The following is a 142171-nucleotide window of genomic DNA, read 5'->3' on the forward strand; positions in this document are numbered from 1 at the left end:
CAAAAACAATAACAAGAGCAGCAGATAGTTGAAGGCCGATATAAGATCATAAACCAAGCCTGGCTAGATCAGACTGAAGATGTAATAGTTTCCAAGAGAACAGCACATCCTTCTTTGGGGCTGCTTCCTTAAACCAGGATTAAGACAACGGCTGCTTCTGCTGCTGAAGACCGTAGCCATCCGGATGCATTTGTTCTCCATTCATTTACCCTGTCTCCTTTTAAGACCATTTGCTTAATAAATTCTTTTCTGTCTTGGATCCTCCACTTTTCCACTTCAACGGATAATCCAAGATCTGGGCATCAGACAAGAAAAACAAGACTTCTGGCTGTGTCTTCTCTTCATATTCATGTAATTTCAGACATCCTTCTACCCCCTTCTTCCATCCTCCCCTCCTCCCCACCATTTCCAGCACTATAAGCTTTCTTCGTAAGTGGAAAAATATACAAGAATGTGATTAGCTCCTTTCCGCGGCTTCCCGATTTACAGTAGACTTTGAAGTGCAACGTTCAGGACCGTATGGTATCCGAGATTTCAAGGCCAGTTGAATTCCTGCTGCTTCTGCAGGACAGATTTGAACTTTATTTCTGTGACCCTTTCCTGCTGACTAGCGAGCAGGCAGCCGTGACATTTAAAACCGGATGCAAGGAAATAGCTTACATCCAAAGGGCTTTTTAACAAAAAAAACAAAACAAAAAACCAAGGACAGCACAGGAATGGGAGCAGGAAGGAGAAGAAGGAAAGAGCAGAAATTTTTAAAAAAAAAAATTGTAAAGGCGCTTTAAGAAAAGAGCTTGAGCGCCAATAACATAGCAAAACTTAAGATTCTCCAAAATAAAAAAGGCTGCCCAGAAAACATTCTCTTCTTTAGAAGGAGCCTGTCTGAACAGCCATTGCAAAATTAGCTCCTGTGCTACGGGAGACGGACAGTTTTGGGGCCAGCTCTCCAGATTAGACCCCTCTTTTTCGGATTTGATTGTCCAAGCAAGTTACGGCTTCGTCTTGATCATGGTGGCCCGAAGAGGAAGGGTTCCTTCAGCCCAGGATCCTGGATACTTGCGCATTTTTTGCCAAAGGTTGATCTCCTCGCCTGTGGAATCCATCCAGTCCACTGCCTGGCCATTACTCATTCCTGCAGAAAGCAAAAGGAAGGGTAAAGAGGAGACATCAGTACTGGTGGTAGAAGAAAGAATGGAATAGGAATAGGAGTAGGAGTAGGAGTAGGAGTGGGAGTAGGAGTAGGAGTAGGAATGGGAGTAGGAGTAGGAATAGGAATGGGAGTAGGAGTAGGAGTAGGAGTAGGAATAGGAGTAGGAATAATTGGAATTGGAATAGCAGTAGGAGTAGGAATAGGAATAAACATAGTTGAAGGGACCTTGGAGGTCTTCTAGTCCAGCCCCATGCTCATAGTAACATGGTTAAGTGAATGGTTAAGAGCCTTGGTGGAGCAGTGGGCTAATGCCTCCTTAAGTAACACCAGCTGCCTGCAATTAGTGCAGGTTCGTGTCCCACCAGGCTCAAGGTTGACTCAGCCTTCCATCCTTCCGAGGTCGGTAAAATGAGGACCCAGATTGTTGGGGGCAATTAAGCTGACTTTGTAATAATGCCGCTTGGGGTGTGTGTGAAAGCCCTAATAAGCAGGCATATACATAGAATGAAGGCTACTGCTAAGCTTGTAAGCCGCCCTGAGTCTTCGGAGAAGGGCGGGATATAAATGGAATTAAAATAATAATAAAAAAAAATAATAATAATCTGGTTTCCTCATGGACCTTGCTTGTGAGGTGATCACAAAAGGGGATCCCACAGCCCTGGGACACTGCAACTGTCATAAATACATGCCAGTTGCCAAGTGTCTGAATTTTACGACGTGATCATGGGGACGCTGCAACTGTCGGGTGAAAAATGTCACACTAAATCAAATGGTTGTAAATCACGGACTATCTACGCATGCATACACAAACACCCCTTCAGCCTGAAACTCTGGGGGGACACCTGATCCACTGCAGAGCATCAAGGAGGTCCAAGATAGTGTAAGGATGAAGGTACTGATCTGGCGCCAGGGAGGCCTGAGTTCCAGTCCAGTCTAGAGGAGCTTCTCATCTCTCAGCCCAACTCACAACATTGTTGTTTAGAGAAGGGGGGGGGAAAGGGGGATAAGAGAATCTATCTACAAAGGGCAGGATACAAATCTAACCAAAAAATAAATACACCTAAAGCCCATTCTGGGTCTGCCAGAGCTCTCAGCCCCATTCAAGACATCCGTAAGACTAGTAGAACCTCAACAGATCCTGTTGCTTTCTCACCATTGCCAACTCCAAGCCGGACACCACCCAAGAAATCATTGCTGGACAAAGGCTCCCGGTCCCACACTGTGAGTTCCAGACAGATGTGGGACAATTGTTCCGCAAAGATATTATTGTAGACCAGCGTGTGATTGTAGTGAGGATTCAGAGTCTTCTTCACCACCGGGGTCTTCTTCTTTGTGGTCCTGTTCTTCAGAGGGAGCAAATACCTGCAGACAGGAAGGAGACAGTGCTGATTTGTGAAAGAGACTCTTACGATTGACACTCACCAAAATTAGTTGACCCAGAACCAAGGGGCAGAGCAGAATGTATCTCCTTGGGAAGTTCTGCTTCAGCTACAATGCATTGCTAGTCCTTAAGATCCCACCGAGAAACGTCTCAGTGCTCAGAACAGGATATTTTTCATGACTTGTTCGTCCACCCTTTTACTAGCAAACTAAAAGCTGGCAAAGAAGCTATCTGCATAATTGGTGTAAGGTCACAGTGCCAGTGTGTGTGTTTTTTTTTCTTAAAACAGGAAACAGAGTTCGATTTCCATTCAATATTCCACAGTTTACACAGCCTGGAGTCAAGGACATTCATTCAACATTTGAGAATGTGACAGTTATATAACTTACATCCGGGCACCCACTATACACAGGCCAATGTTCAAGACAGCCTCTCCAATCCCTCTCTCTATTTAGCACTCATTTAAAAGCCTCTTCCATTGCTCACCCCTTCACAAAACTGTCCGATGTCCCACCAGATTTGGCTGCAGTCAAGTTCTTGGCTTCTTTGATCCAGACTTGAAGTTCACCGCCTTCTTCCTTTTTGCCTAACAAAAGACCTTGAGTCACAACTTCAAAATAAAACCATCCAAAACAAGTTTCCTTGAACCCAGATGACTATTTACACTCCTAACTAACCACACTATGAAATCTGAGACCCAAGGATTCTGCCTTCTGCAACCAAATAGGTCAAAGCTTCTCCATCTCACGGGAAAAGATGTGTTTGAACATCGGGAGCTAATGAGAAACAAAGCCTCCAGGTACCTAGAGTAGATGGCTTTCGTTTTTCTTTGTTTCCTCCAAGGAAAAGCTGTTTAAACATTCCGAGTCCTCACCTTTTTTCCCATTTCCTGCACCAAGATGTTTAGCGGGTGGAATGAACTTCAAGGACACCACTATCTCGCCTCTATACTGAGAAGAGGCAACAGGCTCCCCCAGGTTCTAGAAGAGAAAAGGGCGATGCCACGGATTAATCATACCCAGAGCAATTCCTGAATGTGAGGTTATGGCACCCAATCTGGCACTGGCAGGATTTATTCCTGGAAAGAAAGCTACATGTGAAATGGGGCAGGGGGGCAACCAGTGCTTTTTTGGTAAAAGAAAAAGGTGCCGGAACTCACACATGTCATACAACCTGCCTTGCCTACCCTACAAGGTTCCATCCAAAAAAGGTGCCGGAACTTTTTTTCTGTGAGAAAAAAAGCCCTGGGGGCAACTATTCAGAAGCAGAGTTAAATGGGAGATAACGTGGAGGAGACATTAAAAGGAATTGCATAGGAGTTTAAAATGCCGAGTTTAAAAAAAAATGCAAGGAAGGAATTATTCAGAGTATAAATATTGAATTTAGAAAGTGAAGGAAGGGATTATCCTGAATATATAACCCGGTACGTAATGAATTCTGGTTCTTCGGGGCCAACATCACCATTGACAGGAACAAAACATATGGAAAATGTCTAAGACAGAACAAGCCTCAATTCATAAAGCCTCAAGAGTGGCTTTAAAAAGCTGAAATATGGAGAAGATCCACGCTTAAAGAAACTAAAGGTCTGTGGAAACAGAGCAGCCTAGCTTGGCACCTAGGCTGAGATGCCAGAAAAATATCATAGCAGAGCTTCAACCGACGTGGTGTCTATTTTCAGACCACTAGTCCCATAATGTATAGGCCACATGGGGCTAATCTTTCAGTGGGGTTGAATACACTCACTCCATGCTCATGTACCTCTAAAACATAGCTGCAATCATGGCATATTAGCTAAGCCACATTCTACTAGGTGCAAGCTACCATTTACAAGCAAGAACAGCCAAGTTAGTAGAGCAAAACACAGAACACGCCAATACAAATTGCAATAATTTAAATGCATGAATCCAAGCTGCTTGTTGGACAGATGCCCATAGAAATAAACAAAGGTTATACTCAATGCTTCTTGGTAGCCCCAGATGTTATTTCCTGTTATTTCCTACTTCCTGTTATTTGCTACTTTTCAAACAAATATAATCAGTTTTCCCGTGTTTTTGCATCATGTAGCTTAGGTTATACTGTATCGCCCTGGAGATTTTCATATAGCACAGGCAGAGAGGCAAAAAAGGGAAGGAAGAAAATAACTGTCTTTAAAACACACTAGAACAATTAGAAGGGACGCGGTGGCTCAGTGGGTTAGGACGCTGAGCTTGTCGATCAGAAGGTCGGCAGTTTGGCGGGTCGAATCCCGAGTGCCGTGTAGCAGAGTGAGCACCTGTTAGTCGTCCCAGCTTCTGCCCACCTAGCAGTTCGAAAGCACGTAAAAATGCAAGTAAAAAAATAGGGACCACTACGGTGGGAAGGTAACAGCGTTCCGTGCGCCTTTGACGTCTAGTCATGCCGGCCACATGACCACGGAGACGTCCTCGGACAAGCGCTGGCTCTCCGGCTTTGAAATGGAGATGAGCACCGGCCCCTAGAGTCAGAAACGACTAGCACGCATGTGCGGGGGAACCTTTACCTTTACCTTAGAACAATTAGACAGATTTTTAAGGAACCAAAATTTGTTTGAACTTTGATTCGCAGTTCAAAACTCTTAAGCCCGTCACCCTGTTTCTGCAGTGACAAAACTAGTTTGGCTGCAAAATGCTCATACCTAAATGATCAGAAAAACAAGTCTAAGCATTATTCAAACCGGTCTTTCGCGTATAATTCTTCAAACAACTGGCCAGAAGCGGGCACTTTCGGATCAACAGTAAGTAAAAGTAAGTACAGTAAGTAAGTAAGTACAATAACTACAGTCAAAAGACCTTCCTCACTTGACCAAAGCAGTTGTACCCACCATCCTGGATATGTCACCATCATGAGGACTTTAGCATTGTCCATTTAAGCAGGAATAGAAGAAAATCTAAGTTCTATGTGCTTTCCTTGGCGTTGACCACATTCCCTGCCTCACCTAACTTATTTTTTAAATGATGCTGACAATTACTAAAAAATTCAAGCGGGAGGCTAATAGGCAGAATTGGTTTTATTGTTTGTTTTTTAACTTTTTATTATGTTTTAGCAGCTTACGTGTGACTGTAAGCCGCCCAGGGTTACCCTATGGTAAGACAGGCAGCCAATAAATTTTATAAATGAATAAATTTTATAAATGAATAAATTTTATAAATGAATAAATTTTATAAATGAATAAATTTTATAAATGAATAAATTTTATAAATGAATAAATTTTATAAACACCAGCCTTCACCCATCACCATTAGCTCTGAGAACTAGATGATGGCTACTTGTGAGAAAGAAAGAAAGAAAGAAAGAAAGAAAGAAAGAAAGAAAGAAAGAAAGAAAGAAAGAAAGAAAGAAAGAAAGAAAGAAAGAAAGAAAGAAAGAAAGAAAGAAAGAAAGAAAGAGGGAGGGAGGGAGGGAGGGAGGGAGGGAGGAAGGAAGGAAGAATGAAAGAAAGAAAGAAAGAAAGAAAGAAAGAAAGAAAGAAAGAAAGAAAGAAGAAAAGAAAGAAAGAGAAAGAAAGAAAGAAAGAAAGAAAGAAAGAAAGAAAGAAAGAAAGAAAGAAAGAAAAAGAAAGAAAGAAAGAAAGAAAGAGGGAGGAGGAGGAAGAATGAAAGAAAGAAAGAGAGAAAGAAAGAAAGAAGAAAGAAAGAAAGAAAGAAAGAAAGAAAGAAAGAAAGAAAGAAAGAAAGAAAGAAAGAGAGGGAGGAGGAAGGAGGAAGGGGAAGGAAGAAGAAAGAAAGAAAGAAAGAAGAAAGAAAGAAAGAAAGAAAGAAAGAAAGAAAGAAAGAAAGAAAGAGAAGGAGGAAGGAAGGAAGGAAGGAAGGAAGGAAGGAAGAAAGAAGGAAAGAAAGGAAAGAAAAGAAGAAAGAAAGAAAGAAAGAAGAAAGAAAGAAAGAAAGAAAAGAAAGAAGAAAGAAAGAAAGAAAGAAAGAAAGAAAGAGGAAGGAGAGGAAGGAAGGAAGGAAGGAAGAATGAAAGAATGAAAGAATGAAAGAATGAATGAATGAAGAAAGAAAGAAAGAAAGAAAGAAAGAAGAAAGAAAGAAAGAAAGAAAGAAAGAAAGAGGGGCCATCTTAGAGAGACCAGAATGTGCTAGAGAAACTCACACTTTTGTCTAGTGGGAAATGTTGGGATTGGCCATGCCTCTCATGGCTGCCATTTTGTGAGAGCACAGGCATACCTTCTCAAAATCCCACATGTGACCCAAAGGCTGCTAGGGCTACTAAGGTTGTTGTCGGTCAGTTTATTTACATCTAAAGAGAGCGAGCGACTTTGAAAGTCCGTTGCCAAAATACCTTCCATGAACACCCAAGACCTACATTACTTTGACGGCAACGGACAGGAACTCTGACAGGTTTGACTAACCTTTTCATGCAGGAGAAGGCACTCTTCCAACTGGCTGTCAAAGTTCCAGGTGTCCATCGGGACATCCACCTCTCCCAAGAAGTGATTCCGTCCAAAGCGATCATGATGCCAAACAGAGAACTGCAAGATTCTGGTCAACAGAAGAGACTTCTGGATCTCATACTATGAGAAGATGAGTCAAAAGGATAGTCTTCACCAACAGCATTTCCAAAATGCGAGCCTTTTTTGAAAAGCTGGACAAAATACTGACTTGTCTTCCTCACAAGGCAAGTGACATTTTTGTCCTCTAGATATTGTTCAATTACCAATCTTGGCATCCCAAGCCATTGACTAGCCCGGGGGTGGGGAACCTTGACTCTCTTATGACTTGTGGACTGAATTCTGGGTGTTGAAGTCCACAAGTCATAAAAGAGCCAAGGTTCCCCAGCCCCTGGACTAGCCAAAGGCAATGGGCTTTGCTGTCCATGGGTTCCGCACTCAATTCACACATTATATGAAGCCAGAGTTTAAGAATGATTTGTTTGGCAAAATGTTATCAGCTGAGATTGTGCATCCTGCTACGCAAATAAACAAGGCACAGTGGTGATTTGTTAACCATCGATTCATGCAGTTCGTTAAGTCAAAACCATACAAACCACATTAGGACTAACATTTTGTATGATTCCAGTCCCAGATTTTCACCAATGAACCTAAATAGTGCTACGGTCCCTATATCAGCATATACAGTACCTAAAAAGAAGAGGGGGGGGAATCTTCCCCTTCCTCTACAACCAAAAAGCAACAGGTTTGGCCCAATTCTATGCAGTCCACCTAGCTGGAGCAACCTAAAGGACTTGTTAGATTGTCCCCTAATACCGTAATACATTTTGCCCTGGTTCCACCACAACTAACCCTAACCTTATATTTCCCCACAAAGTGACAATCCTTCCGTCTCCTAAGGCCCAAGACTTAGGAGTCCACCTGGATCTTCGTTAACTAGATGCCAAACTATAAGAGAGAAAAGTCTCTGGAAAGGAAAGGAAAGGAGTCTAACGCTCACATACAAACACACAAACGCACACACACAGGTACACACGAACCTTTAGCAATTCATTGTAAAGGGGATTGACGGTGTTACGTTTGATAGTGGTTTTTCGCTTGCCCTGACGAGACTTGTCTGGCAAGAGGTATGTCTTCACGTATCTGCAAGAGACCAGGAGAACCAATTCATGCCCAGAAGTTTCTTATTTCTTATTTAATTTATATGCTTTATTTATTTAATGTATAATTTTTGTTATTTAGATAATAATAAAATAAAATAATAAAATAAATAAAACAGTGTGACAAAAGACTGAAACAGTAAAACAATAACTATAACATTTGATATAAAATTAACAAACACAGCAGGGGGATACAAATGGAGTGGAGGTAGGATCGTGTCTTTTAATCCAGGATGACACATCGTCATTTGGGCCCCAGGCCAATTAGCAGAGCCACGTTTTAAGGCTCATTCTGCACCAACCCTGTGGAACACGCTGCCCTGGTTCACAGGAGCCACGCTTTGATAAACAAACCACAATCAGCTCCATTCACCTATCCTAGGTAGATAGCATGGATCCCAAACTCAGCTGATTCTCACAATACAAAAAGCACCTACAATCCGAAGCAGCACATTGTCCAAACTTGGCTGGAGACTGGGCTTAAAAGGCAATTCTGAAGACACCGATTATAGATAGTCCTCAACTTACAACAGTTCATTTAGTGACCATTCAGAGTTACAACAACGGCACTGAAAAAGGTGACTCGGGGCCGTTTTTCACCCTTACGACCGTTGCCCTGTCTCCATGGTCACCTGATCAAAATTCAGACGCTCAGCAACTGGCTCGTTCTTATGACAGTGGCAGCGTCCTCTGTGTGTGTGTGTGTGTGTGTGTGTGTGTGTGTGTGTGTGCGTGTGAGACGCAATGCGATCCCCTTTTGCAACCTCCTAACACGCAGACTCAACGGGGGAAGCCGGGTTCACTTTAACAACCATGCGACTCACAACAACCGCAGTGATTTGCTTAGTGACTGTGCCAAGAGAAGCCATCAAGTGGGGCAAAATTCACTTAACAAATGCTTCGCTTAGCAACAGAAATGGTGGGGTCGATTCCGGTTGTAAGTCGGGGACTACCTGCACGCCTGCCCTCGTAGCTTCTTCGAAAGGTAAAGGGGGCCCCATCCCAGCCACCCTGCCCCATCCATTGCAGCCCTTCACCCGCTGGGCACCTACGGGTTGGACCGCTTCTTGGCTGGGTCAGCATATGCCAGGTGGCGGCACTCCTTCACGTGGATGAAAAGGGCCTGGGTTTTCTCCTCATAGCTCAAGGAGAAGGCGATCTCCCCTGTGACGCTGATGTTCCCAAAGTCGCCTGCCCCACTGTAAATGCTGACCATGCTTCCCAGGGTGCTCTAAGAAAAGAGAGAGAGAGAGAGAGAGAGAGAGAGAGAGAGAGAGAGAGAGAGAGAGAGAGAGAGAGAGAGAGAGAGAGAGAGAGAGAGAGAGAGAGAGAGAGAGAGAGAGAGAGAGAGAGAGAGAGAGAAAAAGAAGAAATAAAGGTTTATAACAGGGGTCTTCAAACTTGGCCCTTTTATGACTTGTGGACTTCAACTCCCAGAATTCCTCAGCCAGGCAGCCTGGCTGAGGAATTCTGGGAGTTGAAGTCCACAAGTCATAAAAGGGCCAAGTTTGAAGACCCTTGATCTACACACACACACACACACACACACACACACACACACACACACACACGACAAACCTACTTCATTCCCCTCAGATCTTCATTCCTCTCAGTGCACGCTGGCTGAGGAATTCTGGGAGTTGAAGTCCCCAAGTCATAAAAAGACCCAAGTTTGAAGACCCCTGGTTTTTATAAGTTATCTGCTGGAAAAAACACTCACTGCATAATTTTCATCTGCAGCCTCATGGATCAGCTGTCGGCCTCACCTTTGTTTCCATCTCTGGCCATTTTCAATCCACCATTTCTTGGAGCCAAAAAGCCATCTTCCAAAGCAGAAGCCAAACAGGCAATCTGGGCTCGCCCCCCCAAAAAATGGCAGGATTGCGCTTCACATCAACCACACCCAACCAGTGGTCAGAGATTCAGATGGAACTGGAATCGAACATCTCTAGACCATGGTTTCCCAACCTTGGTAACGTTAAGATGCATGGATGTCCGCTCCCCAAATTCCTCAGCCAACCATGCTGGTGGGTGGGGAATTCTGGGAGTTGAAGGCGATGCATCTTAAAGGTGCCAAGGTTGGGAAACTTTGGTCTAGAGACTCATTAGTAGCCCACTCCTGTTGTACTTCAGCAATGTGTGTTTCTTCCACTGAACTAGGCGGGCAATCAGGATCTCCTCTCCAGAGTCCATGATGCAAGTTATTAGTAGAGAAACTCACCAAGGATGTTCCACTTTGCATGCTGCTTCGGCCTGCCCTTCTCCGATGAATTTCAACTAAACTGTCTATGTCTTCCTCCTCCTCCTCCTAGGAAAAGACATATATTGAAAAGACATATATTGCTACATAGGTAGCAATAGCACTTAGACTTCAACTTGTTTCCTTTCAGAGGTGTGGAGTTTAACTCCCAGAATTCCCCGACAAGAATTCCTTGATCAATGCGGTCCTTGTTAAGAATTCCAAAACTCAAAATCCACACCACTGGAGTAAACAAGCCCAACCATCATTTCCACACATTCTGATTTCCCAGCAAAAATGGCTAGATGCTCGAAGCCTGAAAAACCACACGGAGGCTTCCTAATGATGTGTGAACGTAGCCCAGGACGAAGGCCGCCCTTTCTCAGGAATGTCCTCACAACTTTGAAACCATCCTTCTCTTTCAACGCTTATTACCGCTTCCACATTGAGGCCTGGGACTGACTTGCTTCGGTCTCCCAGAATTCCACTTTCATTGACCCGGTCCTCTGGACGGAGATCAATCACAGACTTCGTGTATTCTGCAGAAAATAAGCGAAGAGGTCAGAGAAACCACTCGTTTTAATTTCATGGAGGCAGGAAGGAAGGAGATGAGCTAGGCCTCCAGAAGCGGTGAATGCTCCAACACTGGACGTTTTTAAGAAGAGACTGGACAGCCATTTGTCTGAAATGGTATAGGGTTTCCTGCCTCAGCAGGGGATTGGACTAGATGACCTCCAAGGGTGTGGAAAAACAAGTGATCCGAATCCCGACAGTGAAAAGTGATGGCTGGGTCAGGAGCTAAACAGACGTTGGCGATCTAAAAGCCCAACTCTTCAACCTACCCAACAGAATGTACAGCAGCCCTTCCTGTCTTACCTGACGGCCTCTGAATTCTCCTTGGATTTTTGCTGAAACCGCACTCTGAGTCCCGCAAAAGGCTTCCTAGGAGGGGTGGGGGGGGAAGGCAATTTGTGTCAGGTTCAAATAACCAGGAAGATTTGCCGAGTTCAAAGGACTGAAGAGCCTATCGTTGTCACCTACATACGAGAATCTGATCGGCTGACAGTCAAAGCTAAAGTGGGGCTAGTTAGGGGTCAAAGGAATTCATGGGGGGGAGGGGGCTGGACTGAGGTCTCTTGTGAGAACCCAATGACTCCAGTCTGGTGACATGTTTAACCCTGCCTTTCAACTCAAGCTGGTCTTCTACAAGCTGAAGTGCAAACCAAATCTACTGCCTAGAGACACATTCAACTTTTAACAAGTGCAGTTGCAGTCTATTGAGTCCTAACTAGTGCCTAATTGATCTTATTCTACTCAAAAACATGTGTCAAGCAGCATATTCCAATATTCAAGACAAAATCTTGGAAGAAGAGGCTTTTGACTTCCCCAAAACACATTCTCTCTCTCTCTCTCTTTCTTCCTTTCTCTCTCCCTCCCTCTCCCTCCCTTTCTCTTTCTCTTTCTCTTTCTTTCTCTTTTTCTTTCTTTCTCTTTCTTTCTTTCTTTCTTTCTTTCTTTCTTTCTTTCTTTCTTTCTTTCTTTCTTTCTTTCTTTCTCTCTTTCTCTCTCCCCCCCCCCAAGACCACCAGAATTGCTCTTCATGCATCAGTAAACATAAGGTCAGTCCTAGAGGAGATCAACCCTGACTGCTCTTTAGAAGGCCAGATCCTGAAGTGGAAACTCAAATACTTTGGCCACCTAATGAGAAGGAAGGACTCACTGGAGAAGAGCCTAATGCTGGGAAAGGTTGAGGGCAAGAGAAGAAGGGGACGACAGAGAATGAGGTGGCTGGATGGAATCACTGAAGCAGTAGGCGGGAGCTTAAATGGACTCCAGAAGATGGTAGAGGACAGGAAGGCCTGGAGGAACGTTGTCCATGGGGTCGCAATGGGTCGAACACGACTTCGCAGCTAACAACAATAAACATACGCTATCTGAATCAGAGTGGGGGGTCGCCTTAAAGCCAACGGGAGGGGTTAGGCTGGAAACCTTGAAGCCCGGTGGGCTGAGAGTGCTCTTCTTCTCTTGGCGAGGGCTGCAAAAACAAGTAAAAAAAAGAACACAGGATGAAATCTCTTAGATCCAACCAAGAAGTCCATCTGACTCAGCTTCCTAGTGCCCAAGGGTGACCAGATGTTTCCAGAAGAACATCAGGTTATTGCCTTCATTCTTTATTGGACATGAAGGATCTATTTTTGGTTTCTTGCCATGATTTGTCTCCTGCTTCTCCCAACATAATATGACTCCAAGACATTCATCAGAAATGAAACCAGACATGAAGATGGAGGATCAAAAAGGTAATAACACAACAGGGAAGCAACAGAACTTTAAAAAATAACTCTTTGAGGACAGCACAGAGAAGGAAATCACTAGCTCTTCCTTTTCAGCTAATAAAGCTGACAGAGAGGTCTAGATTCGCGTAATTAAAAAAGCATCATGTAGTTGAGCGTGTTGACTATTAATTGCAGAACGCACTAATCAATGTTTTATGTGTGGTTGACTAAATTATGCACAGACAAGTAAATTCACCCATTGTATTCAATATTAAATCATGGCTTCCAAATTCATTGGATGGGATCAAATAATATTTTAAGTCTTCAGACATGATTTACAAGTTCCAAGATGCTAAGCCACAAGCACATCATACAATGGTTTAATGCACTGTGTGAATTCAGCGATAGTACAATTACGTTCACAGAAAGCTGTATTCATTTAGTCAATAAAGAACAAAGTCATGGGTTTACACCAGGGGTCTTCAAACCTGGCCTGGCTGAGGAATTCTGGGAGTTGAAGTCCACAAGTCACAAAAGGGCCATGTTTGAAGACCCCTGGTTTACACAATATCTTAAACAACAAACCAAGATTGCAAACCACATTGGCTGGAACCAGATTGCTAAGCCACCAGCAATCACATTACAGTACTTTATCTTAGCGGGTTGGTATGAACAGAGTCTACTTGCATCAGGCACAATTATGGGTCTAATGACTTTCTGTCTGCCCCACGCCCTTGCTAATCAAATCTTTCTCGTACCCCTCGCTCTTCCTCAAAAGATTTAACTGACAAGATCCCTGATCTAGACCTAGATCTGACCTAGATCGAGTAGAAGTGGGACCAGAGGCTGGGCGCGAGCCATCCAAGCTCATATTCTCAGTAGATTCTGTGTCGCTTTTTGGATCCCGTGGCTCAGGAGAATCGGAGATCAAGCTGGAAGAAAACAACCTAATTAGATCAGGAGCAAAAAGAATCCAGGTCAGCCAGGTTCATAAGCTCTCTGCAACTTTCTCAGGGAGCAGAGAACCCATGCTATCAAGCTATCATTCCCAGTTGTTTCCCTATTAGAGTGTTTGGAAGCTGTCCTTTAACCACATGTGGACAGAACTAGGTTGGAAATAGTTGTGAAGTCCTTGATTTTGCTCCAACATCACCAGTTTGATTAAGCACAAGAGTGGCCATCTCTTTGTGATCTTTACCATTAGCCCTAGGGAGTTGGACTAGAAGATCTCCAAGGTCCCTCCCAACCCTATTATCCTGCAGAATTATTTCTACAGCCTGGTATTCCAGTTACCACCCAGTACATGATCCATTCCTTTTTTACTCATTAAGCAGAGTGAGTCGGTAGACTAGGCTGAATTTCCACACTTTTGTTATGACTCCCCAATTCCATCCATTATATCAGGGCTCTTCAGACTTGGCCCTTTTATGACTTGTGGACTTCAACTTCCAGAATTCCTCAGCCAGCGCGCTGGCTGAGGAATTCTGGGAGTTGAAGTCCACAAGTCATAAAAGGGCCAAGTTTGAAGAGCCCTGTATTATGTTCATTAAATCTTCCTTGACAATGAGAGATGTGGGTTTTTTGGGAAACTGTGAATCAGAAAAGCATGATTCGAATTCTGGTCCTGGAGATACTTCCTGGGGCCACCGCCCAGCTCTCCATGAATAACCAGCAGATTGGCTGGCAGCGGCACAGACTATTTATTTCACGCATGTTGAGCAAAGGTGCAAGAAACAATGGATCTCACTGCAGCCCTGATACACAGAGGACGAATTACCTGGGCTCCTTGCGTTGCTGCTGAGGACTTTTCGGCGGCGCTTCGGAGTCACTTTTGGGGTCCTTGCGTTGAGCTTTCTGAAGAAGCACTTGGCTTGTCGTCTCTCTTTTGCTAGCTAAATGACCAGAGAGGAAAGGGTCATTGTCAACATACAGCACAGACACCACTCAGCGTAAGTCCTTATTTAAATATGGAGTAATGTCAGGTCTGCCATCGCTCCAGCCTGCTTCGCTTCACTGGCATCCTGCCATAAATAAGGGGGCGGGGAAGGGAGAGAATGGGGATGTAGGGAGGAGGGTTGACAGCAGGGTAGGAATGACAGGTATCAATCTGGAACAGACTGGGCGGAACCAAGGACACAATCTTAGAATGGAATGTGAAGCTGGAAGGGACCTTGGAGGTCTTCTAGTCCAGCCCCCTGCTTAAGCAGAAGAACCTACACCATCTCGGACAGGTTATTGTCTAGTCTCTTCTTAAAGGTCCCCAGTGATGGGGCGCCCACGATTTCTGGGGGTTCCACTGGTTGATTGTCCTCACTGTCAGGAAGTTTCTCCTTAATCCCAGGTTGCTTCTCTCCTTGATCAGTTTCCAACCATTGTTTTTCGTCCTGCCCTCTGGTGCTCTGGTGAACAACCTGGCTCCTTCTAACTTTGAACACTATTGGACACTCACAAACTGGTCAAGGGAGGAAGGTCTGGGAGAAGGGGAAAAAGCAGCATTTACGGCGGAACAATCAGATCCAGCTTTGCTTACGCTGTAACTACTTGTCTTTAATATACCTTTCGCTTCAAAGGGAGTCGGGGGTCTTTCTTTCCTAAGTGTCCAAGCTGGGACTAGCCTGACAGGTGCTGAATAAGCCAAACATGGCTGGGTTCCTGCACAGGACCTTAAATAAGGCCTTCTTTAAATGTGGGGGGCTGAATAAGCCAACCTTGGCTGGGTTCCCTCATTGCACTAAGCCTCTAATACCAGTTTCCAGCCCGTAATTGACGGTGTCCTTGCAAATTGCTTTCGGACAAAGAAACCTCACCCTGTGGTTTGCGCCGAAGAGACATTTGGATGATGTCACTGCCCAGCCGAGGAGCAAAGCGGTGCATTCTCTGGTCGTAGAACCAGTCTCCTGTGGCTTTCTTCAGATCCCTGCAGAGGACAAAGCGGAGAAGGGAACAGCCGTCACTTCTAAGGACATGAATCTCCACCCCATCCCAAAGTCCATTTGGTTAACTCAAGTATGAATGTGCATTAGGTGAAACAAAAGAATAGAATAGAATAGAATAGAATAGAATAGAATAGAATAGAATAGAATAGAATAGAATAGAATAGAATAGAATAGAATAGAATAGAATAGAAGCTGGAAGGGACCTTGGAGGTCTTCTAGTCCAGCCCCCTGCTCAAGCAGGAGAACCTATACCATCTCAGACAGGTGATTGAGCAGGCTGGCTGGGGAATTCTGGGAGCTGAAGTCCACAAGTCTTAACATTGCCACGGGGGGATGGTCCCAGTCGTGTACAGAACCCCAGAATGTATACAACCCCCATCGCAACGTGCAAAGCAGGGGAGCAGACTTACGCCTCCTTGGTGCAGACTTTGCAGCGCCAGCGGCTGTCAGCGCTGTAGGCGCGGCAGTCGCGACAAACCAGGTGATTGCAACCCCGGCAGGTGTTGGCTTTGGGGCTGACCCGGCCCAAGCTCTGCTGGCAACGCGCGCAGGTTCGCTCGCTGTACCGTTGGCTGCCCCTCTTGGCCCCTTTCCTCCGGATCTCCAGCAGGTCGTTCTTCAGACGCCTGTTTGGGGGCGGGGGGGGAGGGCAGAAAGGGTTGACTTCATATGGAGATCAGGTGTGGTTCTTTATACACCTCATCTGATTTTTTCCCCCGAGACCCAGATGTTGTTCGATTCAGCTCGGATAGAAGGAACAGCCTCAAAGCATTGCACGTTGGCTTGGAAAAAGATGACAAGAAGGGCTTGGACTAGACCGCTTGGCTTATCAAAGACTCAAGGCTCTTCTGAAGAACAAAAGCAGGAAGGGTTTCTGCCCTCAAGGACCATCTGCTTCCCACTCAGTGTCCTAAACTGAGAATGGCAACACACTCAGGGGTCCCTCTCCCTCCCTAATCAGCCTCAGAGCTTCGGGCAATGACCCCACGTTGGCCAACCGCTCACCTAATTCTTCTCTCTTCCACTTTCCGCAGTTCCTCATCTCGCTGGAGAACTCGGATGATGAATTCGCTCTCCGCCTCCGAGAGAAAAGACAGGTCTATCGCCTCCATCGCCCCTGGAAACGCCACCCCTTTCTTTTGGCCGTGGGCTTGACCTCCCAAAGCTAGATAATATATAAATTTGAAAACGTATGAATGAAAGCAACAGCTAAAAATATAACAGTCCTTGTTATGAATTGCTGCATTGCAAAACACTCCTGGTCTATCAGCCTTTCCGGGTAGAGCAAATAGGAAACATGACCAGATGAGCTAATTCTACTTTATTATAGGGCTAAATTAACAGAATCTTGCAAGTCTGAAAATGCAAGTCTCCTATCATCTCCTTCACACCCTGGGAGCCTTCCAAGCCTCTTTCTCTGCCCATTATGCAGCTTATCTAACCATTTCCGCCTCCCCTAAGGTCATCCCCACATACCATTACAGGTAGTCCTCAATGTACGACAGGGTCAAGAATGAAACTTTGGCAGCTACGTGACTCTTTGTTTCAACTTGCCATTAGAGTGGGGGGTGGGGGGGTGTTGCTTTAGAATGGGTTAGATGGAGAAACGAAACCTCTACGATTCCACTGAAGACCGTGAAAGCCTGAAACCTTTCCAAGGACACCGCAGCAGGTATGGAGAGGAAGCAAACGGTTCCCATAACAAAGTGAAATTGTCTGCATGGCTGGCTCAGGAATTCTGGGAGTTGAAGTCCACGAGTCATAAAAGAGCCAAGGTTGCCTACCCCTGACCTAATTCAAATAAACCTCATCTTCCTTTTTACCACACCTGTCTTTTCTTCCTCCAAAGCCCCTTTTCGGTTACATCACCACCGTAACCGGGTTTACTATGAGCCAATAGGATCAAAGTGTGGGAACAAGCAAGAGAATCTTCCTTCCAAAGAAGATTCAAATATAGCCCACGTTATATTATTTACTGGAGGGAAAAAAAACAGGAGTCCAAGGGACATGGATGATGAAGTTTTAAAACTAGAGAATCTTGTTCTGCCTGATAACAGCTGGAGTATAAATAGCTATTTTGAAGGGGGGAAAATATCTGGGAGCCTGCAAATTCGAAACTAGTAAAATATCCATGCCCTTGATTGTCATTTACAATACATGACATTCGATAAAAGGGCACAGGAGAGATTGGAACCTTAGCAAATTAAGTATAAGAACTATTCGTGCAGTAATGTAGAAGAGAAGTTCAGAGGAGTGACCAAGTCAAAAGGAGGTTCTTTCCAGCCCTATGAAAGTTGACTCTTATAATTCCCAGAGCCAAAAACAAACAAACCACTTTAGCAAAGACTTGAAGCTCAGCCACTGCATTCAGTCAAACCCAGTGTGTGTGGCTCCCCATGCAATGTGTGAGCCAGCTATGGCTGACTAGAAATGGGTCTATTCCAGGCCTCTCGTTCCAAGCAGAGTTTGAGATCCTGAATCAAGGAGAAGATTTGAAATGAGGGGTCTTTGGTGCTCTCAGAGCTTGGCTGTTTTCTTGCAGATGTTTTACCTGACTCAGCTAGGTAACATCATCTGTGCTAGAAGGAAGCAGAGTTTGTTGAGTGAATGGGGGGGGGGAGGAGAAGGGGGAAGGAGGACGACAACTGTGGGCTCCTTGTCGCCCTCTGAGCTTGCAGACGTTTCATTACCCAACTAGGTAACATCATCAGTGCTAGACGGAAGCAGGGTTTGTTGAGTGAATGAGGGGAGGAGGAGAAGGGGGAAGGAGGAGGACAACTGTGGGCTCCTTGTCGCTCTCTGAGCTTGCAGACGTTTCATTACCCAACTAGGTAACATCATCAGTGCTAGAAGAGTGTGTGGTTTGGGGGGGGAGGAGGAGGAGGAGGAGGAGGAGGAGGAGGAGGAGGAGGAGGAGGAGGAGGAGGAGGAGGAGGAGGAGGAGGACTGTCGGATCCTTGGTACTCTCTGAGCTTGGTTGTTTTCTTGCAGTTGTTTCATTACCCAAACTAGGTAAACATAATCAGTGCTAGTCTAGCGTTAGCACCAATGTTACCTAGTTTTGGGTAATGAAATGTCTGCAAGAGGAAAAACCAAGCTCGGGAAGCACCAAGGCCCCCTCAGACTTTGTGATCCCATCGATGTCTTTCAAGCATTCCTTGCTCAACTCAACCAACCAACCTCGTGTTTTCTGGCAATCAAATGCCCAAGATGATGCCCGAAGTAAAGAAAAAAGGGAAAAAAACCATCCAGTTTATCCGCATCCTTCTGTCTTCACCCCAGCATTTCATTTCAACTGCCAAGCCATCTGACTTTTACAAGCCAGCTTCGGGCAGAACGCCTAAGAGACTGACAGTCAGAAGGAGCATTATGGGCTGTACCGTAATGGCTGGCAGAGAAGCCAAATGCCCAGACCTGTTGGAGCACTTTCCAAAGAGATAACAAGCAGTCCAAAGAGGAACCAGGGACCCTGCTCAGCTTAACCCCAAGTCACTAAGAGGTGGAAAAATGAGGTTTAACCAGCTAAGATATTTTTATTTTTTTTGCTTTCTAGCCGAGTCAAAGTTTATCAGCCTTCTCCAGTTGCACATTCACAAAATTGTGTATAAGACCACTGCTGGGGTAGGGGTGGGGGTGGGGTGGGAAGGGGTGGGAAGGTTTTGCATTTGGATGCCTTGCAAAGAATTGAAGCTCATGAACCAGAATCAGGCTTCAAATGAACTTTGCAAACAAGGGGCGTGCAAGCCAGCTAACCCTGCTCCCCTATGAAGCATTTGCTTTTAGGCATGCAAAACTACATCAGAGTGTCTATTCTGAGCACTGCTGACATTTTACTTTCCAAAAAGAAAAAAAGAGAAAATGAAGATTGATGGAAGACAGTCTTCTCATTTCCCCTATTGTGGTTTGTTCTGTACGGATATGAGTAAAACCACTATGACAAGTAGCCACTGATAGCCTTTTTGACCTTAACAAACTACCAGTCACCCACCCCCACCCCCATTTCCATCAGTAGCACATGACCCTTTCTCTTCAGAAAGGCGAGCCACATCAACAATATCAAGCCCTGTCGACAATGAACAACACCAGTTTGACTGGGATGAGGCCAAAGTCATTGGCCACGCCAAAACTCGTCACACACACAAATACATTGAGGCCTGGCACTCTAACAAATGGATCCGCTAATAAACACATCAACTTAAAACCAGAGTATTAACCCAGGGGTCTTCAAACTTTGGCCCTTTTATGACTTGTGGACTTCAACCCAGAATTCCTCAGCCAGCCCTGAGGGCTCTGCCAGCTTACTGTCTAGACCAGGGGTCTTCAAACCTGGCAACTTCAAGACTTGTGGACCTCAACTCCCAGAATTCCTCAGCCAGCCCAGCCCTGAGGGCTCTGCCAGCTTACTGTCTAGACCAGGGGTCTTCAAACCTGGCAACTTCAAGACTTGTGGACTTCAACAACCAGAATTCCTCAGTCAGCCCTGAGGGCTCTGCCAGCTTACTGTCTAGACCAGGGGTCTTCAAACCTGGCAACTTCAAGACTTGTGGACTTCAACTCTCAGAATTCCTCAGCCAGGCAATTCTGGCAGTTGAAGTCCACAAGTCATAAAAGGGCCAAGTTTGAAGACCCCTGTACTAACCTATAAGAAACTGGACCATCCAAACAAGCCAACAACGACAGAACTGACCACCTCACCAGTTGAATTTCACAACTTGTGAACCATCAGTCACGTGACCAACTGACTGGCTGAGGAATTCTGGGAGTTGAAGTCCACAAGTCATAAAAGGGCCAAGTTTGAAGACCCCTGATATAAACAGAAGGAAAAAGGAACAAGACACTTAACCTTAAACCCCACTGAGATATTACCTAGTTTGGTAACGAAACGTCCAGGAGCTAAACAGCAAGCTCGGAGAACAAATCACTGCCAGAAACTTTCCTGCTAACTCAGTGCTAAAAGGCCAGCTTAACAACTTCTCATGGGTAGCAATGTACGCTGACATCAACAAGTTTCCAAATGGGATTCAGATCACAACAACAGCAGGATTAAGACAGGAAGGCAACATGACAGCCCTCAACCACAAGTAACACCTCTTCACATTGTTCCCTGTAACAGGAACACTCTTAGATACACAGACACAAGAGTTGCAGCACTGTACGTTGGACAATTAAACCACGCATAAGAGACCAGGAAATGAAAATAACCACACTAAAATTGGTAATTAAAGCACCATCTCAGTTTTTTGCAATAAACCGTCAGCCACTGTGCCGTTTTTCCTACCCGCAAAACATTTTTTGCAGAATGCGAGCCTTTGTACCCATCTTCACCCATAAAAGACATCCTCACCCCCAAGCCGTAATTCAGCCTCAAATTTGAACCGAACGGGGGAAAAAGAGACAACAAAACATATCCAACCGTTCAAGAAGCTATTCTGAATTTGGTTTCAACTTCCTCTCAATCTCCAGACCAGGGTTTATCTTTCACACACACACACACACAAACTTCCCAGTTCAGCTGTCACACGCTTTCTGAGGAAAGGAGGAAGAGCAGTAACAAAATGCTGCTCCACACTAGCTTCTCGAAAGACAAACAGTGCCTGAGGAAAAGGTCCCCACCTTTTTTCCACCCTCTAAAAGGGCCAGCGCACAAAGGCAACAAATTCACACACTCCGCTCCAAAGAACAAGACAGCATTGAAAGCTGGAACTAGCTACTTTGGGCTACTGAACTGAGCCCCCAAAAGCATAAACAGGGCACCTCCGTGGAGTTCTGTGACATCCAACAAGGACAGTGTTAATCAAGCAAATTTGCTAGCATCGCCCTAGCAGAGTGAGCGCCTGTTACTCGTCCCAGCTTCTGCCAACCTAGCAGTTCGAAAGCACGTAAAAAAATGCAAGTAGAAAAATAGGGACCACCACGGTGGGAAGGTAACAGCGTTCTGTGCGCCTTTGGCGTCTAGTCATGTCGGCCACATGACCGCGGAGACGTCCTCGGACAAGCGCTGGCTCTTCGGCTTTGAAGAGTTGGAAACGACTAAGCACTCATGTGCGAGGGAATCGTTACCTTTACCTTACTAATGCAGGCCACTCCCCACCAGTTCTTGAGAAGTTAACACAAGGGAGAAAAGGCACCAAATATTTTATTTATTTATTTATTTTATTTTAATTCCATTTATATCCCGCCCTTCTCCGAAGACTCAGGGCGGCTTACAAGCTTAGCAGTAGCCTTCATTCTATGTATATGCCTGCTTATTAGGGCTTTCATACACCCCCCAAGCGGCATTATTACAAAGTCAGCTTAATTGCCCCCAACAATCTGGGTCCTCAACAGAATAATCACCCCAAATGCTAAGTTGTGGGGTTTTTTTAAAAACTTTGGTTAAGTGAACAAAGCAGAATTGCTTGGCTTCATCCATCATAACACACATTATCCTCAAGCCACTGTTTGCATACAATAGCTGGGAGCTGACACACTGGATTAAGCTGCATACAAGCAAACCAATACATAGGTAACAAAATTGTTCTGGCGCTCAAGCTTACTGGATTTAAGGCGCCATCCTAGAAACCAGGAGATTGTAAGTTCTAGTCCTGCCTTAGCATGAAAACCAGCTGGGCGACTTTGGGCCAGTGCCTCTCACCCAACCCTAACCCAGGTTTGTTGTTGTGGGGAAGATAGGAAGGGAAGAGTATTGTGTGTATTCGCAGCCTTGAGTTATTTATCAAACTAAATAAGGCGGGATAAAAATCGATACAGGAGCCTCCGTTTAGTCTTGCAAAAGGTTAAGCTGCAGCTCCTGAGTGTGCACAAAGTCCCCCTCAATTCAGAAAGAGCCTAAATACCTGCTTGAAGTCATCCGGTACAATTTTTTTCCCTCCCCCCACCTCCCAAACCACACATTTCCAAAGGTACAGCTGACCTGACATTGTTTTTCCCAGACATGCTCCATGCACCAAATAAATCATACCCTTCAACAAATTGCACTAAGCCCTTACACATTCCAGTTGGCATGGCAAGTTCTGCAGATGTGGCCATTTACGCTTCACTAATCATGATCTGTGGCTCAAGGGATCTCACAAACCCCAAAGTGGTGTCACAGAGACGAGGTCTGAATTTCCACCTACTTGTAAAGACACGCCTATAGTTAATGGTACAATTTGTTACTAGACCATCCAGCATTATAGTCAGGTTTCAGCACCAATCCTTGTCTAAACGGAGGCCCCGTATTCCAATCCAGGAACCAGGATACAACTAAGGATACTTAGAAGGGGGGGATGAGGGGGAGAAGAATTTTATTAAAAAAAAACACAACAAACCACATAAACGCTGAAACCTGTTTCCTGCAATGACTTTCATTGAAGGAGATACTCCACTTCTTGGGAAGTTGGCGAATAACCACCACCCCCCTTTGCGCAACCTGTACCTCTGAGCTTACACAGAGTGCCACCCACCCTCCCAACATCTTGCTAAGCCTGAGTTCGCTAAATCGATCACCCCAGCCAGCAAACTAGCCAGCAATCCGCCTTGCTTGCTGCAAAGCCGGATCGGAGCTCCTTCCAGCCCATTTCGGAGCCGGTCCAAAAGCGAAGGGGGAAAAAGGCTCCCAACCTCACCCGGTGGCTGCGGGGGCTTCTTTTCCAAAGACAACACACACACACACACACACACACACACACACACACACACACACACACTTCTGCACAGGCTCCGGACCAACCGAGATCCGGGACTCGGAACAAGCATGGATGGCCACGAGTTCAAGAGAAGGAAGTGGGAGAAGCCGCGCCCGAAGAGGCGCCCACCTCGGAAGGTCCGGAGCTCCGAGTCCCAGAAGGCTCCCTGCAACCCGCCGGCTCCCCGCGAGGCTCTCCTCCCCGCGAGTCCGGGACAGCTGGAGCAGCCCCGAAACACGCCTTCACCCGAGGCGGAGCCCCCGGCTTAAAGGCGCCGCGCTCCTCCCGAGCAAGGCGGCGGCGGCTGCCTCGGGCGCGCCACGGTCCCCGTTACGCGGGCAACCTTCTTTTACATGCCTGCGTTCTTCTTCTCCCCTCTTTTTCTTCTTCTTTCCTCCTCTTCTTGCTCTTTCCCTTCCCCTCGTTTCTTCTCCTCCTCCTCCATCTCCTCTTCCCTTCCTTCTTTTCCTCCTCCTTAATAATAATCAGTTGGAAGGGACCTTGGAGGTCATCTAGTCCAACCCCCTGCTCAGGCAGGAAACCTTATACCATTTCAGACAAATAGATGGCCAGAGGTCATCTAGTCCAGCCCCCTGCTCAGGCAGGAAACCTTATACCATTTCAGGCAAATGGCTGTCCAGTCTCTTCTTAAAAACTTCCAGTGTTGGAGCATTCACCCTTCCGGAGGCAAGTTATTCCACTGGTTAGTTTTTCTAACTGTCAGGAAGTTTCTCCTTAGTTCTAGGTTGCTTCTCTCTTTGGTTGGTTTCCATTTATTGCTTCTTGTCCTGCCTTCGGGCACTTTGGAGAGTAGCTTGACTCCCTCTTCTTTGTGGTAGCCCCTGAGATATTGGAACACTGCTATCATGTCACCCCTCGTCCTTCTCTTCGTTAAACTACACATCCTCAATTCAAGCAACCGTTCCCTATATGTTTTAGCCTCCAGTCCCCCAATCATCTTTCTTGCTCTTCTCTGTACTCTTTCTAGAGTCTCGACATCTTTTTTACATCGTGGTGACCAAAACTGGATTCCAAAGACTCATCTCATTCCCGACACTTTTTTTGGGGGGGAACTGTTTCCATCTGGCAGACGGCACAGGGTAATAAAAAAACAAAGACGAATAGGCTGAAAAATAGTTTTTTATCCCAGAGCTGTAACTGTATTAAATACCGAGATGGTGTAAGTTCTTCTCCTGCTTCAGGGGTGGGGCTGGACTAGAAGACCTCCAAGGTCCCTTCCAGCTCTATTCTGTTCTACTACTACAGGGGTTCCCAACCAGGGGTGCAGGACCTCCTGATGCCTGCATTCTTCTTCTTCCCTTTTCTTCTTCCTTCTTCCTCTTCTTGTTCTTTCCCTTCCCCACCTCGCTTCTTCTTCTCCTCCTCCTCCTCCATCTCCTCTTCCTTCTTTTCCTCCTCTTCTTCCTCCTCCTTCTAAAGACTCATCTCATTCCCGACATTCTTTTTTTTTTTTTGAACTGTTACCATCTGGCAAACGGGACAGGGTAATAAAAACAAAGACAAATAGGCTGAAAAATTGTTTTTAATCCCAGAGCTGTAATTATATTTTAAATACATGCTGGCTGAAGAATTCTGGGAGTTGAAGTCCACAAGTCACAAAAGGGCCAAGTTTGAAGACCCCCCTGGGCTATACGGTCAAGTAACAGCCCTGCCGCCGTTGTCAAATGCAGTGCTTGCTCCAGAGTAGGACAGGAAGCAGGGCTGACCTGCTCCAAAATGCAAAGATAAGCTCTTCTCCAAAAGCAGGGTAAACAAACACGTTTAGAGTTTCTCTAGCAATCCACACCACACTCATTAGGACAGGGCTTTTCAACCTTTTCACCCATTGGGCCACTTTTAGGATATGACAACATCCGAGTACCACCAGTCGCCTAGCAAGGTGTCAAAAACTGGATAACCAACAAAAAAAGAAAAAGAAAAAAAAAGTGATGAAGTACAGGTAGTCCTCGAATTACAACAGTTCGCTTAGTGACTGTTCAAAGTCACAATGGCACTGAAAAAAATGAATCAGTTGCCAAGCATCTGAATGTAAATCACAAGACCCTGGAGATGCTGCAACATTCCAGCTGATCAGCGCTTCTTCCGGGCTCAGCAGACACGCCAGGATCAGCGTTGAGCTCCACCTGGAGCCTGGCGCTGATCCTGGCGCTTCCGCTGAGCCCCGACAGCCCTGCAGCTCCAGCCGTCTCTCGCTCAGGCTTGTGCGGTGCTGCCACCGGTTCAGCTCATTCGCCTCCCCCGCTACCACTTCTCTAGGATGGTCACGTACCACCTGCCCGGTGCCAATGTACCACAGGTGGCACCCCTACCACTGGTTGAAAAGCCCTGCATTAGGAGATAAAACAGGTGGAATAATTAGTTTGCCGATGGCTTGAAAGCAAACAAACAGTAGCTTTATTCTCCTCGTGCATATCTTTGGTCCTGTATATATTTTATATTTTACCTTCTGTAAAAATTGAATAATAACCAGAGGGAGGAGGAGTGTGTGTGTGTGTGAAGGAAATGGGAGAAAAAGGGGAAGAAGTGCAAGGAATAACAAAAAAAAGAGTAACTTCTGACTTCAACAGAGTTACTACTATGAATGACATTGATATTTTGCTCAAAAATTCAATAACACACAGTGTTTCTGTCCTACTATTGTCCTCTTGCATATCAGCAACTGAAGGCTTGTAATCTAATTGCGCTCTAGTTCAAACCTGGTATGAAAAGGTGATAGAGGTGGTAACCTACAGAGCAAACAAAAAGCCAGCTAATATGACTCACTTTTCGTTTTCCCTGGGCATTAGCGCTGAGCTCTGATAAAAAAAAAAGAACCACAACCCTTTAAACTAAACATAGACATCGCCCTAACTAGGTGTTCACTGCTTCTATTGTTATCTCAGAGGGAGATAAAGTCAGATTAAGGCTGCCCCAAAGATCAGTTTTACCATGCAATTGTCTTCCTTGTTCACAACATGACAAAAGGAATTAGAATCAAACCTTGTTAGTTATTGCACTGACTATTCTTCTTTTTGTTCACTGGAAAACCGCACTGGCTGGCTTCTCATTTATGCATCAAATTTATATGCCACTCATCTCGTGGCGCGAGGCCAATTAAACCAGCATGGACTTGTTTTTACCTAGCTGTTGCGTGAATCCAGCCAGGACACAACGGTTTGCAGCTTAATTTAATGCACGAACACAGTTATTCTGGGTTATTCAACCAACAATGGCGATGACAAATGTTTTTGTGCGAACGGCTGGGTTTAGCTTACGTGGTTTGTAATCTTTCCCATGATTTGGCAGACATGGTAGGAAAGAACCGTGTGAATTTACAGTAGCAAAAAGTTACTCGGTATGATGCAGAACCTCCAGCAAATGGTATAGCTCAGGAAGAAGTCTGGAAGGATTGGCTTATTTTGCAGAAGCCAGCAGGCATCAACTAGCTGTCCAAATCACTTCTATCGCCTACCTATGTTCTCCGTCCCTGCCAGGGTTCAAGGATTCATCACAGTTCTGATTGCATTCACAAAATCCTGAAATTATGTGACCTTTCCGGCCACCAACCTTCCAGTTTCAAAAAGTGGGAAGCAGCTCATGAAGAAGATCCAGAATGCGGTACCATTCCCCACTTCTTCCAAGATCCCCTGAGCCACAGAGAAGACATTCCCCATACACTACTCAAGCGGCCGGCAATCTAGATCCAAGACTAGATGGTCTACATGTGGGGCGTACGATTTCACATGTTCAATATGCAAGATTTGGGTTTTCCAGAGTTTCCTGTCCAGGTCCTGAAGCAAATCCTGGATCCGTGTGGCCGTGACCTCTGCCCAGCGCTGCCATTCTTGTTTGGCTGAAGTTGTGAAGGATTGTCCGACGTTCTGGAGGACATGGTGGTCCTCCAGAGCGACTTGATTTTCTCGGCCACGGGATGTTGCTTGGCGGGGACCCTGCTCTGCTTGCTGGGACCACTCAAGTGCCTTTCCTGGAAAAGTCTCCACGTTTTGGTGTAGGTGAAGGACCCCTCCCACATCTTTTCTCAAGACCTGGCAAGCGACTGGCCAGCCTGCCTCCGACGTCGGGATCAGTCCCAGGTTTACTCTGTCAGCCACACCCCGTAGTTCCACCTCCAGCCAAGGAGAGAGAGAAGAGGAAACACTTTCTCAAATCAAAAGCATTGGTTTGTCTTCCTAGCTTGGTTTCTACTCAAACCAGGTTTCAGGGTCAATTTTGAGGCTTTTTCTACTCACCTTTCTATTATCCCCCTGGTGAATGTGGCACCGATCCTGAACGCCGTTCAGATGCAGGTTCCTCCGTAGAGCTTCCACGGCATGAGGGTTCCACTCACAAGCGTGGACCAAGGCAGCGCCAGCATGAATTAAATACGGGAGAGTGAAATAGCCAATCCCTGAAAAGAAGACAAATGCACTCAGTCGTTACATTATCTTTGACTGACAGCCCTCTAAGCTTTGTTTACACAGACTGCTGCTTACAAGCATTCCTCCACCTTTTATCTGTACCACTCAAGCACTAGCAGCTCTTAATAGCAGATCCCGCAGAAACAGAATTGATCGGAGCAACTGCGCAATACTTGTTGCCTGTCACAGCTTAGCAAGATGCGTTTAAACCCAACCCGCACACTTGTTCTTTCACTGATCCAAACAGCCCCACAGGTTCGGCATTCCAAAGAATCCTCGAGATTCAGAAACACTTTGTACCCAAATTAGAATTTCAACAGTTTCTGCTATTATCGAAGCATATTTACCAGCATAAAGATCCACCACGACTTCTCCTGTGCATAACATAGAGGCTATCCGTAGCTTTTCAGTAATGTTTCCCGGAGACAGCATGCACTGGGTCACATCAAAGCTGTATCTGTGGAGAAAACACAGATGCAGGAGACTCGGTACCCATCCTAAATTGCCAAGACATATACTAAGCCTAAGTCTAAGCTTTGCTAACCAGTAGGGCTCATGGCTCTGATGGAAGAAAAAATTGGCAGCCTAGATTAACCAAGCAGATGTTCATCTTTGCTCGTTTTGGAAACATATCAACTTATTAGAGATCTTTCTGTCCCGTCCGGCAACAGAATTCCCAAAGGGACTAACAGAAATCAGATAACTTCATATCCAGAGTAAAAGACACATAAAGTATGGGAAATGAAAACTACAGGAATAGGAAAAACAACATGGCACTTTGAACAGGCGTTATCTGCTTTAAGATCTCCACTACAGGAAATCTAGCTAATTTCCAGTCAAAATACTCTACTGTGAAGACTTTTTCCATCTTAACTTTCAAGCAGAATCTGCTTTCCTACAATTTAAGACTATTGTTCATTGCACTAGTGAACACCACCAACTTTCTTAATTAAACTTAGGGCAACCTTGGAGGGGTTTTTTTTCTGACTCATGGACTTCAACTCCCAGACTTCCTGAGCCAGCCATTCTGGGAGTTGAAGTCCACGAGTCATCAAAGAGCCAAGGTTGCCTACCACTGGTCTAGGATCTTTCGTGTGATTCCAGTGTAAGTGAAAGAGGAGTAAAGGAGAACCTTTCCTCTCTTACCTGATTCCATTGTCCACCTGTTCAACCCAACCATCCTCACCCAGCAGCAGGGTCACAGCAGGAGAGCGAAACACATCTGGCTGCACTCGCCCCCGTTTGGCTAAACGCCGGGCCCCCAAAACACTAGCAACCACCTGCCAAAGTTCTTGGCCTAGAACAGAGAGTGAATGAATGAACGAATGAACGAGCCTTTATTGTCAAAGTACAACCATGTATACATTGAGATTGGCTGAGCCTCCGTTCGTGCCCCCAACCCCAACTCACAGTGACAACAAACCCTCCATCTTATTACATCATGTGAGCTAACTGCACAACACATCGGCTTTGCAAGTCAATCATGCATAAAGTTTATAAAATTATTTCCCGTTCAAGAGCCTAACAGCCCATGGATAAAAGCTGTTCTTCAGCCTGTTGGTACGGCTGGCTATACTCCTATATCTCCTACCCGATGGTAGGAGAGTAAAGAGATACCGACCAGGGTGTGAGTCGTCCCTGAGAATTTTCCTCTCTCTTCCAAGGCAGCGAGCACATAATTTCTCACTACAATGTTGTTCAGTTACACCAAAAGCAACCAGGAGTCTCTTGTAATATGTTTAAGCTTCAACATGTAATATTTATTACAACAGTTAAGTTTCTAAAAGAAACCGTATCACCAGATGAATAAAGAGTAACCTTATCTTCAGATGGCAGTTCTTATATTTCACTGTGGTCTCACGTCCAAGTACTAACTCTGTTTACCTTTGGGAATATCAGTCCAGATTGACTTCTATCACCTATTTGCATATTATCTGCTTTGTTCGTATGTACTGTCTGTATTGAATATAGTTTGTTCCGCATTAGTTTAATGTGTGGTAAGAATTTAGCCCAATTTAGCCCACTGTGGTTTATTCAGCAAACTATGGTTAAATAAACCATGGCTTGGGGCAATTGTGAAGCCCAATCATTGTAATTCAGCCCACATATGTGCAATTGTAGTTATCACATCGGCTTCTCCTGTTGCCCCAGGCCTCCATCTCTTCCTCCTATTTCTTTTATTATGTAAATTCCATGCAGTAAAGATCCAGCATGCCATAGCTTCGGGAAAACCCTGAGCACCAAGTCACTACTATGTAAATAACAAATACTAACCTTAACAAGGAAAGGAAATTAATATTTATAATGGGAGAGGGGGAAAAAACTGTTCAGTCCCAAATTAATAGAACTGCATTCTAGCTGTTTTAATCTTGCATTTCCCCACAGTTTCTTTCTGCAAAAATACTTATTTGGCATAAGGAATAAAAGTCTGGTTTTGCTGAAGAGGGATCCCCCATTGTAAAATTATATTTGTGATTTGTTTGTTTGTTTGTTTGACTGACTTCTATAGCTGCCCATCACAGTAAATGACTCTTTACCCAATTCTCTCCACTGCTTTGCTCTAAAGCAATCCTCGCTTAGAAGAACAAGGTCCCCATGCCTCTGCCAGGACCGTGGCAGATCTTTCTCTAACTCTTCTGACCACACAGCACCATGGATTGACATGAGGTGTTGTAGCTCACTGTGTAGTTTCTGAACAGGTGAACGTACCATAACTGCTTTCGAAGGAATAGGATTCTAAGGAAGAAAAATAAATGGTTAGTTTCCTCCGTGACACACACACACAGCTTGCTTCACTTCTGAATCCTCTCTAAACATCTAAGCTGTGTGGGGTCCTTGGTGCTCTCCGAACTTGATTATCTTAGCTATACATCCTAGCTGTATGGGTGCTTATGATAAAAGGTTTTTTAAAAAGCAGAATACTTTGAATGTGTTAATCAAAACCCCGATGGTTCCCAAAGCATTACATTACACAAGCTCAGCTCTTTGGTGATATTGGAACAGTTAAGCCAATGGCAGCACCAGTACCAGCCCAGACCCATGGCTACATCAAAGAAGCTCAACCAATGTTACCAAGTAAAGCAAGCAGAAAAGCTGGAAGAAAACAAGGAAGAATGGGGAAGAATGATCAGAAGCAAACGGGACAGTATTTATTTCCAGCTCCAGAGATAAGTCTAGTGTTAGGCAAAAAAATATGACTTCTCAATCTCAAGAAGAGCTTGACTTACATGGATCCATGTCAGAGTGCAGGTCTTTCCATGTGGGATGCTCTCTTTCAGCTGCTGTAGGTGCTGCGGTGTGAAGCTTTGACTGAGTATAGGCAACGCCGTAGTCCCATCAGGAAGTTTCTGCACTCGATAAAAGGAGTTGAAAATCCCTTCTTTCTTCAAGAGTTTTCTGTAATGGCAATAAATTCATGAGGATGGCCACAGAAGTCATTGCCTTTGCTACAGAAAAGGTCCCAAATGGAATAGCAGATTGAAATCAGCACCAAAGAGAAAATGAATCTGGCTTCACCAACAAGTGGCCTGGCCTTGAGAATTCATCAAGACTTAACAAGAAATCTATTGATGGCATAGCAACAAAGCAGGAAAGCTGGGCGTGATGGAGGGAGAGATTAGATATAGGTGGGTAGATGAGAGAGAAAGAGAGATATGATTGAAATAGGAAAAGAGAGGGAGAAGATAATTAAATACAGAAAGGATAGAAATAGAAGACAGGCAATTATAGATAACAAATGATAGAGACAGAAGATAATATAGATAGAAGTATATAGAAGTAGAAGATAGACAGTGATAGAAACAGAAGATAGATAGATAGATAGATAGATAGATAGATAGATAGATAGATAGATAGATAGATAGATAGATAGATAGATAGATAGATAGATGATAGATAGATATAGACAGATAAGATAGATATAGAGATACAGAGATAGAGATATAGAGATACATAGATGTCAGACGATGATAGATAGATATAGATGATATATAGGTGAGAGATGAGATGATAGATAGATAGATAGATAGATAGATAGATAGATAGATAGATAGATAGATAGATAGATGATAGATAGATAGATGATATAGATAGATGAGAGATGAGATGAGAGATGATATAGATAAGAGAGAGAGGGAGGGAGAGATATGACAAACAGACGATGACAGATATAGATAGATGATAGATAAGAGAGAGAGATGACAGACACATGACAGATAGATAGTGAGAGATGAGAGACAGAGATATAGACAGATTCAGGGGCCAGGTTGAAACGAACTGGGTATCAGGCGAAGAAGACCTGCCCACATCTAAACCCCAACGCGCTGCCTTCCTACAAATCTGCCCTCACACCTCAAAAGCTGAGCAAACTGAGCCTCGGCAACGAGAGCCGCGGTGCCGGCAGAGGACGAAGCGTCGGGCTCCATCTTCGGCAATCGCCACACAATCAGCGCGGAAACGGAACCCACGTTTGAGCGCCAAGGCTTCCGGGGGGAAGGAGAAAAAGGTGGGACCCAATGAAAACGAAGCTGGCGGCGGCGCCTTTCGGCGACGGACCGGAAGCCGAGGTCGTGAGTTGTTTGGTGGGGGGGGGGGGAAAGCCGCGGTGGGCGGAGAGGAGGAAGATGGCGGGCTTGTCGGTGCGGGACCCCGCGGTGGACCGGTCTCTGCGCTCCGTCTTCGGTGAGGTGCTCTTCCCGCCAGCCTCCCTCTCTCCCCGGGGCGGCAAAGCCTCCTCTCCACGCCGCCTTGGCGCGCCCGTGCCTCGCCGAGGGGGACTACAATCCCCATCACCGCCAGCCGGGCTATCTTATTTAATTTAATTTAATTTTAATTTTATTAAACTTATATACCGCTCTTCTCCCGTAGGACTCAGGGCGGTTCACAAGGTTTTTTTTTAAAACAATGCAACAAGTTACAAAACTTAAAAACAATTAAAATAATTACACTAACCTTGAAATATAATATTGAGGGGCATGGGAGATGTAGTCCCCTCCGTGGGGCCCTGGACTCTCTGGCTAGTTTTGTGGGGGATGCCTGGCTGCCTGGAAGTGCATAAACTCCAGTTCCCATCATTCCCAGGCATTAGCACTTGAAATGTTTTGCACGCTCTTTTTTTGGGGGGGGGGGGGAGAAATGCATGCAACTTTAACATCTCTTCTTAAAATTGCGCTCATCGGTGTATATTTTTAAATCAGCTTTCACATATATTATCTGTCTATGAAATGTATATGTTATGGTCTTCTGTAATTATTGAAGCGAATTGGTCTTAAAACACTTTAAATCTGGGTTGTTGTTTTTTCATTTCTTCTGCATACTGTATAGGCCTGGGCAATGTTGTAATGTTGGCATTTCACTCTTTCTAATGTAAATTGAATCCTCAAAGTCTCTGTAGAGAAATTCCTGTCTTCGACAATATTTTTCCACTTCTACGTAGGTTTTTATAATGCAACGGCATAATTTAGCCACAGTAACAAATGCCACTTTAACTGGACTTGGTATCATGCCTGGGGGTGATGTATTATTGTTTGCCTAGGGGCCCCTGTATTTTATTTTTTTAAAAAAATGTCTGCTGTAAGATTATTTCAGTCTGGGCTGTACCTGAAAAGGTGGCTGCCTAATTGCAAATATGCCCACAGATATTGATGACCTGCTCCTGTCTTTCTCCTGTAGTGGGGAATATCCCTTATGAAGCCACAGAGGAACAGCTAAAAGATATCTTCTCAGAGGTTGGACCTGTTGTCAGTTTCCGGTGAGGCGCTTCCCTTTTAGAATTCCCTGAGAACTGGTTCATTCTTAGGCCTGGAGGATTTAGAAATTGTGCAGAGAAGGGGCAGAAGATGAGGTCTTTATGAAGAATAACCAGAGTGCATGTATTGGACCACAGTTTCCATTCTTGAAATCTTAATTAAAATCATTTAACCAATGAGAAAGGCCTCTGTCTGAGAGCCTAGATCACTCATCCCCAACTTGGCATCCTTCAGATATCTCAGATGGATCATGCTGGAGCCTCCATTACTCTGGAAAACCACTGCAATTGAAAATATACAATATGTTAAAGAGATGGGAGTGCTGGGCTCTCCAAATACAGGTAGCAGTAGTGAATTGCTATTTCCAGTGTCCTTCACCATTAGCTACGCCTCTACAGCAACATCTGGAGAGATCCTGCTCTGGCTTAGAAATAGTTTCCTTTGTGGGATGGGGTCATCAATTAGTTTTAATTCTAATGTTCTCATTAGCAGCACCCCGTCTCCATCTCTCCCTCTCCCTCTCTCTCTCCCACTGCCCCTCTTCCCTCACCCCACCCCCCGGTGTCTCACTTCTCTTCTTGGGCATAACTCTCTTGGTTTTCTCTGGTCTGCCAACCAGATTGGTATATGACAGAGAGACGGGCAAACCAAAAGGCTATGGCTTTTGTGAGTATCAAGATCAAGAAACCGCCCTCAGTGCCATGCGGAATCTCAATGGCCGAGAATTTAGCGGAAGAGCGCTTCGGGTGGACAATGCAGCCAGTGAGAAGAACAAGGAGGAACTGAAGAGTGAGTCTGAAGGCCCATCAGAAGGGTTAGAGAGGGAGGAGTGTGACATTTTACAGCACGGGTGACCTATGACCTCTGGCCCTAAGGTTTCCCTTTATTTCTCTGCTAGGCCTGGGCACTGGTGCTCCCATCATAGAGTCACCCTATGGAGACCCTGTAAACCCTGAAGATGCTCCTGAGTCCATTAGCAGAGCAGTGGCCAGCCTGCCTCCTGAGCAGATGTTTGAACTGATGAAGCAAATGAAGGTTGGAGGGCCAGCCAGCCAGAGATCATGGAGGAGGGGAGGGTTGCTTGATTGTCTTGTTAGTTGCAGGAGAGGGAGGATCCTTTCCTAGAAGCCAGGTTGACCTTGGGTTGCAAGTCAGAAATCTCATGTCTTCTGCCCGTCTATTTAATAGAAGTATTTCCATCTCTTTTTGCAAAGGGGAGGAAATGTAACCTTAAATTAGCAGGTGTTGGAAGTTGGAGAATTCTCTCTCTACAGAAGTAGAGTAGTTAGCTGGAAGTGCAGGGCAACACGTTGGATGCAGGAGAAAAGCATGTGGGAATTGGAAGAAGGAATGAGTCCCATCAGGGGCAGAAAAAGAGCTCATAACTTGAACGGGTTCCTTGCGGAACCAAAGACTGTTTTATACCAGATCAGGTTATTCTCAACCCATTAATACCGATAGGCTTTTGGGTTTCTAGATAAAAAGTATGCTCACCTTGTACCTAATTGGTCTTTTTGGGGGGGGGGGGTTAGGGTTAGGAATCACTTCAGACTTTCTGAAGCAACTTTCCCCAACCTGGGGGCCCGAGGTGGAGGGGTAGGAGGGAGCAGAGATCGCATTGGGGGAAGTTGTTTTTAAAATGGGCATTCTTAACACCTTGTGGTTGCTGAGCATATATCCTACCTGTCCCACGGTGAACGGTTCCTTCTCCCATAGGGAATGCAGTGTGTAAGAAATGGAAGTACTGGAGATATCAGTAGAAATGGCTTTTTTCATATTGAGCTGTGGAGAAAAGCTTCAAAGGTTATTGAAAGATGACAGGTCAGTTGTTCCTCGTGTTCTAGAGTCTCCTCTTTTCCATTTTTTTCCCCAGTTGTGTGTCCAGAACAGTCCTCAGGAAGCACGGAGTATGCTCTTGCAGAATCCTCAGCTCGCCTACGCCTTGCTGCAGGCCCAAGTGGTGATGCGTATTGTTGACCCAGAGATTGCGCTGGTACGTTGGTCACCTTTGCGGTCTTGGGATAAGAGGCAGAGCCACGTGCCTTGAACATATGCCTGTTATCTTGAGAGAGGCGTATTTTATTTTTCTCTCTTCTGTCATCCAGAAAATTCTTCATCGCCAAACCAGCGTCCCATCTCTGATTCCTGGAAATGCACAGCCAGGGCCAGGGCAGGGCCCTGGTCCCGGGCCAGGAGCCGGTCCCGGGCCAGGACCTGGGCCAAATGCTCAGATGAACCAGCCGAACGTCCCTTCTTCTCAGCCACAACCAATTGTAAGCAGCTCTTGTTTTGAGTTGAATCTTTTCCTTCGGTTTGTGTTGCATATCTCTTCGGGTTGAAAGAGCATGTATTAATTTGGGGGTATATTGTGATCTATAGGAACGCGGTGGCTCAGTGGGTTAGGGCGCTGAGCTTGTCGATCAGATGGTCGGCAGTTTGGCGGGTCGAATCCCAAGTGCCGCGTAACAGAGTGAGCGCCTGTTAACTCGTCCCAGCTTCTGCCAACCTAGCAATTCGAAAGCACGTAAAAATGCAAGTAGAAAAATAGGGACCACTACGGTGGGAAGGTAACACCGCTCCGTGCGCCGTTGGCGTCTAGTCATGCCGGCCACATGACCACGGAGACGTCCTCGGACAAGCGCTGGCTCTTCGGCTTTGAAACAGAGATGAGCAGCACCGGCCCCTAGAATCGGAAACGACTAGCACGCATGTGCGGGGGAACCTTTACCTTTATATATTGTGATCTGCAGATATTCGTTGGCCATATCTCTTCTTTCTGTTTTTAGGTATTGCTAAAATTATTTCTAAAGTAGTAAAATGATACAGTAATAACCACCTTATAAAATCAGTAATTATAAAACTACTAGCCCACTAATGGTAAGCAAATTAAAATAGACGGGAAAGCGATGAAATCAATCAGCACATCAGCAACATAATCAGCAAACTAGCTGGATTGCAGTTCCTAAATTCATTCATTTTTAAGGGCCTGCAAGATTTTTTCTCTGGTTTTGCTACAAAAAGCTAAAACGTCCAGAGTTAACTAAGGAATGGATAAAGTCACAGCTGGGCATAGGGTGCCTGGAATTGGGCCCTGCTAGGGAAGGCTGATTATTATTTTAATTTGTTGGATCTTTTCTTTGTGGAAATATTAATGTGAGTTGGTGCCCCAAACTTGTCATTTCTCAAGTGTGTCATTCGGTGAAACTTTGACCAAACTGTACCAAGACAATTATTCTTATATGGTTGGTATCCTGTTAGATAGCAAGGATTTGTAGGATACTGCACAAAAAATATCTCATTAATTACTGACAACTGGCACGTCACAAAGCTGGCGTTATTTCCCTAACCAGGGATTTTGTTAGTTTTTGACGGGTGCAAGGGTCAGTCTCCCATCTGGCGTGTCCAGTTTCAAGTTAGCCAACTCTGCAGAAATCTGTGAAACCTCATTGTGCTTTTTCTTTCTCTGAGTAGGGCGGGATGCATGTCAATGGAGCTGCTCCTCTGATGCAGCCCCCCATGCAAGGAGGAGTACCTGCTCCAGGGCAGATGCCAGCTTCAGTGCCCGGACCTGGCCCTGGGCCCATGGCTCCAGGAGGTGAGTGGGTCAATACGTTGTTCTTTCCTAGCCTATTTCACAGCTCTCGGGGCAGAATCAAGCATGATTGGAGTCAGAACACATTGGCGACATAAAATAAGCAGGAGAAACTTAGCCAAACTCAGTTTAATCCTGCCTACTTGGGAGTTAGCTCTTGAATTCATATTTAGTCATGCTTAAATTTGTATTGAATTGCCCCATTAAACATTTAAAGCTGCAGTCCTATATGCAGTTAATTGGGAGCAAGTCCACCAAATTTCCCTGGGTGTTCATCTAGGTCAGAGGTAGGGAAGCCTGGCTCTTTGATGACTCGTGGATTTCGATATCCAGAATTCCTGAACCAGCCATGCTGACTCAGGAATTCTGGGAGTTGAAGTCCACAAGTCATAAAAGAGGCAAACTTCCCCTACCCCTGACCTAGGTAAACTTTTGTCATTTAAACTAGATAATTTAGACAAGAAGATGGATAATGTATACATGAAGCAATGGATTTATGTTGGATGGCAATTTATTTTTTATATCATTCTGTAAATAATATTTCGGTGAAAACTGCTGGTTAATTTTTTTTCACTCCCAAGTGGCCAATAAGTAAAATTTCCCAAGCAACGGCAGTGTGCCATACCAGTCGTTGATTTGAGCCCCTTGTCTTGAGCGGAAGCAAAGCGAAGTGAGCATCAACAGTTAAACATTAAGTTTTGCTCATCCTTGGTTTCTGAGGCCCCCTAAGTTGAACACATTTCCTCTTCAATCACAATGATACGAAAATCAGGCCTGTATTGTGTTCTCCCTGTTTGGGCTGCTTTGAACAGTTCCTTTTCAAAAAACATCTAGTTGACATGATGTTATCGCTTCCTTCGATTTGAAAAACGCTTTGGAAATTCTGATCTGGACGATTTAAGCTGGCCAGCTTAGCTCCCAAGCTTTTCCCATTTTCACTAATTCATCTCCCTGAACGTTTCCGCAAATGTTCTCCTGCAGGTAGCATGCCAGGGAGCAGCCCGATGATCTTGGAACGCGGACAAGGTAAACCCACCATTCCCCCTTGGTTGGTTGGAGCACAGATCTCTAGGAGACTGAAATCTTACCAGCTCGGGACAGTGACAGATTTGAATTGAGAGGGGACTCTGTACCGGGAGTTTCCTACAAGCAGGGTGCAATACATTTGCAGCTCTGTAATCCTTTTTATGCAGCCCTGAAGCTCCCTCCGGTTCCGTGTGAGCAGATCAGGATTTCATCCTATTGTGAAGTTGGAAGTGCATGAAAACAGGCAGCATAAGCCCTCTAAATAGAACATGCAGCTTTTTTAAAAAAGAAATCCATATCGGGGAATCCAGCATCCCCCCAGCCCCACCCGTTTGCATGATGCAGCTCCGTCCGCTTTGCATCAGCACACACACACACACACACACACACACACACTTAACCCTCCTAGAAGTGTACTGTGCGTCTCCCGGCTGTCAAAACAATTGCCCGCCACAACGTTTTCCGACTAGCTCGCGGCAATCATGTAGCTCTGCCAGGATTTCTGTAACTCTGTCCCTCCGTTTCTCTTTGCGCTTAGTGGACAGTGAGAGCGATGCTTTCCCCAGTAATGCTCCATCAGGTACTTGCATGCAGAAAACGGGAACGCCACCCTTGGTTGAACTCTCCCAGGCGCCCGCCCCCCCCCCATGGGTTAGTGCTCGAACCGAGTTGCGCCTGCTTTCTTTTGTTTAGCCAGCAGAGGGTGCTGCCGCCCACTTTTTTGAGATGCTTTTCTTGTTTTGTTTTTTGGACTTACATTTTCTTTGCACAAAGAAACGGGGCTTGCTTTGTTCTGGTGATGGAGGCCAAAGAGGTGTATGACTGGAAACATCCCTGCGTGTTATTCTACCTTTTGCATTCAAATGTTACATTACTTCTGCCCACCCCACTCCCCACCATGCTCTCTACATGGGGGCTGCCCTTGAAGTACACCCGGAGGTTTCAGCTGGTGCAAAATGCGGCCGCGCGGGTGCTTATGGGAGTATCTCGATACTCCCATGTTACACCTCTCCTGCGCGAGCTGCATTGGCTTCCGGTTGCCCTCCGGGTGCGATTGAAGGTGCTGGTAATTACCTTTAAAGTCCTACATGGCTTAGGCCCGGGGTACTTGCAAGACCATCTGCTGCCAATGTCAACGTCCCATCGCCCAGTTTGCTCCCACAGAGTTGGCCTCCTCAGGGTTCCGTTGGCCAGGCAATGCCGGCTGGCGACCCCCAGGGGGAGAGCCTTCTCTGTGGGCGCGCCGACCCTCTGGAATGAACTGCCTCCGGAGCTGCGGACGGCCCCTGACCTTCGATCCTTCCGCCGTGACCTGAAGACATGGTTGTTCCAACAAGCGGGCCTGGACTGACCATGGTTTTTAATTTGGTTTTTATTGTGTAAATTGTCCCGTATTTCTTATATTCATTGTTTAATTCTTTTTTAATTTTTCTATTTTATGTCTCTTAATTTTTATTGTTGTGAGCCGCCCTGAGTCCTTAGGGAGAAGGGCGGCATATAAATTTAATAAATTCTAATTCTAATTCTTTTCCCAAAGCCCTTAAAAAACTGCCTTGTTGGGTTAGGCAAAATCCCTTTTTTTTTTAGCCCCAAGCTCTGATCGCTTCCAGGCTGCCAAATGTCCCAGCAGCTTACTAGCTGTGATGTAAATAACTATCAGAAGGTGGTGTGTTTCAGTATATTTATTTTCTTAATTTTCTTTCCAGTCCTATCCCTGGGACAAATTGCAGTATTCTCTTGAATTCATCTGGTTTACCTTAATGACTGGGTGGAAAAGAGAAGCCTTCTTCCCCTCTGTTGTTTTTTTTTTGCTCCTTCTCCTCCAATGTTGCGCTATGCTTTGAGATGCATGTCTGCAGTGTCTCTAAAATTAAAATGGCCAAGTACTTAAAATTGAAAGTACTTTGTTCTTCCAGAAATGGAGACAGATGAGTTCACATTCCCCCTTAGCCTGGCCGTGAATCTTGCAGACATGATTTTGGCTTTCCATACCAGTTTACCATCATGCTACTTGGGCAGCCATAAAAATCAAATCAATCAATAAAAATAAATTTTGCCTAAATTTAGGTCTTTTTTCCCCCCAGTCATTGCTTGGGTTTACGCATTGCATGATGTAGTAACCTGGTTTGTCTAGCTTTGGGTTAGCGGGCTCTAAATTGAATTAGCCTTTGTGGTTAATCATTCATTGTTCATGGCTCAGTGCTTTTAAATAGCAAAAACCTGGACAAAACGAGGGCTTACTGTGATGTGTGAAAGTTGTTGTCAGCCATGCCAGGCGACACTGAATTTCCCCCCTATATCGCTCTTACAAATCAGCTTACAAAGCATTAAAAACCTGGATAATAAGTGCCTTGAAATGTTCTTCCATTGAAACCAGAAATAAAATATTCCCCGGAGATTAAAAGCCATCATGGAACACAGGCAACCTGTTGCTGGGTGGAAGAACTTAATGTCTTAGCTCTAAAAACTGGGAGGCACCTGGACAAAAGTAGACCTGAGTCTCTGGCAGGTTTGCATGTGAGTAGGCCATTGTTGAGATCCCGGTTACTAGATTCTTAAGGGCTTTCTGGGTCAAACCATAATTTTTAATTGTGCCAGAGGACTGATCGTTTCTGTTGGTCTTAAAAGTACCAACAAGCCCTGAATTTCTCCTTTCCTAAAAGAAGAGGATCCGTTAGAAACCCACCCAGCACTTTTCAACAGCAGCTTTTCCCATCCCTCCATCCCTGCTTCCTTAGACTCTACCTGGCAGTCACCTAATACCTCCTATTAGGCCAGGGGTCTCCAGACTTGGCCCCTTTAAGACTTGTGGACTTCAGCTCCCAGAATTCCCCAGCCGACATGGAGAGAGGCGAGCCTTTGAAGGCAGCCCCCTTATACAGCGGTCTAATGCAGGGGTCTCCAAGCATAGCTGGCTGAGGAATTCTGGGAGCTGAAGTCCACAAGTCTTCAAAGTGGCCAAGTTTGGAGACCCCTGTATTAGACCCTGGTGTTAAGGGGTTGCCTTCAAAGGCTCGTGTCTCTCCAGAGAGGTACCACAGGACATGTTCTAGCCGGGCGTGTGCATGCGTGTGGCGGGCGCCTCTCCTGTTGATGTGACGGCTCTTTCTCCCTCTCTTCCTGCTACCCGGCCAGGAAACCTGCAGCTCTCTCCCGTGGGACCTGCCAGGTCTGCCTCTATTGAGCGCGTTCAAGGTACCAGTAGCTGCCATTGGCCTCCTCTTGCTTGTGGCACCCTGCAAAGGAGGGGCAAGGCTCGTGCGCACACCCAAACGTGTATTCCCCCCGCTTAGGTAGAGCTGCAAATGAAGCAGCAGGTGTGGCTTTACGTCTGGGATGAAACAGATGGGAGAATGGCATCTGTAACTCTAACTGTAACTCTAACAATATCTGTATTTGTACATTCTATTATTTATGTCTCTGTTCACCGCCCTGAGTCCTTAGGGAGAAGGGTGGTATACAAATCAAATAAATAAATAAATAAATAAATAAATAAATAAATAAATAAATAAATAAATAAACTATGGAGCAGGGGGAAGTCTCCACCTAGTGCTAGCAGAAAGAGGGGTGGCGTCCGATGAATATTTTGTGCTGACCTATCATTAGGGTACCAAACTCTTTTGAAACCATCCTAAGTATTCTTCACATAGTTTGTGCATCTTTCTTTCTTCTTCAACCGTGCTCTCTCCTTCTCTCCCCTTTGCTCTTGATCTCCCCATCCCCGTTAGCAATAAGCTGGTTGGTCTCCCCATCCTTGTTACCCGCTGAGATGTTTCTCAATCTTGGCAACTTTTAAGACGCGTGGACTTCCATCTCCCAGAATTCCCTACACAGCATGAGTTAAAGTCTGCACATCTTTAAAATTGCCGAGTTTTAAGAAGCACGGATTTAGATTAGAAGCTCCTCCGGGAGGGGGGTTTCCACGTGTGTTTTCTTTTATTAATTGGATTACACTTCGCCAGCGTCTCAGCACTTCGGTAGAAATAATGCGAGGCTGGAGTACACGATCCTTGAATTTACTTGGAATGATTTTTTTATTGACTGAACAGGAGTTATCTTAAGGGTCAAGCGAAGAAGCGTACACAGGTGTACGTGCCATTTAAAACGCATGGGAGCAGGAGCTTGATCCCTTTTAATTGGGCACGTGAATACATTATAATAAGTGCCGGGAGGAACTAATTAAAATCTTTTGCCCTTGTGTTCAGAACAGATAGGATTGTATCAAAACAAGCTGGACCTTTTACGAGCGTGTGAAGCGTGCTTGTCCCGAGTCTGCTCCTCCTCGACAAGGCAGAATATGTGTGATTAGGGAAGAGAGCGCGGGCACAAGGTAGTCTGTATGGAGGCAATTCATAACCTCCGCAGGCCTTCAGCCTACGGCAGGCTTCCTCCTAGCTAAAGAGTACATGAAGGAGAAGCGCCTCAGTTCAAAAACTGCCGAACCATACGATTTATACACGGTTTCTCTTCCTGACCCTCAAAGCCCTCTTTCTGCTTCCTCGACAGTGCCTATGCCAGACCCACGAGCCCCTATGCACCGGGGGCCAATGCCAGCTAGTGGGCCACCCCCCCGAGGCCTTCTGGGAGATGCCCCCAATGACCCGCGGGGAGGCACGTTGCTGTCGGTCACTGGAGACGTGGAGCCCAGGTAGGCAGGTGGGAACGGAGGCTGTATGTAGGGGGTCCTCTTCCAAGGGACGCGGTGGCTCAGTGGGTTAGGACGCTAAGCTTGTCGATCAGATGGTCGGCAGTTTGGTGGGTCGAATCCCGAGTGCCGCGTAACAGTGAGTGCCTGTTACTCGTCCCAGCTTCTGCCAACCTAGCAGTTCGAAAGCACGTAAAAATGCAAGTAGAAAAATAGGGAACACTACGGTGGGAAGGTAAGAGCGCTCCGTGCGCCTTTGGCGTCTAGTCATGCCGGCCACATGACCACGGAGACGTCCTTGGACAAGCGCTGGCTCTTCGGCTTTGAAACTGAGATGAGCACCGGCCCCTAGAGTCGGAAACGACTAGCACGCATGTGCGGGGGAACCTTTACCTTCCAAGGGACCGGAAAGCAGGCTGGTTTCAGCAACGGGAGAATTAGGGGTTGCAAGCAAAGCAGTCTTTGTTTCCATTAAACAACAAACAACACCCACCCCCCCCCCCCCCGTTTGACTGTAGAGAGCAAACCGGAGCTTGGTTCCAATTCTTTGCATCCCTCCTGCAACCTTGTACTTACTCAGGAGTTCCTGCAGGCAGCAGTCTCTTCTGTAGACTCATACTGACTGTTCTTGCACCATAAAACGGAGCCCCGTTTGCGTCCTAACTTGGTTCATCGAACAAGCCAGAATCAGGCTTGGGTTACCGATCAAACAGAGCCCCTTTATTTACTGAGGTGAGAGCTTCTCCAGAGCTTTAACCCGGTGCCTGATGTCTCCTTTCTTCCCTCCTCGCCTTTTCCGCAGAGGTTACCTCGGGCCACCGCACCAGGGGCCACCAATGCACCACATGCCCGCACACGACAGTCGTGGGCTGCCCCCCCATGAAATGAGAGGCGGACCAATGGGAGAGCCACGCCCCCTGATGGGAGAACCGCGCGGGCCCTTGATGGATGGCCGAGGTAAAAGGGAGGTGGGCAGCACGAAGGTGTTGATGCAGGCGGAACCTGTCCCAACCCATTCAGTAGGACAGGAGAAGAATGATGAGGTCAAGATTCTGGATGATGTAGGAAGACTTTTCGGAGCCTGTGGCCTTACAGACGTTGCCGAGTGGTCATTCCAAGCTGCACAGTCAGTAGTGGCAACGTTTGGCCCACAGATTTCCACCGCGTTGTTCTAGCACAGAGGTTTCCAGCCTTGGCCACTTTAAGCTTGGCTGGCTGAGGAATTCTGGGAGTTGAAGTCCACAAGTCTTTAAAGTGGCCAAGGTGGGAGACCTCTCTTCTAGCAGATGCAAAAATATATAAGCAGTTCATCCAACTCAACTGTACCATCGTAAGCTGAAACAAAAGGCAGGGTTGGATGGTCAGAACAAAAACCTGGTTTTACAGCTGCAGGCCTTATTCCCAATGCGATGGGGCTGCAAGCCTTTTGAAACTCCTGCCTGGCTCTGCTGGAGCGGGGAGCTCCTAGTTGTTGCCTCTTGACGTGTACAGTCGAACTTGTGTAAGAAACACCTCCCTTCTTTTATGTAGGTGGAAGAGACCCGAGGGGCATGGAGCCCAGGGTGATGGATGGCCGGGGCATGGAGCCGAGAGGCATGGAACCCAGAGTGATGGATGCGAGGGGCATGGAACCTAGAGGCATGGAGCCCAGAGGCATGGAGCCCAGAGTGATGGATGGCCGGGGCATGGAGCCCAGAGGCATGGAGCCCAGAGTGATGGATGCGAGGGGCATGGAGCCCAGAGGCATGGAAGCCAGAGTCCTGGATGGAAGAGGCATAGAACCTCGTGGGATGGAACCCCCCAGGGGCATGGAACCCCCCAGGGGGATGGAGCCCCCCAGGGGGATGGAGCCCCCCAGAGGCATGGAGCCCCCCAGGGGCATGGAGCCCCCTCGGGGCATGGAGCCCCCTAGAGGCATGGAACCCCCTAGAGGCATGGAACCCCCTCGGGGCATGGAGCCCAGGGGCCCTGGAATGGAGCCTAGGGGCCCCGGTCCGAACCCCAGGGGTCCAATGACTGGCGCGATTCAAGGTCCAGGGCCTCTTAATATGGGAGCAGCCGGCCCACAAGGCCCTCGGCAGGTAGGTGGAGGCCACACCTGAGACAAACACTCGATGCTTGGAGAGTTTCTCTCCCCACCCCCGCTCCATTGTGCCAACCTTTTCAGGGCGCCTTCTTCTTAAAGCAGACAGGACGATTGCATGCCAGCTGCATTAGGACTGGGGGGGGAGAATGGCCTTCCAAAGGTGTATGAATCGGGCAGGGCAACCCGTAGACCAAGCCTTTAAATAAAGAGCCGTTTGCAGAAATAATGCGGCTGGCTCCATGAACGTTTCTCCTGATAAATCGACAAAGCTTTTTGTTGTCGTTAAAAAAAAAAATCATCCCCCCACCCCGAGTCATGGACTAGAAAAATCCATCTCTTGGCCAAAAGGACGATGGCAAAAGCTTTCTTTTGAAATCTGTGGTCCGAAATTAAAATTTGCTGGGTCAGGAGGTCGGGTCTTCACGTTATTCTCTTGTCAATAGATTTGCGCACACCTCCATTATCCCCCCTTCTCCCTCCCTCCCTCCCCTTGTTTCTTGTTCAGAGATAATTACTCTTTTCTCAGATTGTCAGTTCCACTTTGGCTTGGCAGGGCAGTAAATCTGAATATATTCTGTCCTCAGGTTTCTAACATGCCAGGGACAGCAATGCAGGCTGGAGCCATGGCAGGCACAGCCGTGCAGCCTGCAGCCCAGCCCGGAGGTTTCAGCCCTGGGCAAAACCAAGTCACACCCCAGGATCATGAAAAGGTAAAGAATATATATATATATATATATATATAGGCCTTGATTTAATAAAAAGACAGTGGGTTTTTCCCCCCCTCCCCTTTGATTTCCCCATGGCAGCTTTCGATCCTTTAATGTGAGCCAATGGAGGAAAGCGCAGCTGAATTCCTACTTCTAACCTTTTAAAGACTCCACCTGAACATTTTTTTAAATGGGTTTTAGACCAGAACTACTCTGTTTGGCTCCCCTGAGATTGGATGAAGCTTTCTGCACGTTGCTTTTATTCCTTCGTTTGGGTGGTGTTCACTGTTCGTTTCTGGGCTCTTAGCCACCTCCAGGACAGGAGCAAAGGAAGGGTTTGAATTTGTACCCAAAAGAGGCTGTAAAGAATCCTTTCTCCTCTCCTCTGACTCTCGCTCAGAGTTCAGGGGCTCCCGAGAGATTTGATGCCCATTTCAAACCTGGTCCTTAATGTGTTTTAGAAATGCCAGTTAACCCGAGCTATGATTCTTTTTTTTTTCTTTTTTTTTTTTACGCTGCCTATTAACAATCCATCGAGTATAAATAGGGCATGTTGTCTTATTTTCTTCTGTAAGAGCTTGGTCCAGAGTAGAGGGAGACCATCAGCTAGATTTATGGAAGAATTCTCCCCAATCCCGAATGGAGAGAGATCTTAAACCTACGCCGGACAAGCACAGTCTTATCAAGGCTTCCTTTGCCCTCCCCTCCTGCATCATTTTTCCTCTCTTTTTTTTTCCACTTCTCCACAGGCAGCCCTCATTATGCAAGTCCTCCAGCTGACGGCGGACCAGATCGCCATGCTGCCTCCCGAACAAAGGCAGAGCATCCTCATTCTGAAGGAGCAGATACAGAAATCCACTGGCGCCCCGTGAACCACATTCCTTGGGTAAAAATGGGTCTTTCAGCAAGGCAGGAGCAGCGGGGGAAGCCGCGCCGGTTTCTGCAAGACAGCACAAAATCTTCAGCGATCGTGCAAATGCCCTTCACGAGCAGTCTTCAGCCTTGAGGGAAACCCTTTCTGTTCTAGCTCTGGCTTGGTTTTTAACTTCTGAGCCCGCCTTTTAGCCCTTGCAGGAGCAGGTTTTTTTTATATATATAATAAAGGGTGAAAGGCCGAAGAATTTTTCTGTAGCCTGCCCTGTGTTGAAATTTTACCCTCCATAAGCTTTGCGTCCGGTTTCTTTTTACGCTCCTCATTATTTCAGTGAAGTATCAATGCCACCTGTCCGTCCTCCCGTACATTTCAGATTTCTATAAATCTGGGTCACACGGCGTTCTATTAATTATAAATGATTACAAAACGACGCCGTTCCTCAATAAAACACTTGAAAAGCTAAGGACATCCCATGTTAATTAATAAAAGGGAAAACTACTGTACAGGCCTGGTGTGTTTTAAGCACTGGAAATTCTGGCAGGAAAATAAAATCTCTCTAGAGTGCTAGGTTTTGTTACGTTTTCTTACACGTGTTCCATTTTTGTAGATTAATTATAATATTAGTACACCCACATGCTTAATATTCTACCTCATTCTACCATGCAGATTTAATTTTCACTGCTTGTTGTCTTTTTTTTTTCCTATTAGGTTGAAATGTCCTCTTTATTTTCTGCTGAGGAGAAGACTGGGGTATTGCCGCTTTTCTTAACGCTGTCCTTTTTATTCTTAACAGGCTTAGAAATCCTTTGAACGAAATTCAGCCCTGGCTGGAAATGACACTGAAGGCAGCTCACAGACCCTTCCCTCGTCTGATCCAAATCAGAAAGGAGAAGGGGGGGGGGGTTCTTGTTCCCGCCCCCTCGTTGTTTCCATTCTTCTCTCTCAAAATAAAACTACGTTCTACAGTTGGAACACATTTGCCTGCGTATTGTGCGAGGCCTTCTTTGCTTCCATAGTATTTTTTACAACCACACCCAGTTCTCCTTAAGCAGCATATAAGAAGTTGGATTCAGATTGCTGGGTTGCTTGGGAAAAAGAACGTAATTGGAGGGGGGGGGGAACCATGATGGAAGGGGGCTGCTAAAATCTAACATCGTCAAAGGGATGGTTTCAATTACCCTGATTCCAAAGGAATCAGAATTGGCTGCTCGTGCAAACCAGCAGCAGTTGAAACCGCCAGTAAGCAAATCAAGATTATAGCTCCGCTGATGTAGCATTCTAATACAGGAAAGAGGAACATTTTAACGGAAACCTTATCCTGACTCTGCACCGTTCAAAGCCTGCTCAGACTACATTACAACCCATTAACATTAGCCTTGGAATAATCCCTTATCGGATGGCTGTTTATGTGCCTGTCGTGTTGCACCCTTGTAATTTCCCACCCACAAGAGTAATCAATTCACAGCACTCCGAGCAAGCTGATTGCTTGAATATTGTCTGCAGCACTTGCAAAAAAAATAAGGGCAACATCTGGGAAATGTTGGCTCTCTGGCTGAATAGAAGATTTGAGTTGATTATAGCTCTGGAGATGTGACATCAGCACAGATTTATGAACATAGTGGTCAAAATAATGGTGGGCGTTTGCCAGATGAAGCAAAAATCAAATGTTTGAGCGTACCATTCTTTCACTGCAGCTTTGGGAAGGACCGTGTTTCGTAGGCTCGGTTATTTGAGCATTTTTGTCCCCAAATTGCCTGCCATCGGTACAAAAAAGTCACCAGCTTGCACTTTTTGCCAGAGAGCAGTTTAAAAAAATAATAATTGTAAGTTGATGTTGATCCTGATACCACAATTCCACGAAAGAGAGAACCTGGTTTTATCGATGTAATCGGAAGGTGCCGATTTATTAGTCTCAATTAGCTCCAGCATTATTATTTTTTTTAAGTTCACATTTTGGCTAGTTAAGTTTTAAAAAAATAAAACAGAAAAAAGTTACACCAGCAATACGCAAACCTGAAAGCAGTGCACGCACCACCTGTTAAAAGTTGCAAACTCTGGTCTGGCAGTCATTTAGTCCAGTGAAGCGTTTTAATAGTTTCCCCCTTCTGACTCAGGCCCAGCGGATTCAAAAGTTCTCTTGGTTGAAGTAAAACTGGACATTTCTGGGATCCAGACTAGAGTGCTGACTGCAGTACTTTCTCAGAGTTTTTGCCAGCTGCGCTGGTCCACACAAGAACACACCCACAACAGACCTAGAATAAAAAATAAGCATAAATCAGTTGGCATGAACGTTCCTAGGAACTGCCTCTAGACTAGCCTTTGGAAGCAATATTAACTGGTTTGACCATTATTTTATTAAGGGCTAGGAACAAAATGGCACCCTGTGGTTAGGGGAGAGATTTAAACATTGGCTGGTGAACCAAGCAATGTAGGTGGGTTTGCTTTTAGGTAATGGGCAAATTGGGTGAGTGAATAATCCATGGTTTCTATAGGTCAATGAAGGGATATTTTTTTCTGTTTGTTTACAGATTGCAGCTACGGCTTAGTGTAATGTGCAGGCACCGACAATGAGTTGGTTTATGACTTCATGGCTTGTTGATAGCCTACTTTTGCGTCCACCTAACTTACAAAACACAGAACTACAACGTAAAGACAAAGGAGAGACTAGGAATTGAACAGACAAGCCACCATTTTTCAAGACTGGCTCTGGCTTGTTCAAGAAAGCATTGATAACACAAGTATTTATAAAAAACATAAGATGGCAAGAATTATATACATTCCTTCTTTATCACAAAAGAGAGAACATGTCTTAAAATGTTAGCTTATGCGGCAAATGTATCTGGAACTGAATAAGGCATGCATTCTTTAAACTTGGTAGACATGCAAATATAATAAAAGATTAACCGGATAAATGTTTGATCCATCACACAAAAAATTTAATATGGAGCTGTCCAGGGTACTGATTCCCTGTCCACAATGTCCTGGAGAGGAGACCATAGCTCAGCGATAGAGCATCTGGTCATTCAATTCCAGGCATCAGAACTGCATTTCCAGTTTTCCAAATTCAGGTAGCCAATGATGGGGAAGTTTTCTTTCTTCCAGAAATTCTGAAAAATCGTTGCTGTTTAGAGGAACTGCTACTGGAAAAGAGCTTTACCTGGTTTCAAAGCTATTTCTTACCTGGGGTGTGTGGCTGCCACTGTTGAAAATTCATTATTCCACATGGGTCTCCCAAAAGAGGTTTTTTGCTTCAGGCCTGTCACCATGTCAGTGGACTTCTGAAAATGGAGCGCTGCATGGCCAACCTAGTTTCCCAACGAAGAAAAGGTGGCCAAAGTCAAAATTGCACAGCAGTCCCAACAACCTCCTCAACTGTTTGTTAAAACACATCTTCCAGGTCTTGGAATGAGTCAAGGTGTTCTCTACCATTCATGGGAATATAACCTAATTAATGAACCTCTACATATAAACACGTAGCCAAGCAAACCGGCTAAGCGGCAAGTTTTACACAAACGTAAACTCTTTTCATTTGTTTCATTGTGGTTTGCTAAATAAGCAACTCGCTGTCTTTGTTCAATAAGCTATACATCCTGGTTAATAAAAGAAAATTGGCTGACTTAGCCAGCAAAGATAATGGAGGGAGCTGGACTCACTTAATAACCATGCTGAAAAAGGTTGTAAAATTGAACACGGCTCACTTATCAACTTCCATGCTTAGCAATGGATATTCTGGTCCCATTTGTGGTTTTAAGTGGAGGACTATCGGTACTTTATTTGTATGCCGGCCCTTCCTGAAGGTTATTTCTAAGAACATCTCGGAGGCTCCTTCAGAGAGACCTAGAACCTAGAGAACATCGTAGGATAGGCCTTCTCAGTGGTAAAGCCTCATATATGAATTCCCTTTCTCAGAAGTCTTGGCTGGATTCCTTTTAGAAGTCAAATATGTGCCTTTTCACCTCCAGTTTTATCTTTATCTTATCTTTAAGACGGTTCTATAACTCTTTGAGCTGTAAAAACAACATCTGACTTGCCTGGTAAAACAACTGAACAAACTAACATTGAACAATGTCTTTTGTTCTGGATTTCCGGCTCAGACAGAAGACTATGAAATGCAGATGACTTCCATCAAAGTGCCAAGTGATAAGTCAAGAAGCTCAATCTTCAAAGAACATGAAGGTTCATTAAGATTCGCCCTCCAGCTCACCATGCTTCTGTTCCAGCCAGTGAGGTAGAGATGGTAGCTTAGGAAATCTGCTCTACCAGATCCCTCCATCTCTTGCTCCAAGGAGGAAAGGAGCTGTTTGAACCAGGCAAATGCTCCTGTTTCTCGGCAAATCCAGTAGAAGTAAATCTTGAAGCCCACAAGAGAAAGAAAAGAAAAGAAAAAAGATGGAAATGACAACATGCTTTAAAATGCCAGTTTTCACCCTCTAAGTCAGAATGCCCTGCTGACATATGGTCTTTCCTTTCGTTTTTTCAAGACAAAGTTGAAAGATGTTGAGATCAGAGAGAAGTACAACTTTGGGGGGGCACACAGCATGTTTGCCCTTCTTGCTGCATGGGTTTCCCTTTTTATGTTGACCATCAAACCCCAAAGAAACTCAGTTTTCACAGCGCTCTAAGCCTCAAAGAAACTCAATGAAAGCTCCTCAACTTTGGCATGTAGAAAGTGCATAACCCAATAAGTGTTCAACTGAAATCCATAAGCCGGGTTGTGTGAACCCAGTGCTAGTAAATTCTAAAATTTGGATGGAAGGCAATCTTGGTGGAGTAATAGAGAAGATGTTTGCATCGGGTCTTTTAGTCTTTATTTCATTAAGGTTAACTGCTTTTCTAGTTTATCTTTTATTATTATTATTTTGTAAGCCTTTCAGAGTCACACTAGTAGCGCGATGGGTAGCATATACATTTAATAAATAAATCAACAAATGCTGCAAATTCCACTTTCAGTCTCCGGCAAGTTAAGACTGGGAAAATTCCTGATCATGGAGAATTTTTGACAGTCTAGATAGAAGAGCCCAATGTCTAACTCTGTCTTCATCGTTCTGTAGAAATAAGATGTGCTGATTCTAGCCCAAGGGTAGGCAACATTGGCTCTTTTATGACTCGTGGACTTCAACTCCCAGAATCCTTGAGCCAGCCACGCTGAGGGGAAAGGAAGAGGTTTCCAAGCTGAGCCATGCTGGCTCAGGAATTCTGGGAGTTGAAGTCCACGAGTCATAAAAGAGCCAAGGTTGCCTACCCCTGGCCTAGACCTAGGCCGCTTTGTGACTCGTGGATTTCAACTCCCAGAATCTTTAAGCCAGCCACGCTGAGGGGGAAGGAAGAGGTTTCCAAGCTGAGCCATGCTGGCTCAGGAATTCTGGGAGTTGAAGTCCATGAGTCATAAAAGAGCCAAGGTTGCCTACCCCTGTATATAGCCTAAGCCTGCAAGAAATTCAAGAACTGTTTTATGACTGTACCTTACAGACTTCTTGTAAACAGGTTGAAGAGAAGCGAACTGAGTTTACCTTTCTGGTTTGAAGATCCTGGTCACCATGTTGGAACTTGTACCAGATGGATTTCAGTACTGAAGCAAAGGGAGTCACCCCAATCCCAGCTCCCACCAACATGGACACCTCATACTGGAAGACATCCTCACTGGCTGTGCCAAAAGGGCCATCCACCATAATCCTGAAAAGATGAGAAAACAGTATTTATTTAGGGTTTTTCCCTGCTCTCATAGATTACAAAAAGCCAAGCTGATGCCAGCCATGCTATAAAACATCCAGAAGAGCTTACTTCCACAAATTGGACCAGCTGGGACTTTTCAAATATATTTTAATGTTTTTGACCAAACAATATTATTAATTCTTTAATAATGAGATATTTCTTGAAATGAAATATTAACTGTGATACATCATACATTTGCAAGCTGATCCCATAGGGACATTCATGAAATTAAGGTGAGGCCAGCCACAGCTACTCCTGCTGCCATCTCTGCTCACCTGGGCATTGGTGAGCTTGGCTGCTGCAAGGTGTCAGTCAAGGCCTCCGTCCAGTCACCTGCTACCCGAATGTGGACAGAGAAGAAGTTTTCCTCTGGGGCAGAGGTGAGAGTGAATGGATGCCACTCTAGATAGGAGATGGCGGGGCAGTTGAGGAACACGTACTGTCCGATTTCCATGCTGAAACCTGTCTTGCACATCTGAATTTCCAGTACTCTGGAGGGATGCAAGATGACCTGGAGACAAGATTTCCAAAGTGAGCAAACCCTAACCCTTCCCCCAGTGGGGATGCGGTGAATTCCACTCTCCATATACGGTGTCCTCTCCCCATCCTGTGTAGACCTGCAAAGAAGAGAGATTGATCCCTTCTCGACTCTTCTCTGATGCTGCAACACAGGCCTGCCTCCTCCTGGAGACTGGACAGAGTAATTCTCCCATTAGTCCCTCAGTGACATCCCATGGCTGGGTTTAAAAAAACCTGGCTCTCCCCAACATCCTTTCAACACCTTAATCAACGCCATGACATTGGATGTAAAGAGTCAAGGAAGGTGACCTTGCCAGAAGTAGGCAGGATCCACTGCTTAGGCAGAAAGAGGCTAAAGCAGTTCTTAAGCCCAGGTCACCCCCAGTTAATGTTTGAAAGCAACTCAGACAGACACCTCCTATTTCACGGAATGAGAAGGAGGGGAAATAAAGTGCAATCAGGGTGCCGGATTTTGTTTTTCTATCCAGTCTTAGTCAAAAACATTTTAGCCATTGCCTGCAATTAGTGCAGGCTCAAGGTTGACTCAGCCTTCCATCCTTCCGAGGTAGGTAAAATGAGGACCCAGATTGTTGGGGGCAATAAGCTGACTTTGTAATAATGCCGCTTTGGGGGGGGGAGCGAAAGCCCTAATAAGCAGGCATATACATAGAATGAAGGCTACTGCTAAGCACATTTGATTTGTGCTTCTTAGATTGTAAGCCGCCCTGAGTCTTCGGAGAAGGGCAGGATATAAATGGGATTAAAATTAAAAAAATAAAAAATAAAAATAAATTTTAGATCTCAGTGTGTCTGTCTGTCTGTCTGTCTGTCTGTCTGTCTGTCTGTCTCTCTCTCTCTCTCTCTCTCTCTCTCTCTCTCTCTCTCCCTTAATTGTATTTAGGACAAAGCTGGTGAGAAGATTTGGAGACAGACCTACCTTTGTAATAACCACTTTCTGGCAAGAACGCCAAATCCTTAGCGCTCGCTCAAACGCATAGAGAATAATAGGTGCCAGCACCCACTTCCAGGACTGAAAAGAAAGAACCAAGTAAAGAACAATAAGAAAGACCATCCTGCAGGAAAGCGAGACTTTTCCTGACCTTTCTCTCTCCAGAATTCCACATACTGTAATTCCTTATGCTGAATTCATGCATTATGTTAAACCACAGCTTGCTTTTGACCATAATTGCCTGGGTTTGCCCAACCTACTGAGTCACAAACCACGATTTTACAACTCATCAAGCCCCAATCAAGCTATAGCTACGTTTAGTGTAATAGGAAGTCCAGCTTTGGGGATGGGGATGGGTGGATGAAATTTCAGTTAACCTCCAGCCCAAATGAGGTTGATGCCCGGCTTTGGCCTCTGACTCAACCAACCCAAAGCAAAAATTCTCACGGGGTCTTCTTTCATGGGATAGGGATAGGATTACAAAAATTTCCAGAAACTGAAGCACGCCCATTTTAGGACTCATTTCTCTTTCACTACATTAGAGTAGAGAGCTTTTTCCATTTCTCTCGAATCATGGCTATCCCGTGACCAAGAGAGGGGCAGGTTTTTTCCCAGGATAAGGTGGTTGCATACAAAACTATCTCCTGAATCCTTCTCAGGTGCTGCACTCAGGCCCGAAATCAAAAATGACATCGGGTGATTCTTCCAAGCTGAGGTTGTTATTGTTTCATACCCATAGACAGAATCCCGCCAGACTAAAGACTTCTATCTGCATTTACGATATACTCTGGGAACTATTAAGGGAGGGCTGCCTTCACCCTCTTTCTCTCACACACTCCTCTAGAATGCACACCTCCCTCCTGGCAATCCACCTCCTCACTAACTTTCATCGCAGCACAGACTAACACCAAGGATGTGCTCACCTCAGCCGGAATACTCCCAAACTCCGGCACTTCACAATAGGGATGGCTGCTGTTGGGGCCCCACTGGGTAGGGTGAGGTGCACACTGTTGGGGGTTATTCTTCATCAGGCTTTCGGCTGTTTGCCCACGAACAAGACCTCTGTGGACACAAAAGGGCACCCTCTAAATTGTCGCCTTTCCCAGGAGAAATCCCAAAAGGGATTCAGTGGCTAAAGAGTGGGAGAAAGTGGCTTGCTGTGACAATACCTCATGCTCACCCTTACCCTGTAAAAGAGAAGGCGGAGGGCAGAGTTAAACAAGTCCTCAGCCTAGAATCGTTACATTCCCACAAACAGTCTAAGTCAGGGGTGTCAAACTCGCAACGTCACATGATGTGTCACGATGTATCGCAACTTTTTTTTTATTCCCAGCAATGGGGGGGTGCGGTTTCGCCAAGACACATCTGGCCCACGGGCCGGCAGTTTGACACCCCTGGACTAAGTCCAACCCTTCTTGAATGCCATGGGCCCTTATCTGGCATCAGTTTAGTGTTGAATTTTCCTTGACTACATTCTTTATGCTTGAGCACTAAATCTTCTGAAGTGCTACTTAACATATGATCTGATCCTTTGTCCTTGACACACCTCTCCCTCTTGTTCTGTATTTTTTTCCCCCTAAGAGATACTGGAGCTGAGACTTCCAGAAGTTTCTAAAAGCCCACAATCCTTCATTCATTGCTCTTTGGGGTGGGAGGAATTCCACATACAATTACTGGCTATGTCACATATTTACATTGGCTGCTTATATTGCGGTGAAACTGTTGCATGCGTTGTTCTGAATGATGTGTCACAGGCAAGTATCAGCTTAACCAAACACAGCTTTCAAAACGCCGATATCTGTAATCATTCAAGAACCGAATGTATTTTGCAGCTGTTTATTAATGCCACATTTAGCTTCAGATATAACATTTAAACACCAACATTAACATTTTAGAAACCATGGCTCCTATTAATGTAAACGTCTTTGTTTTTAAGGATTTAGCTAAAGATCAGATATTTAATAATCCTCAGTCAACACTGTATAAATACCACGGGATTCAAACAAGACCATGCTTTTGTAATAATTTTAAAATTATTATATAATAAAAATATTGCGTAACTATAAAATAAAACGAAGGTGAAAAAAGAAGAAGCCTAACAAAAGGAAAAGGGGGCCAGGTTGTTCACCAGAGCGCCAGAGGGAAGGACGAGAAACAATGGTTGGAAACTGACCAAAGACAGAAGCAACCTGGAATTAAGGAGAAACTTCCTGACAGCGAGGACAATCAACTAGTGGAACAACCTGCCTCCAGAAATCGTGGGTGCTCCATCACCGGAGATTTTCAAGAAGAGACTGGACAATCACTTGTCTGAGATGATATAGGTTCTCTTGCTTGAGCAGGGGGCTGGACTAGAAGACCTCCAAGGTCCCTTCCAACTCTATTCCATTCCATTCCATTCCATTCTCTCTTCTCACCCAGTTAAAAAAGAGCCAGGTGCATCAGAATTAACCCATCTTACTAATTCATCTTTATATCTCTTTTCTGTTTTTCTTCTACACTCTTAGCTTTTGCTTTTTTTCTCTCTCCCTTTCCCTTTCTTCTTTTTTTCTTCCCCTTTAATTTTTCTTAGCTCTTTTATTAAAGTTGCTAAAATTTTCAATCAAAATTGTGTGTGTGTGTGTGTGTGTGTGTGTGTGTATACATACATACAGGGCTTTTTTTCTCACAGAACGCTCAGAACGGAGTTCCGGCACCTTTTTTGGATGGAACCTTGTAGGGTAGGCAAGGCTGGTTGTATGACATATGTGAGTTCCGGCACCTTTTTCTTTTACAAAAAAAGCACTGCATACATATATGTATTTGTTTGTATAAATAATTAACTCATCTTGTGTGTGTTTCTCTCGCTCTGTGTGTGTGTGTGTGTGTGTGGAATTAGCCCATCCTGCTATCTGTTAAAAGCATTGGTGTCTTACGCGATGCCATGGATGACGAGGCCAGCAAAATAGATGACAAAAAGATGATGGGTATACCAGAAGACTTCAAAATAGCTTCTTCGGATTTGTTCCATGGAAGAAGTGATCATGAGAATGAGTGCCAAAGTGATGATCACACCCGTCAGGCCAGGAATGGTGGTGAAGGCTACGAATAAAGGAATCTGCAAGAGCCAGCAAGGTGACGTTACACAAAGGCATAATAGATCATTGTCCCCAGGGTGTATTCCACAACCTAGGATCCTTCCAACATAGGGAATTTCAATCCTATAATATTTAGGAAACCTGGCCCATATAACAAAATTGTAACAGAATAAAATCGAACATCCTTAAAAATCATCGCTGAAACACAGCAGGTCCATTTTTAACCATATCCAAGGCAGCTCACCAAAAAATTTAAAACAAGACTTTAAAACGGCATCTTCTTTTTAAAAAAAATTACTGTTCAGGGCACATATTTAAGACATAAATCTTCGTAAGGTAAAAGAAAATTAGAATATCAACCCAATGTAACCCAGCAAAAGACATGGGAAAAAAACAGACTGCCAAGGAAGTTGGGTGTCAAACAAGTCTCATGTTTTTTAATCCAGGTTAAAAAAGCACAGATAATCCTACTAAATTCCACGGCCAACATTACAGATAAAATCAAGAGGTTCCAGTTACCATCATACTTAGTTAGCCAAGAGCTCTCCATCGGTTGTAAGCCCAAGCAATTTTATTTTTAGAAGTAAATTGCTGATTCAGTGACACACTTACGGTAGAGTTGGAACGGATAGGATTTAACCACATACTCTCCGTCTTATGCAGGTGGGATAAGATGGAAGGCAAGCTGTGATCGTTTTTTTGCTGAGCGTCAATGTACCACTCAATGTTGCACAAGTGAGCAATGATGTGAATCGCTTGAAGAGAGCACAAGGTAAACCATGTATTGAATCAGAAACAAACAAAAAAAAAACCCACCACCACAGACTGTGGATTGACTGCAAAACCTCTTAAGAACCCACATATTTAAATCATAATGTAGAATTATTTGAACTAAGACTTGAAAGTGCACAAGTGAAAATGTTCAAGTCCTGTTAGTTCTGAAAAGGAAATGACAGTGAGTAATACTGGGTTTTGAGTACAAAGGGGCACTCAGAAGTGGAACAAAACTCTGACTGAATCTGAAGCAGAACATCCAGATTCAGTCACGGTTTCGTTCCGTACAGCATTAACTTTGTGAACTCTAAAGCTTCCTCCTTCCGTTATGTATTCAAGATGGACAGTGATTGATATTTATATGTTACTCATATGTAAGGGTGTAGGTCTATACATATGTTGTATATGGTATGTTTAAATGTGTGTGATGTATGTGTAGACTTTGAGAGCATGCAACTAAATTTCATTTTTAATGTGTGCCATTGTCCCCACAGTAAAAAAATGACAATAAAGGTTATCTATCTATCTATCTATCTATCTATCTATCTATCTATCTATCTATCTATCTATCTATCTATCTATGTGAAAATGTTCAAATCCTGTTAGTTCTGAAAAGGAAATGACAATGAGTAACACCGAGTTTTGAGTACAAAGGGGCACTCAGAAGTGTAAAAAAAAAAACCCCAAGTTTTCAAATTTGATTTTTAGGAAGTCTCTTTTTTAACGAAGGAAGGCGAATATACGTGTCCCTGGATAATGTTGCAGGATCCAATCTGGGTCGGTCCCCGGGACCCAAGTTTTATTCTTCCAAGCTTTTGGATTTGTGCTGGAGCCCATCTTCAAGAGAACTTCTCTCTGGAACTTCTCTTCTCTCTTTTTAAAGCACCGAGGTGGGACTCAGCCAGCACATTAAGTTGTAACGTGGTTTCCTTTCTGTGGCTTAGTAAGTCGTGTGAACTCTGAACCCAGACATTGTGCAGTAGTTTGCAAATCAGGGTTGATAGGTCAGTGTCTTGGCTGAGCCCAATCAATGGTGATGTTTTCAGTGGACCCACGATTAAGCAAACCGGTGTTCAGCATGTGATGTGAATGCAGAACATACCATAGCCTGCAAATATGTAGTTATGGAGAAAGTGATATTGACACAGGCCTCCGTGCTCATCCCCACGACACCAAAACAATGGAAGATGCACCGTGACATCACAAAGGCCAGCTCCAGTTTTACGCACTTCTGCTCTAAATTTAAGGGCAGAATTTGCACGGCAGCATCATCATATCGCAATTCATTTCTTTTCCACAGAATTCTTTAGAACTTCCCAGGTGTTTCTGTTTACCTGTATGAAGAGCAATCATATAAGCCACCAGTTTATGGAAGGCCAGGTTATGATCCAGCTGCCGCCTCATGGTGCGCCTGCAATACTGAATTGATAAAGCAAAAAGTCAGGAACAGCCAAGCTGTTCAGCTGTAGGAGAATAAAACATGAGGATAGGCCTGCTGGATCAGGGCCAGCCCCATCTAGCCAGCATTCCTGGTCACAGGTTAGACTTCAAGACATATTTCTCTCTCCCATGCCTGTGTTCTGAGACATATTGTGTTGGAAAACTTTTCTAGCTTCCGATAGGAAAGAGAGGGGAAAAGGAACTGAAGGACTACATATAGTCTCTGGGTCCCAGATTGTCTCCTGTAAACAACCACTTCTAAGTGAGTTTCATCCCAGGACTAGGCTCTCTGTGGCCTTTCAGATTTTGCTAAACTGTAGTTCCCAAGATCCCACAAAACAAGTCCCACTGCTTATGGAATGGCGACCAAGAAACCATCTGCGGAGCTGTCCACGGTCAACATTCTAGCCATTTTTCATTCTCTCGTTTATTTCCTTGTCATTTAATTTCGAAATTGAGACGCCCCGCCTTTTTGAAACAGGACCCAGACACAAATGATGCCCTTTGTAATCTTCCACAAAACGTATTTTAGCAACCGGCTGGATTCCCGGTGCCCACCCAACATCCAGGACTTAAGCACGCCACACGGTGAGCCGAAGACCCCCCCTTGGGCTCGGCCCCTTGCTCACCCGACAGGTGCCTCTCACGAAGGAGAGGAGATTCCGGCAAATGGGCAGAAGGATCAACATACTATTGAAGTTCAGGCACTTGGCCGAAGCCCGAGCCCAAGCCAAGGCAGACTGCAAAGGCAAAGAGAAGAGAAGAACATTTTGGCCTCGTTTTATATGCTATAGTAAAGCAGGAATATTGTCAGGCCTAGTCCAAGAATGCCACACAGTAAAACAATGCAGCCAATGTTCAGTTTTTCATTTGTGTACACTACAGAGACAGAATCTTGCCAGACAAAACCTTTACTATTCTGACCCTAACGGATGTACCCTGGGAAATTCTAGGGAATGGCTGTCTTTACTCTCTCTGAGTCGGATCCAGTTCTGGGCTATGTTGTTGTCTTGCCTTCCTCCTTAGAATGTGCTCCTTTCTTCGTCCTCCCTCCTTCCCTCCCTCCCTCCTTCCCTCCTTCCTTCCTTCCTTCCTTCCTTCCTTCCTTCCTTCCTTCCTTCCTTCCTTCCTTCCTTCCTTCCTTCCTTCTTGGGAACTGGCTATGTTACTGTAATCCAGTGCTTCAACCTTTCATCAACATGGGCCCCCTTTAAATACCTTTTGGAGCCATGGACCATGGCCACGGACACACACCCCCCCGACGACGTAACTCAAGATTTAAATCATAACATTTCTTGAAGCCTTTCCAGGCCCCCTGTGACGGCAGGTTGAGAACCATCACATCAACTCCCCCTTCATAGACATTTTGAGGGACAAGCCAAAACTAAAGAATTTAACCCATTTAATACAACTGCAACTGCTATGTTTTACTACTGGGTCGTAAAATGCGGCAAAACTCACTCCACAACTCTCTTGCTTAGCAATGGGAAGTTTGGGCTCAATTGTGGTTGTAAATTGAGGACTACCTGCATACGTCGACATAAATATAAATACAATTTAATCCTGTTAAGAACTATGAGGTGGTTTTTTTTCCAGTTTGGTTAAAGATTCTTTATTTCTACATTACGGAGATCAAAAGCTTATCAAAATGATACTCACCCCAAGAATCTGTCTTGTGTAGTAGTACTGCTCACTTCTTTCAAATATCAGGAAATATGTCACAAAAAGGTATATATTCAATGCTAACCAAGCAGCCTAAGGAAGAACGGGGGGCGGGGGGGAAATGTTTCATGTGTTGAGTTTTACAGTATCAGCCATTTAGTGACAAGGAAGATAATTACATTTAGGAATATTTTGAAATCAGATCATCTATATTAAGCATTATTTGAAAAGACAACATAGTGTGCATGATAACACACCAACTATGAATTGTTTTCTTGCCTGGATTCAGATAGTCACAACTGAGCTAAACAATTTTTAGCATTACCTAGGAAGAGATCTACATATATTAAGCATCCTTTTGGGGTAACGTATGGCCAACGTTTTGCCAATTGTTGTATGGCAACATAATAGCAGGTTTTTGTACATTTTTAAAATGTATTTATTTAGTTTAGAACTTTTGAATACAATAAAAATATAAAAATTAGAGGAAAAGTAAGTACATGAGAAGGGAAGGAAGGAAGGAAGGAAGGAAGGAAGGAAGGAAGGAAGGAAGGAAGGAAAGAAGGAAGGAAAGAAGGAAGGAAGGAAGGAAGGAAGGAAGGAAGGAAGGAAGGAAGGAAGGAAGGAAGGAAGGAAAGAAGGAAGGAACGAAGGAAAGAAGGAAGGAAGGATGGATGGATGGATGGATTATGATTTCCACCTTTCTTTTTATTAAATAGTTGACATCTTACTCTTTCCCCTTTAATGTTTTTTAGTCCCCAATCCATAAATTATCAATTCAGTCTTTTCTTCTTTCAACAAAAAGTCCATATAATGTTTTCCAGTCTTTTTTAAAAAAGGTTTTTATTGGGGTGTTTTTTTCTCTAACTGTTGTGTGCATTTATTGGTTTTCATTTTTTTTATGCTGTAAACTCCTGGAAGTCATTTTTTAATCTCTCAGAAATAAAATAAAGTCCTCTGCTCCTGGACAAAATACAGATAATTCTTAATCAAAATGGAGAGACCGGAAGGACAAACATTTGCAACATTTTTTTCTTTCTATATCTTCTTTCCCTAGTTAGATCATCTGAGGAGGAAGCCGTTTTGTTTTTCTGCAAAAACCGCTTTACATTATCTAAGGTGCTTACCTACTTACCAGAACGAATGCAAATTTCATTAAAATCATTAACAAAATGGTCCTGAATCTTTCTAGGCGAACTTTAAAATCCTTCCATGAACCATTAACTTATTTCCCCATCCAGCCCATGTAGCCTAACATGAACAGAAGTTCATAACTTTAAAAGAAGAGGAAATACTTTTTTTTAATTGGTTTGACAAACCTTTGCCAGAATATATTCCTGCATTGTAAAGTATGAGGAAGTGAGCAGAGGGAAAAAAATACATTGCTACAAAAAAAGAAGAAAAAAAATCATACCTAAATATATGGCACTCTACTGTTCTAATAACACACCACAAGGTCGGCAGTTTGGCGGGTCGAATCCCGAGTGCCGCGTAACAGAGTGAGCGCCTGTTACTCGTCCCAGCTTCTGCCAACTTAGCAGTTCAAAAGCACGTAAAAATGCAAGTAGAAAAATAGGGACCGCTACGGTGGGAAGGTAACAGCGTTCTGTGCGCCTTTGGCGTCTAGTCATGCCGGCCACATGACCACGGAGACGTCCTCGGACAAGCGCTGGCTCTTCGGCTTTGAAATGGAGATGAGCACCGGCCCCTAGAGTCGGAAACGACTAGCACGTAAATAGAGGCGCCAACTTTGAAATTCAATAGGTCAAATAAAGACATCCTGGGAGACGGAGCTAGGAACACTAATTGTTATGCTCATATCTTTTAAGTGTTCTGCCTTCAGGATCTGACACCAGCAGAATATAGGAAAACTCATAGAAGTAGTTCTAGATCAGGAGATGTGGAGAGACCTGGCCCCTAAGATCGCCAAGAGTCTGAATGGATAACATCATCATTGTTACTTTCAGGGTAAACTTCTCCCATCATTTGGAAGAAACATCTGCAATGCTTCAGGGTGGTTCAAACTCCCAGCATTCCTCAGTTTTGCCCAGGCCCTTTCCGGGCTGCTAAGAGTTGTACTTCAGCAACATGTAGAAGAGCAGATTCTCAATGTTTTTCTAATACAGCTAGTCCTCGACTCACAAAACTTCGTTTGGTGACGGTTCAAAGTTAACAACAGCACTGAAATAATTGACTGATGACCTTTTTTTTTCACACTTACAACCGTTGCAGCATCCCCATGGTCACAGGATCAAAATTCAGATGCTCGGCAACTGGTTCATATTTATGACCGTTGCAGTGTCCCGGATCATGTGATCCTCTTTTGCAACCTTCTGATGAACAAAGTCAGCGGGGAAGCCAAAGTCACCTAACAACCGTTACTAACTGAACAACTGCAGTGATTCGCCTAACAACTGTGACAAGAATGGTCATAAAATGGGGCAAAGATGATCAGGGGACTGGAGGCGAAAACATATAAGGAACGGTTGCAGGAATTGGGTATCTCTTGTTTAATGAAGAGAAGGACGAGGGGGGACATGATAGCGGTGTTCCAGTATCTCAGGGGCTGCCCCAAAGAAGAGGGAGTCAAGCTATTCTCCAAAGCGCCTGAAGGCAGGACAAGAAGCAACGGATGGAAACGATCAAGGAGAGAAGCAACCTAGAACTAAGGAGGAACTTCCTGACAGTTAGAACAATTAACCAGTGGAACAACCTGCCTGCAGAAGTTGTGAATGCTCCAACACTGGAAGTTTTTAAGAAGAGACTGGACAACCATTTGTCTGAAGTGGTATAGGTTTCCTGCCCAAGCAGGGGGCTGGACTAGATGATCGTAAGCTGAGAACTACTTGTAACCAGCAGGCTTCCCAGAAAGTGGGGAGACAGTGCTGGATAGATCAATATTTGCTGTGATCTCGCAACAAGATCTCAGAGATTTTTAAAAAATATCTATTTAATAGGAGGGACACCTTTAAATAGCTATTCAAAATCCCCATACAGTATCTCTCTCTCTCTCTCTCTCTCTCTCTCTCTCTCTCTCCCTCTCCCTCTCCCTCTCCCTCTCCCTCTCCCTCTCTCTCTCTCTCCCTCTCTCTCTCTCTCTCTTTCTCTTTCCCTCCATCCCCCCTTCTCTCTCCTTAACCCTGTTGTCCTTTTTCTATTTGCCTGTATCGTCTGGATAGACATCTGCCTCTCACTACATTTCATGACTCAAAACTTTGGCTCCAAGTAGTATCATATCCTTCATGGTTGACTAATTCTCTCATTCTCTTCATGAAAATAACTAGGTCACTGATACGATTATTGGTTTTATTTACACCATGCTTCGAAGATACGCGGAGCTTTGTTATTTTATCACTCCCAAATTTCAACAAAGAGTTAGCAGAAGCAGAAGCTCAGCTCGCTGACACCAAGAGGCTTCAACGCGAGAGACCGGACAGAAAAGGACAGAAAAATGAATGTGGTAGAAGAAGGGGGCCTATCAGAGGATGACTGTACCACAAGCAATGTCTTAAATCTCAGTTTTAAAAATATCCCTGCCAATTCCTAAGTCACCTTCTCTTCTAGGCACATGCAGCCTTCCCTTGTTGATCCTTCTAATCCTCAAAGTCTTACAGGGATGAACCGCACGAGTTTGTAACCGCAGTATGTTTATCTCTGTGGCAACCGAACTCAAAGCAGTGTACATAACTAATGCTCCTACCTCCTATTTTCTCTACAACAGCGACCCTGTGAGGTAGGGTGGGATGAGAGGGACAGAACAGGCCAAAGACCAGCGAGGTTTCCTGGTTAAAAAGATTGTAACCAAAAGCCCTTCAACTCCTACACCAAAATGGCTCTCACGGTTTAGTCTTGTCCTGTATCCTCTTTGAGATACAAGATGGGGACAGTCTCCTTAGTAATATATTTCATTTATATATAGCTCTTTCAAAAACGGAGAGTTTTCGGAACTCCACTGCCTCGGGTGGGGATGATGGTTCAGACCTGAGTTGAGTTTGATTAGAGCAAATCACAAAAGGAAAGGCTAGCAGGGGTTATTGTCAGCCTTGAGGTGCCAATCACCAACAGTATGATTTCCTGGCACTTTCCAAACAGAAGTGATAGATGGATGGATGGATGGATGGATGGATGGATGGATGGATGGATGGATAGAGATAGATAGATAGATAGATAGATAGATAGATAGATAGATAGATAGATAGATAGATAGATAGATAGATATGGATAGATAGATAGATAGATAGATAGATAGATAGATAGATAGATAGATAGACAGACAGACAGACAGACAGACAGACAGATACACAGACATGACATAGTCTTAGTACTCTTTAAATGCACTAAGAGTTTCCAAACCTAAAAAAACCCTAAAATAGAATAGATAGAATATCTTTATTGTCACTGTGTAACTCACAACGAAAATAAATTCACGACGAAATTAAGTAATTAAGAAATTAAGTAAACTGCTTAAGCCAAATTTGCCAGCACATGATGACATCATAGATATTGATCTATCTATGTATCTCTATCTATAGATCCATCGATACGGAGAATAACTAAAAAATTAAAGTAAATAAAAACCTCTTAAACATCAAAGTTTGTTCACCCTGGTGTAGCTTTGAGTAGAACTTTAGAACTTCAGGCAGCAGCAGCCTTTGCTACTCCATCCCAAGTTTATTAAACTGTTGAAACTGGTCCCGTTCTTCTTAACTAAGGTTAAACCAGGAGCCTCTTTCAGATAATATATTTGTTGTACATTAAAGGGGGGCTCCTGAAGTAGGTATTGGCCCGACTTTTTTGTTCTTTATCTAACTTCCCAGCCAGACCCAGATATAATGAAGCAGAACTTACGATCACCAGGGCTGAAAACCAGTGGTTGATGACCCAGTTCCCCATCCTGGACTCTCACAGACCAGTTGCTTTTGCCCAGTCCTTGTCTGGGTCTGAACTGGGAGCAGCTTCTCTTGATCCTGCTGGTCCTTCCTGCTTCTTAGCAAAGCCTTAACTAGTTTTCTCTCTTTGTTGATTTAGTCTTGGGAGGAAATGTAGCATCGTAAGTCCAGCCCAACCTAGGAGGCTGACCTGGGTTTTTCCCTGCAGGGTTAAGAAAAGGAAATAATGTCTTTTGTCTCTTGGAAACTTGTAATTAAAAAAGAAAAATCACCTTATTTTGGGAAAAAAATATTGATTGGAATACCACAAGCATGGTCTAAAGTTATCAGTGATCAAACTTCATCTCCCCTTATTATGTATGTGTCTGTGTATAAGTATTTTCTGTAACCTGTTTATATATATATGTGTGTGTGTGTGTGTGTGTGTGTATGTATACCTAACCCAAGGCCATCCACAGGCTGTAGTCACAGCAGTGACAGCTCATATTTGTGTAAATTTTTTGGATTGCAATCCAAAAAATTTACACACACACACACACACACACACACACACACACACACACACACACACACACATACTGTATATAAATATGTGTTAAATATTTGTCAAGTCATTTGAATATGCCTTGCTAATTAACTCTTTCTTTCCTGTTTGGCCTAACTCAAGGCTATCCACAGGATATAGTCACAACTTATAACAGCTCATTATTTGTGTAAATTCTTCAAATTGCTAATAAAGAATTTTGGGGAGGCTGAAATGATCATTTCGAACTTCTTATGTTCTCATCAGTCAGTCATGCCCATATATATATATGAACCCAGTTAATATCTTAAGTATCAAGATAATCAGAATTGCTTCCTACTTCAGCTATTTACAACTGGATGTTTTCCAGGGGCCTGGATCAAGTTTCCAGAATACTCAGCCATAGCTGTGTTGACTGGCCAAGTCTGGGAACTGATCAATATACCTGCAGGATATCCAATTAAGGAACATTGTGTTATTTCCTTCCCCTCTGCCGCTTCCCTCTTCCTTCTGTCAATTGTATTTATTTGCCTCTGTCCTTAGTCCTGTTTTAGGAGTGCTAATTCACGTTAGAAATTTGATAGATTATCTTTCTTCCTTCGGAACGTGTATGGCGTAAATATCGCTTAAACAGCTTCTGAAGGCAAGCTGTTCCGCTGGTTAATTATTCTCACTGTTCGGAAGTTTCTCCTTAATTGCAGGTTGCTTCTCTCCTCGATTAGTTTCCAGCCGTTGCTTCTTGTGCTGCCTTGAGGCGCTTTGGAGAATAGCTTGACACCCCCCCCTCTTCTTTGGGGCAGCCCCTCAAATACTGGAATACCGCTATCATGTTGCCCCTCGTCCTTCTTTTCTATAGACTAGCCATACCTAAATCCTCTCAATATTGGTGGAGCAGTGGGCTAATGCCTCCTTAAGTAACACCAGCTGCCTGCAATTAGTGCAGGTTTGCATCCCACCAGGCTCAAGGTTGACTCAGCCTTCCATCCTTCCCAGGTAGGTAAAATGAGGACCCAGATTGTTGGGGGCAATAAGCTGACTTTGTAATAATGCCGCTTGGGGTGTGTGTGAAAGCCCTAATAAGCAGGCATATACATAGAATGAAGGCTACTGCTAAGCTTGTAAGCCGCCCTGAGTCTTCGGAGAAGGGTGGGATATAAATGGAATAAAAATAAAAATAAATAAAAATACAAGTGAATACAACCTAGCTCTTTCTTCCGAGATCATAGTATTAGGCTGACCTACGTGACTGGGAAAAAAACGTTAAGCAAGGTTTCTTTTGTTTGTTTTTATGCCTTCAAGTCGATGCTGATGCCTGGCAGTTTTCAGAACAAGTTGCTTCAAAAGCAGTCGCCATTGCCTCCTTCCTAGGGCGGAAAGAACGTGACTGGCCCAACATCACCCAGTTGGCTTTATGCCCGAGTGGGATTTGACCTCCCCATTTCCTGGTTTCTAGCCTCGTGCCTTAACCACCACATCAAATTGGCTGTCTAATTGAGGTTAGGTGTGTTTAATATGCGGATGAAAGAAAAGTGAAACCAGGAGAAATACATGAGCCAAGAAAGTCGGAAAGGCATTAATCCTCAAACCAACCTCAATGTTACAGTTCCTGCAGTGGACAAAATGAGACAGAAGTCTTGTCAAAGTTCCCTAGGAGAACATATTGAAGCAATTAGTCCATTTTCTGGGTTATTCATTGAAGCAGAAACTGGATTTGCACAACACATTAAACAAATTGCCATCATCCTTTGTTCAAACTAAGTTGTAAGACAAAGGCAGGTGGAACCTGGGGGGGGGGGCAGAGTCAAGAGAAGAATCAGCCTAGAGTTGTTACGTTCCTACAAGCAGCCTGAGACCAACCCCTCTTGAATTCTGCTAACGTGTTGTTGTTGTTAGCTGCAAAGTCGTGTCCGACCCATCGCAACCCTATGGACAATCTTTCTCCAGGCCTTCCTGTCCTCTACCATCTTCTGGAGTCCATTTAAGCTCACACCTACTGCTTCAGTGACTCCATCCAGCCACCTCCTTCTCTGTCATCCCCTTCTTCTCTTGCCCTCAACCTTTCCCAGCATTCGGCTCTTCTCCAGTGAGTCCTTCCTTCTCATTAGGTGGCCAAAGTATTTGAGTTTTAGCTTCGGGATCTGGCCTTCTAAAGAGCAGTCAGGGTTGATCTCCTCTAGGACTGACCGGTTTGATCGCCTTGCAGTCCAAGGAACTCACAGGAGTCTTCTCCAGCACCATAGTTCAAAGGCCTCAATTCTTTGGCGCTCAGCCTTTCTTATGGTCCAACTTTCACTGCCATACATTGCAATCTGCTAACTTATCCAATACCAAATTAGAGCTGGCTAGATTCTTGTATATAGGCATGAGCAATAAATCATCTTAACTGGAATATGATGTGCAGTCTCAATTCTTCATGCCTGACATAATCAAGGTTAATATGAGCAAATGCGGAATCTGAGGGTTGTTCTTTGCCCAAAATGGCTAAAAGAGAAATTGTGTATTAAAAAAACAAAAAACCAGAGGGGATAGCTTCCCCTTGGGTTTTAAGATCTCTCATTCCAGAGCCTTGATCTGCAAGTCTGGCTCAAGCTGGATTACCCACAGCTTTGATCCACGTTTGTCACAGAGATATCGGCTTCCCTTTCAGACTAGGCTTGATTTCCTACTTTTTTTAAAAAAAAAGGGAGAGTGGAAGAAACAATTTCCATCCAAGTACAGGAGAATAAATGGGAAAATGCAGAAGGCATTTGAGTTTTTTGCATTAGCTGGAGTACTTAAATCTGCAAGGCTTAAAAAGGGGGGATGTTTAAGTATTTTCATTCCTTGTCTAGAAGAAAATATCGGAAGTGTTTGCAGCCGAAGAACAGGTAGTCCTCGACTTACAACAATTCATTTAGTGACCAAAGTTACAATGGCACTGAAAAAGTGACTTGTGACCATTTTTCACACTTATGACTGTTGCAGCATTCCTACGGTCACGTGATTTACATTCGGATGCTTGACAACTGACTCACATTTACGACAGTTGAGATGTCCCAGAGTCATGTGATCCCGTTTTTGCCACCTTCTGACAAGCAAGGTCAAATTTGTAAAATGGGGCAACTTAGCAACATAAATTCTGGGCTCCGTTGTGGCCATAAGTTGATGCTCTGTGGATGTCCAGTAGAGATTTAGCTTCCCCATAGCTAAATCAAAGCTTAAAAGTGTATCTGTATTAGAGCTGAAACATAATTTAATCCAATCAATTAAAGGGGTTTTCTCCAGAATGTTTTAAATCTGTGTTTCACATTTTATTAAAGGTTTATTTCACTACAGATATTTCATAGTATTTTGAAAGTTGATACGTAGTTGTATTTCACGGTTTACAAAAGGTGACGGTGCATGCAGTACTATAGTTTGCAATATCTGACTCTATTATAGATGGTATGGAATAATATTTTGGCACCCAACAGCATTCAGTAATCAGAATTACAGCATTTGATAGGCAATACACAACATCGCAAAGGCAAACTCACGTCTACCCAACACGCTATAGATTTAAAATGCAAGTTTCGGTTTTGAATTCCCTTTTTTTGTTCTGCTTCACAGTTGACCTTCTTTGATATCACATCGTATTACCAATTCTGCCATCCAGTGGGAGGTGTTTTGTCTGCTACTAAGCTTCTTTCCAGGATATAATCGGATTCTATCCAAAGCCACCCTGAGCTGAGAGTCTATATTTAAAAGCATAACCTAAGAAGTTTAAAATACTTTATGTTAACAGGTGGACCTGATTACTTGTATCTTTTACTGTTCCAACTGTATTGCAAGACTGTATGTTCCAGCAAGCTAAAAAAAGTTCTCCTAAGTTATTTTATAACTTATGAGAACCTAGTATGAGATGGTAGTACCCGATTGCATTGAGTGGTGTATATGGTACAAAGAAGGCGGAACGCTCACACACATTTAGCTGGAAAGTACTTTATTTCAACAGTAAGTGTTTCATGGCCACCGATTATGATTAATCTTCCTTGGCTAGTTTAATAAGAGCTCCTCCTTTCAATGGAGGTTTTGCTTTTTGCAGAGGGAGATACATCTGTAAACATTAAAATTTCCAAACACTTCAGATTCATTGCCTTTTGTATAAATGGCACCATATGCCTAAATAAACATTCTAACTCTTACCTGGGTATCAAAAACAGAAGGCTCGTGCATTTAAAAATAGATACTTTAATTAGGAATAGTATATTTGTGGTCTCTTCAGAACAATGTCTTGGCTAGAGCAGAACAATCTGATTTAAATCCTAAATTTGGCTGCAAATTCTAGAGGGGGCAATTTGGTGTACTTGGAGGCTGGAGGATTGAGACACGCTGGACTGGGATAATTGTAGAGGGAGCTCTTTCCTAAAATATGCTAGCTTTCTATATGTAGGGAAGAGTTTTGGTTCCCCCCTCCCCCCCATAAATAGCAGGAACCAATCCATCATCTCATCTCCCATCTAAAGGGAGAGAGAGGGGAAAAAACCTTTATTGTGGAATTTTGCTTAACTCCTCAAAAACCTTCAGAATAGCTATCTTTTGAAAAGGAATAGATGTATTTAAGACGTACTAGGCAGAACTCTCACATTTCTCCAAACATCTCTTCTACCCAAAGAAAAGGCAGCAAAAAGGGGGGGGGGATAGTCATTTCAAAGAGGTAGTTCATGACAATGTTTTAATTGCTGCACTTGTCTACTTTCTAAATCCCTAGATGCATTCTGCTTCATTTAAGGGGAAAAGAGGGAGAGAGAAGAGAAGAGAAGAGAAGAGAAGAGAAGAGAAGAGAAGAGAAGAGAAGAGAAGAGAAGAGAAGAGAAGAGAAGAGAAGAGAAGAGAAGAGAAGAGAAGAGAAGAGAAGAGAAGAGAAGAGAAGAGGAAAGGGAAGAGGAAGAGGAAGAGGAAGAGGAAAACATATGGGAGGTTCCTGGCCACAATGGCTACCCTTTAGGAAATTACGCATTAAAAAGAAATGGAGAATTAGGGAAAATAAATTGTGCCTCTAGTCTTAAGATTGCCTGGTCCCAAAACCTGATCTGGACGCCTGGTTTAATCACAGGGGAAGGCAGTCAAAAAGGCAATGGTGGAATCTCTCTTTGAGGTAGGTGATCATTCCTGGCTGGGTTCAGCTGTCCTCTGAAAGCCAACTTGGCTTGGCTCGGCTAGTATCTGCTACATTGGCTTGCGCTGCCTTGCTGAAAGACAAGACTCCTGCTCAACATGATGTGGACAAAGGCAGTGTGTCTGAATGTTCCCCTGAAGCTGGGTTTATTTCAGGCTAGAGTTGATCTCAGGAGCAAAAGAAAGCCTTGGTTTCAGCAAAGACAATACAAACGCAATAGAGGATTTAAAGAACGTAGAAATTCAAACCAGGCTACTTAAAAGCCAGCCCAGAATGGACTATTTTTGTTTTTAAAGACATCCCTTTTTTCTTCCTATTTGCAGAGGAGAATAGGCAAAAAAAGTACAAAGATTGATGGGGTCTAAGGCGGGGTAGAGAACCTTGGCTCTTTTATGACTTGTGGACTTCAACTCCCAGAATTCCTGAGGCAACATGGCTGGTGCAGGTATTCTGGGTGTTGAAGTCCACAAGGTTCCCTACCCCTGGTCTAAGATACCAACAGGAATCTCCTTGTCAATCAAAGGTGGTCTTCCCTAACCTTTCCATATTGGCTGTTGATGGAAAGAGCCACCAAGCATAATATTTGGGAGTTGGAAAAGGCTAACCCAAAAATATGCCTGTCACTATACAAGTGAGAACATCCAAAGTGTCCATAGAGGCCATCTTGATGTAGCATAAAAGGGTAGTTGAATTACACTGTGTTGCCTCTATTTATGGGCTTAGCATCAATATGAAACCTCCTCTAGTTATTATGGGATTGAAGGCTTTGGACCTGCTTTTCCAGACACCAACCAGCCTTAGGTAGTCATAGGATCATAGCTCAGAATGCTTTTTTTCTTCTTGAATTATTACTGCTGAAGGTCTTGTTCACCCTGCTCATTGGGACAGAAATAACCATGAAGAGGAAGGACGGTCACAAGTCAGCTTTCTACGCAAGAATACCAAAATCCCACACAGAGTGGTCCTTTAACTCAGAGTCTGGCCTATCTGTAGGCTCAGGGATCTCCAAACTTGGCAACTTCTTAAGACTTGCAGACTTCAACTCCCAGAATTCCTCAGCTAGCCATGCTGCTGAAGAATTTTGGGAGTTGAAGTCCCCAGGTCTTAAAGTTGCCAAGTTTGAGACACCCCCTTGTCTTAGCTCAATAGAGGAGAGGTACAAGTAGAAATCAGTTCATGCAAGGAAATTGTTGGGGTCAAATATGTAACTCAACATATCAACCCATACTCCCTCCAAGCATTTGAAGACCCACCTGTTGGACGAGCTCGTGTTCAAGAACATCCTTGCACTACATAGCATGGGAAGTGTTTGGGAGGCCAAGAAGCTTGGCCAAATTGAGTTCGTGGCCCTGAGCGTTTTAACATAATGGATTTTTTTTTAAAAAAATCACTCCAAGTATTTTTTTGCATGGGGTCCAGCCACGTGGTTGGGAAATGCTCACCTCCCCAAGTGACAGCCCAAACTATGACGAGCTGATCACCTCCTAGAACCACAACCTGGATGTGGAATGGTCCAGCTTCCCATCACAAGCTCAACCAGTTCAATCCCAGCCCTTTCTCCCTTGAAGGGATGCCACCAATGTGGCAGTCAGCCACTAGCTTTGTCCTTCCAGGGCAATTGGAAAGGTCAATCTACTGCAGCATCCCTGAATATCTGGATGCAAGTAATCCAAAGCTCATCCTCCACCAATGGGGCTCCTTGGAGACTCATCATCCTGAACTTTCAGCCTGAGCGTGGATCACCTGGCCACGAATGGAACCGTAGAAACCCAAACAAATTCTGAGACCAAGTTGCTATGAACTGCAACATCTTCTCCAGCACTTCAAATTACAACAGTAAAGTCTTCGCAAGTTTTCAAATAAATAAAAGCAAAAGCTGGGAAAGTGACTCTGAAGTTTTACCCAACTTTGCAGTATCACACAGATATAAGACAGTCTCCATTGGCCACTCTTCTGCAAAGCCTCTTCTTGGAACAGTCCTCCCTTTGAGCCAACTGAGGGTCCTTCAGTTCCATTTCTGAAAGTGAGCACAGCCAGGGGAGTCCTGATGCCGAACTGCCGGCACCTAGAAGAGCAAGACCATCCTTCATTGATGGTTTTGCCCCATCAACTAGAGTTCCTCTTTTATACTGTGCAACAAGTCTTCTTCTGCTGTCCCTGATGCTGATTGTCCTAGTCCCGCACCCACAACAGTAGAGTATCCTTACAGCCCACTATCATAAAGTCCAACGGATGCTCTAGAAGGCCTCACCACCACGATCACCTGCATCCTTGCTTATAAATTATAGCATAGCACCGTGAAATTAAGGCTTATCCCGGTGGGGTAAACAGGTACCATTGAGGAAATGTAACAGGACGGGATTCATAACCAACCCGTCAGCACTCTGTGGATCATCATACTATGCTGTGCCTCACACCAGCTTCATGAGGTGTTTCCAAATCGGCAGAGATGGCAACTTCTTCCTTCTGGCAACAGACACAGTGCAAGAAGTCAGTGACGTTGTGCGTGAAGAGGCGGCGACAGGGATGCAAGTACTGCATGAAAAAAAGCATGAAGACAACGGCCAGGCAGTACGCCACAAGCAGCTGCAGCACAAGCATGGGAGTGCAGAGGTACTCATAGATCTGCTTGTCGAAGAAGTACCAAACCAGGAGCAGCAGACTGTTCTCCAGTCCCCGGAACACATAGAATAAAGCTAAACAGCCCCAGTTTTGGGACCTGACGATGAGGTCTCTCCTGGACAACCTGAGCTGGACAGCTGACCAACAGAAGACATTGATGCCACCGTACAGCAAAGTGATACTGACCAGGACAGTCAAAGTTCCCACCCGGCTGTAGTTCTTCTCCACGTTCTCGGGGAATTTGGCCCCGCTCCTCCAAAACTCAACCCACGGCAAGAAGAAGAACACCAAAAAGTTGGCCGCCCCCACCGCCAAGCCGTAATATTTGAAGACAGTCCCAAAGAGAACCAAGATGGTGATGCGAGTCGAGATCTCCAAACCCCTCCACAGGAGGATACAGATGAAGGCCAGTGGGTGGAGGTGGATCTTGTAGTCATCGTACTTGATCTGGATGGCCAAGGTGTTGCAGACCAATGCTCCGTAAGTGACCGAGAGTAAGCACATGCTCATCAGGACAGCTACAAAGGAAGGGAAAACGAAAGGGTGAGGCCAAGAAAAGCCACCATGGATCGGCCAACTTGTAAAAACGCAGAGGGGTTGTGAACCACCGCAGTTGTTAAGCTGGCAACCCAGTTAGCAAACAAATCTGGCTTCTCCACTGACTTTGCTTATCAGGAGGTCACAAAAGGGGATCACATGACCCCGGGACACTGCAACCGTCATAAGCACACGCCAGTTGCCGAGCATCCAAATTTGTGACCGTGGGCATGCTACAACGGTCAAAAGTCTTTTTTTTCCAGTGCCATTGTAATTTCGAACGGTCACTAAACAAATGGCTGTATGTCGAGGACTATCTAGGTAGAAGTCCCAGGCTCAAACACATGCTGGAGCTGAGGATATCAATCTCCTTCTGGAAAGTTGTCTGCAACGGGGCGGGGGGGAGGGGGATGAGATTTGCTGCCCCAGGGTGGTGCCTCCTCTCTTTTTTCCAGAATCTATATTGAAAGTTCACAAGGAGTTAGAGGATGAACCAGGTGCTGAGCTAAGCTAAAAGAAACCAGAGAGACTGGTTAGCCAAGAGGAGTGCCCTACTAACAATCCAAAATACTCTTTCACCTTAATCTACACCACGTTTTGTAGGAGTGGATTCTGCATGAACGTGAAATGTTGTGGATTTTTGGCTAGTTCCATTTCTTTGACCGGAACGTAGCAAAGCCAAGCTTGGGCAGTTTGGATATGAAAGTCTGAGAGGTTTTAAACAGTGCTTTACAGTATTTTGTAAAATAAAATAAAAAAGGTGCCGGAACTCACACACGTCATACAACCCGCCTTGCCTACCCTACAAGGTTCCATCCAAAAAAGGTGCCGGAACTCCGTTCTGGGCGTTCTATGACAAAAAAAAGCCCTGGGTTTTAACTTCCATTTCCTTCATCCAATTAAATAATTCCCTGTTGGGTTATATCTGCTTAGGAGGGATAGAGAACCCTTGTAGGTAAATATGGAGGACATACAGAAAGAGGAAACAGCACATTTTGTCACTGGCTCCTGGCAAAGGCTAATACGGAACTGACTTTCAAAAATTCCCAAGCCACCCACACAAACGTAGATCCAATGTCTATTAACAGAGTCTCAAACATTACTTGCGAAAACTTGTTTTACATTTACAAGGACTCGTGATACTCTTACATGAATGCAAGTTAAAACCACCCAGGATAAACGCTCTGCAAACACAAAAATTTCTCCTGGCTTTCAACTCCTGGTCAGGGGATATGAAAGTCACGTATGTCTCCTACGTGAGGAAATTACACATGGAACGCCTACATCCTTCTTTGAGACCTTTAGACAGGGATACTATTATTGCAGAGCTTTTTCTAACTAATACACCTTATTAAAAGGCCCACACCTTAGTGAGTTTAGGCTACTAGACTCCTGATTTTCATCACACACCATTGGAATCCCCAGATGATTGAGCTAAATTAGTCGTGTGAATGCTGAGCCCATTTTTTTTAAAAAAAAACTGTGCTCATTTTACTACTAAACTTCAACCTTCAATTGGAAGAAAGAGGAATTGCCGACCATAGAAGAGTGGACTTTAAAGGTTTCCGACCTGGCAGAGATGGCGAAGATTTCGGCCTATTTGAAAGATCATTCGCAAGAACGCTATATTATGGAATGGAGAAAATGGATTGAGTTTATCCAGAACAAGTATAGGGTTAAGAAGTTTTATGTAGCATTCGAATAAGTCTTCTTTCGTTTTTTTTTCTTTTTTATTCTAGTTTTTTATATATAGTTAATATTGTTAAGGTGTGTTTTATCCTATATAAGCTAGAGAGTAATGGATTTTAGATTTTATAGTGGGTAGTATATGGTTATTTATGATTGCCTTTTTATAGATATATACCTTGTATTTAGCTCTGGGAAGTCGGGGTGGGGGGAGGGGGGGATGGAGGGAGGGGAGGAGGGAGGGAGGTTGGGGGGAGGTAGGGGGGGGAGCAGGGAGGGGGAAGGTGGGTTTTTTAAAGGAAAATTGTATTTTAAAACTTTTCAATAAAAAAATAAAAAAAAAAACTTCAACCTGCGTTTTACATTGATAGTTTTAGTTATACAAGTAGGCCTTGACTTATGGCCACAATTGAGCCTAAAATTTTGGTTGCTATGGGAGAAATTTGTTAACTGAGTTGCGTCCCATTTTACGACTTTTCACGCCATGTTTGTTAAGCGAATCACTGCAGTTATTAAGTTAGTAGGTTAAGCAAATCTGGTTTCCCCATTGACGTTGCTTGTCAGAAAGTCACAGAAGGGAATCACGTGATTCTGGGACACTGCAACCGTCATAAATGTGAGTCAGTTGCCAACGGTCTGAATTTGGATCGTGTAGCCATGGGAATGCTGCAACGGTCATAAGTGTGAAAAATAAGTCTCTTTTTTCAGTGTCCTTGTAACTTCGAACAGTTAATAAGTGGACTGTTCTAAGTCAAGGACTATGGTTCTGTCTAAAACTTCAATAAAGCATCCATCCATTCATTCAGGAGGAGGAAAGGAAGAGAAATTCCTGGAAGGGGATTAAACTTGACATCATGCACATCTGGAAAACATCAGGATGAGATAGGCTGCTCAAAGCACCTACTCACCCTGGAAAGGGCGATGGGTGTGTTATCTATCTGCATGTTTCCATGCTGACATCCCTCGCGGAAGGCAGATGGCAAAATGCCTCCGAGCTTGGCAATTAAAATACCTGCGGTCGATTTTATAAATACTAATTATTGGAACCACACCTTTGGGAATCGCGCAGAAAGCTTCTATTAAACCAGGACGGCAGAAAGCCACACCTACTGAACTCATACACCTAAGCAGAGACCCAGGTTCCAGACACTCCGTTGACAAGAATTCACCGACCAGACTGTTATGGATGACCTAATTTGCTTTCTCTGGGCCTTTTAGACAAGTCTTTTAGTTTCCAGCCATGAGGCGCTGCAGCTTTTCTAACCTTAAACACTGGCTCTACCGTTTAGTCTTAAAAAGGATTGTAGAATCTTCTGGAAGAGTCTACACTGATCCCCTGAGATTTTCGGCAACTGGGCCAAGGTTCTGGCAGAAAGTCTCCTTTGCAAGTCCTTAAAAGCATCGCTGGCAACGTGTTTCGACGCTAAAGAAACCTTTTGCAAAAGGAATGATGCAGACGCTTAGTTTAATTGGTCAATTATTACATCCGGGATGGCAATAGTTGCAGGACCACACTTTGGGTTTTTGGAAGCAGTAAGGTGCAAATGGCAAGGCCATATCGGGGGGGGGGGGCAGGGTTACAGCAGGAAGTTGGAGGGGGTGGGTCATTTTTGTATTAAGAATTTTATTGAATATTATCACATCCAGGGTGGTACAATAGCCACTCAGGATTGGCAGACGGGAAATCCTCAGAAGACTGCGTGCATCCTAGCTGACCGTTTCCCCTCTCTGCATTAGACCAAACAGTTTGCATAGACACACATTACTGTAGTGCTGCTGGACAAGATTTCACATCATCAGACATGCTGGCAGAGATGCCCAGAATTTGGCGTCTTCTCAGATCTGATAAGCTGTCCTCGATGAGCTGAATATCTCTCAGTCCCCACAAAGTACACCTAGCTATTTATTTTAATTTATTTATTGACTGGATTTATATATGCCAGGCCAACCCGGCTTAAAATTCCCTTCTTACAGAAATAAAGCCTGGAATATTATTTTTTTTAAAAAAAGGAATACAGTTCACAGAACTACACAATAAGAGTAACGAAATATTACTAGAAAACAAACACAGGAATAAAAAAAAACATTTAGGCCGATGCCAGGGTGTGGTTGCTAACTAGATCCCCTCTTGGGGCTTTGTTAAAAAGTCAGGTTTTAACACTTCCCCCAAAAGTGAGATGTTGGGGGGGGAGGCTTGTTTAATCTTGAGTAGCAAAACTGTAGCAAGAAACAGAATTGCAAAAAAAAGGGAAAAAAAGAGCCTTGGGCCCTACAGAGGAGAACCAAAGAGAAGGGGCATGCAGTTAGCCTTTCTTGTCTGATCTGAGTAGCCTGAAGCTACCCAGACGTGGCTGGTCCAAAGATGAGATGCCCTAACTTTCATCTCCTGATTGGAGTCCTTGAAGTTCAAGAACTACAATCCTGAAGTTGAAGGGGTTTTTTTTGCTGCCTACTTTGGAGTCTTTTTTCCAGCACTTTGTGTAACATTGTCAACGCCAATAGAGAATATAACATGATGGCTGTGGATCTCTGTGTGATTTCACCGTTTAGAGGGGGGGGGGATAATTTTCATCTGTTCCCAGCACAAACTGGTTAAGAAATTATACAGGGGAATTTCAACAGACCAAAAGGGATCCTGAAGAACCTCAAAGCCACATGGCAGAACGGGCACAAGATTAGGCAATGAGAATCTCTTCTCATAGGATGTGCAAAACGTATCCTGAGAATGGAGCCGCTCCCTTGTCACCACAATTTTATCTTTCGTCAAACCACAATTTTATATTTTGATTGCTAGCGCCTATCTAAACTAAATACTGACACTCAGACTTGACTTATTTTTGCACTCCACTTCCTATCCTAGTAAATAAAAGCAGAACGGATCAAACAAGCTAAATTCCTTTGCTTGTTTACCAAACTAAACCTGATAGTTGCCTGAATTCACAACTACTGTAAACAAATCCTGGCCTAACATTGAGTTCCAAAGCAACCAGAGAGAAAGAGGCGAGGATCTGTTCAAGAAGATCAGTTTCCCAACCCTTTTTAGCTCTCATTAGCCGAGGTGGCACAGTGGTTAGAATGCAGTACTGCAGGCTACTTCTGCTGACTGCCAGCAGTTCGATCCTCACCAGCTCAAGGTTGACTCAACCTTCCATCCTTCTGAGGTGGGTAAAATGAGGACCCAGATTGTTGGGGGCAAAAGGCTGACTCTGTAAACTGCTTAGAGAGGGCTGTAAAGCACGGTGAAGCGGCATATAAGTCTAAGGGCTATAGCTATTGCTATTAGGAGAGCAAATAAGTGTTCTGGTCACAATTTAGTTCCCTTCTAGTTTCCTTTCCCCTCCCATCCTTTGGCCCTGTTCTGTCTTTACCTCTGCTGGGTGGGGTGTATTGCTCCATTAAAGTGACATAAAGCTGCAGCGTGAGCTGTGGGCTGGAGCCTAGGAAGGCCTGAATGACCGCCATGCGCTTGAAAGCATTGCGGTGAGTGGCCAGCCGGCGCACCAGGTGTCCCACTTCCTGCTCAATCTCAACCTCACAGTCGCGGTGAAGATGCTTCTTGCGGGTGATGGTGACGTAAGGCTCTTCCTCCCGGCCCTGGCGGTAGAACATCACTATGGACTCCAAACACCTGCACCAAAGAGAAAGGGGGAAAGAGGGGGGAAAAATTCTACTCCATGCTAGATAACCAGAGGCCCTCAACAGTTTGCAGCTACAATTCCATGGAGCTTCACTACAAACAACCTTCTCCATCCTGTTGGCTTGCAAATTTCCTGGTCCCCACCTGAGGAGGATGCTCTGGCTGACTATGAGCAAACCCCAAACAACCCTGAGACATTCACTCAACAAGGGCAACCAGCACCACTCAACACTCATTCCCAAAATGAAAACAGACCACAAAGAGCTGCCATGGAGATGTGGGGAAGGATCCAGAAAGCCTCAATTCAAGATAAGCATAAATACAAGATAGGCATTTGAGGGGCTGCCGCAAAAAAAAAGAGGGTCAATTTAATTTCCAAAGCACCAGGAGGCAAGATAAGAAAGAATGGAAGGAAACTAATCAAGGAGAGAAGCAACCTGAAATTAAGGAGAAACTTCCTAACAGCGAGGTCAATTAACCAGTGGAACGGCTCGCCTCCAGAAGTTGTGGGTGCTCCATCACTGGGTGTTTTTAAGAAAAGACTTGGACAACCACCTATCTGAAGTGCTTTAGCATGGGGTTTGGACTAGAAGACCCTTCCAATTCTATTCTGATTGATTGACTACACTGTATCTACTGTATTTGTGGCTTATAGGAATGCAGCGCTGAAGTCTTCGCCTCCGCTAGAATCCTCCCTTGCTTTTTATTTCCTCCTGCAAAAGAAAGAAGAGAACAACTTCCATGGGCCTTGGCATCCCATTTTCTACAGCAGCTGGGCTCAGAATTTTCCCACACTCCCAAAGTGACCCACCCACATTCAGCTTCCCAGGCTAAGCATGCTTTCCACCAGTAGCCGGACATAAGAGACAAGGCTGTGCTTTCCCTTGATTGACTCAGACGGATGTTGAAATTCCTTGGATAGATTTTGCAAGCCTTGTAAATAGTTTCCTATGAGCTGTGAGGTGGCTAGGTTGGTTAGAAAGGCAGAGCGCCGAGTTGGCCAATGTCCAAATGAAACCATGACGCCATGCCTTGAGAACTGACTCAAAGGCACGTCCATGACACATTCCCGAAGGAAAAAGTCTGGTGGAACCTTTAGGAGCTGCAAACATATTAAAGCTTTCTGCTTCAGTGGACCATGCATAACTTCATTCTGATGCATCTGAAGAAGCTGGCCCGCTTTCAGAAGTAATAAATTGGTTTGTCTTTGAGAAGCCATAAGAAGAAGTTGTTGCTCTAGTAGGCTATTGCAATTACCCACTCGGGAAAACTATTTCTTGAAAGATTCATGTGAATCTACCTAGAAAAATACACGTCATGCAATCTTAAACATGAGGTTCATAAGCCATGCTGGCTTAACTGGGCTAAGTATCAATAGACTAGCCTTGCATATTGTTCTGTGCTAGATTGGCATGCCACACCATAAATCATGGTTTGGCATCCACATGAGTTAGCTCACACTGAAGAAGAGTGTTTTTTTTTTGTATGGCTTAAGACAGTGAACTGTTTTTTTTAGGTTACTGGGTTAGGACGCTGAGCTTGTCGATCAGATGGTCGGCAGTTTGGCGGGTCGAATCCCGAGTGCCGTGTAACAAAGTTGAGCGCCTGTTACTCGTCCCAGCTTCTGCCAACCTAGCAGTTCGAAAGCACGTAAAAACGCAAATAGAAAAATAGGGACCACTATGGTGGGAAGGTAACAGCGTTCCGTGCGCCTTTGGCGTCTAGTCATGCCGGCCACATGACCACGGAGACGTCCTCGGACAAGCGCTGGTTCTTCGGCTTTGAAACGGAGATGAGCACCAGCCCCTAGAGTCGGAAACGACTAGCAGTCATGTGCGGGGGAACCTTTACCTTTTACTTTTTGTACCGAGAAGATCTGTAAGTTCCTCTATCTGTGATAAACGTGCTCTGTTTCCTTCCTCTTCCTTCTCTAAGCATGTTTTCTTCCTCTCTAAAAGGGGGAAAACCTGTGACACCTTTTCCCGCAAAAGCCGCCGTCCAGGAAAGGCAATATTTTTAATTCCTAAAGAGCAGGAGCTTCTCCAAGTCTTTCCAAAAGCTCCACCGCTGAATTCTGCATGTGTGAGGACTAAGCATAGAACCTTTACTTTATGAAGGAGCTTAGCCTATTTCCAGCATGAGGTTTACTCATCAAAATTATTATTATTTATTTATTTTAGGTCGTTTCACCTTGAACCCAACCCAAGCAGAGCCGCTACCAGCATGAACTACCTTGAAGATTTTCACACACAAAAACCTTCTCATCGGCTTGGGAGGAAAGGGAGGTGCCGATGCAAACAGCCAACGCGGAGAAAGGTTCTTTGTTGAGCTCCTGCCACTGCAAAGAGAGCCATAGACAAGCTGGCTCTGTTCTCATTGATGAAGGAAGGCTGGGAAGCTAAAACCGAAGAGTAGAAGAGGGCTACAGAAAGAACAAGAGAGGGGGTGGACAGTTGGACCTTGTCTCCTGGCTCCAGTCAGAGAGATGCTGGCTTGTTGGCTGACACAACAGATGCTACGAGCAAACAAAGGTTGACTCAGCCTTCCATCCTTCCGAGGTAGGTAAAATGAGGACCCAGATTGTTGGGGGCAATTAAGCTGACTTTGTAATAATGCCGCTTGGGGTGTGTGTGAAAGCCCTAATAAGCAGGCATATACATAGAATGAAGGCTACTGCTAAGCTTGTAAGCCGCCCTGAGTCTTCGGAGAAGGGCGGGATATAAATGGAATTAAAATAAAAATTAAATAAAAATGAATAAATGGTGAGGGAGTGGGAAGATCCCACCGCTGAATTTTCTGAAGGAGCCTGCAGAAGGGAAGGACAAGGACAGCCACCCGATGCAGAAGATGAAAGGATATTTTGGTGCCCTATCAAAGCATCACTCCTCAATTACAGATCATATAGACTTAACAGATCGTCATTTAGCAGCAGTGAAAAAGAGATTTTTCAACCAGCCCTTGCCCTTACCACTCTTTCAGCAGCATCCCTATAGTTTCCTGATCAAAGTTCGGGCGCTTGGCAACCAGCATGGATTCATGACGGCCTGCAGCAGCATCCCAATGTTGTATGGTTGCCATCCACAACCTTCTCAGCTGGCTTCCAACAAGCAAAGTCAACTGGGGGGGGAGGGGAGGGGGCGTTGGATTTGCTTAATAATTGCACGGTTCACTAAATAATAGCAGTGGTTATTTAAAGAACGGTGGCAAAAAAAACCAAATTGTGAAATCAGGCGCAACCTATAATAAAACAAAATCACCTATCCAAAGTTTAATCCACTGGCTGTTAGTCAATTAATATACTCAGCGCATAATAAGTGTAAGCCTGGTTTATACAGTGAAACCAGTTTTCTGAGTTGGTATGAACTACCGAAACTATAAGCTCAGCACCAAGGCTGAGGTGGTTAGTTCGTATCATACAAACACAACTAGATCTGAGGTCCCCAACCTTTTGGGCTCCAGGGACAGGTTCCGTGGAGAGAAGTTTTTCCATGGACCGGAGGATGCGTGGTTTTGTGTGCTGCCTGCATCCTGCAGATGGGGCTTTGCTTGTTTGTGTGGACCGGTTGCTGGCATGCCACGGACCGGTACCCGTCTACGGACCGGGGATTGGGGACCCCTGAACTAGAATCCTTTCATGGTGTTCTTCATCTGTTCTAAAATTCAATTTGGATTATGGGAGCTGAATTCCAACCCAGCTGTGGGGTATCCCAAGGGTGAATTCACAGAATTCAGTCCTCCCATTTCCAGCATTGCTCTGTCAAACGTTTCTGCAAACTAGGATACAAACATACAAATTGTTTTACGCTAGCTGGTCTTTTTGGGTCAAGGGCTGCAAGCCACATTTCCCAAACAAGCAAGGCCAGAGCAGGCAAGGGGGAGAAATTAGAACAAAATCTTGGACTCAGTTCAAGTTTTTTAAATATACACCAACTATTATTGTTCCCCATAAATTTAACCACCTCCTTTCGTCATCTCAGATATAAAACCATTCTTTAGTGTCAAAGTTTGAAGCTGGGAGGGACGCATGCAAGGTTTTCCAGGAAACTCCTCCATTTAAGGGGAAATTTTCTTCAAACTGAGTCCTCACAGATATATCCGTGCTGTTTTTCTTGGCAATAATAAGGAAACGGTTTGCTTTGCCTACCGTGGATTTGATTTGTTGTGATTTCATTTCACACTGCCCAGTCTAGCTTGAAGCCCCTGGAATCTCCTATCCCAGCTAAGCCTGATGCAATTGGCTGGGGGGCTGTAATTGGGACAGAAATTGCTTAAGGATAAATAGTTGAAATAGTTTGGTCTAATGGATCACTAGCAGATAGCCTTGAGCTTTGTAAATAAGCTAATCAACTATTTATCACCAAGCAAACTCTTTTAAAAAAAATCAAAATGCCGTACTAACATAGTTTAGATATTTGGAATATAGTTTGGTCTAATGGATGGCTAGCAGCAAGCCTTGAGCTTTGTAAAAAGCTACATTCCTTCCTTTTTATCTATCTTGAACTTACTAAGTGGAGAATTTCCTTCTTGCATACATCTGAAAACTATACGCCACCAAGCTAGCTTGATCGCTCAACAGTGAGGCCCTGGTGAAGCCGGTACAGCAGTATCTGCATTTTCTGCATCGCGCAAAAAAAGTACATCTTCCTTAACATTTTCTACAAGAGGGATGATCGAGAGCATCCTATTGCACTGCATTACTGTCTGGTTTGGAAGCATTACTGCTTCGGACAGGAAGGCAGTGCAAAGTAATGAGGATAGCAGGTAAGATATTGGTAGTTCACTTCCTTCTATCCAGGGCCTAGCACACAGGTCTGCAACCCGTGACTCTGGAGCCGCATGTGGCTCTTTCAGCCGTCTCCTGCGGCTCCCAGTCCTCTGCCATGTGCAGTCCAAAAAAAAAAGTGGGACTAAAAAAGTTCAACCAATCAATTCAAATATGCAGGGTAGCTGCATATCTCGCCTTGGCTCCACTCTTCAGTCAAACCCTGTTCTGCGCATGTACGCACATGTGCACACATTTTTTGCGGCTCCCAGTTTTTCCTTTTGTCAGGGAACCGGTTCCGAGTGGCTCTTTCACTGTTTCAGGTTGCTGACCCCTGGCATAGCATATAAGTGATCCTTATAAGAGGAAGGAAGGAAGGAAGGAAGGAAGGAAGGAAGGAAGGAAGGAAGGAAGGAAGGAAGGAAGGAAGGAAGGAAGGAAGGAAGGAAGGCTGGCTGAGTCAATCTTGAGCCCATCTGGGTCGAACTCCAGGCTGTGGGCAGAGTCAGTCTGCCATTCTGCATTCTATCCACTGTACTACCACAAGGAGATTTAACTGGTAGTTAAATCTTGGTAGTTGAAGGTGTAAACATGGTGTGGAAAGCGGACCACAGGAAGGAGAAAGGAGAAGACTGGTGAAGAGTTGGTTGAGTGCGGCAGAAGCCTCAATTCTCTCAAAACAACATTTCAAGTGTTATGATGTCACCAAGCCAATGTTGCAATTTTGTTTTGTCAACCTGGATTTCAAGGTCAGCCTGTGAATACCTTCCGAGGGAAAAATGGAATCAACAAGCAACCACTGATCTTAAAAAAAAATTTTTTGGGGGGGAAGCAAAGAAAGTTGACGGGGGGGGGGGACCTTTTTCCCATCACCAAGAAGAGAGGAGCTTAGGAGCACCCATTAAAAGGGGCAGTTCCCTCTTCAAAAGGATGCATTGAAGAGAAACATACAGCATCATCAGCTCTAGCACCTCCCAAGGGCATTTGAGCATGCTAAACATTCTGGAAAGATCACATTTCCTCCCGGTTAAAAGGGCAGAAGCTCAGCTTTCGATGCTCACCAACATTCCTCCACAGAGGCTTCCAAGCTGGACCTACCTCTTGGCTTCTAGCACTCTGAGAGCAAAAACCAAGCACATAGAGCCAGAACCACACTTAGCCAAATGAGCATGGCGGGGGTCAGGGGGGGGGAGGAAGACACACAGCTAACCTAAGAACTAATTTTTTGGAAGGAAGCAAAGTTAAGACACTTATGGTTGTGTTTCTCAACCTTGGCCACTTTTAAGATGTCTGGAGTTCCAATGGAAGAGAATAAATTGAATTGAATTGAATTGATTGAATTTATATACCGCCCTTTTCCCGTAGGACTCAGGGCGGTTTACAGAGTATTTAAAAAACGTCAATACAATACAAAAGTTAAAAACAGTTAAAAATAATTAAATTTGATCCCTGAAAAATATAAAACCCCAATTAAAAACTCTCAGCCTGGGCTGGAAAGCTCAAAGAGCCAGGTGTTCAGGTCCTGGCGGAATGACCGAAGGTCGGGGGCTGTAGCTTGGGGTTGAACTGTGAGGCCCTCGGCGCTCCCTGTTTTCTTACGGACGTTTTATTACCAAACTGGACTAGAAGACCTTCACGGTCCCTTCCAGCTCTATTCTATTTCTAAATCTCCACCTTGGAAACATGTTGGCCGCTGCAATGCATCGGCCAAAAAAGCATCTGGGCCAGCCCAGAAAGTTCAGCAAGAGGGCCTTTTTTGACAGTCACAAAACAACTAACCCCTCCCAAAAGACAACCTAACTAAGCACCACTTCTCTGGTTTCTCACAAGCTGCAAAGCTTCCCAAGGTATTTGTGAGGCCACTTAAAGCCCAACGTGGATTCTGTGTGTGGGGGGTGCTAATTCCTGCACAGCCGGGGGAAGACAAGGCCACCTTGAACCCGGCTCAGCGCTCTGCTGGTGGAACAAAGTTTTGGAATGGGAAGGGGGGGCTGGGGGGGTGAACAAAGCGCTGTCCCTCCTCACCTGATGAGGGGGCCCAGCAGCAGCAGGTGCATGAAGAGGATGAAGGGCTTATCGCTGGTCAAGTCCCGGTTCACGAAGATGAGGGTCAGCTGGACCATGACGGAGGAGGCGAGCATCAGGAGCAGAGTCAGGACCATCCAGAACTGGTCATTGGAGCGGCTGTAGGAGACAATGACCACGCAGGCCGAGGCCAGCTCCCCGCAGTACAGGAGTGTGGTGAAGATGATGCCCAGCGGCGGGTTGGTCCTGGTTACCGCCTGCGAGGCCACTCTGCGCAAAACCTTGCGGGGACGGCTTTGGCCCCTTCCACGAGGGACGTGGTCGGAGCATTCTTCCACGGAAGAGTCCGCAACTCTCCCACGGCCCATCCCTCCCGCAGTTGCTCCAGCCCAGGCTGGGTTTTACCTTCCCCCCCACACACACACCCCACTCAACCCGCAAAGGAGCCTCCGGCTGGGACCGGGAAAGCAGCTCCCCCCACCCCCCACCCAGCTCTTCCCACTTCTGGAACTCGCCTCCCTTGGAAATGCAGCCGTAGCTCCTCTTTTTCAGCCACTTTTGTCCAGGCAGCGGATTCTCCAACGGGCGGCAGGACCTGCCGAGCGCCCCAAGAAAGCGGAGGTGCCGGCGGCCTCCCGGCTTCCCAGCGCGCCCATTTCACAGAAAGAGGAAGAGCAAGACTGAGTCCCGCGGCTAGTTAAGAAGCGCCGAAGGGCAGCCGGTTTGGAAGGGCAGCAAGAAGAGGCGGCGGCCGGCGAAAGCTGCTCCAGCGGAGCGCCCGATCCAGGTAGAAGAAAGCCAGACGCGCCCCCGGGCCGGCTCCCCCGCGCGGCTCCGGCTCTGGGTGGGGAGTCCCCGGGGGCCGGGCTCGGAAGCCGGCTCCTCGCCTCCTGCTTCTCGTCAGCGCCCGCGGCTTGGCGGACAGGACAGGCGGTTCCTCTTCGGGAGCGAGGCCCGGGGCCCGCGGGCGCCTCTTTGCCGGACCCAGCAGGGCGCAAGCGGCGGCGGGGCTGAGCAGCTGCGGCGAGCGGAGCCCGGACGGCCACGCAATCCTCCGTCGGCTCGTTCGCTTGATCCGGACGGAGCCGGGAAAACAGGTGTGTCAGCCCCGGCTCTGGGCGGCGGCCCCGGGTCCTAGCGCACGCCCTGCTGAGCGCCAGCCTCCCTGCCTCCAGGCGCGCGGAGTCCCGCGGTCGCTCCCGGCCCCCCCCTCGCCCCCGGAGCCGGGTTGCCCGCTCGTCGGGATTTGCCAAGCGAGCAAGAGGGTACACCGGGTTCTAATAGGCTGGGCGCGGGCTGAGGATCAGTTTCGCCGGTTGAACTTCCGACTGCTTCGCGACGCTTACAGACGGGTGGGCGTGAGCCAACCTCTGCTGAAAAGGGAGAGAGCCAACGTAAGCGAGGGGTTGGTTGCAGAAGGAGATTTCAAAGTCCTTTCCCCTCCCCCCCAGATTAAAAAAAAACCCTCTGCTGTTAATTAGCATAATTTGACAGAGGGTCATTGTCCAGGTTAAGCACCCTTTAGACTGGGGTGATGCTTGGGCCTTGCGTTTAAGTGAAGATGTACATATACATATACATATACATATACATATACATATACATATACATATACATACACACATATACATATACATATGTATATATATAGGCCCCAAACATGGGACAAATCTTTATTTACTGTTTCAGCCTAACCGAAGGCCATCAACAGGCAGTTGTCACACCAGTGACAGCTCATATTTGTGTAAATTTTTGGATTGCTAACATACACATATACTGCTCAAAAAAATAAAGGGGACACAAAATAAGACATCCTACTATTAAATACAGTACATTGTGTTGTTTAAGTGTTCCCTTTATTTTTTTAATATATATATATATATATATATATATATATATATATATATATATATATATATATATATATATATATATATATATATATATATATATATATATATATATATATATATATATCCCCTTCATGGATTACTGCCTTGTCGTGGCGAAGGGGCTTGCGTAATTCAATGAAGCTATGAGCTATGCCGTGCAGGGCCACCCAAGACGGACAGGTCATAGCAGAGAGTTCTGACAAAACGTGATCCACTGGAGAAGGAAATGGCAAACCACTCCAGTATCTTTGCCATGAAAACCCTATGGACAGTACCAAAAGGCAAAACGATATGACGCTGGAAGATGAGCCCCTCAGGTCGGAAGGTGTCCAATATGCTACTGGGGAAGAGCAGAGGGCTAGTACTAGTAGCGCCAGAAAGAATGAAGCGACTGGGCCAAAGCCGAAAGGACGCTCAGCTGTGGATATGTCTGGTGGTGAAAGCAAAGTCCGATGCTGTAAAGATTTTTTCTCCATAGGAACCTGGAATGTAAGATCCATGAATCAAGGAAAACTGGATGTGGTCAAACAAGAGATGACAAGACTGAACATCGACATCTTAGGTATCAGCGAACTAAAATGGACAGGAATGGGTGAATTTAATTCAGATGACCATCAGGTATACTACTGTGGGCAAGAATCCTTCAGAAGAAATGGAGTAGCCTTCATAGTCAATAAAAGAGTAGGAAAAGCAATACTGGGATACAATCCTCAAAATGACAGAATGATCTCAGTTCGAATCCAAGGCAAACCATTCAATATCACAGTAGTCCAGGTCTATGCCCCAACCACCAGTGCTGAAGAGGATGAAATTGACCAGTTCTATGAAGCACTACAGCACCTTATAGAACTAACACCAAAAAATGATGTTCTTATCATCATGGGGGATTGGAATGCTAAAGTAGGAAGCCAAAAGATAACTGGAATAACAGGCAAGTTTGGCCTTGGAGTGCAAAATGAAGCAGGGCACAGGCTGATAGAATTCTGTCAAGAGAATACGATGGTCATAGCAAACACTCTTTTCCAACAACCCAAGAGACGGCTCTACACATGGACATCACCAGATGGTCAACACAGAAATCAGATTGACTATATGCTCTGCAGCCAAAGATGGAGAAGCTCTATACAGTCAGTAAAAACAAGACCAGGAGCTGACTGTGGCTCAGACCATGAGCTTCTCCTTGCAAAGTTTAGGCTTAAACTGAAGAAAGTAGGGAAAAGCACTAGGCCACTCAGGTATGAATTAAATCATATCCCTGTTGAATATACAGTAGAGGTGACAAATAGATTTAAGGAATTAGATCTGATAGACAGAGTGCCTGAAGAACTATGGACAGAGGTTCGCGACATTGTACAACAGGTAGCAACCAAAACCATCCCAAAGAAAAAGAAATGCAAGAAAGCAAAATGGCTGTCTGAGGAAGCTTTGCAAATAGCTGAGGAAAGGAGGGAAGCGAAAGGCAAGGGAGAAAAAGAAAGATACACCCAATTGAATGCAGAATTCCAGAGAATAGCTAGAAGAGATAAGAATGCCTTCTTAAATGAACAGTGCAAAGAAATAGAAGAAAATAATAGAATAGGGAGGACCAGAGATCTTTTCAAGAAAATTGGAGAAATGAAGGGAACGTTTAATGCAAAAATGGGCATGATAAAGGACCAAAATGGCAGGGACCTAACAGAGGCAGAAGAGATTAAGAAGAGGTGGCAAAATTACACAGAAGAACTATACAAGAATGAGCTTAATGTCCCTGATAATCACAATGAAGTGGTCACTGACCTCGAGCCAGACATCCTAGAATGTGAAGTGAAGTGGGCCTTAGAAAAGCTGAGCAACAACAAAGCTAGTGGAGGTGACAGTATTCCAGCTGAGCTATTCAAAATCTTAAAAGACAATGCAGTAAAAGTGCTACACTCAATTTGCCAGCAAATTTGGAAAACTCAACAGTGGCCACAGGATTGGAAAAGATCAGTTTACATTCCAATTCCAAAGAAAGGCAGTGCCAAAGAATGTTCAAACTATCGCACCATTGCACTCATTTCTCATGCTAGTAAAGTCATGCTTAAAATCCTACAAGCTAGACTTCAGCAGTATGTGGATCGAGAACTACCAGAAGTGCAGGCAGGATTTCGAAGAGGCAGAGGAACTAGAGATCAAATTGCCAACATACGCTGGATCATGGAGAAAGCTAGGGAGTTCCAGAAAAACATCTACTTCTGCTTCATTGACTATGCTAAAGCCTTTGATTGTGTGGATCATAACAAACTGTGGCAAGTTCTTAAAGAGATGGGAGTACCAGACCATCTTATTTGTCTCTTGAGAAACCTATATGCGGGTCAAGAAGCAACAGTGAGAACTGGACACGGAACCACTGATTGGTTCAAAATTGGGAAAGGAGTCCGGCAAGGCTGTATACTGTCGCCCTGCCTATTTAACTTATATGCAGAGCACATCATGAGAAAGGCAGGGCTAGATGAATCAAAAGTTGGAATTAAGATTGCCGGAAGAAATATCAACAACCTAAGATACGCAGATGATACCACTCTAATGGCAGAAAGTGAAGAAGAACTAAAGAGCCTCTTGTTGCAGGTGAAGAAGGAGAGTGCAAAACTTGGGTTGAAACTTAACATTAAGAAAACCAAGATCATGGCATCTGGCCCTCTCAATTCCTGGCAAATAGATGGGGAAGAAATGGAGGTAGTGACAGATTTTATTTTCCTGGGCTCCAAGATCACTGCAGATGGGGACTGTAGCCAAGAAATTAAAAGACGCTTGCTCCTGGGGAGGAAAGCCATGGCAAATCTAGACAGCACACTAAAAAGCAGAGACATCACCCTGTCAACAAAAGTGCGTATAGTCAAGGCTATGGTCTTCCCAGTTGCAACGTATGGCAGTGAAAGTTGGACCATAAGAAAGGCTGAGCGCCAAAGAATTGAGGCCTTTGAACTGTGGTGCTGGAGAAGACTCCTGCGAGTCCCTTGGACCGCAAGGCGATCAAACCGGTCAGTCCTAGAGGAGATCAATCCTGACTGCTCTTTAGAAGGCCAGATCCTGAAGCTAAAACTCAAGTACTTTGGCCACCTAATGAGAAGGAAGGACTCACTGGAGAAGAGCCTAATGCTGGGAAAGATCGAGGGCAATAGAAGAAGGGGACGACAGAGAATGAGGTGGCTGGATGGAGTCACTGAAGCAGTAGGCGTGAGCTTAAATGGACTCCAGAAGATGGTAGAGGACAGGAAGGCCTGGAGGAATGTTGTCCATAGGGTCGCGATGGGTCGGACACGACTTCGCAGCTAACAACAACAACATATATATATATATATATATATATATATATATATATATATATATATATATATATATATATATATATATATATATATATATATACATATATATATATATATATATATATATTTTCACACACACACACACACACACACACGAGAAAATGCACAGGCAACTAAACAAGAGCAAATGTACACAACAGAAGATATCAGCAATCTGTCTACAAACATCACGTCTATTCCCAAGGAGGCCAATTAACCTTTAGATATCCTCTGGAGTCCAGATTCCCAGAAGTATTTTGGGATAAGCAGTATAGGCGTTCCATGCAAGGCATTGGCACCTAGCCAATATTTCCTGCCTTTGAATCTCAAAACAGGTTTCTCGATAACTTTGGGACAAAAAGCTTTTGAACAAATCAAAGAGAGCCAGGAAAGCACAAGGGGGGGGGGAGCGAATTCAAAACCAGAGAGTTGGGGTTGCCATAATATTTTCCTCCATCCATAAATTGAAACTCTGCCCATTTGTTTGTTTATTCTGCAGCAGCCAAAGAGAGTTCATCAGAAGCAGCCGGCATCTCATTATACAGCAACAAATCCACTTCCTTATGACAGGCTGTTGCGTCTAAACCGCCTAATCAAAATCTATCTCTTTCCAGCCGGTTTCCAGAGTGGATGCCCTGTTTGAGAAAATCCAATAAAGAAGCTTGGGGAATGCTGTCACATTTTGACCAAAGTCCAAACTGTGACAAGTGTGTGGAGGGCTTTTTAATGCAGCATGCAGTCGAGTGCAAATGAAGCCGTGTTAAATATCTCATCCCTAAAGCTGCATGCACCTATAATGTTGTGCTAAAGAGAAATTCCTCTGCTTATACTTATACCTTATTTATTTGGCCAAGTGTGGTTAAATGCACAAGGAATTGGTCTCAGGAGCACTCGGTGTACTTGCAAAACAACAGAATGTAATCATAATGATTAATAATAATAATAAAGTGCACAGCCAATAAAAGGGAGAAGTAAAAAATAATAAAAGGGACAGTCACACCCCATGAGCTAACATACATACACATTAGACAAAAAAACTTAGCAATCATTGTATTGCGACATCTGTGAAAATCAGGCGTTCAACAGAGTAATGGCAATAAGGGAAGAAACCATTTCTGTGTTTAGTTGAGCAGACATACAGTGCCCTTATAGCACCATCCGGAGAGAAGGAGTTGAAACGGGCTGAATTCAAATGCAGTGCCTGTCCGAAAAATACAGTCAAAGAATTAAGACTAGCCAGAAATACTGAAATAGATCAGACGCGTGTTTGTGTGTAGGATAGGCTGGGCTGGGCCTGCAAACTCAAGAAATGAGAATGGAGTTTGTACAAATGAAATAAGGAAACCAGGTGAGTTGGAATCAGGCCAAGTAGAAGACAAAGCCGCACGAGAATTTGAGACTTTACTTCTGGAAAGGCAGGACAAGGGGATAAGGGGCAGTGGTGGGATTCAAATAGGCGAACAACCGGTTCTCTGTATATGGATGTCACTTCCGGAAGTCCATCCTGGGCCTGGGCAACAAAAACATTAGCTCCCGGTTCTGCCAAAGTGGTGCAAACCGGCTGTATCCCACCACCGGATAAGTGCCTAGGAAAAAAGAGGAAGAGGAAGATCAGGATCCCAAAACGAGATGTGGTAGAATGCAGCAAAGCTGGGCAACTAACTTGTCAGCTTCTTGATCCCAAACCAGCCTCCTGGATTGACCTCCAGCAGTTTTGGCCTTGCCCATTGGAACACAGAAAGGTATGCCCTGAACATAATACATGGCTGTACTCAGCGTGTGGTCCTCAATGGAACCGCATCTACATGGAAGGCAGTGTGTAGTGGGGTGCCCCAGGGCTCTGTTCTGGGCCCAGTGCTCTTCAATATCTTCATTAACGATTTGGATGAGGGGATAGATGGGGAACTCATCAAATTTGCAGACGACACCAAGCTGGCAGGAATAGCCAATACTCCAGAAGATAGGCTTAAGATACAGGAGGATCTAGACAGACTCGAACACTGGGCGCTATCTAACAAAATGAAATTCAATGGTGAAAAAAGTAAGGTTCTGCATTTAGGCAGGAAAAATCAAAAGCACAGGTATAGTATAGGTGGTACCTTGCTCAATAGTAGTAACTGTGAGAGGGATCTCGGAGTCCTAGTGGACAATCACTTCAGTATGAGCCAGCAGTGTGCTGCAGCTGCCAAAAAAGCCAACACGGTGCTAGGCTGCATTAACAGAGGGATAGAATCAAGATCAAGTGAAGTACTAATACCACTTTACAATGCTTTGGTAAGGCCACACCTGGAATACTGCACCCAGTTTTGGTCACCACGATGTAAAAAAGATGTCGAGACTCTAGAAAGGGTACAGAGAAGAGCAACAAAGATGATTGGGGGACTGGAGGCTAAAACATATAGGGAACGGTTGCTGGAATTGGGGATGTGTAGTTTAATGAAGAGAAGGGTGAGGGGTGACATGATAGCAGTGTTCCAATATTTGAGGGGCTACCACAAAGAAGAGGGAGTCAAGCTATTCTCCAAAGCACCTGAAAGCAGGACAAGAAGCAACGGATGGAAACTAGTCAAGGAGAGAAGCAACCTAGAACTAAGGAGAAACTTCCTGACAGTTAGTTAGAACATGGGTGTTACTCCTTCTTTGGTGCCTGACTGGAGAAAGCTATGCTGTGGGGGAAACACTGTGAAGCATGCAGAGAGAGACACGTCACAATTCTCCTTTCCAAATATAGCCACGAACTGAGTCTAAAGACAGCTGGGTGCCCTGGAGCCAGCTAAGCACTGGGGGAAATTTGCAATAGGTTTCAAGCCTGCCTGCAACAGTTGGACTAAGTAAATAAAAAAATAAGTAGAGCCACTTTGATTTAGTGGTTAAGGCATCGGGAAAGGCATCGGAAAGCAGGAAGCTCTGAATTCCAATCCTGCCTTAGGCATGGAAGCCGGCTGGGTGACAAATGAAGTTGCTGCTTATTAAAAAAAATTCAAAAGAGATTGTAATCGTGGAGGAAAAATGGAAAAGACACCAAACACCGGGGGGGGGGGGGGGGGCGAGGGGAAGGGCGGGGGAAGCTCCTATAACTAAAGATTGCATCTCTGAAACTTCTTTTAACTGTTCTTTGCTCTGCTGAGTGCTGCAATAGCTGGCTGGGGAATTCTGACTTTCGAAATCCCAGATGTCTTAAAGTTGTCAAGTTGAGGAGTAATGATTTAGAGACTTTGGATGGGTTCCTTGACCTCTGTCCCAAATTTGTAATTTTCAAGGGAAATGAAAGGGGGAAAGTTCATCAGGTTCATGGCAGGAATGCAAATTTATCTAACGCTGCACGTTTCATTTAATACCTTCCCAAAAGCTTAAACTTCACCTGAAATGTGCCCTTTCCAAACTTTTGCAATGCAGCTCATACTTCGTATTTCCTCTGCGTTTGGTCTCTTCCATTTGTTCCCCCCTCCGATGCTTACAGTCTCCTTTCTAAGCAGCAACCCTGTTTGATCTGCAAACAGGCATTTTGGGGGCTGGGCCAAGAAAATTCAGCTGGCTCCTGTAGATCAAACAACAGTCCAGTGAGCCATTCTGCTGCCTTTTCAAAATAGCAACCCTATGACTGGGCGGGCAGGATGGGGAGGTCAAAATGAAACCTCTTCATTGGGAGAGAAAAGATGGTAGCTTTGCAAAAAAAAAAAAAGATCCCAGCCAATAAAGGGACTGGAGCATTGCATCTCCTCTCACGATCACACCCACCCTGTGCTGACAGAAAACCAAGATCTCCTGATTATCCAAAAGGCCAAGCTAACGATTAACCAGAAGAAATCTGCCTGCAGATTTCTCCTTTCAATATTGATTTTCCCAACTAATTGCTTTTCATTCTCAAGCGGTATATGAAGAACGGCTGCAAGAATTGGGTATGGATAGTCTGGAGAAAAGAAGGACTAGGGGTGACATGATATAGCAGTGTTCCAATATTTGAGGCCTTCCTGCAGAGAGTCAACCTATTTTTCAAAGCACCAGAAGGCAAGACGAGAAACAATGGATGGAAACTAATCAAGGAGAGAAGCAACCTGGAATTAAGGAGAAACTTCCTAACAGAACAATTTACCAGTGGAACAGAAGTTGCCTTTGGAAGTTTTGGGTGCTTCATCACTGGAGTATTTTAAGAAAAGACCGGACAACCACTTGTCTGAAATGGTATAGGGCACAGGTCTGCAACCCGCGGCTCCGGAGCCACATGCGGCTCCCAGTCCTCTGCCATGTGTAGTCCAAAAAAAAAAAAGTGGGACTAAAAAAGTTCAACCAATCAATTCAAATATGCAGGGTAAGTGCATATCTCGCCTTGGCTCCACTCTTCAGTCAAACTCTGTTCTGCGCATGCGCGCATGTACTCGCATGTGCACACATTTTTTTGCGGCTCCCAGTTTTTCCTTTTGTGAGGGAACCGGTTCCGAGTGGCTCTTTCACTGTTTCAGGTTGCTGACCCCTGGTATAGGGTCTCCTGCTTGAGCTTGGGGTTGGACTAGATCCATGGTGGCGAATCTATGGCACGCATGCCACAGGTGGCACGCAGAGCCCTCTCTGTGGGCACGCGTGCCGTCGCCCCAGTCCTAGGCCTTCAGCTGGGTTTTATAAAACCTTTTCGCTTTAGGCCTCTGCCGCCGTGTGCAAAAAAAAAAAGGTTTAATCAATCAATCAATTTCAACTTCTCACGGGAAAAAAAAGATCTCGCAAAGTTGGAATTGATTGATTGAACTTTTTAGTCCCACCCAGTCTGCCGTTACCACCACAGCCATGCCCACCCAATGGGCCACACCCACTCAATGGGCCATGCCCACCGAGCACCAGACAATACACAAGTGGGTTTTGGGTTGCAGTTTGGGCACTCGGTCTCTAAAAGGTTCACCATCGCTGGACTAGATAGATGATCTCCAAGTCCCTTTCAGCTGTATTCTGATTGATCAGATCTGCAATGGGGGAAAAAAGCAATTCCTCTCCAATCAAATTATTTTGATAAAAAGGCATAAGCTAGCATGAATTGCAGCTCACCTTATCAGATGCAAGAGGGATGCGGGATTTAAACCCGGATGAAGCAGAAGGAAAGCTTAGGCTTTGAATAACACGAATTCTTCTGAAAGAAAAAGCGCTCCCAGTTTTTAAGCTCTTTCCCCTGCCATGTCTTTTGAGCTTAAGTGCAATTCATTTCCTCAACTGAAGCAGGCAGTTATCTCGAGTGGGCCAGATCTGGCCAGTTTGAAGGGTGAAGGGCAAGCAGCTAAGAAAAAGGAACACTTTCAAAGAGATAACACGTCAGTTCTGAACAAATGCCACAAATTAGCCACACATTCAGCATGGTGCAAAAACAGTCCTCTGTTGAGCGTCTATTTCTTATACTGTAGGGCAGGGGTCTTCAAACTTGGCCCTTTTATGACTTGTGGACTTCAACTCCCAGAATTCCTCAGCCAGCTTTGCTGGCTGAGGAATTCTGGGAGTTGAAGTCCACAAGTCATAAAAGGGCCAAGTTTGAAGACCCCTGCTGTAGGGTTTCTTTCAGTAGGGTTTTTAAAATTGGCAATTCTGACACAGGGTGCTCTGAGGTGACTTGTTTCTCTGCAGATGTTTCATTAATAAATGAGGTAACACCCTCGGTGCTCATTAATAAATAATGTCAGGTAATGAAAGGTCTGCAAGAAAACAGCATCAGGACTCCACGGTTGAACCCTGAGCTATTGATATTCCCTTCTGTTTAATACGTGCATATTTTAAAAGATTCCTTTGAATCAGTGTTTGAGTCCTGGCAGTTGCCTGGATGAATCCCTGCGCTTTTCTTGGCAAATCTTTCGGATATGGTTTTACCATTGCCTTCTTGCTAGGGCTGAAAGAGAAGGGCTGGCCCAACCAGCTTTGTGCTTAGGGTGGGACTAGAGTTTGCAGTCTCCTGCTTTCCGGCCTGATGCCTTAACCCCTACATTATCTGTCTCTTTAATATATCTGTATGTTCAGGAAGTTGCACATTTCCTGTCAAGTGTAAGAAGTCAGGAAACCGAGATAAGAGTTCAAAAACATTACAAGTTTATTTCATGGACTCTCGTTTAAATATGAGCCAGCAGTGTGCTGCAGCTGCCCAAAAAGCCAACACAGTGCTAGGCTGCATTGAGAGAGGGATAGAATCAAGATCATGTGAAGTGTTAAAACCATTTTATAATGCCATGGTAAGGCTTCACTTGGAATACTGCATCTAGGTTTGGTTGCCGCAACGTAAAAATGATGTTGAGACTCTAGAAAGAGTACAAAGAAGAGCAACAAAGATGATTAGGGGATTGGAGGTTAAAATATATAAAGAACAGTTGCTGGAATTGGGTATGTCTAGTTTAACGAAGAGAAGGGCGAGGGGTGACAGGTGAGCAGCCTTCCAATATCTCAGGGGCTGCCACAAAGAAGAGCGGGTCAAGCTATTCTCCAAAGCACACAAAGGCAGGACAAGAAGCAACGAATGGAAACTCATCAAGGAGAGAAGCAACCTAGAACTAAGGAGAAATTTCCTGATAGTTAGAACAATTAATCAGTGGAATAACTTGCCTCCGGAAGCTGTGAATGCTCCAACACTGGAAGTTTTTAAAAAGAGATTGGACAACCATTTGTCTGAAATGGCATAGGGTCTCCTGCCTGAGCAGGGGGTTGGACTAGAAGACCTCCAAGGTCCCTTCCAACTCTGTTATTCTGTTACTATTAACTATACGCAAGAATCCAAGCTACTAAGAGTCAAGGCTACTTGGCATCAGAGAAGAGTCAACGGACTTCATGGGGGCGGCTGGATTTAGATCTCTTACAGCAGAGGTCCTCAACTTTTTGGGCACCAGGGATCAGTTACTTGGAGAGAGGTTTTTCCACGGACTGGAGGGTGTATGATTTTGTGTGCTGCCTGCATTCTGCAGATGGGGCTTTTCTTGTTTGCACGGACCAGTTGCTGGCATACCGCAGCCCAGTACTGATCCACGGACCAGGGTTTGGGGACCCCTGTCTTACAGGACCTAAGCAATGATGCAAGTAGGCAAGGCATAATTTGTTCTCCTGTTTTCCTGATGGTGGGCAGAATGTTGTCTGAGGCCCTTCTTTTAAAGCTAGGATAAATTCAGATTAGAGCATATGCTCCACTTTTCATGTCTTTCCTTCCCTCAAAATGGCAGAAACGCCCATTTATGGCAACCACAACTCCTGGAAACCAGTATAACGAAATTCAAGAAAGAAGAGATTGCCACCCTTGGATTTTACAGAAGCCATTCTATAAAGGGACTGGCAAACTTTAACCTCAGCTACTCATCTTAGTGTTCTGTACCAGCCTGCTACTGGCCCTGCAGAAAAGGCAGGGACAACCCCTTTTACAAGAAGGCAAGAGGCTGGAACTAAGCCTTCCAAATTTATGGACACAAAAGCAAACAGAGCAAGACACGAACCATGAAACAGGAGCTATTCAAACGGTTGCCTTCAGCAAACCAGCCCTCCCACGCATTCCCCTTTTAAACAGTTCAGGGCGTGGCTTCTCTCTGCCTCCTTCCGAGGTGCCCCATTGCCTTCCTCTGTTTACTCCTGATTGACTGCCTCCTGCGTCGGGCGTCCTTGAACAGGGCCAGCTGTGGGTCATCTTCATCCACGCTGTCAGGCTCACACAAAAGCAAACAGAGCAAGACACGAACCATGAAACAGGAGCTATTCAAACGGTTGCCTTCAGCAAACCAGCCCTCCCACGCATTCCCCTTTTAAACAGTTCAGGGCATGGCTTCTCTCTGCCTCCTTCCGAGGTGCCCCATTGCCTTCCTCTGTTTACTCCTGATTGACTGCCTCCTGCATCGGGCGTCCTTGAACAGGGCCAGCTGTGGGTCATCTTCATCCACGCTGTCAGGCTCACACAGCTGGGTCTGCGTCGTAACCAGGTGGGAGGGGCCTGGCTGAGGGCTCTCATCAGCAAGCTCTCCAACACCCTCAGCAAGCTCTCCAACACCCCCCTCCTCCTCCTCTGAATCGTCCGACCCAACTGCCGAACCCACAGGCTGACCCTGAATCACAACACTTAGTCCTATGATAAATCTGTGAAATTCCAGCTTCCCCCCCCCCGCACCACACTTTGTCTCTTGGGAAGGGGTGTACCTTTCAAGTGATCTGCTGGAATTCTTCTCTTTCATTTCTGAACTTCCTGGGGACCTGGGACAGGAGTGAGGATGGGCACTTTTGTCACCATCCACCTCTCTTCTTTACAGTCGGAAGTGTGAAGGAAAACCGCAAGCTAATGTTGGAGGGACATGCTAAGTTTTGAGTAAGGGATCCTCGCGTGCAGATTGGCAAGGTGATCCTTCAGAATCCTCCCTCCCTTTCTTTACATGGCTTTTCCTTCTCAAAGAGAATCTGTAGAACTTCTCATCTGGGCTTGTGTACAGGCAGCTTCTATTGTCAAGCAAAGGGATAAATTCTACTACAAAGAGTCACTCCAGGCAACAGTTTCTATGGCAACCTGGAACTTGTCCTGCATCACCCAAAAGCAGGGGGAAAAGACCAAAGAGGAGGTCTCAAAAGGGACCAGATCTGTCGCTAAAGGTATTAACAATACATTGACAGTGGGTCTCAGGAGCACATCACCCCAGAGGCTTAGAGAGTCTGCGATGAAAAAGGCAGAGGCAGAAACAGGATCTGGGCTAGTAGGACTATGTCAAAGCCCACCAACCATGCTTCTCAAGATGGTCCATGCCTTGCCGTTCTTTTTGGTATCCGTGTGTGTGTGTTGTGCCTGTTTCAATAACACTTCACTGATCTCCAAGTTAATTTTGCTGAACACCAGAGCAGCTGCGAATTTCATTTTATTCCACTATGAAACTTTTTTAAAAATCATGATTAACAATCTCTCTCTCTCTCTCTCTCTCTCTCTCTCTCTCTCTCTCTCTCTCTCTCTCTCTCTCTCTCTCTCCCTTAATCCAGCAAGTTGAAGTCTCTGTAAAATATTAAATGGGGGTGGGAAGAGGAAGCAGTGTTACCACTTGCATCCTTCTCATTTTTTTATTTTATTTTTATATATCGTTTTTATATTTTACCATTGTATTGCACACCATCCAGCGTCCCTCTCTGAGGGAAAACGGACAGTTCAAAAATGTCAAAAATAAATAAAGAAATAAAACAACAAGAGTGCTTCAGTGGAGCTACCAGCTTGGCTTACAAAAATCCAGATGGCCACTAGATAGTAGCCAAGCAATACAGAAAACTGGCTGATTTTTTTTTTCTGCCAAGATTTGGTAATCTCTATAACTCTCCAGTTGAAATATAACACATCCTGAGGGTCTGATGTTGCTGGCTTCAGATTGCATTTCAATTGGAAACGAGAGTGCCAGCGTTTGTGGGATTTTCCCCAAAGTTTATTGCTCCTGGAGGGGATTCCAATCGGGTACTTTTGGCAAACCAAACTGTGCTAACTTCCTAGCACTTTCCTTTGGAAGAAAGTCAGCCACTAAGCCTGACACAAACCCAGCCTGTAGGCCTAAATAAGGGTTGCAAACAGAAAGAGGCCCCGGTTTTACTAATCATCTTAAGAGCATCTTAAATTTATGGACAGACTTGAGTTCAGCCAAGTTGAATAAAATCTATGTAGGTTCTTGATGCCTGATTGAAGGAAAGGCACCCGGGTCTCTGGCATGAAAACAAGATCCTTTGCAATTCTCACAATCTTTTTGCCAGTGGGTCATAGCGCTCTGGTTTGGAAATTAAAGACAGCTCCTGCCTGCCACCCCTTAATCTCTTAACTTTTAAAAGAGACACTATCAATCTTGGGCAATGCACATTTAAGAGTAGCTAGCGTCTGTTTGCCTTTGCAAAAAAGATGCATTCCGGCTTGCTTTTCCTGTTCCTGAACAAAATGCTGCTGATTTCCCCCATTTTTTTTCTGAATAATTCTGAAACAGAGATGCGGAGCTGCCTTTAGCAAGATGCCTTGAGCCAACCCTGACTAGAACACCAGGAAATTTATTTCCACCTGGATTTTTTTTTAATTTAATATAGATTTCGAAAACTGGGCTAGACAACCTAACCAAAGACTAGCAAGGATTTGGCAGCAGTGATAATGTCTCTTGTCTTAAGCAGCAATCCTCTTCCAGTATTTTTTTGTTTTTATAGCATCTTTATTGTTTGTCGTAATAATGAATTGAGTGTGCAACTCCTCCTGTTCCCCCAACATCAACGTAAAGGAAGAGAGGTCTCTTCCAGACAGACCTAATCAAGAGTTCTTTTTTTATTATTATTAAAAAGTTTTATAAAAATTACAACATAATCCCCAAAACCAACCCACCCCAAAAAAAAACCCTCTCCCTCCCCCACTTCCCAAAGCTGAATACAGGGTTACAAATATAATAATCATAATCTAACTAACATTAACCAACTATATAAATAACCAAGTTCATAATGCACTTTAACTCCCCTTTAACGTAAATACAAACAAAATAAAAGTGAACATAATAATAATAAAAACATAAATTAATATCCAAGTTATTAAACAATACTAAATACTAAAAATAATAACAATACCATATAATTAAAACTAATAAAAATTCCGCTTTAATAAACTATTAATAATAATAACAATCTAAAATTTACTCATAAGCTAAATGGAACTTTTTGGTCCCATATTTATTCTGAATATAATCTATCCATCTTCTCCAGACCGAAATGTATCTTTCCTGTGAATGATCCTTCAGATAAGCAGAAATCTTAGCCATTTCTGCTAAATTTGACACTTTAAACGTCCATTCTTCTATAGTAGGCAAGCTATCCTTCTTCCAGTATTGCCCTGCCAATAACCTTGCAGCTGTTATCAAGTTCAACATCAAGTTAGTTTCTTTAATATCACAATCTATAATACCTAATCAAGAGTTCTTGTTTGGATCACAGTTCCAGCTCGGCCAGCCACATGCTGCCTCCCTTATCACTATAACGACTTACGACTATAATTCTGGGCTCAGTTAGGATTGTAAATTGAGGACTGCCCTGTATCTGGGTTTTGCAACTGAATAAAAAGTGTAAGCAAGACATTCACACAGGGATAATGCACACTTTGCAGAACACAAAGGATGTTTCAATTCCATCCAAAGGAAATTCTCACAGGAAATTCCTATGAGATTTGGGTTTATTATGAATTAATCTAGTTCTTCCACTGGTTATTTGAACCCAGATAATTTATTCAAATCAGAAGGTCAGGTTATTTATCTTTTCTCTCCTTTTTTTAAAAAAAAACCCAAGGTAAGGATTCATTTCACTGGAAGCCAAGCCTGAATTTCACACTCTTTTCCCCAAGACGCACAGTTATTTCAGAATACTTAGGGAGATGAGCATGCTTTTCTGCCAGCCATGTTCTCTCAGGATTAATCTAGCCCACGAACAAAATGATTTATTAAGTAAGGCCCGCTTGTCCTACCGATCACCCAATACTGTTTCCTCAACCCATTTAAAACCGATGACAGATCTGATTGCTGCATCCTCCAGAACTTCAAACTACAATCTGTTAGGAAATGAGACATCTCTCTCTCTCTCTCTCTCTCTCTCTCTCTCTCTCTCTCTCTCTCTCTCTCTCTCTCTCTCTCTCTCTCTCTCTCTCTCTCTCTCTCTCTCTCTCTCTCTCTCTCTCTCATTATGCTGAACTGGCACTTTTTCAAAATGACAATTTTACAGGCTTGAATTTCCTGAAGGCTTAAGGAAGCGGAGGCAGTATTCAATCCAGATTAGAATGAGGAGGATAGCAGCAAATTAAGCAACAGGACTGAGAATTTGGAGGCTGAGAAACTGTGGAAAGCAAACTGTATTTATTTTTCTGTCACCTTTTTAGCCCAGAGAAAATATTTGTATTAGGTTTTAAATCAGACGAGAAGTTCTGGCTTGAAGGTAAACCCGGCCTAGGAATATTATCTTGCAGAGCCTTTCTCAATATGTTGTTCTAAAGCTGTTGAGTAAAGGCTATGGTCATTTGGGATGTTGGCAAAACCAATGTAAAGCTCATTTGGAACATACCAGAAAGATCTTGAAGAAAAACCAAAAATGCAGATATCAAGAGAACATGCTTTCTGTTTCAGGACATACCTGCACCGTGCTTGAAGATGCTCCTATCCTGAGCTCAACTTTAGCCTGACCTAAGCCACTTTCTGATATTCTGATTTTATTTTATTTTATATTTGACATTTCTAAACCACCTATCTTCCGCAAAGAGGGATTAGTTCCCATGTATGTGGCCCTACAGAGCACATCTACGCAACTGTTAATGCTCTTTCCTTTCCTACCTTCCTCCCCACCTGAACGGTAAATATGGTGTATTGTGGCAGAAGGCACAAGGTATCCCTTCCAACATGTTTGAAGGAACAGAGATCTGTAATAAAAGGCTGCAAATTGCAAAAAAAAACAACCGTAGAATTTAGTCACACCCAACCACACAACAGAAAAGACTAGCCTTGTTTTGCAAGATTTATTTAAACAGAAGCTGTCTGTTTTTCTTCAGGGATAAGAAGATGAAAAATAAACATCAGAGGTGGCCGGTTTTAGAGCGTGTTTAAAATAAGTTGACCCAAGTAAGTTTTGGTAAAGCATATTCAAAGTCTGCTTAACCTTGCTTTTCCTCCCTCATTCTATTATTTCTTCAAATTTTAAGTTGCAGTAGAAACTCTGTGAGGTAGGAAAAAAAATGCATACCGGTATACTTTACCACCATATACTATTAACAGTAATGTCCTTTTGGAGACTGTAAGAAATCATCTCATTTTGAAGACTTCCTATTTTACTTTTCTTTTTAACAAAGAATCCTCTCCCTGCCTCTTTAAACCTACAAATGAAAATATCTGTGATGACCACTGTTAAATAGTGGGCTCTTAGGTGCAGGAATGAATACACAAGGCTGAGTACAAGATAACTCATACTTTATTCTTGCTAGAACTGTACTGAAGCATGGGCTGCAACCAGCCGCAATATATAGTCTAGCCCCTAGGCGGCAGCCAATAAGTTTGAACCCACTCTTGCTGCCTGGGGCTAGCCAATTGCAGGACAGGAGACAGCTAGTCTGGGTTGCTGGAGAGCCGTTAGCTGCTCCAGCAACCCAAGTATCACCACAAGCCCAGTACATAACAACCACTTCATGTGATTGCTCCATTTTTGAGGTGTTACACTACCTTTATTATCCTTACAGTTGTCACTCAAATGTATATCCCATCTGTTGTGTGCTTCTCTCCCTGTCAGTTATGTTATTTTTATATAGTTGTGTTCTATTTTCACGTGGTTTTTACTTTCTGCAGGGTGTTTTAATTAACTGCATGCCAATTACATGTTTGCCCAGAAAACCATTATTGGATGGAGTAAAAATGTCATGTGCTGGTGTAAATCACAGCTCCCACATGTTTAGAAGAATATGTTGGTTTGGCTAGAGAGCAGGCAAAATCCTAAGAAAAGTTATATGCTCTATGATTGGATTCAGGAGAATTGTCATTACAAGGTAAGGGATGGTATTTTCAGCGCAAAAGCTAAGCTATGTTTGACTTTTTTTTAAAAAAAAAGCTTTAATATGTTTGCTATTATTACAATCGACATTGCTAATTGGAGCATTCTTAATTTTGAGAAGGTCTCTGTATATCTTCCCCATCTTGATCTGACTGTGGCATTCTAGTTTGTTTGCACAGACAGAACAACAGTTGCCAAGACGATCAAAGCGAAACCTGGGCTGTTTACGGAGCAATCTGTTCCAATCTGTTCTCTGTCATCCTCACCCGTCCTGTTTTTCAAGTCAAATCAGTTCTCAGCCAGGCCTGAATCCCAGAAGAATCATTATAGAAACCCCCAAATCCCACTCTGGGCCACCTTTAAGTGTGAAAATGGGTTCTGTCACCCTGTGCTTTCCACTAGAATGAAGACGTGCTATGTAACATGGAAAGACAAGACTTCAACTGCAAGCTTGCTACAATAAGCACAAAGATTTTCCAACCATTAAGGGTGAGAAAGCAGGATTCCAGAGTTTCTTTGACCAATGAAATTATCTGTGAAGTGAGTAGAAGCTCAAAGGGTTTGCATAGGACTCTTTTTTAACCCTAACAAGCTCAGGGCTAGCTATTTAACATTCTCTCCTCCATGATTTTCCCCACCGTCACAGTCCTCTGAGATAAAGTGGGCTGGAATAGGATGATTGGCCCACACCATGAACTTCCATGGCTGAGGGTAGCCTTGAACTGAGGTTCCTTTTCAAAAGGCAACTGGACTTTCTTTTTCCTTGAAGACATTTCACTCCTCATCCAAGAAGCTTCTTCACTTCTGACTTTCAACATTCTCTCCGTGGATTTGACAACAGAGCAGAGTTTTTCAACCTTGGCAACTTGAAGACAGATGGATTTCGGGTGTCAGAATTGAAGAAGCCTCTTGGATGAGAAGTGAAACATCTTCAAGGAAAAACAAAGTCTTTTGAAAAAGCATCTTTGGGACAGCCATGACCTGGATGACTGAGAATCTCCACAAATTCTTAAACTGAAGTCTTTCTGATTCCCATCCACATATCTAGAGTAGCTAAAATAGGGAGGAAAAATTTATAGAAGGGGTAAGGTTTAGCACTCTCAAAATCACGAAAGTGCTGAGAACATAGTAAGGATACTGTAAAAATGTTTATTTTGATTTACAGATGTACAAGTTAATTAGATTGGTAGGGAAGGCATACTGCAGCAAAGACATCTCAATGGTGTTACTTGCAGTGACACCCACTGAACTCATTCTGAGCAGAGCAAAATGAAAACTCTGTTGACTGTAAAGTCAAGGGGGCCAAACAAAACAAAAGGGGAGCTATTTTGGGAATAAATTTGCAGGCAGGGAAAGCGGAAGCCACTATTTCATTTATTCTCCCATTCTAATTGTGTTCTCACTGTTGCTTTCTATAAATGAAGAAAGACTTGTTTGGATTTTGCTAGCAAATCATCTTTAGAATCTGTGACAAATAATTTAATTTCTCATCTGTTCCCGGGAACAGCTCCTAGCATCGTATTGTTTGGATGGTTAAAAAAATGATTTATTTCTGTAAATTCATTTCCCATGGCACTAGCAATAGCATTTGGACTTATATACCACTTCACAGTGCTTTATAGCCCCCTCTAAGTGGTTTACAGAATCAGCCTATTGCCCCCCTCCAACAATCTGGATCCTCATTTTACCGACCTCAGAAGGATGGAAGGCTGAGTCAACCTTGAGCAGGTCAGGATCGAACTGCCAGCAGTTGGCAGAATTGGCCTGCAATACTGCATTCTAACCACTGTGCTCCCATGCCACCACCATAATCATTATCCACTTCCCACATCCGTTCATAAGTTTTACCTTGCACAAACTAATTGCTCCTTTTTGCATTTGAATCTTCCCAGGTGACCAGAGGGAAGCCTTCAATATTCAAGTACCTCTCAGCAGAACGTCAAAGATAGAATCTTTGTGTAGCCCATCAACTTGATGCTTGGCCTTGAATAAAGTTGGATGCTCGTGCTGCCTTATTCCTACATCTCACAGGATTGCTGGGAAGTAGTTAAAAGCTTTCCAAAATCCAGTAGACCATCATCCAAGTGGTAGACCAGCAATAATGCCTTGTGGGGCCACACCCGAAGAGAAAATCCAGAAGAAGGTGTAATATTGGGTTGGAAAGTCTCCAGAAAAGGAGGAAAAAAAATGAAGAGGAGTCCAATAAGGGAGCTTTCTTTCACTTCCTTCTAAAAAAATGCTGGCTGTCCTTTTTCTTTATCATGGCATTGCTAAAGCACCTGAAAGCAGGACAAGCAGTGGATGGAATTAATCAAGGAGAGAACCAATCTAGAAATAAGGAAAAATTCATGACAGTGAGAACAATTCATCAGTGGATTGCCTTGCCTTCAGAAGTTGTGGGTGCTCCCTTACTGCAGGTTTTTAAGAAGAGATTGGGCAGCCCTTTGTCTGAAATGGTACTGGTCACCTGTTTGAGCAGAGGGTTGAACTAGAAGACCTCCAAGGTCCCTCCCAACTCTGTTATTCCGAAAGCCAACATCGCATCTGCGCTTTATAATGTTACAGTTGTGCAACGTGACTTACCGTACCTTTCGTGACTTATTTATAGCCTTGCAGGAAAAGAGAGTGAACTAAGTCGACAGAAAAAGGTTATTTTGCTCTGCAAAACTATAACTGGATGCACAGCTGAGGGAAGAGTCGAGATCCGGTTCCGTGCAACATTATATCTGCTGGAAAATATTGATTGGCTTCCTTGTAAGGCAACTTAGAACATGACAGGACTGCCATTAGTGCTGTTTTAATTGATAAATGACGAGACTCGTGGCTGAGGAAAAAGAGATGAATTAGTTGTTCTGTCTTTTGTAATAGAGAAGATAATATATCCAAATCTGCCTTGGGGGAGCCACCAGCCAGAATACAAAATTGCTAAAAAGAAAATGATGTCATGAAGGAAAGCATATTCCTGGCACATCCCCAGAATATCATATAGGAAGCCTGCATTAAGTTCATATGTGTTTTGGCAGAAAGCTTCTGACTTTTAAAACCATTTTGTTTCATTGAGGAGTTCATGAGTAACTTCATGATTGGTACAATGGCACTCAAATTAGACACCCAAAAGTGATAAAACAGTCAAATTTAACTTTGTTACATTTACCATTAACTTTGTTCTGGTGACTATACCACGGACGGATCTAAATGGATGCCTACTGTATTCTGTGATCACTGGGCATGTGGAGAAATCTACCAGATCTAAAATCTGAAATCTTGTGAATAATCATTCAATTTTCTACCTCTACCTCTTTCCTCTATGAAGATGAGTTGAAAAGGGAGACAGGCAATGCCTAAGGGAATCTATCAAGTAATGGGAATATCCAGGGAGTAGAATTTCAGTATTTGCTTAGCTTATTGCCAATCCTCATGTTGAGAAAAACAGACTCCTTGTGCAAAACAAGCCAGCAATGAAAATGTGATAAAGGTTTGATAAAGGCTCAGTTTTTCTCAGATCTTTTGAAAAGTATTCAGGGTTGGGTATTTTTTCCTAAGAATATGTCTGCCACCTGCTGTTCAGTTAAGTCTTATATTAACAACTTTGAAATAATAAAAGTTCAATTGTCAGATGAATGCCTTTGTTAGTAAACCAAACCAGTTTGGGCTGAGTAAATTCTGTAAATGATTTATGCAGTGTTGCAACCTTAATTCTAACAGACCCCAGAGTTTTGTTTTCTCCCAAATGAGCAAGTGTTTAGTAAGCCTAACATCCTTTATCTTACTCCCGGATTTTTCTTCTTAAAAGTAAAGTTCTTTTCACTACAGGATAATCAGTTTGTGATCCAAACCCATAAATATCCCCCAAATTCTCTCTTGGAGCTCCTTATGATTATTGCCACCGTACATGGGTGGCATGGTTTCCTTCCATTTTGAGGCACAAATGCACAAAATGGGTAGTGTAAACCTTTGGACAGGCTTAAAGTAGCTTTAAAAATTTAGCAACCCTTTTCAAACTCTGGAAACAAAATCCAAAATCCCATTAATGGTTATGGGTGTCATTACCCAGTCTTCAGGCTTCTTTTGTGGTTGAAGAAGTTACTTCCAAAGAGTTGGCCAGCTTACTAGGAAGAAAAAGTTGTCTGAAAATGGCAGCGTTTGAACCCGGGACAGCAAAATTGCCCAGTGTTTCGGTCTTCCTGATAGGAAAGGGGAGAGGATACCAAATTGTTTCCAAGTAGGAAGGAACTCTTAATGTTTATGGATTTCCACCTTAAGGGTTACGCTTCTCACTGCCCTGCTAAAAGAAGAAACATGGAGCAGGACTAACAACCAAAACTTAAAATGTCCAAACTGTAAGGGAGATAAAAATAGGTGAGACGGGATTTTGATGTATAGAAAAAGGAAGAGGATCTTGACAGAGATATGCAGGATCTGTGGCCTATACCAAATTCCCTGATTCAGTAGCGTATAAGAAGGAAGAACAGGGGCGTGATGGCTCAGTGGTTAAAGAACCTGAGCTTGTCAGCTGGGAAGCTGACAGTCCGGATTCGAAACCAAGCACAGTGCGACAGGATGAGCTCTGATGACTTGCCCCAGCTCCTGCCCACCTAGCCAGTTTGAAAGCATGCAAATGCGAGTAGATAAATAGGTACCACTTCTGTGGGAAGATAGCAGGGTTCCATGTGCTGTTATCATGTGCTGTTATTCATGTGTTAGCCACATGACTACAAAAGTGTCTTCGAAGTGGCTCCCACGGCTAAGAAACAGAGATGGGCACACACACACACACACACACCCCAGAGTCAGACACAACTAGACAGGGAAAACCTTTACCTTTATAAGAAGGAAGAGGCAGTGCAGCACAATTAGATTTGTAAGATTCTGTTATTATAGTCAACTTCCATAAAAGTACCTTTAGCCTTCCTGTAGAGTTGATTTCCTAATCTGATCTACCTATTGAGGCTGTCACCTTGGCATTTTGACCCCCGTGCTATAGACGGTCCTGTCCAAATTGCTCATAGAGGAGATCCTTTTTGAATATTTAGGACTCATCACTTCGAGTGTTAATGCTGACACCTTGAGCTAGTTTATAAGCTCACTGACATCTACTCCCATCAATAAGCAGGAAGATTTTGGATGACCATTTATGAGAACCCTTGACCAGATGAAGACCAGTCTTTAAAAAAAATGACTGTGGCCGGTTCATTTTGGTGACCACTTTGGAACTGCCTGCGCTTATTCTAACTCAATAATAAGAATCTATGTGTTTCTAGCACCAGAATGATAATTATCTTTGTAATTATACGGTTGTGGCACATCTCTGAACTTCGGTCACTCAGTATTGACACAAACAGGGCACAGCATGGATTGCAATCAATCCCACCAATTTATTGAGTCAATTTGAAGGAGGCCAAGTTTCTTTCCTCCAATTTTAATGTGTTAGGTTTCACAGGGCTGGGTGGGAAATGGGCAGCAGACTGGCTGATACAGAGGGAAAGAAGTGGTCAGTTTCTGAGGACTGTAGAGTAGGACCTTACAATTGCAAGTGTTTTGTAACAAAATAAAGAGTCTTGTGGCATACTAAAGACTGCTACATAATATATTAGAATGGAATAGTCAAAGGACAGCTGCTGAGAAGAGGAGGAAGGGGAAGAGGAGAAGGAGGAGGAGGAGGAGGAGGAGGAGGAAGAAGAAGAAGGAGGAGGAGGAGGAGGAGGAGGAAGAAGAAGAAGAAGAAGAAGAAGAAGAAGAAGAAGAAGAAGAAGAAGAAGAAGAAGAAGAAGAAGAAGAAGAAGAAGAAGAAGAAGAAGAAGAAATAGTAGAAGTAGTATTAGTAGCTTGGAATTGTTTTAGAGCTATTTTTCCCAGATTTAATCACCTCAGTGGGCATCCAACTCTTCTGCAGCTTTCTTGTATGGTCCACTGAGCTGTCATGGACGAGTGCCAGCCTTTGGCCAGAAATATCAGTGTGTGGATGCCATGACAAGCTCCCACAGCCTCTTCCACAGCCTTCCCTGCGTCTTGTTTAGCAGATGTCACCTTGCCAATGCTGTGAAAAAGCGGGACGTTAGGACCCAGAGGCAGCTGAGCCGAAGAGGCATCTCCCTCTCTGCTTTGTGTCATCCTCTGGGTTTCTGCAGCCTTCCGCTCCCCGTCTCCTTCCATGGTGACTGACCATCCCTTGCCTAGCCGAGAGATCACAGCCCAGGGGAAGCCACAGCATCCTGATCCGAATGGCCTCCCCCCGAACTGTCACCATCGTGGCCCTCTCGGTGGCCCTGGGCCTCTTCTTCGTCTTTATGGGGACCATCAAACTGACCCCCAGGCTCAGCAAGGATGCCCACAATGAGATGGTGAGTAAATACAGTTGTGGTGGAGGAGACATCTTCCCAGCTGGCAGCAATGTTACGGTAGGAGCTTTTGACGACGGTTGGAGAGGTGCAAAAAAGGGGACCGAATACCACCCAACCCTTCTCGCGCTGTTCTCTTCCTTTGCTCAGGAATCTCTCCCACCTTCCGTTTGCAAGATTCCTCTGGCATTCCCTTCTTCCTAAGGCAGTTTCCCCCGCCATCCGATGAGGAGGGAGATGAAACTGGTAGGCTGTAGAAGAGGCAACCATGCAGGAGCATAGAAAGACATTCTAGAGCAGAAAGGACCATCTCCTTATTTCCAGGAGGAAGCGAGGGAGAGAGTATATCTTAAGGGTTTGGGTGTCGGAAGGGGATGAGATAGCACGAGGCTACTGAGGGTTCATCTTTGACAGGTACAGAAGAGAACATCTTCTACACCCAAGGGTTTGCTTATTAGGGCGAGGGGAAGGTGGCCCCCAGAAATCTGGAAGAAACCCAGCGTTGTTGTGACAGAGACACACAAATAGTCCCATTATTTGGCTTCCGTGTCCTGATAACCTGTTACAGGCACCCACATGGCTCAGCTCTGCCTGCAGCCCAACGAACAACAACGTAATGTCCTCCCTCAAAGAAGCTTCTAGAAGATGACAAATCAGGGTCTTCCATCAGCCTGGACTATGGAGCTGAAAGGAGAGAGGCAATCCTTTCCTCTCAAAAAGCAAGTCTATTTCCAGCTGTTTCTATTTTTTGTTGTCCTTAAGGAACCTGGTGGTGAGATCCAGCTGTGTGGCAATGCAGACAGCCAAACCATGAAGGGGTTTCTTTTTTGTCTCTTCCAGGAGGTCACTCATAATGCAGTAATGCTCACTCGTATATTCCATTATCGAAATGACCAGACTTGTAATTTCTGAAGATAAACAGTAGTGGAACTTTCTAGTATGGCTCTTCTCTTCTCTTCTCTTCTCTTCTCTTCTCTTCTCTTCTCTTCTCTTCTCTTCTCTTCTCTTCTCTTCTCTCCTCTCCTCTCCTCTCCTCTCCTCTCCTCTCCTCTCCTCTCTTCTCGTCTCTCCTCTTCTCTCTTCTCCTCTCCTCTCCTCTCTCTTCTCCTCTCCTCTCTTCTCCCCTCTCGTCTCTTCTCTCCTCTCCTCTTTTCTCCTCTCTTCTCTTCTCTCTTCTTCTCTCCTCTCTTCTCTTCTCTTCTCGTCTCTTCTCTCCTCTCCTCTTTTCTCCTCTCTTCTCCTCTCTTCTCTTCTCTCTTCTCCTCTCCTCTCCTCTCCTCTCCTCTTTTCTCTTCCCTTCCCTTCCCTTCCCATCCTTGTCTTGCTACTATCCTAAATATCACATGAATGACTCTGTGTCGAGGCATTTGAAGGGCTTTGAGAAGCAAAAAAGTAAAATGAAATCCTAGAGATATATAATGTCAAGCTGCTTATAAATTTCAGGTGGTCCTTGGGGTTTTGTTTTGTTTTTTCTTCCTTATCCCGATAAGTGTTCTCTTTATTTGTATTTCCAAGAGGCTTGATACCACTGGCCAACTGAACTGCTTTTCCTTTTTCATTAGTTACATTTGCACAGGCGTTGTAACAAATATTCATTTCGCTAACTGTCATGCTCATCTGGTTCACACATTGTGTTAATGTAGTGTGGTTTGGTTTTGAGTTATGGGACACAATCTCTCTGTGATCTGCAAAATACGATTGAGGGCATAGTATGATGTAAGGATTCAGTTGTGGCTAGCTCACAAACGATGGGCTTAACAAGGTATAAATCCAGTCATTGGGGCCGACAGAACAATGGAACACACTTCTCACGATGAATGAATGCCTCTTGTTTGTGATTTAGTATATTGTCTGAACTCTGCGACTGTGGTTTGAAAGGCACAGATTACGCTTTGACTTACTGCATGAACCGGTTGTGTGTTACAGTACTCATCAAACCATAGTTAAGCATATCATAGCTTAACATGTTGTATATGAAGACGAGCACTATGGCACACTGTTTTTCAGTGCATTGCTATGAAATGATGTCCAGCATTGCAGGTTTTCAGATGAGATTTATTTGCTCTGCTTTCTTACTTTCCACTTCCTTATCTAAAAAAAAACACGAGTTTTACAGCTTTAGGAAATCTGGGTTGCTTTCCCATATTTGTAGCTGTGCATCATTTTTTTTAACGGTTACCAGAGTTCCTCTAATGCAGTTACTTCATCCACACATGCATTCAAATACATTCTGTTGATTTGCCCACCCAATCCAATTTATTTTCCCAGGAGTCATTTGATGAGTTGTGTCTGTTTTTAGACAATTCCATTCTTTAAACTGCACATTGTTTGGTCAGGGATTGTAACAGCGGGGGTCTGTTCTCAACTTTATGTTATGTTGTATTCCACTCTTGGTAACCTCTCAGAATATATGACATTATTGCTGTAGTTGCTTCATCAGGTGGCACCCACTAGCTTTGTCTGATTTTGGAAGCCATGCTGGATGGGAAACTCCCAGGGAAGTTTGGGTAAAAACTGGAGTGGGAAGTCAGCAGAAAAAAAAAAAAAACAAAATCCTGAGTAAAGGCAAAGATGAATCATCTTCATGCAGTTCTCAGGAAAACTGCCTGTCAATGAAGTCAAGAGCTCAGCTAGATTCAAAAGAGATTTTTCTTTCAAATAAGTTATATTGATAGTAGCACAATTCTCCAACCTTTTGGGTTGCCTGGGCTGCATTGAGTGAAGAGGAGTCATTTGGGCTGCATGTAAAATATAGTTAACAAACTTAATTTTATTTTTTTGTATTTTTGTTATCATGTGGGGCCACATTACTAGCGGTCCAAGGCCACATGCAGCCATGGGCTGTGGGTTGGACACACCCAATCTTTATGCTCCCCATAAATATTCAAAGTCGTTTTCAATAGCTCACGTATTTGACAAGGATTGCTCATGAGCCATCTCTAGGAGCTGAAGAAATTATTTTATGGTTAACTCATCCTTCCTTCAGTCCATCCATCCATCCATCCATCCATCCATCCCAAGATTGTCTACTGACTACACCAATGCAAGAGTTCAGTAGGAAGTTTTCCGTCTGGAGAAGTTAGAATCTAAGACCTTCTCCATCTAAATTAGGTATTCTACCACTGAGCTTTGGTCCTCTTTTCCAACCTCATCATACAAAATACCCACCAAAGAAGATCACTTTGTCCATTACGGTCCATTTCCTCCCTTTGTGGGATAAGATTGATGTTTCCTGTTTGATTGGATCTCAGCTGATCCAAACTGTGCTCCATTGGCTTCCCAAGGGTGAAATAAACAAATAACTTGGGTCCAGACCAGTCACGAATGCTCTGCTCGTGTCCTTTTGCTTACAGAAGCGTGCCTACAAGACCTATGTGAGGGCGCTGCCCATGCTGAAGAGGATGGGGGTCAGCTCCATCATCCTCCGCAAGAGCATTGGAGCCCTGGAGGTGGCCTGCGGGATCGTCATGACCCTGGTCCCAGGCCGCCCCAAAGATGTGGCCAACTTTGTGCTGCTGCTGCTTGTGTTGGCCGTGCTCTTCTTTCATCAACTCGTGGGTGACCCACTCAAGCGCTATGCCCACGCCTTGGTCTTTGGGATCCTGCTCACCTGCCGCCTGCTGATTGCACGCCAGCCTGAGGACCAGCCTCCGGAGAAGAGGACCCTGACAGTGAATGGGGAAGAGCAGCAGTTGCTGGCAGATGCAGCCCCAGAGAAGGGCAAAATCAAAGTATCCTAGTGGGCGCCTCTGTACGGGACCTATGGACCCTCTTTGCAGCTCTCTGTGCAGAATGCCTACAACAGAGCAACCTGTTTCTTTTTGTCCTTGATTGATTGGTTGGTTTTGGGAAGGGATCCATGGTGGCACATGGGGAAATCCTTTCAAGTAGCCGGTTAAATTTCAAGCTGGCTTATGCACTCGGAACCTCTTAAGAGCTGCCCTCTGCTATAGCCCTCCACCTCCTGCACACCAGTGTGTCATCCTCATGTATTGGATCTAAGCAAGAAATAAGTGTCTCTTTGTATCGAGTGTGTAAGTGTCCATGTATATCTGTGTATCTGTGTGCGTGTGTGTGCGGAAAGGGGTGGACAGCTGAATTGCTTTGCCTGAATTGCCTCTGTACCAAAATGCAGTCCTTCAGGGGCAGAAAGCCTGGGAAGAAAAAACAAAATTCCCAACGCTGTCTTTACTTACTCACTCTCCTGGTTCACCTGCGCCAAACAATGCATGCATCCACCCTTTCTCAGCAGATCATAAAGGATCTTGCAGAGACAGTAATAAATCCATCAGGCCTCTTCTCTCCCAAGTCTGTCTGTGTGGTTGCTGACACAGGATCAGGGACTGTTCATTGTCTGTCCCTGTGTAAATCTACTTCTTTGGCCATTGCAAGAATCACAGTGTAAGGCAACGTTTCTCAAACACGGCGGCTTTAAGATGGGTGGACTTCAACTCCCCAGCAGGACCAGCTGGGGGATTCTGGGAATTGAAGTCCTCATATCTTAAAGCCTCCAAGATTAAGCAACATTGCTCTCAGGTGATGCTAAGAGTGCAATCAATTTTCTATTCTGCATAGGTCTCTCTCTTAAGATCTCTGTTATTGAGAGGTTTTTTTTTATTGTTCAGCTTGGGATGAACACGAAAGGCAAAGCTCGACTATCAAAAGAAATACATTTTTTAAAAGCTATATATAAATAAATAAATAAATATATGTATGTATATATATATATATATGTTGCTTTATTCATATTGTCTGGTTCGCATTCCCCAGCCCTTACCCAATTTATAAAAATAAACTTTTTGAAATTTGGAGGAAACTTGTTTTTTAAATCATGGGACGTTGGAATTCTTTACGTATATGTTTCCGCCACTTCACGTATGGCTACAATGGCTTTTTTCCTGACATGCCTTGGTTTTTTGAATGACAAGATGCTGACTCAAGAGCCCCAATAGCTAGTTGTTCTGAATTGTACTTGAACATATTCAAATGTGTTGAAATGAGATCTGAGAAGTGGTCACAATAAACCCTAAAGGCAATGTTTCAAAATGAAAAACAGCAGAGGCCAGGGATAGGCAACCTTGGCTCTTTTATGACTCGTGGACTTCAACTCCCAGAATTCCTGAGCCAGCCATGCTGAGGAGAAAGGGAGAGGTTTCCAAGATGAGCCATGCTGGCTCAGGAATTCTGGGAGTTGAAGTCCACGAGTCATGAAGGGGCCATAGTTCCCCCATTATGGCTCAGGAGTTCTGGGAGTTGAAGTCCACGAGTCATAAAAGAGCCAAGGTTGCCTACCCCTGGCATAGTCAAAGGTGTCTGGGAGAACATGACGTATCCATCAAGATAGGGATGATGTACGCCACAACATTTGCAACGTGCTCATGACATCATGAAGCACATGGATGCCTGTGACCATAGAGACATGTAAAAATATGAGACTAGATTGCCTGTTATCCCCATCAATGAGTCCTGGCAAATATTCCTTCCAAGAAATCACCGTTAAAATGACTACATGATTCGTCAAGTTGTCATGCATCAGAGGTGTAAGATTCTCTACAAGCAGCAGGCATTTTTCTACATTAAGACTGAAATATATTCTGCGGATGATCGGTGAAACAGGGCCACCACCTCTTTCCATAATTGCATAGAGAAAATACTGATGTACGTTCACATGAAGATTAAGAGGGAAAAGGTAGGTCTGAATTTTTCCATGCCATCTTACCCCATAGAACATTGGCCAATATCTCAAGAGATTCTAACTCTATCTGCAGATGCCAAGGATTAAATAAAATCAAGTACTGTCTTTCTGGGTCATTTGAAACTTCGGTTGGAATCTCAGAGGTTCTCAATCATGACGATTATAATCAGTTTTCTGTGGTGAGTTCAGCTGATCTGGGATATCAAAGGTTTGGCAATACCACAGCCTTTCTGAAATACAGCGAAAAGTATTTGGCAAAAAGTTGCAATGGCTTTTACATGCTGTATGCCATTCACAAAGTTTTTGAGCAATGCTGAACAAGACTGCTGTCCAATGTACTGAAAAGTTTGCACTTGTGTGCAAATATGCCATTCGCTATACTTTGAATCTAAAAGCAATTGAAATGCATATTTTCACTATTAACTCAAATTCAGCCTAAAGTACTGGGTATAAAATATAGAACAGAATTTCATTCGCTGAGTACTACCCACTTTTTACCGAATATTTGGCTATTTGAAAAACAAAGTAATACAATTTTAAACATTCAGTGTATAAAATATTTTCTGCAAATTGAAAAAAAGGACATCTTAATGTACTTTTGTAGAAATCATGCATTGAAATCCTGTCTACATTTTCTGATACATAAACCTCACAGGATCTAATAGGGTTTGTTTCTACACTTATGCTTTACTCCTTCAGTGTCCAAAAACTTGCTTTTTGAGCATAACCAAAGATTTGCAGTTTAGATCAAATTTGAACTTGGGATTAGAAAATTAAATTAAATCAAATTGGTCTTTAGGAAATTCTCTGTGGATTTTTGTAAGAAAGCTTGGTAATCATGCTTATATATTATGAAATCTGAATATAGGTAGGTTTTCTGTTACTAATGAAGGAAAATATACGTGTCCTAGACCTAGGATAATGTTGCAGGATTCAATCTGGTTCAGTCACTGGAACCAGATGTTTTCTCTTCCAATTTTTTGGACTCGTACTGGAGCCCATCTTCAGGGAATTGCTCTCTAGCAGATCTATAGACAGGTTTTCTGTCTCTGATCGGAGAGATAAGACTGCTTAGAAAACAGTTTTATTTGGCCTCAGGCTGTCCAGCTATTTTGAACCAAAAGTCTCTTACTCCCCCAATAACCTGGTTGTGTTGGCTGAACAGTAGGAGGAGCTCCATCATATTGGAGAGTATCAAGTGTTTGTTGGTGATGAAGATCTGTTGATTGCAATGCCCCTAATCTCAATCTGTATGCCAGATATTAATACATATCTGTGGAGCATCTGTTTGGGAAAAGCTGCTTATAAAAAGTGTTCCTTCCAACCTGATTTTTCACCTTTTATTCCCCTTTTGCCCCAGAGCTTCTAAAATCTAGCTTTTTTTGAAGGAGAAAAGAAAGAATGAAAAAGCAGGTGTTCTGCATTGCCATCACAATACGTCCACAGATAATGCCAGTCCAGTACAAACAGTCGGAAAAGTTGAAAAGGTTTCAAACTTTCTCTCTTACTGTAACAAACATAATGGTGACTCTTAGTCATGAAATAAAAATATATCTATTGGGGGGGGAATGACAGGTCTAGACGAAATAAGAACAAGGCATCACACTGACAATAAAGGTGAATATTGGCGTATCGTGATTTTCCAACTTGTAACGTGGCTGGGAAATCTGCAGATTGTCCGAGAGGCTAAACAAAGGGAAAACTATGCTTTTTGAAAGGTGATTCTGCAGAAAATTGGTGAGAATAACTTAACAGTACCAAATGCTATTTTAAATTTTTTTTTAGAACAGATGACTAACACCAGGCTGCTCACTGAAGCACTAATAATACTTAATTTCATTGAGTTACATAATCACAATAAAGATATTCTATTCTATTCTAATAAGACCTTGAAACAGGTAGTCCTCAATTTACAACAACTGAGCCCCAAATTTCCATTGCTAAGCAAGATAGTTGTTAAGTGAGTTTTGCCCCATTTTACAACCTTCCTTGCCACGGCTCTTAAGTGAATCACCGCAGAGTTAAGTGAATCTGGCTTCCCCATTGACTTTGCTTGTCAAAAGGTCGCAAAAGGGGACCACATGAACCCAGGACAATGCAACCGTCATAAATATGAGTCAGTTGCCAAGCGGCTGAATTTTGATCATGTGACCCTGGGGATGCTGCAGTGGTTGTAAGTATGAAAAACTAACAAAAATCTCTTTTTTCAGTGAATTGGTAACCTCGAACGGTCATTAAAGAAATGATTTCAAGTCGAGATGTACCTATTCTTGAGAAAAATCAAAAATAAGGTTACTTAGAAGCCACCACTGCCGAAACTCGCAGAAGAATGCAAAGCAGCAGTTACTGCTGACCCATAACCGTAGCAAAAGGACGCCCATCAGGTCATTGAGAGCCAAAAGCGACAACAAAAACCAATTTGCAATTATTATCCGGCTTAGCAAATACTCCAATGGCGCGCGTGCGCACTTTCCTCTCAGGTTCCGCCCGGCTTTGCGCTCCGAAGACTCGGATGACGTCATCCTCCTAAGCCAGCGTCTGGAATTTAGTCAAGGCGAGCGAAAGCGCGCCTGCGCCTGCTCACGGCCAATCGGCGACGCTCGGGGCGACTGTGGGAGCCGTCTCTAACCAATGGGAAACGGCCTTTGGCAGGCGGCCCCGCCCTTTCTGGCGCCCGGAGGACGAGGTGCGCCTGCGCGTGGGGCGGGGAAAAAAGAAAATTTGAACGGGCGGCGGTTAAAGAGAGAAAATTGGTCGCGGCGGTTTGTTTTGACAGCGGAGCGGCCCAGGTAGGCCCTGAGGCGGCTCGCGCCGGGGGCGGATGTCGGAGGGCGGTCGGAGCTGGTCGAGGGAGGGCCCGAGGCCCGGTGGGCAGAAGGAGGAAGCGGGGGTGGGTGGGAAAAGGCGATCTTCAAACGGCGGGACGACTGGCTGGAAGGCGCCCTGAGGGCTGCTTCTGCACCCGGCACCCCGCCACACGCTCCGCCCGGGCTTGGCTGAAGCGACGTGTCATCTGCCAGGTGGGTTCCCTGCCTTCCGACGACACCCGGGGCCTCACGTACCCTCCTGCGCCCGGGTAACGCTAGCCCAGGGGTCTTCAAACGTGGCCCTTTTATGACTTGTGGACTTCAACTCCCAGAATTCCTCAGCCAGGCACGCTGGCTGAGGAATTCTGGGAGTTGAAGTCCACAAGTCATAAAAGGGCCAAGTTTGAAGACCCCTGCGCTAGCCCGACACCCTGCTCTGGGGCAGCTACAAGGCCTTTGGGGCTGGGCCGGACACCAGAGTCGACAATGGGCTCGACTGGTTGCGGCGGGGGGGGGGGGGTTGTCCTTTAAACTCGGCCACCCCGGCGTCTTAAATGAAAACTAATATGAGGAAGGTGCCTGGACGGCAGCCCAGCCGCCCTTTCTCTCTCCCCGCCCCCTTCTCCCCTGCCTCACCTTTGCCAAGGTGAAAGGGCCTCTCCCAACCCGGTGCCTTCTTTAGGCCAGGGCTAGGCAACCTTGGCTCTTTTATGACTCGTGGACTTCAACTCCCAGAATTCCTGAGCCAGCCATCCTGAGGGGAAAGGGAGAGGTTTCCAAGCTGAGCCAGGCTGGCTCAGGAATTCTGGGAGTTGAAGTCCACGAGTCATAAAAGAGCCAAGGTTGCCTACCTCTGGCCTAGGCCTAGGCCGCTTTATAACTCGTGGACTTCAACTCCCAGAATTCCTGAGCCAGCCGTGCTGAGGGGAAAGGGAGAGGTTTCCAAGCTGAACCAGGCTGGCTCAGGAATTCTGGGAGTTGAAGTCCATGAGTTATAAAAGAGCCAAGGTTGCCTACCCCTGGCCTAGGCCACTTTATAACTCGTGGACTTCAACTCCCAGAATTCCTGAGCCAGCCATGCTGAGGGGAAAGGGAGAGGTTTCCCAGCTGAGCCAGGCTGGCTCAAGGAATTCTGGGAGTTGAAGTCCACGAGTCATCAAAGAGCCCAGGTTGCCTACCCCTGCTCTAGGCAGTGTGTGTACGACAACTCCCATCATCCAATCCCCGCCTGGCATGTTAAGCTCCCCGATTAGCATTTTAAACGAGGCGATCAATAGCCTGGCATCCAGGTCTTGTCCCATGAGGTTCAGAAAGGCTTGTTTTTGCCATTCATCAAAGCCCGCCCCCCCCCTTCCCGGTTTCTTCTTTGGATTGCCTTTTCAGCCGCTTAAACAATGAGCTGCCTCTGTTCTGGAAATCCTTGAATGCCTGTGCAAGGATGTCGAACAACCTGCCTCCAGAAGCTGTGAATGCTCCCAACACTGGAAGTTTTTTAAGAAGAGGTCGGACAACCGTTTGTCTAACGTGGTATAGGGTTTTCTGCCTGAGCAGGGGGTTGGACTAGATCAGGGCTTTTCAACCTTTTCACCCATTGTACCACTTTTAGGATATGGCAACATCTGAGTACCACCAGTCACCTAGCTCCAGCCATCTCTCGCTTAGGCTTGTGTGGTGCTGCCACCAGTTCAGCTCATTCCCCTCCCCCACTACCACTTTTCTGGGATGGTCGCGTACCACCTGCCAGGTGCCAATGTACCACAGGTGGTACCCGTGCCACTGGTTGAAAAGCCCTGGACTAGATGACCTCCAAGGTCTCTTCCAACTCTGTCCTGTTGTTCTTAAAAATGCAAACCTGTCTGGGAAAGGGAGAGATGTATTGCCGCTGATGTGGTGGAGAGTATTGAATTAAAATAAAACAAAAAAATGTGTGGGCCCAGAATTGACCTTCATTAGTTGCTGGGTAGAAAAGTAGATACATTGCAGATTTTGTTTAAATTCCTTTCCCTTTGAAGATCAGTCAGAGGCAAGCAGGGAAAAGCAGTAACCTTCCTGTAAAGATGAAAGGAGCTGGGACTCAGCATTAGCAGGAGGAAATTAAAAAGTCCCTGGTGGGATCATTTTTATTTATTTATTTATATTTATATTATATTTCCCTACCAGTAATAGTGCCCATCTTCTAGCTAATAAAATCTGCCTTTGGGTATATTCAGCTGTGTTTGGCAATGCACTTGTAGTTGTTAATGCTGTCATATATTTAATATATAGATCATTTGTGTCTGTACCTATAAAAATAATTGATCCTCTTTAATAAGTGCTTCTTGCTCTGCCTGTACGACTTTGGTAATTTGTAATTGCAGATAGGCAAAAAAGCCACTTTTCCAGAACAAAGTTTTTTCTCTTCCAAAATTAGGGAATAGTTTTTGAGCTCTACACAAACTCAGGCACCCTAGTTTCTAGGCAATCTGCAGTGCTAACCAGGAGGAAGGGAAAGAATTTTGTATCCCAACACACAGAAGAGACTGGACTAGGGGAATTTTATGTATATAGTATGTTCTCATTACAGCAATCTTCTCCAGTTTGGTGGTTTAGTTGCATTTGTATTAAGTGATCATTGGTTTTAATCTTTTTTATAATACTCTAAACTGCTCAGAGCCTCTGAAAAATGGAGTTGTATATAAATTGTATGAATAGAAGATATATTGTAACTAGAGTTACCATAATACCCCTCCTGGGAATAAGGGTAATTGTAGGAAGCTGCACTACTAAGACTGATATTAAAATAGAATTGTTTATAAATATGGACCGTTTATTTTATAACAGTAGTACCAGTATTAATATATAAACATAGCTTCAGACTCTCTACAAAGAAAAAAACATTTATCTCCAGTTTTGTTTGTTTTTAGTTTGCTTAGGAATGCATTCCCATAGTTTAGTTTTATCATACCATTTTTGTGAGTTTATAGTCTACTTAAGATGGCTTTCTGTCTTTTCCAGGTAGTTCTTTCAGTGTGGATGCCCCAGTTTAACATGGTTGGACACAGCGTTATTTCTGGCAAATGAAAATAATCGTTCCTATGTGCATTTCTATGTTTGGAATTGAAAAGGATGAAGAGAGGAGTAGTTGCTAAAAAGCAAAAGGAGAATTTACCAGTTACTTCTAGTAAACAAACTGATATATCCACATGGATAGCAAATGCCAACCAAAGTACCCAGAAACATAAAGACCATAAAATATCTTCTAATGAAGAGACAGACCCCACCCACGATCCTCTTGAAGAAGCACTGATCTTCTTGAGAAAAAGTAAGAATAAAAGCAGGGCTTGGTGTTTAATGCCCTAAAACAAAGAAAACGTCTAAACCAGATCTGCCAGGTGTCTCTGGATCAAACAAGGCTACTATTAATTTGATAGTGTACCTGAGTTTCATTTCTGCTTTTCGGCAGTGCATTATTTTCATCAGAACACAATTCTACTGTACATCTTAACAGTTGATCAATTTTAATTAATTTTAAATTGGATGCTTTATTCAAATACTGTAAAATGATATATCTATCTTGGATTAGCACTATGATGTTTGTGTCTAGATTGTGGCTGTTTTCAAATACTTGGTTTGGCAGCACATAAGAATGTAAATACACCTTACTTTATAATATACGTATTTATACTCTATTAGAATAGATGGGTAGCGTAAGTTTTAATGTTCATTCAATAAAGGCCTCCTTCAATAGTTGAAATCACTGTGAGATGTTCTTTATTTATCATATTGGTCATAGTATATATATTAACACTTTTCCAGGTAAACAACAAATATCTTTTCACAAGTGATAAATTTTCTAATGAAGGTTCATTTTGTAGGAAATATTTAGGTGTTTTTTTAATTGGTATTGAGTTAAACTTCCAGTCAATTGTGACCTTTTCTATATGTGTTATTTTTCTCTTCTAAATTGCCCAGAGTCAGTAAAGACTTGGGTGGGCTTAAATGAATAAATATTTTTGGAGGGTGAAACTTGATGGTGAAATAAGCAAGTGGCCAGATTCTCCTGTGAGATGCTTGCTACTCATGAGAATTACACTTACTTTCATGTTTTGATATATTTTTTTCCTAGTTAAAGATCGTACTACCCTGAAGAATGAAGCTTTGCAGAAACACTTATTAAGAGTGGAAAAGATTGCCCAAGAAAGAGGCTTGACTCCAGAAGAAATTGATGCCTTGCTGAATATAGCACTCAGTGGCAAGTTTGGTAAATACACGCACACACATCTTTCTCCTTGTGTTTCTTGGGCGTTTCAGTACTTAACCCTTATAAAAAAATTAATCTCTTCCAGCTGAAGTGATAAACATTCGACTGTTGAAGAGCCTGATTCCCATTTCAGTAATAACAGAAGATTCAATTGTTTCAGCTGTTTCATTACTTTGTGTTGGCAAATGTTCTCGCAATACTCAGGTAACTTGGGAAGCATGTACTGATATCTTGGATCTTAATAATATTTTGATTAGTGTATTCTGTTGACGTCTACAGTTCTTTTCTATCTTTCTGCTTTGAACTCTTAATTACTTATACTATGAACCATATTTGTATAAACTGACCAATTCCTGTTTTCTTCCCATTAGGTTCTTTTCTTAAAATGGTTAATTGCAATGTATGATTTCATTGATCATAAAGAAAAGGTTAATGCCCTCTATGGGTTCTTCTTCAACTTCTTACAGGATGAAAAAATGGTAAGACAGAAATTAATATGTGTGGGATGGTTTTATTTATTTTTTTTCAAAAAAAAAAAAAGATTTCCTGGATATTGTGTAATAGGGATGAGCAGCGTTTCAGATTCAAAAATGCTTCAAAGGAAGAATGCCACACAATCTGCAGCTCTTTAAAAGATACTGTAGCTTTAAGGAGTTTTAGATTGTTGTTGTGCCTCTTTTAAATATGCATTCATACATTGCAGAAGTCTTGCAGGCATTTTTTTTTCATGCATAGGAATTTACATAGGAAAAATCCTGTTTCCGTTCATCGGTCTTACATGAAGTGGACTTTAAACAAAAAAGAACTGTATATTTCTCACTTACAGAGTCAGGTTGCTACCAAATACCACAGAAATATGGCACAAAGTAGGGGATGATCTGAATTTCAAGGAAAAAGGACCATTTCTTTTCCTAGAGCAGTTGTTTTTCTTAAGTACCACTGCACAGCTATATATACTGTACAGTGCTAGTAGCCCAGTCATAGGGTTTAGCGCTTGCTGCAATGCTGAAGCTGATGTTTTTAAGGTACCGAAAGTCAAATTGTCCAATATAATGCCACTAATGTACCCTAAGTTTTGAAAGAAATGCTAACTAGCCTTATGTTGTTTTGGAGAAGTGTAAAGCATAGATTGTGCCCAATTATGCATTTCTTTGATATTTTGTTTCTGTAGTGCCCCTTCGTCTGCCATGTGCTGTATTTGCTGACCAGAAGAGAAAATGGTGAGATGATCATTGGAATCAGAATATGTAATGTGCTTTCAAAAGAAAGTATTTTTTCTTATTTTCTTCTTTAAAGGCTTTCAGATAATATAGATATTTTTTTATTTTTCATTGCTAGTCTATTCTGTTGACTTGAATTACCTGCAGAAGGGTTTTTCGTTGTTTTTAGAAGAAACGGTGTTCAAATCTTTTGTGCTCTAAATTGCACAGAGAATAAAGAAGGTAGTAAATTTTGCTTGTATATGCTATTCTAGCCCAAGTGTAGTATGTTCATCTCTTAGAATAAAAGTTCCTTTTCCTTTTTACATCTAGCTTCATGAAGGCAAGATTATAAATTCTTAAAACATCAAATAATTAGACAATGTTTATCTTTCTAGTAAAACCTTTCCGCGTCCGACGACTCTTGGATCTAAGAACCAAGATGGTGAGTTATTTGAAGTTAATGTCATGTGAAGTACAATTTCTAAAATTTAAATCTCACATTTGTGACAAGATAGCTTTTGTACATTGTAAAAGCTAATCAATATCCAGTATTTATTTATTTATTTCCACTTTTTATCCCAGTTCTCATTTTTAAAGTTGATTTTCAAATATATATACCAATACCAAACATACACATATATATTTAAAAATCTATTTCAAACTATTGATATGTTAAAGTCACTGACATCCATTGTCTATCATTACATGACTAGCAAGTTACATTTTAAGAAATGTAATATAACAATAGAGGGACGCGGTGGCTCAGTGGGTTAGGACGCTGAGCTTGTCGATCAGAAGATCGACAGTTTGGCGGGTCGAATCCCAAGTGCCGCGTAGCAGAGTGAGCGCCTGTTACTCGTCCCAGCTTCTGCCAACCTAGCAGTTCAAAAGCACGTAAAAAATGCAAGTAGAAAAATAGGGACCACTACGGTGGGAAGGTAACAGCGCTCCGTGCGCCTTTGGCGTCTAGTCATGCCAGCCACATGACCACGGAGACGTCCTCGGACAAGTGCTGGCTCTTCGGCTTTGAAACGGAGATGAGCACCGGCCCCTAGAGTTGGAAATGACTAGCACGCATGTGCGGGCGAACCTTTAGCTTTACTAATATAACAATATAAACGGATCTAATGTTCTAATTGCTGATTAAGAGCTTGCTTGAGAAGTAATGCGATCTTTGTTCTGCAAGCAACAATGTCCTGTATGTTTAATCCATAAAGGAGAGGGTGCACACCAGGGTTTATATCAGTAAAGACTACTTTATTAGATTCTACTTCTCTTCACCACTACTCTTACAGATCAGGTTTTAGAATAATCCTCAGCTTCCTACATTTGTAGGTTATAATAAGAGGGCTTTAGTTTCATTCTTTCCCAGCACTTAACTTTGGACTTTGTTTTTGTTCCTGTTTTTACTCAGGGATCAGAAGCTCCATTGCAGGCTCTTCTCGTAACGTATAAAAGCTTTGCTCCAAGCATGGTGTCTTCAGATTTGCTCCAAAGCAAAAAGGTGAGGAAAATGATGACTGAATTGGAGGCTATTCTTTGCTTTCTCTGTGAGAGGACCACCCCGTGTTCCTAAGTTCTTTATAATTGCAAGAAGGAACATTTGGTGCATGTGTGTGTGTAGTTGTAACCTGTAGGCCAGAGAACAGGAGTGAGCAAACTTTGAAAGAGAAGATGAAGATTATTCCTGTACGATCCTTTCTGAAATAATCTCATGTCTTTATACAAGGGGTCTTCAAACTTGGCCCTTTTATGTCTTGTGAACTTCAACTTCCAGAATTCTTCAGCCAAGCACGCTGGCTGAGGAATTCTGGGAGTTGAAGTCCACAAGACATAAAAGGGCCAAGTTTGAAGAGCCCTGCTTTATACCAAAGTGTCGGTAAATTGAGTACCATTAAAATTGTGTGTGTGTGTGTGTGTGTGTAAATGACTTCAATGAAAATAGTAATCATTGAATGGTGTTGAATGGTCTTTTGCCGAGCAAACTCTTTGTTTTACCAATCTAAACATTTTGAAAAGGAAAGCTTGTGTGTGTTTTTAATTCCATGTGTGAATACACACGCATAGACATATACATAGATACATGCTGTTTAACATGCTCTTTAATATTGGATAAAGGTGACTTTCACTTTTCACCTCTTCCCAGGTGCGATTTAAGAATACAGAAAACCTGTGGAAAAATGCAATTAGTAACATAAAGCAACGGATCTGTGGGCTTTCGCCAACATCTCAGCCAGTTTTAACATTTCAGCCCCCAAAGAAAGTAAGTTCCTTTAGATTGTTTAAATGCAGTTCCTAGTTTGTGATTGCATGTCCATTTTTCATTGACGTTTTTGGTTGTATTGACAATGTCATCTAGGCTATTCCTTAGATTGTTTATAATTCACGATCAATTTATTGTTTGCCAACAACGTTCCATTACAATAGTAACTGATTTCTTAATCTTTTTTTCTCATTCTCCTTTTAACCTCTACATAGATATGGGAGGGTGTGTGTGTGTTCATATTGTTTAATTGTCCTGATTTCTTCTAATTTGACTAATTCAATTGAGTATGCAAAGGGTCTGAACGTTTCTCTCCTTTGATTTGGTTCTACCTTGAATTTCCATGTTGAATATACCTGTGTGTGTGTGTATAAGGATGGAGCCGATCCATTAAAGAAATCATATTTAGGAAAGAGTAATTCTATAACATCACAATAGAATTATATCTATGAATTGCTAGGGTTGGATTTTTGCTTTTTGTAGAAATGGAATTCAAAATTGATGATACCTGCGTGTAACCAAAACTCTACTTCCTCGGCTCAGAGTTCAAAAGCCAAACATATCGATTTCAATAGTCATCCTAAATCCTTCCCAGTGCAGCATCTGCAGAGCTTCTCCCAGCTTTTGGAGAACATCCATTGTTTAGAAGTAAGTGGCTGATATCAAAGTGAGCAAGAACTACAAGGGACGGGAGGGAGCTTGTTAATAGGCTGCAATAATCAATGCCTGGCTAATCTAATGCCAATCAAATAAGTCTCAAATGGGTCACAGTTTTTGAAAGACATAAAAGTACACAATAGTTACAATGTATTGTAAAAACATGAACTTGTATTAAGGGTTATGGTACATTCCTGATCATTTTGATGTGTATTCTGGGCAGTTTTCTTTTTTAACTGAAGCCAGAGGGGAAAATGTTTTCTAAACAAAACTGAAGAAGTCAATACCATTAAGTTAGTGTAACAATTGAAGCAGCTTCTGAGTTTGTTTAAAAATTGATTAAGAAACAAAGTAGCATTAGCTCAACACTGTCTACGGTACATGTTAGTTGACAATGTCTTCTGATTGCTTTCATAGCTTCCTTCCCAAGTAGGCTCGGTGTTAGGAAATCGGCTGTTACTCCACTACATTAACTGTGTCACGGATGATGTCGTTTACCAGAGGATGTACTATTGGCTGGGCCAAATATTCAGAGAAGGTAGGGGGACTAATCCTTGTGATTTGTGCCATCTAAGTGAAGATCAATTACAAATAGTCATCCAATACACAGCAGTGACAGCAGTCAAACGGACGGGAGAGAACACAGCAGCAAAAGCCTTCCCTTTTATACTCAGGCTTTTAAAAGGATACACACACCTGCTGAGTCATTCCTATTATTGCATCATCCACCTTACATTGCATTACATCATTACACAAGCTGTTTAGCTATTAAATTATTAAACCTGACATACAGCCATTCATGTAGTGACTGAAGTTACAACAGCAATGAGAAAAGTGATGTGTGAATTTTTTTCACGCTTATGACCATTGCAGCATACACGTGATCAAAATTCAGACGCTTGGCAACTGACTCATATTTATGACCTTTGCAGTGTCCCTGGGTCACGTGATTATCTTGGGCAACCTTCGGACAAGCAAAGTCAAGGGGGAAAGCAGATTCAATTAACCAAGTTACTAACTTAAAAATTGTAGCGATTCACTTAACTGTGGCAAGAAAGGTCGTAACGGGCAAAACTCACTTAACAAGTGTTTCGCTGAGCAATGGAAAGGTTGGGTTTGATTGTGGTTGTAAGTCAAGGACTACCCGTATGCTAAAACACATACTGTTGCTTGCACACATAAGGGCTTATTATTTCTTGGAGAGGCAAGGAAGAAGAAAGGATTCTATTCAGACATTTTTTTCCTGTTTCTTATTTATAATGCAGAATGCCCTTGGATTAAGATTGAAAACCAGGAATGTGAACTGGAATTCAAAGAATTCTTGGGCACAGTTTTGGAAGCGGAACGCTTCTTGCAGGTTAGTTTTATACCTTTATGCCTATTTATCTTTCCCAAAAGAATATTTTTTTCCTTGAGTCACCAGGGTGTTTTATTGGAATGTCAGGATTCCCTGTTCACGGAACCAGAGGGCATAGAATGGGGCATGCAGAGATTTCAGCACAGTTGGGGGCATTGGGGAAGATTATGATAGATGTGGGAACGTATGGGGGCAAGCCACTTGTAGTGAAGGCGGACCAGGTGTCTCATACTAGTTCTGCATTCCAGCCCCCAAGTCTCAGCCCTTTTCCCTGATCCGGCAGTCCTTATGTCCTTAATAAAGGCTCCTTTATCTGTGATCTAATCACAGATGAAAGGGCTGACCTGGCTGGGTTCAAAGGGAGGGTTCTTCTATTGGAAATATGCCCAGCTAGGTTTTGGGTGTGGCATCAGCTGAGACTCCACAGTACCAGACAGTGTTAGTTGGGCATGAGAGGTCCCACCCTCTATCCCTATTATGCGGGGTTCTGCAGGATTGGTACTCTCTCCACTCCTATTTAAAATCCACAGGAAGCCTCTGGGTGAGATTATTCATCACCATAAGGTTGAGGTATCATCAGGGATACCAGAGATGAATAATCCCCATGTTGGGTATCTCCTTCCTTGCATGTCGTTGATGCCTTGTCCCAGTACGGACAATTGAGAATCTGCTGCCCAGGTTAGAATAGGAGAACTTATTTGGAAGAAAATCTAGGTTTTCCCTGATCGGGTTTGTTCTTTTCAGGAGGGCTTCTCATCTTGTGAAGAATTTTTGTACCGAAGCCTGCCCTTCTGGGATGGTCGCTTCTGTAGGTCACAAGTCCTGCAGATGATCAGTTGGATCCCCCTCAGCACCTTCTCAGGTATGTGATGCAAACCCACCCAATCTTTCCCTGTTCCTCAGTCGAGAGTGGCTGGCTTCAAAACCACTTTGTTTTTTCACTTTCAGAAATGAAAGCTTATCTCTGCAAGCCGTTGATGCAGCTGTTTTTCACCTCGTCTCTTTATTTTAAGGTAAACGAAGGGGCCTCTGAATAGATGATTTGACACCACAAACTTCATTTATGCTGTACTAAGGAATGTGCCGTCTGCTGACTTATCATTTTTCCAAAATGTTAACAATTTTTATCCAAGCCTGCAGAAAGCAACATTTGGGTTCACTGAATAACTTAGGGCTACTTATGCCAAAAGAAGCATGCAGTTTTTCTCTTGCATACGTTTGTGCAATGAGGTAGAATCAAGGTTTAGGGGGGGGGGAAGAGAAATGGGAACACATTGCCCATAAAAACAGCAAAAATACAAATCCAATATCATTTAACTGAAAAATTCCTTTAAAAAAATCTATCTGTAGTCATGCTTTTTATCATTTTACTGTCTTTGCAAAAATTTCTTGCTCCACTACTGTCTTCTGATTGCTGTCTTTTTTTCTTTTTCTTTTTTTTTTTGCTGCAGTCTGTCTGTCTACCTATCATCTATCTATAAAATTAGCATAGCACAGCATCGTTCCTTAAGACTGAATCGCGGCTATTCAGTATGTGTTTTTTGTGTCCTTGTTCCTCCATAGTGTACTGTTCTTGAAAGCCTGAGGGAACTGCTACTAAACTGGCTGAATTGGCATTTCTTGCAATCAGACACGTCATCCGAGTTAAATGTAGATGCCCTGTAAGTATCATCTTTTTAAAAAGTGGCCCCATCTGTTTTGCACTGTGATTTACATCTGGAAGTACTTATATGTAGAAGTTATTTCCACTGTGAATGTTCACGCTTGTGTCTCGTTCTGCTGCAGGAATACTTCTGTTTCAAGCCTGGTGAATTCAATAGCAGAATTCATCCACTTTGTTGGCCGGCTTTCAACCATTGCCCTGCACTTGGAGAACAACTCTGCTTTTTTAATGCACTTCATTCTGGATTTCTATGAAATAGTATGTAAGCTAGTCTCACTATAACTTTGTTCCAAGCATATAGATAATGCACTTTGACAGTATTGGTGAAGAGATTCCAATAGATGTGTTGGATATGTTCACCGCCTTGAGTTATTTGTAGAAATAATAAAGGCAGGAGATAGATAGATAGATAGTAGGGATGCGGTGGCTCAGTGGGTTAGGACGCTGAGCTTGTCGATGAGAAGGTCGGCAGTTTGGCGGTTCGAATGCTGAGTGCCGCGTAGCAAAGTGAGCGACTGTTCCTCATCCCAGCTTCTGCCAACCTAACAGTTCGAAAGCACGTAAAAATGCAAGTAGAAAAATAGGGACCACTACGGTAGGAAGGCAACAGTGTTCCGTGCGCCTTTGGCGTCTAGTCATGCCGGCCACATGACCACGGAGACGTCCTCGGACAAGCGCTGGCTCTTCGGCTTTGAAACGGAGATGAGCACCGGCCCCTAGAGTTGGAAACGACTAGCACGCACGTGCGGGGGAACCTTTTCCTTTACCTTTTATAGATTTATAGATAGAGAAGGAAGGAAGGAATTTAAAGGATTCAAACCCTTTTGTTCATACAGAACCCATTATTTTTTTCTTAGAACAATGTTTCTCCAGGTTCAGAAAGATTGCAGCCAAGGCAGCCCAAACGAAAAAATGAATCTGCTTAGGATCGCAGTAAATGCAACTAAACAACATCAAGACATAACACTCAAACTATTACAAACAATAATGATTTGAAGACTTTACTAAATTCCAAGCAAATAAAGTATCTCAAACCTAACACATTTGGTATCTAGTCTTTTAAAAGATTTGCACTATTGAGTAACACCAATTGGAACGGTCGTCTCCAATAAAAAAAAATTCCAAAAGTTTCTGTACAGGAGAAGGTACAATAGTAGCAGCCAATCTCATTACCCTATGTTTTTTTTATCTATACTAAATCTGTATTACGTTTTGCATATTGATCAGAGCCCAGTGTGAATCTGTGGATGACAAGGATATGATATTCTCTCAGTTTTTATATGTCGATACTGTACTGAAAGCAGAACACTGAACGCCGAAATCCCTTCCCTATTCTAGGTATGTGATATGTTTCAGAAGTACAAGGTCCCTTTGCTTATAATCCCTCCCGCAGGAGTTTTCTATCCAGCACTGCTTAGCTTGGATTCTGTCACAGTGGATCAGCTGTGCCACATCATGTTCAGGTATTTTATTTTATTTTTATTTTTATTCCATTTATATCCCGCCCTTCTCCGAAGACTCAGGGCGGCTTACAAGCTTAGCAGTAGCCTTCATTCTATGTATATGCCTGCTTATTAGGGCTTTCACACACACCCCAAGCAGCATTATTACAAAGTCAGCTTAATTGCCCCCAACAATCTGGGTCCTCATTTTACCGACCTCGGAAGGATGGAAGGCTGAGTCAACCTTGAGCCTGGTGGGACTCGAACCTGCACTAATTGCAGGCAGCTGGTGTTACTTAAGGAGGCATTAGCCCACTGCTCCACCAAGGCTCTATTGACGAGGCCTTTGTTTTTCTTCCCTATGCTAGGAATAATTCCCATACTATTATCTTTCAAACCATTTGGGAGACCATGATCTCTTTGGTTCTGGATAAGCCAGTACAGGGTAGTCCTCAACTTACGACCACAATTGAGCCCAAAATTTAGGTTGCTAAGCGAGAAAATTTGTTAAGTGATTTTAGTCCCGTTTTATGACTTGCCACATTTGTTAAGTGAATCACGGCAGTTGTTAAGTGAGTAACCCACTTGTTAAGTGAATCTGATTCCACGCTGACTTTGCTTGTCAGAAGGCTGCAAAAGGGGATCACGTGACCCTGGGACACTGCAACCGTCATAAATACAAGCCAGTTGCCAAGCGTTCGAATTTTGATCACATGACCTTAGGGATGCTGCTGCAGCCATCAATGTAAAAAAAACGGTCATGTCACTTTTTTCAGCGCCGTTGTAACTTCGAATTGTCACTAAGCAAACTTTTTAAGTTGAGGACAAACCTGAGGTTGGGCTGAGGTTGAGTGAGTTCTGTTCTGATAAAAGTCCACTTAGTTGTGCAAAGAGGATGCCGTACATTAATACGTATCGTTTATCCTAATTTTAACAAAATGCATGAACACGTGTGCTATGAATTGCGGATTTTCTTCAGCAAAGGAAGGATATGTGTGATATTTATGGTTGGTTTGTGAGACTATTCAAGACACCTGGCCTTGGTGTACAAGTAGTCCTCGACTTACAACTGTTCGGTGTCCATTACAATCCCACAGGCCAAGAGGTCCAGGTAAGGTGGGACATTGAGAGAGACTAGGTTTCCCAGGCGTGGTGGGGCAGGGAGTTGGTCTGGGCCTCCTGGCCTGTGACAATTTTCCACGCAATGGTGGGCCCTGTAGCCACTGATGCCTCCCGGCCCCTGGCAGATTTCCACATGGTTCCCCCATTCCTGAGGGATTTCTGCACAATAATGTAACAATCCCCACATTGCTTAAGAACCGCAACTGGAAGAGCAGGGATTATAGTTGATGAATAAAGTGGTAATGTGGGCATCTCACTAAATGATCACTTCACTTAACAGCAGAGACTTCAGTCCCGTTTGTGACCTTAAGTTGAGAGCTACCTGCAAGTAAGAATTCGGCCTTCTATGAAAAAGCATTTCAGAGCCAGAGGTCAAATGCCAATGTGCACGGCTTGCATGTTAAATATTGGATTTTTAAAGAATCTGTTGACTTAGCTTGAGAATTGTTCTCTGAGACCCATACACTTGTTATTTTATGTCAAATTACAAAGAGATGTCTTTTAATCGCCTCATCGTTTCCTTCCCTAAAATGCTAGGATTGTGCCAAGATCAGCTTTCTTTGGTCAAGAAGCCAGGGCTTAAATTTGACAAACAAGATAGTTATAGAAATGAATTCCCAGTTGATGACTTATTTCTCTTAAACCTACTGTTGCCTTGGTTACTCGCTTTCATGTTTTTTCCCCACGAAGAATGACTGAAAGGGACAGAATAGTCTCAGACAGTGGTTTCATATGGGCTTGTAAGTGATCTCTGTGAAATTAGAGTATTTTTTTCCATTTTAAATAGTGCTCCACAAACATCGTATCCATCAAATCTGACATGATTTTATGGACAGATAAGTCTCAAAATTCCAAGAACAGTTTCGGTGAAGCTTGTAATTGTGTCGAATATAGTGATGTTAATTGGGGACACGAAGCCTGCTTGCTAGTGGACAGCCAGGAACTGAGTTATTGAGGTCAACTGTGAATCTGGATTTGTTTTTATACAAGGCTCGTGGCTTAACAATGTTGTTTTTCAGCAGTTTTGCTTCTAGTACTTGCATCTGAGAACTCGCCAGCTGCTGAATACCATGTTAGGATTCTTTAGGTTAGTTTCCTCTTCTCAAAAGCTGCAAATGGTCTACCTGGAAAGAAGCATTCTGGGAGTTATACTGAAAATTACATTCATTATATGGAGGAGTATTTGGGGCTTATTACTGAGGGATTTCCAGTTTCTATAGTGACTGAACGACGTACTGTTGTTCCTCCAGATGAAGTTGTGTCCTGCCTTCCGCATTAGATGCATAGCCTGTTGGGTTTCATGGTCTTCTTATACAACATAGGTAGTGACCGTTCAAAGTTACAGCAGCATTGAAAAAAAGTGACTTACGACCATTTTTCACACTTAACGGCCATTGCAGCACCACCTCCCGGGGTCACATGATCAAGATTCAGATGCTTGGCAACTGGTTCATATTTATGACTGGCTGCGATGTCCCGGGCTTAGCTGATCACTTTTTGTGACTTTCTGAAAAGCAGTCACTAGGGAAGCCAGATTCTCTTAACAACTGCAGTGATTCACTTAACAAGTGTGGTAAGCAAGGTCTAAAACGGGATAAAACTCGGTTAACGCGCTCTCACTTGGCAACAAAAAATTTGGGCTCAGTTAGGGTTGTAAGTTGAGGACTTCCTTTACATAGATCCTGCGTTGAAAAACGATAGGTGTGTGCCTTCTGGCGTTTGTCTTATCAGAGTCGGAATGGCTTCAGAACTTTAAAAAGGGCTCTCAAATTCCATTTTGCATTCTGTACCAAATCCAGCTGGTTGGAAAGAAGAACTATCTTGAGTGGCTCCTATATTTTTATCTTCTGGTTTCTGTTCTGAAATAATGGGAAAACACAAGTGATTTCCATAAAACGGGTCAGGAAAGGTTTCTTGATGCCTGACATGTTGGGAATGGGACTAGCAATGCAAGTAGTCAAGAAATCAGCCATCTGTTTGGAGTTTAAAAAAATACTCAAATCCTCTTCTTTGTTTCTATTTCAGGTATCGAACCAATTTGGTAGCTGCTAAACAATATCTACAAGCTAAACAGGTACAATAAAATAAGGCACAATGCCTGCTGTGTCATTGCCACAATATAGTAATTAACTTTTGTCTTGCCTTGCCTTTCAAATTTGTTTTCCCAAAGTTACTGTACTTGTTCAAAGATGCCATTCTTTTTCTGGCTTTTCCCCTTTTGCCTTTTCATACGATCTGAGTCTGGTATTCTGTAAGTAACGCAAACTGTTGCTTTTAGCCAGAGCTATCGCAAACCTTGTCTTCCTTGATCCTCTCAGCCATCACTGGGAATCAAGTTTAGCAACCAGATTTGCCAAGAATACAACCAATATATAACCAGCATGGTCGGATGCCTGTGGACCTCAAATGTCTTCCAGAAAGACTACCACCCTCAGGGGATTCATATGGAGCCCGAAGTGCTGGAGAAGACCTTGGTGCAGGAATACAGGAAGGCCTTGAACATCGTGTACCATCCTGCCTTGACAGGTTATGCGATGCTCTTTGTGCAGCAGGTAAATGGAGGTTTTATCTTTCAGTACCATCTTCCCTATTCTGTCAGGTTTTGTTTACTGAATTACACCCAAACCTTTGCTGGGTTCTTCATTGTGTCATATTTTATTCATTGGCATAGTGTGGTCAAGCTGCAACTATGCTTTAAAACTTCAAGCTTGCATTTGCTTCTCAAGAATGAGTTTGAGACTCTTATCTATCTATCTAATCTATTTATCTATATCTTATCTATCTATCCATCCCTACAGCTGTATATCTATATATTTCTATCACATTTCTAAACTACCCATCTCCTACAAAGAGTTAGATTCAACTCTCAGCTGTAGAAGCTCGCTGGCAGACATTGGCCAGTTAAGACACAATAGCTTTCATGATTCCTTTTGTCCAGTACCCTATTAATTTTACTTTCTTTCTTTCTTTGGGACTTAAGACTTAAAAGGGGGTTTTCTTGCTGGTTTTATCGCAGTCAAATATTCTGTTTACAGCGAGGGACTAAACCCAATATGATACATACTCTGAATAATCTAACTTTATTCATTAAAAAAAAGACTTCTAGTTCTTAAGCTTAACTTTTATGGCAATGCTTAAAGAAATTTAAAAGCTGTGAAGATTTCCCCGTGGAAGTCCCCTGGTTCCCTCCGAGATCCGTATTTCTTTTTTCCTAACTAATAAGAAACAGAATCAAGGGTTAATATTTCTAGAAACATGCATTATTTTTAGGCAAGGCAGCAACATCGCCATCTTGATTTCTTACGTAGACATGTAGACAGATTAATTATGCTAATTTGTACAGGCTGACATGAATTGTGATCTCTCATCAGCTGGCTCAGGAATTCTGGAAGTTGAAGTCCACGAGTCATAAAAGAGCCGAGGTTGCCTACCCCTGGTCTAGCTGCTCTTAATATGTAGGGCCAGCCTTTATTTAAGGAGAAACGAGGGTAGGAAAAATTTCACAAATTCCACTGAGGGAGTCTCTCATCCCCAGAAAACCAACTACAGCAACTCCCTTCAAAGAGTTCGACATACTTGAGGAAGAACAGACCTCAGCATAACTTTTTTTGTTTTGCTGAAGAACATTATTTTTATTCCTGATGAGATGTCTGTGAAAGGATGTGTTTCCAGCTCCCTATAGTATCTATAATACACCAGAGCTATGCAGTGAGATCCCATCTCTTAGGAGCACTATAGAGAACTAACATTTTGATCCTTCTTTCTCAATGCTTTGGTGAAAGCAGATTTGTCATGAATGAGCGTTCCTCTTCAATTGCTAAAGACAAAGCAGCCTTTTGGGGATTTGGCAAAATGCTAGCTACGGTGCCTGGTAGGCACGTTCAGTTTTCTGACAGAGACAGAAATTGCCTTGAGCTGAAAATGACCAATAGGATTGGTTATTTAATAAATCACTATAATATGAAAGAGAGATCCTTGAAAGGAGATGGAAGAATAAGCTGAGGAACACTATTGAAAACAGAAATAGTGAGAAGCTCATTGCAGAGAATTAAATCTCCCCAGCAATTAAGTCAATTGCGATTCAGTTTATAGTGGAATAGCCATTGCTTAGCGGCAGTAAGAGTTGTCTGTTCTGTAAGTGGCCTAGATTTGTTTTATTTTATTTTATTTTGATTCATTGAACCTTCCTCATGTTGAACTCAAGGAGACTCAGGTGTTTTTCTAAAATCAGCCTCATACAAACCAACTTGGATAGGGCCATTCTAAAATGCCAGGTTTGCATTCACATATCCTAATTTCATGGCATGGCTTAGAGATATCGGTATACCTGATTTTATTTTTTTTAGAACCCAGAAAGCATCATTATGATACCTTTTGTCCTTCAGCAGTATCATGTTGTTCTCCAAAAGGGCAAGTTTTTGATGTAGTTTCTAGGCCGTGTTAACCAATAACTTTCTTAAATATCTTCTCAAGGCTCACGAAACAATTTTTTTTAATTGTCCTTTTTTTTCAGGCACAATCAGAACACAAAATCCCAGATATCAGGCTAATTCAGGTAAAAAGTCATACATTTTGGAAAGGACTAAATTTCTTGGGAAGTTTGCTATAGTATAACCAATTTGGCAGTGTTTCTGAGAGCAAGACTGTACAGTGAAACGATTCCACACTGCTAATATTTTCAGTTACAAAATATTAGTGCTTCTAGACTCTTGCTTTAGTAAACTGATCTGTGAATTAAGAGGCTGCACAGAAAATGAGTGAATATTGAATGGCAAAGAAGAGTGGCGGGGGGGGGGCTAGAGGTGGTACTCTCGCCTCACAATCAGGAAGCTGTGAATTTGATCCTAGGTAGCGGCAGATGTTTCTCTTTCTGGGTGCAATGAGTTATTGTCTGCTGCTACCTCCATGTAGGTGTCAGGAAGGGCATCCAGCCCAGTAAATGCTTGAGCTCCATTCAGTTGTCCCAACTCCACCTGGATGCAAGGAATTACAGGGTCATTTTAAAAAAAAAGTATGGCAAAGGAGAATTTCTTTACCTGGAGATGTATGCTTTCTCTGCAGGGGAGGAGATGGGACTGGTACTTGGAATATCTATACACCCAAGAGTTACAAGGCTTGAAAGTCTTCATTGAAAGCAGCATCAAGCGTGTGGCTCGACCTCAAACAAAACCAGACAACTAACTGGGTATTGAAACATTGACTCTTGTGAATGGATTTCTTCTCACCTTCTGTCAAAGCTAAACTTGGATTCTAATGGGCTCCTATTTCTGAAGAGAAGGATCCTTTCAGTGCCTCAGTACTGATGGCCGTACAGGTAGCTCTTGGTAACAATAGTAGCACCCATAAAGCTATTTGCCCAGCTGGTCTTTGTGACATGAAATCTTTCATCTTTGGGTAAAGGGCTCTTCGGCCTGGAGACTACAAACTTACTCTCATGAAAGAAATACAGCGTGCCTAATTCCTGTTGCTAACTTTTTGCTTCGTTTTGGAATTAAGCAGCCCAATTATTATTGCAAACATTCAGGCGAATTATAGCAGGATTTTCCAGCGTTTGATCATTTTGGGACAGTAATTGTGACCATTCTTTGGACAGCTAAATTATCAGCTTTCCTTGATAATCCCAAAGCCCCCACAATGGATTGAACCAACAGCCTTAGACTTGTAGATAACTGTAAATAATTGTATAGCACTTATTTATGCATAAAATGCTCTGTCGTGTAAATTAAACATTGTTTGGCCTTGGTTTGTACAGTGAAACCTCAATTTTATGAATTTTGGTTTTCTGAATGTTGCCCATGGTGGATGAAATTCTGTTGTAATTTGTGGAACAACATCATTTGTATGAAGACATTCTGGAAAAAAAATACAGAACTGGGCCGCAGAAGTGGTGGGCAAGGATGTGTGCACGCATCCCCATTTGTGCAAGCAGCAGGCCAGCACACTCCAGTTGCGCGAGAAGTGTGTGTGTGTGCCTGATGCTTATGCAAATGGAGTAGCGCATATGCGTGCCTGTTACTCACATTGACCCATCCATTCCTTTCTGTTCTCCCCCCCCCCCCCCGATCCACAAAGCCAGAAAGGTTGGAAAACTGTTCTACGGTATTGATTTACCGGTAATCCTTTGAATAAAATTCTCCCCAAAATCCATGTCTTCCAAAACTGTAAACATAAAAGACCAAATTCTCAAAAGCTTTCTCTGCATTCAGAAAAAATCAATGCCACTTGCTTCTCATTATGTTGTTGTAGATACTCTATTACAGTAGTGGGCAAAATTGTGGAAACCTTTTGGGAAAAGTGTACAGTAGAAATGCCATCTTTGGTTAAGTTTCCACCAATTTTTTCTTCTAATTTCTTTATAACTCTAGCCTTAATAATACTAATTTACATCGCTTTCTGGGCAACCAGTCAACTCTTTGCACCATTACTTTAATTTTATTACATTTTACAAGCTCACTAAATGAAAGAACACAAAAAAACCCTCAACTAACTTGATAGTGATCACATAACACACAGTCGGTGTTGGCAGGGGGGCAGAGGTCGACCTTGAGGCCTCATTTGTGGAGTTCCCCAGGGATCGGTCCTCTCGCCTCTCTTGTTCAACATCTATATGAAGCCTCTGGGTGAGATCATTCGTGGTTTTGGAGTTGGGTATCATCAGTATGCTGATGATACCCAGATTTTCATTTCAACCCCAAACCACCCCAGTGATGACCTTGACATGATGTCCCGTTGCCTGGAGGCGGTCCGGGTCTGGATGGGGAGGAACAGGCTTCGGCTGACAAGACTGAGTGGCTGTTCGTGCCGGCATCCCGGGAAATTCAGATTATTATTCAGATTATTCCATCTCTTGCTATGGGGGGTGAGCTATTGCCCCCCGTAGATAGGGCGCGCAACTTGGGGGTCCTCCTACAGCTCTCTTTAGAAGATCATATAGCAGCTGTGACTAGGGGGGCCTTTGCCCAGGTTTGCCTGGTGCACCAGTTGCGGCCCTATCTGAACCGGGATGCCTTGCATACAGTCACTCATGCGCTCGTGACCTCGTTTGGACTACTGTAATGCTCTCTACATGGGGCTGCCCTTGAAGACCACTCGGAGGCTCCAACTGGTGCGGAATGCAGCCGCGCGAGTTGTGTTGGGAGTCTCCCGATACTCCCATGTTACACCTTTGCTCCGCGAGCTGCATTGGCTGCCGGTTGCCCTCTGGGTGAGATTCAAGATGCTGAGAGGGCCTCCTCAGGGTGCCTCTGATCAGAGAATGTCGACTGGTGGCCCCCAGGGGGAGGGCATTCTCTGTGGGCGCGCCAGACCTGTGGAACCGCTTGCCGGTTGAGCTCCGGATGGCCCCCGACCTTCGCTCCTTCCAGCGGGATCTAAAAACCTATTTATTTGAGCAGTCTGGCCTGGTCTGACGGGTTTGGGGTTGGGTTTTTTAATATGGTTTTAACTATTGTATATATGCGTGCCTGTTACTGTTATATATATATTTGTTTTTTAACTTTTGTACTTTGTTTTTTAATATTTATTGCCCTGTACACCGCCCTGAGTCCTTCGGGAGAAGGGCGGTATAAAAATTTAATAAATAATAATAATAATAACACACTGACAAATGTCCTCTCTGCTTCAATACATGACATCGAAAACTGAATCCTACTGTGATCTGACTGGCTCATTGCCAAAGCAAGATGGCTCTCTAAACGCTCATGCTCATTGGCTACAATCAGATGAAGGAAAGCTACCTGATATCAACCTAAGCAAGTTGTGCGTCTTTTTTCTGGTTATTGGGTTATAACTTTTCATAGAATACAGTACAGATAAAAGTGGTGTTATTAGCCATCAAACCTCAAAAATACACTTTTCCCAAAAGGTTTCCACAATTTTTGCCCACTACTGTATATCCATTGCAGTTCTCACATTATCTCTTAATTGTCTTTTCTGTAAGAACCCACACTGACCATCAGGAATAAGATCCTGTAAAAATTTTCTTTAATCTATCAGCCAATATTAATGTAAATATTTTAGTCAAGTTAAATTTGGCAAAAGGCAATATTAGCCTCTTTCCAAGATTCTGGCCCAGCAGATCCCTGCAGAATAAAATTCATTGTGCTTTTAAGTGGATGCAAAAGTTGGCCGCCTCAACATTTGTAGTATGAGCTTGTCATTTTGTCAGGCCCTTGTGCTTTCTCTATTTTGATCTTTTTAATGAATTCCAATATTTCAAACGTAGAGCTATTCATATATTTTTCTGAGATTGTGAAAGCTGTAAAGTCTTGTTTTTTCAAATATTCCATTTTTTTCCAGAGATACCTAACTTTTGTAGAAATTTGCATAAAAACTGTGAAATGATTTCTGAATGCTCCCATCATCTGTTAATACAAGTATCAAGTTACTGAATCTTTAATATTATTTTCTTTCCTTT

The 142171-nt window shown here is 43.8% G+C and overlaps 7 protein-coding genes and 1 long non-coding RNA gene across 9 annotated transcripts; 4 read left to right on the forward strand and 4 right to left on the reverse strand.

Moving 5' to 3' along the window:
• Positions 1-539: 539 nt before the first annotated feature.
• SYTL4 (synaptotagmin like 4) lies at positions 540-23505 on the reverse strand. Its single transcript, XM_081336563.1, is given in 18 exon segments — positions 540-1132; positions 2304-2512; positions 3018-3117; positions 3406-3511; positions 6901-7062; positions 7980-8082; positions 9152-9330; positions 10321-10407; positions 10774-10877; positions 11215-11247; positions 11250-11280; positions 12268-12373; positions 13430-13543; positions 14389-14503; positions 15419-15528; positions 15958-16173; positions 16553-16712; positions 23344-23505. Coding segments are annotated over 17 exon segments (2025 nt in total). The 5' UTR covers positions 16660-16712; positions 23344-23505; the 3' UTR covers positions 540-989.
• A 2841-nt stretch (positions 23506-26346) lies between these two features.
• On the reverse strand, positions 26347-32066 carry TRMT12 (tRNA methyltransferase 12 homolog). The gene is made up of 7 exons (XM_081336311.1): positions 31983-32066; positions 30860-31028; positions 30170-30368; positions 28779-28929; positions 27980-28089; positions 27465-27622; positions 26347-27341 (listed from the first exon to the last, which is right to left on the reverse strand). The coding sequence occupies exons 1-7, from the start codon at positions 32054-32056 to the stop codon at positions 26892-26894; spliced, it is 1311 nt and encodes a 436-aa protein (XP_081192437.1). The 5' UTR covers positions 32057-32066; the 3' UTR covers positions 26347-26891.
• Positions 32067-32188: 122 nt separating this feature from the next.
• Positions 32189-47285, forward strand: CSTF2 (cleavage stimulation factor subunit 2). Of its 2 annotated transcripts, XM_081336679.1 has the most exons (15): positions 32189-32312; positions 33303-33381; positions 33999-34168; positions 34278-34414; positions 35253-35372; positions 35485-35652; positions 36851-36974; positions 37953-37997; positions 42504-42645; positions 43445-43599; positions 44173-44295; positions 44341-44723; positions 45313-45438; positions 46185-46321; positions 47103-47285. In XM_081336679.1, the coding sequence occupies exons 1-14, from the start codon at positions 32255-32257 to the stop codon at positions 46305-46307; spliced, it is 1953 nt and encodes a 650-aa protein (XP_081192805.1). In that variant the 5' UTR covers positions 32189-32254; the 3' UTR covers positions 46308-46321; positions 47103-47285. The 2 variants fall into 2 exon arrangements, with proteins under 2 accessions (XP_081192805.1, XP_081192804.1); XM_081336678.1 differs by having other exon boundaries at positions 44173-44723.
• Positions 47286-48434: 1149 nt separating this feature from the next.
• On the reverse strand, positions 48435-65335 carry NOX1 (NADPH oxidase 1; the record flags this gene model as incomplete). The annotated part of the gene is made up of 13 exons (XM_081336728.1): positions 48435-48561; positions 49490-49614; positions 50514-50660; positions 51820-51982; positions 52297-52532; positions 53478-53570; positions 54413-54551; positions 56405-56586; positions 57179-57321; positions 58675-58759; positions 59410-59520; positions 60440-60535; positions 65291-65335. 13 exons carry the CDS (start codon positions 65333-65335, stop codon positions 48435-48437), a joined length of 1692 nt encoding a protein of 563 aa, XP_081192854.1.
• Positions 65336-69144: 3809 nt separating this feature from the next.
• Positions 69145-87321, reverse strand: XKRX (XK related X-linked). The gene is made up of 3 exons (XM_081336731.1): positions 86261-87321; positions 79205-79464; positions 69145-74131 (listed from the first exon to the last, which is right to left on the reverse strand). Exons 1-3 carry the CDS (start codon positions 86626-86628, stop codon positions 73386-73388), a joined length of 1374 nt encoding a protein of 457 aa, XP_081192857.1. The 5' UTR covers positions 86629-87321; the 3' UTR covers positions 69145-73385.
• A 17573-nt stretch (positions 87322-104894) lies between these two features.
• On the forward strand, positions 104895-108584 carry LOC308673211. Its single transcript, XR_014027598.1, has 2 exons — positions 104895-105458; positions 106862-108584. It is a non-coding gene; the product is annotated as an uncharacterized lncRNA (long non-coding RNA).
• A 2606-nt stretch (positions 108585-111190) lies between these two features.
• Positions 111191-115984, forward strand: TMEM35A (transmembrane protein 35A; the record flags this gene model as incomplete). Its single annotated transcript, XM_081336773.1, has 2 exons — positions 111191-111310; positions 114661-115984. 2 exons carry the CDS (start codon positions 111191-111193, stop codon positions 115045-115047), a joined length of 507 nt encoding a protein of 168 aa, XP_081192899.1. The 3' UTR covers positions 115048-115984.
• Positions 115985-119708: 3724 nt separating this feature from the next.
• Positions 119709-139487, forward strand: CENPI (centromere protein I). The gene is made up of 21 exons (XM_081336362.1): positions 119709-119791; positions 122804-123110; positions 123915-124049; positions 124135-124253; positions 124421-124528; positions 125221-125269; positions 125647-125693; positions 126666-126755; positions 127398-127514; positions 127998-128162; positions 128589-128709; positions 129437-129528; positions 130273-130390; positions 130477-130541; positions 131092-131189; positions 131314-131449; positions 132530-132654; positions 135781-135829; positions 136074-136307; positions 138269-138310; positions 138817-139487. The coding sequence occupies exons 2-21, from the start codon at positions 122915-122917 to the stop codon at positions 138934-138936; spliced, it is 2226 nt and encodes a 741-aa protein (XP_081192488.1). The 5' UTR covers positions 119709-119791; positions 122804-122914; the 3' UTR covers positions 138937-139487.
• The last annotated feature ends 2684 nt before the right edge of the window (positions 139488-142171 follow it).

Source organism: Vipera berus (assembly GCF_964194415.1).
Source record: "Vipera berus genome assembly, chromosome: 11".
NCBI classification, from domain to species: Eukaryota; Metazoa; Chordata; class Lepidosauria; order Squamata; family Viperidae; genus Vipera; species Vipera berus.

Bases quoted from the DNA above. Each gene is read 5' to 3' on its own strand.
- TRMT12 (XM_081336311.1), bottom strand. From the start codon at position 32,056: ATGGAGCCCGACGCTTCGTCCTCTGCCGGCACCGCGGCTCTCGTTGCC. The intron at 28,930-30,169 runs GTAAAGAGTCAT...TCTCTGTTCTAG, and splicing joins AAAGCAGTGGAGAGAATTGG to GCCAAGAACTTTGGCAGGTG. The intron at 27,623-27,979 runs GTAAATATGCTT...TCTTCTTTTCAG, and splicing joins CGTGGTGGATCTTTATGCTG to GGATTGGCTATTTCACTCTC.
- CSTF2 (XM_081336678.1), top strand. From the start codon at position 32,255: ATGGCGGGCTTGTCGGTGCGGGACCCCGCGGTGGACCGGTCTCTGCGC. The intron at 36,975-37,952 runs GTGAGTGGGTCA...GTTCTCCTGCAG, and splicing joins TGGGCCCATGGCTCCAGGAG to GTAGCATGCCAGGGAGCAGC. The intron at 44,724-45,312 runs GTAGGTGGAGGC...TTCTGTCCTCAG, and splicing joins GCCCACAAGGCCCTCGGCAG to GTTTCTAACATGCCAGGGAC.
- XKRX (XM_081336731.1), bottom strand. From the start codon at position 86,628: ATGGGCCGTGGGAGAGTTGCGGACTCTTCCGTGGAAGAATGCTCCGAC. The intron at 79,465-86,260 runs GTGAGGAGGGAC...TCTTTGGTGCAG, and splicing joins CTGCTGGGCCCCCTCATCAG to GTGTTTGGAGTCCATAGTGA. The intron at 74,132-79,204 runs GTAAAGACAGAA...CTTCCTTTGTAG, and splicing joins ATACACCCCACCCAGCAGAG to CTGTCCTGATGAGCATGTGC.
- CENPI (XM_081336362.1), top strand. From the start codon at position 122,915: ATGAAGAGAGGAGTAGTTGCTAAAAAGCAAAAGGAGAATTTACCAGTT. The intron at 136,308-138,268 runs GTAAATGGAGGT...CTTTTTTTTCAG, and splicing joins CGATGCTCTTTGTGCAGCAG to GCACAATCAGAACACAAAAT. The intron at 138,311-138,816 runs GTAAAAAGTCAT...CTTTCTCTGCAG, and splicing joins CAGATATCAGGCTAATTCAG to GGGAGGAGATGGGACTGGTA.